This window comes from Diabrotica virgifera, chromosome 8, assembly GCF_917563875.1.
Source record: "Diabrotica virgifera virgifera chromosome 8, PGI_DIABVI_V3a".
Lineage (NCBI taxonomy): Eukaryota > Metazoa > Arthropoda > Insecta > Coleoptera > Chrysomelidae > Diabrotica > Diabrotica virgifera.
Window position 1 is genome coordinate 64,195,181 of NC_065450.1, and position 144,179 is coordinate 64,339,359.

The 144,179-nt window shown below is 33.2% G+C and overlaps 2 protein-coding genes and 1 long non-coding RNA gene across 3 annotated transcripts in view; 2 read left to right on the plus strand and 1 right to left on the minus strand.

Moving 5' to 3' along the window:
- The first annotated feature begins 5,197 nt into the window (after positions 1-5,197).
- LOC126890602 (probable aconitate hydratase, mitochondrial) lies at positions 5,198-86,021 on the plus strand. The gene is made up of 9 exons (XM_050659674.1): positions 5,198-5,425; positions 13,720-13,947; positions 31,832-32,102; positions 45,370-45,564; positions 53,479-53,766; positions 66,519-66,853; positions 70,422-70,641; positions 77,748-78,060; positions 85,359-86,021. Exons 1-9 carry the CDS (start codon positions 5,396-5,398, stop codon positions 85,846-85,848), a joined length of 2,370 nt encoding a protein of 789 aa, XP_050515631.1. The 5' UTR covers positions 5,198-5,395; the 3' UTR covers positions 85,849-86,021.
- LOC114332944 (uncharacterized) lies at positions 37,693-40,356 on the minus strand. Its single transcript, XR_007700384.1, has 3 exons — positions 39,609-40,356; positions 38,816-38,973; positions 37,693-37,873 (listed from the first exon to the last, which is right to left on the minus strand). It is a non-coding gene; the product is annotated as an uncharacterized LOC114332944 (long non-coding RNA).
- A 56,609-nt stretch (positions 86,022-142,630) lies between the features above and the next one.
- The window catches only part of LOC114331767 (probable G-protein coupled receptor CG31760), a 923,592-nt gene continuing 922,043 nt past the window's right edge, over positions 142,631-144,179 (plus strand). The window contains exon 1 of the mRNA XM_050659675.1: positions 142,631-142,791. The gene's annotated coding sequence lies outside the window, so the exon portion shown is untranslated. The remainder of the gene's footprint in view (positions 142,792-144,179) is intronic.

Below are 144,179 nucleotides of genomic sequence, written 5' to 3' on the forward strand. Positions count from 1 at the left end.
TCGCTACGACAGGAAAAGAAAAGAGATATAATATCAGCAATCACACCGGATCAATGGGACGAATATTTTGAAAAACTCCTAAATGAGGACAGAGCGGAATTTTTAAATAACAGTGATACCAGCAATGTAAATATCTTAGCCTCACCATTACGGGTAACAACAAAAGAAGTAGAAGAAGTATGTAAGTTTTTAAAAAATAACAAAGCACCAGGACCAGGGAACATACCAGCTGAACTAATAAAATATGGCACAACAAAATTATATGAGAACCTGGCTAAACTCTTTCAAAGATGCATCAACGGAGCGGAAATCCCAGAAGAATGGAAGACATCATGGATATCCACCATACATAAAAAAGGCAGACGGGATCAATGTGACAACTACAGAGGCATCGCTGTAACGAACTCGATCAGCCGAATATACGGAAAACTGATTAAAAATAAAATCGAAAACGAATATAAAGATATAGAAGCTGAAGAACAGGCAGGATTCAGGGCAGGGAGATCAACGGTTGACCATCTGTTTTGTATTACACAGATTATTGAGAAGAAACTGGCCGTTAACCAGGAGGTGCATCTGTTATATGTGGACTTAAGAAAAGCGTATGATAGCATCCCACAAAACAAACTATGGGAAGCATTAGAGAAAACCAATATAAGCGCAAATTTAATAACAGCGACGAAACAATTGTATACCAAAACTGCATCAAGGGTGAAAGTTGGAAGCAGGCTATCGAGAGGATTCCAAATTAGCAAAGGCCTAAAACAAGGGTGCTGCCTTTCACCGACATTATTTAAGATCTACCTCGAACAAACTCTAAAACTTTGGAAACGCAAATGCAAAAACATGGGATTACCGATCAGCAACAATACAATATACACTTTGTCATTTGCAGACGACCAACTTGTACTAGCGCAAGACTACGATGATATAGAATATATGACAAGGAAATTAATAGAGGAGTACACAAAAGGTGGTTTGGAAATAAACATAAAGAAGACCGAATATATGTGTATCGGTGGGACACAGCAGGACCTTACACTGGGGAATGGCGAAATTATTAAACATTGCGACGCATATAAATACCTTGGTATGACCATCACACAAGAAGGAAGCGTAGACCGGACGATAGAAGAAAGAAACAACCAGGGAAGAAAAGCAATTACCCTTCTCAATAGCATCCTCTGGGACCAGTCAATATCAAACAACAACAAACATAGAATATACAATACAATTGTTAAGAGTATAATCACTTACAGCAGTGAAGTATGGCAAATAAAAGAAAGATACAAGAGAAAACTTGAAGCAACAGAAATGGATTTCTGGAGGCGCTCAGCAGGAAAATCAAGATTAGAAAGGGTAACCAACAACAGAATTAGGGAAATAATGAATGTGAAACACACAATAGTAGATGACATTAGTACCAAACAGCTTAGATGGTATGGACACGTACAAAGAATGTCCGAAGAACGACTCCCGAAACAAATCCTAACGTGGACCCCTCATGGTAGACGAAAAAGAGGAAGACCCCGCCTGAGTTGGAGAGAAGGCATAAATCGAGAAATGAGAGAAAGAGAATTGGATGAAGACCTTTGGATGGACCGAAGTGAATGGCGACTAGGCATCGGAAGACGTAGGAGAACGTTTTAAAACCGATATATATATATATATATATATATATATATATATATATATATATATATATATATATATACATCAAAAAGAAAAAAGAACTCATTACCTAATCTTACTATTCTCAAAAATGCCCGAAGGTATTCCTAAGTGTTCCATCCTTATCGCGTGTTATAAAAGTTTAATTACCAGCCCCAAACGAAAACATATCGGATTACACGTAAAGAATTTGGAAAATCCGACGAATAACATATAACTTCGTTGAAGGCCCTAAACCATAGACGTTACAGCCACCTTGGATTTTCTCCTGATCTCTTCGTTTTTTATGTTGTGTCACAAAGTTATTCCTAAAATAGATAACTCCATTCTTCTCTGTGTGCCTCTCAGTTTGGTAGTCGAGGCTTATTTTGTTAAGGTAAGTGGTTCTGCTCCGTATGTTAACACTGGGAGGACGGATTAATAAAATACTTTTCTCTTCGGGTATGTGGGTAGCGCACTTTTAAGTTTCTCTCAGTTTTCCACATGCTGTTCACCCAAGACCGATTCATCTCTTCGTAGATGATGATTATCTATGTTCAAAAGTCTGATTATCCCTGCCACTGCCAATCATAATTTCATGTCATAATATGTAGGTATTTATATTTATCTACGAGCTCTATTCCTTGTCCACCAATACTGATGCTATTATTGTTGGATAAGAAATTTGTCATTTTCGTTTTCGAGATGCTTATATTTAAACCTACATTTTCTGTAGCCACGAGTTCCTGTACCTTATCTCTTACCATTCCTAGATCCTCAGCTATTTATGACTGGGTCATCGGCGAGACGTAAGTTGTTTAGATATTCTCCATCTATTTTTATTCCCTTTGAAATCTATAATCCAATTTCTTAAAAACCAGGTTCCAGCACGGTGTTAAAAGTTTTAGGTGACAATGGTGTATTAAAATCGGCTCAGCTTTACTTTCGATCGCCGATAATGAAACACCAAATTAAAGCACAAACTTTATTTCTCTAACACACTATACCCGGGAGCCCTCAAAGGACATCGCACACATCTTATGGAAAATATAATGTCACTCAAATTCAATACAATTTATACGAATAGATGCGTTTTAAATTAACGGTCAAATCTTATCATTGCGCCAACTCTATATTTTCAATAATAAGAGCAGACATTGATATAAATAAATCTGAAATCAAATGGGTACGTACATAAGTTAGAGAGAGAAAAAATATTTTAAAATACCCAAATTGTCGGTACTCCATAAATCAGCGGATTAGTTTCACTAATCCGCTTAGACCCAGCGGGGTTTAAGCGCTTGTGAATAGTACCCAGAGCAATAGTAATTGTAACTGACAGTTTTACTGACTCCAAAAATGTGATTTCGATAAACTTTAATTGGAATTTGCGCCGTAATTAATCATAATTAAGAGTTGGCGCAATGATAAGATTTAACCATTAATTTAAATCGAATCTATTGGTATAAATTTTATTGAAATTGAGTGACATTATATTTTCCATAAGATGTGTGCGATGTCCTTTCTACTGATCGACGAAGCCTTACTGCGCGACTAGTCTGACGGTTAAACATGATAATCATCGATGATGAGACTACATGATGTCTCTTTGAATTGATTCGAATAAATGTAGTACTTAAAGCCATATCTTGACTTTTTGAATTAACTCGAATGAATGAATCTAAATTGAATTAATATTTTCTCGGTGGCACTAGTATTGGGGTAAGGGCCCACGCGACTAGCGAACAAAGGTTTTCATTTATTTATCAAAATAATGTGCCATAGCCGAAATTATTGTTTATGATTTGTAACAATCAACTAAATTAGCAGGTCGCACCTGTAATTATACAACAACAAATTGCGTAAGTGTGACATACGGGGTGACAAAAAGATTGTTTAATATCAGATATGAAAATTGAATGTTTGAGATTAAACAATGGGTCTCCTTTGGGTCTCCTTAGGGCCGGTACTTTATGCAACTTTCCCGATTAAACCTCGGTTAGCGGAATTTTACATGACAAAATTCCTCTAACCAGGGTTTATTCGGGACAGAAAGTTACATAAAGTACCGGCCCTTATAGAGTGTCAAACTTAACAAGAAAAACATTTCTTTTCATCCACCCGGTGTAATTTCAAAAAAGAAGTTTAAGTAAACCATTGCCCAACGGTGTAAACACCAAAGAAAAATCTAAAATAATAAAAAAACATTAGCAGAATTTGTTAATAATCGGTTCACGAAAAAATCAACTATAAAATGAGCATACAGTGGAACCCCGATAAGTCGGCCCCCGATAACCCGGAAGTCCGGCTAACCCGGACAGATTTTCATCAGACAAAACAAAAAATTTTTCATTTTGACAGGGCTTTTTACCAAGCAATAAACAATACTGTATACAACTGTACGTAATTTAGATGTACTGTGCATATGTATTTTAAGTTTTTGCAATTATAATGTGTATTTGTTCATTATTTATATGTATTTTACTAATAGTAGGGGAGCAAAGTATGCTAAATGTACAGTCACTCGAGCGTTATGGGAACCTATTGGGTTGTGAAGAGTAGGTCCTAAAACCAAAAAAAGTTAAGGAAAGTTTTCCATTTTAGTGGGCGCTTGCCATTTTTTAATTTAATTTTTCATTTCCAACAATCGTTTTTTCCGATTATAACGCCATCTATCCATAATTCGAAAAATGTATCGAAAAAAAGTTACTTATTTTTACGTAAGGAGTCCAAATCTGCATTAAAAATGGGTGCTCCTATTTAAGATTTTAAAGTAACCCCCACCCCACTCCCGTGGGGGGCCGTGTTTGGTGCCATTCGATAGATTTTTAAAAATATTGAATAAGTGTATTTTACAGTTTTTCGATTTGATGTTCATTTCGCGAAATATCGCGGGATTCGTATTTAAAATATTAAATTTACCCCCACCCTCCTCCGTGGGAAGTCGTGTTTGGTATCATTCGATAGATTTTTAAAAAGTATTGAGCAAATATTTTTTAGTTTTTTGATATGTCATTCATTTCGCGAAATATTCGCTTTTTTCTTGTGAAACTTTGGAACTCACCCATTTCCTTACGCCCGGCCCAAATCGTCAGATTTTTGAAATATACACTCTCTTGCATGTACTTATCTTACCTTATCTTAATCTGACAATTTCGAGTTTTGTAAGGATATATTTTTTTTTCGGGCCCCCCTTAACAAACTCCCCTGTGTTTTAAGAGCCAATATATGGTAGAGGTACATCTGCAGGGTACCAGGTTTCTCACCATATGATAATCTGAAGCGCTCGAGTAACTGCAAAAACCCCCGCTTGGGCTCTCCTACCATAATTTTTACCATATTCTCCGGCTAACCCGGATTTTCGATAACCCGGATCGGCCGCGGTCCCGATTAATCCGACTTATCGAGATTCCACTGTAATTTTAGGCGACGCATAACTTTTGAATCTATGTGTATTACCAACTATTCGATTTGAATAAAAGCTGTCTTCAAAATCGACTGTGCTATGAATCGATTAAAATATTTTCGGACACCTTATGATTTCAGACGTTTGCGCATGCAGCGCCATCTATACAATCGCCACAGCGCAGTTTGCAAAATCGGGCAAATTCCAAAAAAAATTGGAGGTTATTTATTAAGTGATTATCAGCAATTCAAACCACTTGATCGCGGCTAGAGAGGCCCGAGCAGTGGAAAGTTCAAATTTTGTATTTTTATAAAAAAAGTTCGTCGTGAATATATAACCATGGCCTCCTGTATTCGAATTATAAGTCGAGTGAGTATTTTTGATTTATAAAAAAAATTACGTCTCGATTAATTATTACATACGAATTAGGTATCATATTCCTTATTTCTAGATCACCGTGTACATTTATTGTCTTTCCGTTTATTTATGCCGAACGACTTTTTGAAAAAGATTTTGATTATGTAACTTGTCCATCTATTTAAAATAGGATTCGCACTCAATAGTTCAAATATTAGATAACTTTTGCAGCTCTTAATTTTTTTTGAAGTCAATAAAATAGACAAGAATATTAATTTGCGGATTGTTATTTAACTTATTTCTATTGATAACTTTAGACTTTAAAATCAATGAATTTAACATCAAGAAGGCGAGATATTTCAAATAAAAGAGATACCTAAATGAAATCTGAGCCTACTTTATTTTAAACATTGGAAATAAATAATAAAAAAAGTAATTTGCAAATAACATTCTCTAGATGACAGGTCACAATATTCTCTGGACTACTTATATTATCTGTTTATCCCAAAAGGAAAAAATACTGGACCTAAAATTTAATAAAATGGAAACAAGAAGAATATATGAATTTTCCTAAATGGTATACCCGAGAGTTAAGAAACTGCATCATTGCTAAAAAGAAAGCTCATAAGAAATTTAAAGTGACCAGGTTACCTCAAGACTATAATGAATTTTCTAGATTAAGGTTGATATGCAAGTCCTTATCAGGTCAAGCATACAATCAATTTGTAGCAAACGTTGAACATACACTTCCCAGTAACATTAAAAGCTTCTGGAGGTTCGTAAATTCTAAAAGGAACAATAATAGCATTCTGAACACTTTAAACAATAATGGCCAAACCAGTTCCGATGGTCCTACCATAGCCAAGATGTTTGCTCAGTACTTTGCTGCAGTGTATAGTGAGGACGAATGTCCTATTCCAAATAGTGCAAGGGCTAACACTAGTTTCAAAATTACTGGTTGTGACTTATCTATTTCAGAGGTATATACCAAATTATCCCAGCTAAACATACATAAGGGTCCAGGGCCTGATGGAATCCCACCCAAGTTACTGAAATACTATAGTTTTAATCTTGCTAGTCCCTTATTTTTTATTTTTCAAAAATCATTACAAACGAGTGAATTCCCTCCCGTTTGGAAAGTTAGTTTTATATTACCGATATTCAAGAATGGTGATATCAGCAGGGTTCAGAGCTACAGACCTATTAGTATCCTTAATACTATACCTAAACTGTTCGAGAGTTTAATATGTGACAAAATTAAGCCTACTATACAAAATGTAATCATTGAATAGTATGGTTTTGTTATGGGGAGATCAACTGAAATGAACTTGTTAAATTATACCTATTTCTTAAATGAAGCATTGGAAAGCAAACAACAGGTAGATGCGATTTATACAGATTTTTCCAAGGCATTCGATAGGGTCAACCATATGTTATTGTTACATAAGATCGAACAGTTAGGTTTCTCTGATCCTCTGCTTAGTTGGATTCGAAATTATCTATTAGATAGAAGGCAGATAGTTCGTATTAAGAATTATTTCTCTAATGAAATTATAGTTAAATCAGGGGTACCTCAAGGCTCCCACTTTGGACCTATCCTTTTTAATTTATTTATAAACGACATAAATAAAAGTTTCAATTTTGCTCAATTTCTTTTATTTGCTGATGGTCTTAATCAATCAGATCTTAATGGTCTTGTGGAATGGTGCTCACTTAATGGTATGGACTTAAATGCAAACAAATGCCATGCCATAACTTTTACTCGACTAAGAAACTTTGAGAATAATTCTTACTATATACGGGACACTAGGTTACAATTAGTTGACTCAGTTATAGATCTGGGTGTTATCCTTGACACTAACTTGAATTTCAACCTACACATTAATAGCATGGTTTCTAAGTCATTAAAGATGCTTAGCTTTGTTAAAAGATGTAGCTAAGACTTTACGACTGGTCTTTCTTTAAAACTTCTTTATTGTTCTTTGGTTAGACCACATTTAGATTATGCATCATGTGTTTGGTCACCTCAATATAATTTAATGTTGTTCTGAAGCTATTTCCTTGTGGCATTTTTATATTTAACTATTTTAAATGGGAAATAAGTTAATAAATTCATTTTTTTGGTAAAATTGTGGCTTATTTCCCATTTAAAATAGTTCTCAATATAATTGTCATATTAATAAAATCGAACAAGTTCAGTGTAAATTCTTACGTTATTATGCTTATAAGATGCATCTCACTGGTCAAAGTTATGAGTCTTTACTGCAAATTATTCGACTTGACTCATTACAGAGTCGTCGTCAACATAAAGATCTTTGCTTCTCATATAACTTAATTCATGGTTATAAATTCTGTATCTCACTCTTAAATAAAATTGGTCTACGTGTACCTTCAAGAACCACCCGTTCTGTGACCACCTTCCATGAAGTCATTAACCGTACAAGCTATGGTTCAAGTTCCTATCTCTGTAAAACTATTAAATTAGCAAACACATTATCTCCACATATTGATTTCTTTATGAACGACTTTACTGCGTTTTCCACACAATTACATTTATATTTAACTTAATGTTCTAATTTCATGACTGATTTGTCAATTACTGGTATTGTCTTTGTTCTAAGATAAGTTGTAGGTATTTGTCAATTGCAAAATGTTTTAGATATTTAGATTTTTTACTTTATATTATAGGACTAGCTCTTAATTGTTAAATGAGAGCAAGTATTTTTATTTTTTTTTATTATTGTTTAGTATGTATTTACCAATTTTGTGCGTACTACTTAGATCTTATTTTGAATTGTTTTTCTAATTTGTGTGACATTTTAATTGTATCATGTACTAATGGACTTCGGTCCGTCAATAAATAATAAATGATATAGAATATTCTTCTACTTTTTTGTATAGACATGACCGTGTGTTTTTTCAATCTGCCTCCAGGAAATTGTTCCGTCGTTTTCATGGTCTTATTGATTGTCTTCCTATAGGGCTTTTTATCGATTGTCATTTGTTTTGAGCTTCTGTCATGTATCATCTAATATATCTACTTCATACATTATTGGTATATATGATTATGATACAAACCAAAGACGTATGACGTAGATATCTTAATATTATACAACACATGTCAGAAGCTCGAAACAAATGACAGTGAAAAGCCCTATTGGGGAACCATCTCTCACTCTTACTCTCTTGTGTTGTCATTTCATTCTACTCTTCTGTTTCTTACCCAGTTATTAATGTTATCCATCTTGCATCTCCGTCGAATATCTGTACTTCTAGCTCTGTCGCATAGAGTCTTACCATCGATTGTTCGAAGGATTTTCATCTATGCTGTTTTGAGCAATCTTTTTGTCCTCTCTGCGTAACTCAGTGTTTCTGCTGTGTATGATATTATTATCGGCCTGATAACTGTTTTGTAAATTCTACCTTTCATTTATTTCCTATATTTTTATTTCTCCATATTGTGCCGTTCAGGCAACCTGCTGCTCTGTTTTCTCTATTCACTTTATCTTCCATTTCTGTGTCAAGCTTTCCGTAGCTGAATAGTGTGATGCTTAGATATAAATAATTAAAGAATATACTAATTAAATACCAAAATAACAAAGTTATACCAAGTTCATAGATATCAGTATTTTGAGATTATATTACCTTTGTTACATTGATTTTGAAAAAGCATTTGGCAAAGTGAGACATGAACAATTAGTTCAAATTCTAAAGACAAAAAACATAGACAAAAGGGACTTATCAATAATATCAAAGCCAATAGATAATGAACCCAGTTCAGAAATTGAAATCAGGAGATACATTACTACTATTCAGTGTATATACAGGGTGAGTCATGAGGAACTGTACATACTCCTACCTCGTGTAGAGGCTCCTATGGGGAATAACAAATGACCATTAAAAAGTGTCTGCTCCCATTGTTTAATAATATATATGGCGAGTTTCGCATTTTGACAGAAATTTGTATTCGTCATAATTTTTGAACGGTCAGATCGATGTGTCTCTTATTTTGGTCAATCGCTATACTATTACCACCTAATCAACTGATTTATTCAAACTAGAAAAAAATCAGGTCCGGCTTCAAAAAAATTAGTTCGTTTGGGTCTTAGAAAAAATTTCACCCTGTATACGCTTTTTGAAAACTATAATAAGAATTTTACAAATTAGACAAATAAACAATTAAAATGACATATTTATTTTTTTTCCCACACTATTACTTACTTTTTTTAACAAAAATCAAATTTGAGTAAGAATTAAAAGTTTGCTAAAGTGAACCATAGATTTTAAAAAATTAACTTTTATTACAAAAATTCATTTTTTTAACAAATATTTAATTTACGTTACCACGCAATCAACTGATTTATTCAAACTAGAAAAGAATCAGGTCCGGATTTAAAAAATTAGTTCGTTTTGTTCTTAGAAAAATTTCACCCTGTATACTCTTTCTGAAAACTCTAATATGAATTTTACAAATTAGACAAATAGGCAATTAAAATGGCGTATTTATTTTTTTCTCCACACGATTACTTAATTTTTTATTAAAAAATCAAATTTGTCATCATCGGAATTTTAACCTAAAAATGAAAAAAAAAAGTGAAATCACGGTTTAACTCGCTACAACTCTGTTCCATTTTAATATTTTTTTTCTGAACTTTTACAGCACATATCTCTTACCATTGTGAAGACTATGAAAATTGTTGTAGACTTTCCGTCTTCTTCTCATAAAAGTTATGAATTTAAAAAAATAAAAGGTGCAGATTCGTGAATTTTGCAAAGTTAAATCGCAAAAATTAAGTGAAAAAATTTAAAATTTATCTATTTGATCACGTCTATGTTAAACTAGAGTCCAAAGAGAAGTGTTATGGGCTTTAGATCTAGACGTGGTATAGAAAAAAAAAAATGGTGAAGCTTTTAATTTTAAGAAAAACGTTGTTTAATTTTTTTTTATTTTTATGGTAAAATTCCGATTTTTGACAAAATTGATTTTTTAATAAAAAATTAAATGATCGTGTGGGGAAAAAAATAAATACGCCATCTTAATTGCCCATTTGTCTAATTTGTAAAATTTATACTAGAGTTTTCAAAAAGCGTATACAGGGTGATTTTTTTCCAAGACCAAAACGAACTAATTTTTTAAATCCGGGTCTGATTTTTTTCTAGTTTGAATAAATCAGTTGATTGGGTGGTAACATAAATTAAATATTTGTTAAAAAAAAAAAGTTAATTTTTGTAATAAATGTAAATTTTTTAAAATCTGGTTTCTAGTAAATATGGTTCACTTTACCAAACTTTTAATTATTCATAGTCAAATTTGATTTTTTTATAAAAAATTAAGTAATCGTGTGGGGAAAAAAATAAATATGCCATTTTAATTGCCTATTTGTCTAATGTGTAGGATTCATATTAGAGTTTTCAAAAAACGTATACAGGGTGAAATTTTTTCTAAGACCAAAACGAACTAATTTTTTAAATCCGGGCCTGATTTTTTTCTAGTTTGTATAAATCAGTTGATTGGGTGGTAACATAATTTAAATATTTGTTCAAAAAAAATTAATTTTTGTAATAAAAGTTATTTTTTTTTAATCTATGGTTCACTTTACCAAACTTTTAATTCATACTCAAATTTGATTTTTTTATAAAAAATTAAGTAATCGTGTGGGGAAAAAATAAATATGTCATTTTAATTGCCTATTTGTCTTAATTTGTAAAATTCATATTATAGTTTTTAAAAAGCTTATACAGGGTGAAATTTTTTCTAAGACCCAAACGAACTAATTTTTTTGAAGCCGGACCTGATTTTTTTCTAGTTTGAATAAATCAGTTGTAGTGATGTTGAAAAAGTAACTATTCGTTACAAAGTACTCGTTACTTACGAATACCGAAAGTAACGATTACTATACAGAGACGCAAATCGTTACTTTGATTACTCTGATTACTTCGTTACTTCGTACCAATCGTATCAGAGCGAGTAACGACTATTGTATCTACTTTGATTACTCTGATTACTTCGTTACCTCGTACCAATCGTATCAGAGCGAGTAACAACTATTGTATCTACTTTGATTACTTTGATTACGCTGATTACTTCGTACCAATCGTATCAGAGCGAGTAACGACTATTGTATCTAATTTGATTACTTTGATTACTCTGATTACTTCGTACTTCTTGAAGGTCGTTATTATATCGGAATCCCTATACAAAATACCTATCTACTGAGAAATACGATTCTCGATATGATTACCGGTACTCAAATAAAAAAGTAACAAAAGTAATCATAGTAATCAAATATGAAATCATTTTTATCTCTTAAACAGATCGGTGAAGGTCGTTGTTATATCCGAATACCTATACAAAATACCTACCTACTGAAAAATACGATTCTCGATATGATTACCGGTACTCAAATACAAAAGTAATCATAGTAATCAAAGTAACGACTACTGTAAATGATTACTTTATACAAAATACCTACCTGCTGAGAAATACGATTTTCGATATGATTACCGGTACTCAAATACAAAAGTAATCATAGTAATCAAAGTAACGAATACTGTAAATGATTACTTTATACAAAAGTAACGATTTGTAACGAATACTCGAAAGTAACTATTACCAACATCACTAATCAGTTGATTAGGTGGTAATAGTGTAATGATTGACCAAAATAAGAGACACATCGATCTGACCGTTCAAAAATTATGACGAATACAAATTTCTGTCAAAATGCGAAACTCGCCCTGCATATTATTAAACAATGGGAGCAGACACTTTTTAATGGTCATTTGTTATTCCCCATAGGGGCCTCTATACGAGGTAGGAGTATGTACAGTTCCTCATGACTCACCCTGTATAGTTAATCCATTTTTGAAGAAGCATTATGCCGGATTTATACTCAGCTATTGCCACTGCTGCTGTCGTTGACGGAAATATTGCCCGAAATACGATATCGATGCGAGTGAGGTGTTTACATCAGTTCCTCGCCGTTCCTCGTCAATGTCTTCACAACTCATTACCGAATGACTCACAAGAAAGGAAGGTGATGACAGCATCGTCTTGCTCCCTTACTCACTTGACGCTTTGCCGGCGGCAAGTGAGAGAGAGAGAGTAGTTGAATGTGAATACCCACTCGTCCTCGCGCTGCTTCCCTTTGACTTCCGCCACAGAAGACCGACTCTTGGGGTATGTAGGTGCAATAGCAATAGCATGACGAGCAGCAGCGCGAGTGAGCTATTTACACATTCACGCTGCCCACTTCCCTGTCCAATTCCCTGCCGAACAGGGCTGAGTATAAATCCGGTATTACTATCTGCAAGTGAAGGAATAATAATTAATGGAAGAACTATTAAAAAGATAAAATGCAGATGACACAGTGATTATGACAAGCATGTCTTTTCAGAAAGACCTAATCATGATTATTTCACCAGAAATTCTACCTTTGCTGTCTATTTACTGATCCCGTCCTCTGAGTTAGTATAGAAATCTATATTATATTTCGCAAAAAAAATATACAACCATCTCCCTCTACAACTTAAATCTGCATCATTTTTCCCCAAATTCCATAAACTGACAAAAGCCTATTTATATGAAAGACCATATTATTCACTAGAAAAATTTCTTAATCAATTACTAAGAAATTACAGTACCCCTATGTACAAGTAGTATTTTTCACCTATATTTGGGTGCCATATCCAGTAGCTTAACTTATTTTATTAAACTTATTACAGTGGACTCTCTCTATAACGAACACGGATATTAAGAGGTTTTGCTTATAACGAGGTACACTAGATGTCCCATGAAAGAGATGTCCCTCGACAAAATATTCAAAATTACATCCGCAATCTTGGACCGCGTTTGTTGCTACCTGTTGATCGCTACTTTAGCCTCTTAAGATTATAGAATAAGAACTGCTAATAATCTCCTAAGTAGTTTTTAGATATCATAAGAATTAAGCAGTAGGTATATACATATTCAGATATATGAGAGCAGTGGTGGATCCAGAATGGGGGTGGGTGTCGCGGGGTCATGACCCCTCCCCTAACGAAAATAAATATAAATTCAATAATCCTAAAAAAAGCTGCCAAACAAAAAAAAATTAGGCCCATCCAAAAAATAATTGAAAACCCACTTATCCTAGGGGTGGTAAGACTTGCATTAGAGAAATGTAATTAAATGGCCATAAAGATCCATGACCCCCACAAAAAAATTTTCTGGATCCGCCACTGTATGACAGATATAACTTCCTTCCTTTCTTACTTTCTTTAAATTATTTCTATTTCTGTAACAAAATGCATTATCTTTTTTACAGACGAGTAACTCCAAAAGTCTCATGTTCAGTGAGATCCAATCAAGATGTTTTCACGTTTCACCCCTGGCTGCTGCTGCAGCTAAGGTTGCGATGAGCAAATTGGATACTGATCCAATTCCATACGAGAAATTAAACAAAACTCTTGGGGTAGTCAAGAAGAGGTTAGGAAGACCATTAACTCTTTCTGAAAAAGTCTTATACTCCCACATTGATCAACCAGAGTCCCAGGTAAGTAAGAACAATAGTTTTTCTTTAAATCTAGTTAGAATTATACAGGGTGAGGCAGATAAAGGGCCAATTAGAAATATCTCGAGAACTAAAGGTAAATGAATCATAAAAATTGGAATGAAGGAGTTTTGAAGAGTCAACTATTTTCATCTATTTCCTATTTCTGGTTATACTGGAATTTGCTTATGACTTCGTTTTTTAAAATAGGACACCCTATATATTTTTACAATTTTGGATTCTCCTCGATGTCTTCTTTCTTAAAATATGAGGTTTTGTAATATTATATAGGGTAGTTTAAAAGATAATTACGTTTTTTTTTATTAATTTCGTAGCAACATTCACACCCTGTAGAATTGTACTGGTTTGACATCAAAAACTCTTATGTTCAAATGATTCTACAGGATGTGAATGTTGCTACGAAATTAATAAAAAAAAGAATGTGTGTGTACTTTGTACGCACGTAAGAAGTTATACTTCTATTATATGATTTAAACGAAATTAATATACTTTTTATTTATATTTTATTTAAATATTAAACTAATTTATACTTACTACTTCTCAAACATTTTTATTAAAACAGTGCCAAAAATTAAAATAATAAAAGAATAAAACACACACAAACACATTAAAAATGCCACAAATGATTTCTGAACATTAATTATCGGAATTTTTTTTAACTAAATACGTATTTTCTGAAAATAAAATTATATAATAAATTTACTTACAATCATAAAATGTATAAAAAAAAATAAAAAAATAAAAGTTTTTATTGGGATTCGAACCAGCTATCAGCGCGGTTGGTATATTGGGGTTCATTCGCCTTAAACGCTTCGCCACGGAGGCAATGTGTCATTATGTGCGAAGATCGACTAACTAAAGGGATTAAGCTTTTGACATTTTTGAATTAAATTAAATTATTTTGATTTTGAATTGAAATGATTTAGAATTGAAAAAATACAACAAAACATAGAGTAAGAAAACAATATATTAGGTGAACATTGATAGAAATTTTGATGTTAATCAAATTATGTAAATAAAAGTATTACATACTATGTATTTTGGTAGGTTCAAATAGGTAGGTACCTATGATACATTTACAATTATTACGTACCTGTTGCTTTTAAAAACTATTTAAATGTCACTACAATTATAAACTTTTTTGTTTCTGTCCTCACAACAATAAAACTAATATATTATACATTTGTTTACCTTCATATTGAACAATTATTTGTTATTGACAGATCATTTCAACACCCAATCAGAGCCCGTATAACGACTAATACCATACTGTCGGTGTGCGCATGCGCGCAGATCAATATAAATTCACCCTCAATCCCAATCGCACCTAAAGAAGTATAACTTCAAAAAACGTATTTTTTATACTACCCTGTATAATATCTTTTACAAAACCTCATATCAAGAAAGAAAACATCGAGGAGAATTCAAAAATGTAAAAATATACAGGGTGTCCTGTTAAAAAAAACGAAGTTATAAGCAACTTCCGGTATAATCGGAAGGAGCAAATAGATAAAAATATTTTTATTAAATAGTTCACTCTTCAAAACCCCTTCATTCCAATTTTCATGATTCAGTTACCTTTAGTTCTCGAGTTATTCCTAATTGGCCCTTTATCTGCCTCACACTGTATATAGGGCACTTATTTATATTTTTTTTTCACAAATTATTTTAAAATTTGTGTAATTTTACTTGACATAAATGTACATACTTGTACTTTTCATCATTTAAACAGCTTGTACTGTACATATTTTAAACAAGAAATTATACAGAGATTACAATTTAAATAAAAACACTAATATTATGTATGTTATCTGCTAACAATTTTTGAAACTTTATTGTGTTAAAACTAAAATAAATAAATATCTTGTGATAATGAACTATTTTAACTATCTTGTTTTTATTTCAAATATTTAAGAGTTTATTATTAAAGTTTTTAACAATTTATATTATTTTATAAACAAAAAAATTGGTTTTTAAATATTTAAAGGGACTTTGTTTTATATCTGTAGATAACAGTAATAATTATTCATACTTATATATTTAATGTTTATGTTTTTAAATTATTTTAAATAATTATTGTTCTGCTATTCCGAGTGTAGACAAATCCAGCAAATCAAAAATCATGAAAATCGGTTCAGCTGTGCCTACTAACGCTGTCGGGTTCTTTTAGTTTTAATGATTTTTGACTTTTTGATATCACTCAGTATTAGTCAAAATAACGAAGTTTTTTGCAAAAAGAGCGAAAATCAGCATATTTATCGTTGTTAAACAAAAAATAAGTACAAAACAAAAAATATCTCAACAGCGTTGCCTCACGAAATGTCTAAAAAAATATATGCAAAATTTCAGGGGGATCGGTCTAGTAGTTTTTCAGTTACAATGTCCTCCGCCTTTGAAAAAAAAACAGTTTTAAGACAAACACGTTTAAAGTATTGTCAACTTTTTTTCACTTTCTTTTTTTTTTCTGTCAAATCGTAAAGTGATTCACACCGGAATATGTTTTAATACTCTTAATCTATCTTTTTCAATTTTTTGTCTCACGTGATCAAAATCACCGCAAAATCAATTGTTTTTGAGGTGTGTTTAAAAATTTGCGTCTTATTTTTCAACAGCTTTCCTTGAATTTTTTTCCTGAATATTCTTTGAATTGTACTGAATATGCTTATGTAATACAATAAAATAATTCTACCATACTTTTAAAAAACGTCACAAAAATGTGCTTGAGATGTTGATTTCTAACCCTACGCCCCCTTTTAAGGATAGTTGTGAACATATTTTGAAATTTAATATTACAAAGTAAATAGATGGGTGAAGGTCGATCTAGATTCAGATCCCGTACTACATTACTACATAGGCATAACCAGGAGGTTATAACCCCCCATTTGGATGTACTTTGAGCTCTATAATACGCCTAACACCATTAATATTCCATACCCCCCAGAGACCATCAAGTAGTTGTAACCCCCCCTTAGGATCATCTTGGTTACACCGTTGCTGTACTATATTTCAAAGGTCTATTATAGGTCTATTTCTTAATCATGGTTTTATTGCGCGGTGATGAATTTGTAATACTGTTCGTCCGCTATAACTTTTCTCATGCGTCACGATTCATTTTCAAACAAATTAAGTCAAAACATAAAGTGAAACGAACGTCGATGTGTATATACATTTTGTATACTACTGTCTACTATATATGTATACTACACACATCGGCGTACGTTTCACTTTCTGTTTTGACTTAATTTGTTTGAAAATGAATCGTGACGCATGGGAAAAGTTATAGCTGACGAACAATATCTACGAGTGCATTTATGCTACATGTACCAGTTTCCTTTGATGTAAAGATGCTCAATCATATATTTTTTTAAGATTTTCAATTTTTTTTTCTTTAGCTCCCCCTGTTTCCACGTCAATAAGTGGTTATATTTTTGTTGCTTTTTCCGGTTGATGTAGGAGTGACGCCCAAGTATATTGTAGGGTTCCATTTTGATTATTCTTCATGTAATTTTCTTAACATAAATTTTTTTTAAGTAAGTTTTTAAACATTAGCCGTGGAATTTTTCCATCACTTCTCATGTTTAAAGAAAAACAAATGACATTGCTTTATAAATTTTGAATTCTCTATAATCTCTGACTTTTGTACCATTTACTTCAAATTATTTGCTGATATGGTCATTTTTTATACAGGGTGTTTCATTAAAATTGTCACTTGTTTCACTAATTGTTTCACTTGAATAGAATGTGGTTCCTTACTGAGTTACAGGGTTTTATGTAAAAATTTAAAAACTATTTTTGCTCAGAATTTTAAAACTATTTGACGTACCCTTTTCATACTTGGCAGAAAGTGCGACTACTATACACCCTACTAAATTATTATAAACAAACGTTTCTAGCTACTACCAGAGGCGTACGACAGGGGATAGTGAATGGTTGACCCTTCTCAAATTCTACGCCATTGGAGGAATTACTATTTTAGTGCCATTTTTAGATTCTCCAATACTTTCTACGTAAATAATATACTCCTCATTGGTAACGATAAAAAATTAGTTTTCGAGATATTTGAAGTTAAATATGAAACGGCACAGTTATTTTGATTAATTTATGATATGATTCATATGATTAAAATTTAAAAATTATTTGTACCCAGTACTTTAAAACTATTGGGCGTATCCTTATCATACTTGGCAGAAAGTGTAGGTACTGTACACTGTGTACACCCTACTAAATTAAGATAAATAAACGTTTCTAGCTACTACCAGAGGCGTACGACAGGGGATAGTGGCTGGTTGACCCTTCCCAAATTCTACGCCACTGACAAAATTGCTATTTTAGTGTAATTTTTTGATTTTTTAATACTTCTATGTAAATAATATACTCTTAATTCGTAACGATAAAATGATAAGTTTTCGAGATATTTGAAAATAAAAATGAAGCGACACAATACATTAATCAAAATAACGTCGTTTCATTTTTAACTTCAAATATCTCGAAGACTATATTATTTTCATAGAAAGTATTGGAGAATCCAAAAATTGAACTAAAACAGCAATTCCGCCAGTGGCGTAGAATTTGGAAAGGGTCAACCATTCACTTTCGACAGAAACGTTTGTTTAACATAATTAAGTAGTTTGTACAGTACCTACACTTCCTGCCAAGTATGAAAAGGATACGTGTAATAGTTTTAAAATGCTGAGCAAAAATAGTTTTTAAATTTTTAGATAAAACACCCTGTAACTCAGTAAGGAACCACATTTTATTTAAGTGTTTTAGGTTTTGTGCTAAGGTTTCTCCAGTTACTATATGGACAATTATTAATGAAACACCCTGTATACGTTTACCTAACTTAGTACACCCGTTGTTATTGAATAAGCAACCAACAGTCTAACAAAAACATTTTAAACTTGGAATTTAAACTTTTAACAATAAAAAAGGAATCACGTGTCAGCGTGTAGCTTATCAATTACTTAATGTATTACGTTATATTTTGTTTACCAATAACTAAGATTTTCTGTTATTTATATCATTGATATTAGGCTATAAATATCACAATATAAATTAAAATTATACATATAGAATTTTAATCGAACAGGAAAGAGACCCGTCAACAAATTTATGTAGACAAAATAGACCATGGATAATATTAATTTGGTAATCCTAACTGTCGTTTCACACGTTTCGTTTGAACGTGCGATCTTTGGAACGCACAATGACATTACAATATTATTTTTCTCATAGGCATCTTTCAGTGCGTCACAGTTTTTCGATTTCTTTCTAAAGCATTAAATTGTATGTGCACAGCCGCGTTTAGGTCAATTGACGCCCTAGGCAATTCTCTATTAGCCGCCATTTAAACCTGTACCATTCTTGCAAAAAAAATTTAGAACTTTTTATTTAAATAAGAATACACTAAAAATGGATTTAAACTACGATGTTTGTATACTTATAATAGAAAAAATTGTCATTCCAGTTCGATCACATCAGACATCTTTTCAAAAAAAAAAAAATTTTACTTGACAAAATCGACAAATTGTTAACACGTTCTTGCTTCATATTTGATGGGAAAATATTTTTTATTCTTGACATTTTCGAAAATGACCTTTCAGCGGACACGTTGGCAACTGGGATGCACAAATAAATGTGCAAAGCAAAGTCAAAATTAGGGAAAATATCTTTCAGTCCACTTTGTGCAGTCACTGAAGGTTTTCACCTCCGATTTCGTTGAACCTCCATCGATTTTCATGAAAATTGGTGAGTAGTTAGAGGATACCTCGGGGAGGTATCATGATGCCAACTTGCGCTTTTACGGAGGTGGTTGATGCCACCCCTTCTCAGGGGTGAAAATTATTATTTTTTAAATACCATAAATCGATAGAGAGACAAATTCTAAGCAAAAGTTATTAAAGATCAAAGATTTTATTTTTTGTAAAAAAATGCATGTTTTAAAGCTGTTTTTCACGTATAAATCAAAAACTGTAAGCTTTTACAAAAAAGTTATTATTACCAAAATTGAAGATAATAAAAAGCTGAATACAGTCCTCACTTAAAGAACTAAACTAATGGTAATTCAAAGTGAGTTATTGGTAATTGAATGTATATTTTTTTCGACGAGTACTCAAATCTAAGTATTCAAGCTTAAATAACGGAAAAACGATGCATTTTATAAAATATAGGTATCTGTTAAGCACTTTTGTCAAAGTATTTCGGAGTACCTATCAAATGAGCTCCAGTAGAAGTTAATAGCATCACAATCAAGCCAGTTATGATGAAAATACGAGGACCCTTTTTAGGAAAAAGTGAAAAATAAAACATACGCCATTTCCACAAAAATTAAAATTTATAGTAATTGTTAGAAGAATTTCTTTATATTAGCATAAGTAATGATTTAAACAATTTTGACCGGTTTATAATGCATATTTTTGAAAAAAGATATAATTTTAAAAAATCAGAATTTCTAAAATTATCGCAGTTTTCATTTTCTTTTGATAATAACTCCAAAAATATTCAATGTACGTAAAAAGTGATATTATATGCATAACCAAATTTTAGTTTTTTCTGTATCAAATATTTTACCTTTTTACTATTTCTGTAGGGTAAAAACTAACCGAAATAGAAACATTTAAATCTTAAATTTTGCTGCGAGAACTATGTAACCGGGGCCATTTAACCTTTTATTTAAAAAAAAGTAAGGGGCTTAAAAGATTAAATTCAACGTGGTGTAATAGCCATTAAAATTAACTTTTAAATGGTTTTTAGGCAAACTTGATATCGAAAAATTAACGGAGTTAATTATACCTATACTGTGTTAATTGGCTTCAATTTTGGTAATATTAACTTTTTTGTAAAATCTTAGAGTTTGTGAGTTATTTATGCAAAATCGGTTAAAAACATGCATTTTTCTCACAAAAATAAAATAAAATCTTTGATCTTTAATAACTCAAAAAGTTTTGATTTATTTTAATAACGTTATGTAACAAATGTTGCTTATAATTTGTCCCTCTATCGAATTCTGGAAATATTTTTAATAAAATAATTTTCACACCCGAGAAGGGGTGGCATCCACCCCTAGGGTAAAAGCGCAAGTTGACACCATGTCACCTTTGTTCCTTGAGATATCCTCTAACCACTCACCAATTTTCATGCAAATCGATGAAGGTTCAACGAAATCGGAGGTAATAGCTTATATCCACCTTCAGTGACTGCACTAACTCTTCTTTAAATATTAACATAAGTATGTCAATTGGTGATTAAATTGAGATATCCAAATGACCCTTTAAGTGAATGCATTCATGTATGAATGATGTATCTTGGTCGTCTTTATTTTGTATCGGATTTTCAGCTTCTTGAATAATTTCTTCATTGCTTAATTTTGGCAAGTTAATAACACGAAAACGTTGATAAATAAGTCGATAAGATTCCAGATGTCAACTCAGGTCTCTTATCAGAGTGTCGATTATAATATAGAATGTGTGGATTTTCATCTTATCACTAGCTGAAAAGTTTAGTTCATCATCGGCATCGACCCCCTCGTCAAATTAATTTTTTTCTAAAATCAATGGGAAAATCCCAATATTGATTTTTTTCTCTTTCTTATTTCTTTATATGTTTTATTTGGGCACAATTTTTTGGGTTCCTTGCGGTAAAATAATTTGAAAGAGCTTCATACTCTTCAATGACAGAACCCAGATCCATAGTATTTATATACAAATATTTTTTGTACAGTATTTTTGCCGCCCTCTCATAATGTGCCGCCCTAGGCAAGTGCCTATATTGCCTAATGGATAAAGAAGCCCTGTGTATGTGACAGAAAAAGGCACGTCTGTGATTACAGACATTTATAACATTTATTCTAGTTGTCGATAGATGGCGCTATAACCGAAAAAAAATATTTACGAATTATGTAATATATCTACGAATATAATCTGTACAATGTATAAGACTATACCAATCAAAGAAAGTACCATTTTATAAATGCAATAAACACAATTGATTTGTTTTTATGCCAAATTGCAAATAAAATGTGATAGCTGTCAAATATAACTAAAATGTCATGTTAGAATAAATGTTATAAATGTATATTGTTACGGACGTACCTTTTTTCCTATTATTTGTAACGCACTGAATAACGCCCATGAAAATGACCATAGCTCGAGCAATCCTATGGTACCTTTCTCATTAAACGGCGGTTGAATGTTCGGTATAATGTGAAATATACCATGGGATTGCTTGAGCCACCATTGGAATGTCATCGTGCGTTCTAGCGATCGCACGTTCAAATTATTAATGTGTGAAAGGAGCGTAAGGTTGACCGCGACTTTGACCCGGCTATCTATGTGACTATTTTTTGAGTTTTATTGACCTCGATAACCCAAACCTGTATGTTTCCTGAGTGGGTTCACTAGACTTTTTAATTTACTAACAATTTAACACCAAAAATGCACCAATGTTTTTAAGATAGTGCATTGTCGGCGTTAAATTATTAATAATTTAAAGAGTCGACCGAAATAAAGGTCCATAAAACTAAAAAACATTCTACTGGTACCGTATAAAAGTAACTTTTAACGTGCACCAAAGAAAGATTATAAATAAATAATTTTTATAACCAAAAATTGTTTTGCGAAGATACTGGTATTTTAAAATTATAAACAATTATTCATTTATGTAACCAGCACTTTTCATTTCAATTCGAGCTACCTCAGGTCTTCCTGACGAGAGTGAAACCTCGAAACACTTATAGGAGAATGGTGGTGCTCGAATTGAAAACAAATCCAGTCGTCTACTTTTATTTTAACGTCTTTTATCTACGTAAAGAATGCAAAAGAATATGTTTTGCAAGGGTAAACTGTACTGTCGAATTAAAAAATTATTTTACAGTCCCTGACCATATTATTATGACCACCTAGGAATTTTTATAAAAATCAACTATTCCACTTAGTACGTATTGTTTAAAAATTTGTTTATAAATTGAATTTTGTTATGTAATGTTAATGTTATACATTAACTGTAATATATTTAATAATAAACAGCAACAAAATATTTGAAAATATTACATATTTATATATTTTTAAATATTTTGTTAAATTCCTGACATTAATCACATAGACAATATTTGGGAGCTTTTAAAACAAGAAATTTCCAGTGAAAAGGTCAAACACAAAATTGTTTTGATTGAAGAACTAATATATCATTTCAACAACAATGACAAATTAAAGCAAAGTGAATTTAACTGCATTCAAAGTATGCCAAGACGGGTACTAGCGGTAATCAAAGTTAAAGGTGGCTCAACAAAATATTAAAAAATATGTAAATATGGGATATTTTGAAATATTTTATTGCTATATACTTATTATATATTTAATAATAAACAGCAATGTAACATTTGAAAATATCACATATTTACTTTGATTACTGCTATTAGTACCCGTCTTGGCATACTTTGAATGCAGTTAAATTCACTTTGCTTCAATTTGTCATTGTGGTTTCAATGATATATTAGTTCTTCAATCAAAACAAGTTTTTTGGTGACATTTTCACTGGAAATTTCTCGTTTTAGAAGCTCCCAAATATTTTCTATGGGATCAAGATCAGGAATTCAACAAAATATTAAAAAATTAATAAATATGTAATACTTTCAAATGTTTTATTGCTGTTTATTATTAAATATATTGTAGTTAATGTATAACATTAACATTACACAACCAAATTAAATTTAAAAATGATTTTTAAACATGTAGGTACTTAGTGGAATAGTTGATTTTTAGAACAATTCATAGGTGGTCATAATAATATGGCCAAAGAGTGTAATATTTAAAATATTTAGAAAAGTTTTTTATTTGTTCACTGAAAATTTGAACACGACAAAGCATTGTACAAATGAAAGTCGAAATTGTTCACATTGGACCAAAAATAGCAACGTGTTTTGCGATGTGTTTAACAGCAAGAAAGCCAATTATTTTGCGTCAATTCATAGCTATGAAATCACTTTACACGTGGGCGTGTATTGAAGAAAAAAAAAATGGAAAGAAGAGACAAATTTAAATAAGACAAAGTTGAAGTCTTTAAATAGGTACATAATCCGAAAACCAAACTCTCGAAAAGCATAATTAAATAGGTCCAAGACTTTCTGTAAGTTGGTGTCTGTATCAGGACAGTGTTATCTGCATAACTTTTACCTTTACAAAAGAAACAAAATTACCTTTCAAATGAGAAGGTTTTGAAAGTTAATCGCACGTATGAAAGCTGAGTCTCCATAGATAGAGGAGTGAGGCAAGGATGCATTCTGTCCCCGGTGTTGATTAATATATAATATAGTCTCCCATTTTATACCGCTAACGCGGCTTTGGGAGTATAACAGGGTATTCTGCTATATCTAGGGCCTACGGTATACAAGGAAGGTAACAGGCCAGTGATACGCTTCAACCGCCTAATATTACCTCTGGTTTTACCCAAGGTACTCATTTTATTCAGGCTGAGTCGACCTGGGGCCTATAGACTTGTTTAAAAATGTCTAGCTGTTCTCGCCGGCGCTGGGTTTTGAACCCCGGCCTACCTGCATGGAAGTCAGACATCCTACCGCCTGAGCTACTCCGGCCCGTTTAATACATCATCATCATCATCAATGGTGCTACAGCCCTATGAAAGAGCCTCGACCTTCCCAAGTCTATTACGCCAGTCAGCAGTCCTATCCATTGCCAACCGTTGCCAGTTTGCTGCGCCTATTTTTCTCCCATCCTCATCTACACCATCTTTCCATCTAAGTTTTGGCCTACCCCTATTTCTACTTCCCACAGGTTGTGACATAAGGATTCTTCTAGGAGGATTGTTATGATGTGATCTTGCTAGATGTCCTGCCCATCTTAGTCTTCCTATTCTTATAAGAGATACTACGTCTTTACCACCAAATATGTTTATATCTGTGGTATACCTCGTAGTTGTACTTCCTCCTCCAAATACCATTTTCACAAATGTTACCGAACATTCCTCTCAGGATCCTTCGTTCAAATATAAGCAGAAGCTTTTCATCTGCCTTGGAGATGGTTCATGTCTCCGATCCATATGTCAACACTGGTTGTATAAGGGTTGTGTATATGGTTATTTTTGTTTTTTGGCTTAATTGTCTGCTTCTCATATGTCTACTCAGTCCAAAATAGCATTTATTCGCTAGGATTATCCGTCGCTTGATTTCTTCCGTCATGACGTTCTCCTTGGTGATCAGGGAGCCTAAGTTCGTTTAATACATATTCTGAATATATTTTCGAGCAAGAGCTAGGAGAACTACAGGAAGGCGTATTAGTCAACGTAGTGCGTCTAAACAACATTAGATATGCCGATGACACAGTAGTTTTTGCAGATAGTCTAGATCAGCGGTTCTCAACCTTTTTGAGTGATGTACCACCTACACTTATTTTTATTATTTTTGGTACCACCTATATTTTTTAAATTGTATTATCAATACTTACTAAGTACAGTAGAGCGTCGATTATCCGAACTAATTGGGGGACATGGGTGTTCGGAAAACGGATTTGTTCGGATAATCGAACTATATTGATATAGTCATACATATTTATCCACAAGTGAATAAAAGCCATATTTATATACCTACATATTTATTTCTATCTTGATAATGACAAATAGCAATTAAACAAAAAAGTGCAGTCTTTGTAACAACATATTTTTGGATACAATATTGAAGAAAATTGAAGATATTTTAAGCGTTAATTACTAACGCTTGCTTGGTACTCGAGTGCGGGGCACGGGAGTCGGGAGTTCGGATAACCGGTCGTTCGGTTGATCGACGTTCGGATAATCGACGCTCTACTGTACTACTATTTTAATTTTTTGTGTGTTTTGTGTACCACCGCCAATAATGATGTGTACCACCAGTGGTACATGTATCACAGATTGAAAACTTCTGGTCTACATGGTTTGCAAAGAGTAACGTCGCACATATCAGAGATAAGTAGAGAGCAGACTTGATCTCAATACGAAAAAAACAAAGTACATAGTAGTCAGTAAGCGTGAAATATTAAATACACGGCTTTTGGTTAACCAACAAGCAATTGACGGGGTGAACAGCTACACATACCTTGGTACCAACATAAACAGCCAATGGAACCACTCAAGTGAAATAAAACAACTCATAGCAAAAGCGAGGTCAGCATAAACAAGTCTCTTTTCAGAAGTAACGATTTACCAATTGCTATCAAAATCTCTATCATCAGACGTTATGTATTTTTTACGTTATTATACGGAGTAGAGGACTGGACACTTCCCGAAGCTTCTTTCAGAAAACCCGAGGCATTCGAGGTGTGGTGTTACAGACGCATTTTAAGAATTTAGTGGGTGGATCGTGTGACTAATGTTGAGGTTCTACGTAGAATAGGCAAGGAATCCGAGAATATTAACACCATCAAAGAGCGCAAACTAGAATATCTTGGCCATGTTAAGAGGAATGTACAGAGATATGGCTTGTTGCAACTAATTCTTCAGGACAAGGTATTTGGAAAGAGAGGACCAGGGAGAAGTAGAATCTCTTGGCCTCAAAACCTGAGAATGTGGTTTAATACATCGACAACCGGAATATTCAGAATGGCAGAAAGCAAAGTTAGGATAGCCATGCTGATCCCAACATCCGGAACGGATAGGCATCTGTTATACTTGGAAATCCCTTGGTGGAATCACGGGCTCTTAATATTAAAAGAGGAGTGCGGCAGGGATGCCTCTTGTCACCCCTGCTTTTCAACCTTTACTCCGAAAGAATTTTCAGAAAAGCACTTTCTGAAAAACAAGAAGGAATACTTGTGAACGGTGAAGTCATCAATAATTTGCGATATGCGGACGATGCAGTACTCCTAGCTTCTAGTCAAGAAGATCTGCAAACACTACTTGATAGTGTCGTTGAGAGTTGTAGGGAGGCAGGTCTGGATCTGAACATACGGAAAACCAAAATACTCGTAATAAGTAAACAACAGCATATAAAACCGTCTACATATATGTAAATATTACCAAACTTGAGGAAGTTGATAAAATCGTTTACCTTGGACAGCAATTAAATTGTAACGCAGAAAGTCACGGCGGAATTAGATCTAGGATAGAGCAGGCTAGAGCCGCTTTTAGAAGGATGTCCAAGGTGTTATGTAACAGAGACTATTGTCATTGAGGATCCGCCTACTTCGCTGCTACGTGTTCTCCTTACTTTATGGTGTCGAGATCTGGACTGTGAATAAAATCGATCTAAATCGCCTTGAGGCTTTCGAAATATGGTGCTATAGAAGAATTTTAAAAGTTTCCTGGGTGGAGAAGATTCTAAACTCCACAATACTAGAACATCTCAGCAAGACTGCTGAGATCATAAAAAGCATTAAGCAGAGAAAGCTGGAGTATTTTGGACATGTAATGAGAGGTCCCAAATATATGTTGCTACAAAATATCATGCAAGGAAAAATAGCAGGCAAACGCAGTCCAGGACGAAGAAGAACCTCATGGTTGAAGAACTTGTGAGATTGGTATGGTGTTGATACAAGCATGCTATTTAGGGTGGCAGTGAATAAAATTAAGACAGCTATGATGGTAACCAACGTTCTGAAAGGACATGGTACATAAAGAAGAAGATACTTGGAAAAGCCTCATCAACCTATTTTGCAATTGTTTTTCACGAAATTTGTTATAACTCCGGTTCTAACAATTGGACCAAAGTGTACCAAACGCCATTTTGTTCATTTTTTCAAAAGGAACAATTTTCATTTTGGTAAAATGAAATATACCTATGTAATAATTTAGAAAATACAATCATTGAAACAATTAAATTGTTAATAACAAATTTTCTGAGTGGCTTTCAGCCTGGTACCCTCGAAAAACGAAAAAATAAAAAAGAACGCCAAGGTAAGAACGTAAGGTACCATCATGGGGACATAAAAGTGCATAAACCCCAACCTGCCCCCGCCCCCCACACCCCCTTACACCCCCAGCTCTTAGACTATAAGATCCCCATGAACTCGGTTTTCTTAAGCTCGTTTGACTATCGATTGTCCCTGATATTTCTTATCGATATCGACGTAGTAAGTATGACGCACCTTCACCTTCCACTAGCTTCAAGTTCTATTTGAAAAATATTTGACTATCTGCCAATAAAACAACATAACATTTTTATTCTAAGTAAATTTAGATTTTAACCTGAGTTTTTTGTCGAGTAAGATAAAATTGCGCATATCAAGTTAAACTGACAAAACAAAGGTTTTGCGAAGTTAATCAGATTTGAGCCATACAACACTCTCTCTAAGGGAAAAATTTCCTTATCTCAGATGGTCGATCCTTATATCTCTTCTCTGGAAGAAATGAAACAATATATCTAAAGTTATATAATGCATGGTGTGACCAACTCCAGTCGGTCAAATTCGGGACAAAACTGAAAAAAATACCTGAAATCCGGGACTTTTTAATTAAAATCGGGCCATTTTTTTTAAATACAGAAACGAAAACTAATTACAGTTTGAGTTTTCGTAGAACTATAATACCACGATATAAAATGCATGCGTTTTGGATGTGGTATTAGTATTAAACTCTAGAAATTGTCGACTTTTTCTCATCCCACCAATTCAGTTTGATGTGAATTCTTAGAAGAATACCGTATTCAAAATTTCAAAATAGAATTTTACCAAAACGTTGAAAATTCAGATCACCCGGAAACCTTGTCCGGGACGCCGGGACACGACTTCGCAATTCGGGATTTTTCGGACTAGTTGGTCACAAAGCAATACTTAAAATTTGTCCAATTCTTGGTTTTATTAGAACAACAAAGCGATGTTCATCAATTCATTATCGTCGTTAGTTGATCCAATGTATTACGTTTATTGAATGGATGAACATCAATTTATTAATATTACGAATACTGTTGATTGAGCCAAAGAACACTATTCATTGAAACAACAACGTCGTTAATTGACCGACGAAGACTATTCGTTGTGTCAATAACAGTGTTATTTCTCCTAACGTATTTCGTTTATTTCTACAATTATTTCCGTTTATTCTTACAATTAATTCCGTTCATTCCCACAATAAATACGGTTATTCTTACCAGCAATTGTATTCATCCTTACTATGAACGTATTTTATATTGATAATTACTGAATGCATTAGCTCAATGTATGATATTAATTGATTAAAAATAATTTTGTAAATCCCCCTTTTTTTGTCCTAAACCTAATGGACTTTACACTTTGTGATTTCTCATTTGATTTCACTTATACAGTGCGCTGGAAAAAGTGTTGTCCCCTTATTAACTTATTTATTTTTAGCACATAAGCAAAACGCTCGGACAGGTCGATTTTTAAAATAATCAAAGTATATTATAACATCAATGTTTCGAACTTTACGCGATCCCTCTTCAGGTGACAGCCACAAATTTGGTTTTTTTTAATGGGAAAGTACATTATGTGACAGCTTATTTAAAAGCGTTTGAAATAGTGATTCCAAAAATGTATAACACTTTAATCCTTTTGGAGAGCGCAGGCAGGCGTGGATCTAGAAATTCATAATAGGGGGGCCAGACTTACCTCAAATATTCAAATATTATATTTCCAAATTTAACCATACGACTAACACTTACTCTAAGGATAAAATACACTATAAAATTCCAGATACCTACGGTATCAAAAATATTGATAGACAATTCACGACTATTAATCTCACTGGTCGTTCTTTACCATAAAGATTAACCTTTCTACCATCAATGGGTAGGTACATACGCATGGATTATCTAGTAAAATACAAATTTTTATATCTTTATTGTATCGCAAATCTGAAACGTGACTTTTCATGAGATAAGGTTTATACCCAGTGTAATGTATTTGCATTTTAAAATATCATTTTTGTTATTCTTTGAATTGAGAAAAATATTTCCGTTGTTTATGGTTCCACCGGCACCCAAACAAATGCGCCTGCAGATTATTTTTCAGAGAAGGGTGTTTTATTAGATTTTATGCCTTCTTTCTATTCTTTGGAAGCGGTTGTCGTGTAATTTAGTGTTGTACTTATGGCTTAAAGTTTAGAGTTAACAGAAAAAATAATAAATAATAAAAAAATACTTATAGACTAAATACAATAGGGGGTCCATGGACCCGTTGACTCCCCCTGTATCCACGCCTGAGCGCAGGTGCAAAATTTCGTACGAATTCTTTTTAAACGCATTAATTTTTTTTGGAATTCTGAGAAAACTAATAAGTATTTTTGAAAAATTTAAACGCAGAATTAAAGATTACATTATTACCGAGGGCTGAAAGTCCCTTAGAATAAACAAAAAGTTTCTTTTGAATGGTATATTTGAAATTAAAAATCATACTAAATTTTCTCTTTTTCACTCCTGTGACTTATTAAAATAATCATTATAGACGTTCTCAGGGACTTAGACCCTCGATAATATTGTAATATTTTATTCTGCGTTTAAATTTTTCAAAAATACTAATTAGTTTTCTCAGGATTAGAAAAAAATGAATACGAGAATAGACACACGAAAACTTCCTTCCAGTACGGACTACACTTGGAAACGAAATGAAATTATTCGGCAGAGGTAACAGCATTGTTTAACAAAGAACGATACGGAAAAGCCCTTACATGTCAAATGGTCAAGCAAAACATTTATTGTTTCAACAACTTCGTTTATTGTCACCATGAACGCATTGATTGTGGTTATTAAATGCAGTAGTAGATTTATTAATGCATTCGTTGTCACAACAATCAGTTTACATCTATGGAATAATCAAATATTACTCTATATTAACAACATTTGTACATTGTTTTAATGAAATATCTACGTTGTCACGATAAACCAAGGTAATTACTTATCATCTACGAAATCAAGAAAGTGCTTTGCTGCCAGAATTACCATTATTTATTAAATATACGAAACTAACTTATTGTCTGAATAAATCGAGTGTTATTGATTAATGTACTCTAGTTATTTTCACAATTATTATTCATAATTGTGACAATAACCAAATATATTGATCAATGTCTAAAAGTTTGTTGAAACAAAAAATTAAATTGTTACAACGAAATACTATTCAATAATCACTGTTAATCAATATTACGAACTAATTTTTTTTTAAGTGAATAATTGGTAAATTAACTTAATTCTTAACATCTATGGTCAAAATCACCATCATCATTCAACCCGAATCGATCCACTGCTGGATATAGGTCTCCCTTAGTCTTTTCCATGTATTTCTGTTTTGTACTGTTTGCATCCAATTTTTGTTGATCCATTGTATGTCATCAGACCATCTTGTTGGCGGACGACCTCTACTTCGATATGCTTCTTATCTTGGTCTCTGTGTTATTCGCTGTGTCCATCTGTTTTCCGACCAGTGCCACTTAAGGGTAATAATTCTTTCTATGGCATCTCAATTTGGTAATTCTTTCTGTGGTCACTCCTGTTCTCCGTCTTATTTCCTTGTGCGTAATTCGATCCCTACGAGAAATGCCTAACATCAAGCGTTCCGTGGTTCTGTGGTTAACACAAATTTTATTTCTTACTTTCTTGGTTACTTAATATTGTTCTGAAGCTATTACTATTTTGTATTTTGATAACGATGCCCGAAGTGGAAGTCGAAACGTCGATAAAATCATTTTTCAAGTTAAATTGTGGCTTATTTACATTGTATACAATCATGTGTACAAACCACAGAAGTGACGAATATACAATTAGAAGGCCAAAACAAAGGTATCAAAAGAGTTTCAAGCTGTATTTATAATGTAGTATTAATAACAAAATCAGAGAATGAAGTTTGTAAATATGTAAGTCCTTATCATGTATTTTCTTTTCCAAAACTTACTTTTATCCACATAGTTCTAATAGAATATATTTTAATTTCAGGATATTCAACGAGGTACCTCTTACTTAAGGTTACGTCCTGACCGTGTTGCTATGCAAGATGCCACCGCCCAAATGGCTATGTTGCAATTCATCTCCAGTGGTCTGAAGAGAGTCGCCGTTCCTAGCACCATCCACTGTGACCATCTTATCGAAGCACAAATTGGTGGACCTCAGGATCTTGCTAGAGCTAAAGATATCAATAAAGAAGTATACAACTTTTTGGCCTCGGCTGGAAACAAGTATGGTGTTGGTTTCTGGAAGCCAGGATCAGGTAATTATGTTTTAATTATACGCATCATTCAATCTTCGTTTGTCCACTGCTAGACATAGAATTAGGTGTTTTCAGGAATTATTAGAAGCCCTGTAAATAAATTGATAGTGTTAAGGTCTTCTCTGTTCTTGTGTTCTTATTTTGTGTTCTTATTTTGTCAATAACAAAATAATTGTTTATTCGCCGAAAAGCTCGAAATGCGTTATCTACACAGCAAGTTTGTAGTCTTTTTCATAGTATTTTTATACGCTAAATCGATTGTCACTAGTCGTGATAGCTTAAACCACGTTCCGACTTTGTTATTAATAAATTATTGCAAAAATAACGGTTTGTAGTACGTTTACTCACAGTTTTTGCTCTAAATTTTAAAAAACCACTTCAAATGACATGGAATTTGGCATGCACGTAGCTAACATGTCAAACAAAACAAGTGATATTGTGCCGATGTGTGCTTTTACCCTGGGGGTGAGTTTCACCCCGTTTCGGGGGTGAAAAAAGAAACTTTTAAAATAAGTCCGGAATTGGATAAACTGATTAATTCTAAGCAACTTTTGTTCTATACAGTTTTTTCACTAAGTCAATACTTTTCGAGTTATTTGCGAGTGAATATGTTCATTTTTCAATAAAAAAACCAAATAACTCGAAAAGTATTGACTTAGTGAAAAAACTGTATAGAACAAAAGTTGCTTAGAATTAATCAGTTTATCTACTTCCGGACTTCTTTTAAAGGTTTCTTTTTTCACCCCCGAAAAGGAGTGAAAGTCACCCCCAGAGTAAAAGCAGACATCGGCACAATATCACTTGTTTTGTTTGACATTTTAGCTACGTGTATGACAAATTTCATGTAAATCCAAGTGGTTTTTTAAAATTTAGAGCAAAAACCGTCAGTGAACGTACTATAAACCGTTATTTTTACAATAATTTATTAATAACAAAGTCGGAACGTGGTTTAAGGTATCACGACTAGTGGCAATCGATTTAGCAAAAATACTAAAAACAAAAACAAATTATCAACACTAAATGTAAAGAAATGCTTATAGCAATATAAATAAAACCAAATAACACAAACAATATTTTCATGATAAAAGTAGAGGAATAAAAACTTTAACTGCCCATATCTCAAAAGGTAGGCTTTGTGACATACCTCCTTCTTCCACTTAAGTCTTCAATTACTTGATGATTGAAAATGAAAACTGAGAATAGAAATTAGAACAGAGTATAGAGATACTACGTATGCTCTATCCTTTTATATGGAGTTGAAGCCTAGACAACTGAAACGCAACTGAAAAAAGACTTGCTACCTTTGAGATGTGGTGTTATCGAAGAATGTGGAAAATATGGACACAACTCGTAACAAACACGGACACATTAAGAAAAATTAAAAAAGAAAAAGAAATACTTAACACTATGAAAGACAGAAAAATGAGCTACTTTGGCCACATACTAAGAAACGAAATTATGAGTTGTTGAGATTGGTTATACATACAAGGAAAAAGAGGACCAGGTAGACGACGCACATCCTGATTGAAAAATTTAAGCAGTGGAGTGGAAAAATAACAACAGAACTTTTCCTCTACAGGAAGAGCCAATGTCCTTGGATGAGGCACACGAAGAAGTAGAACTGAAAAAAAAAACAAAAAGACAAAAAAACCAAAAAAATTATTGTTCTGAAGCTATTTCCAAAAAAAAATTAAAATCAGTACTAGAGTCCTAGATTAACTAGATCAAGGATTTCTGATGATATTTTGTAAGTTAACCCAATATCTAACAAAAATACATATCACTTTTCTTTATTTGTCAAAGTAACCTTGACATTTTTGATATGATATTATTATATACATTCACGTTATGGTATTTTAATATCTTAAAACATAATTATAGAGTAAATAAATTTTTAGTCTTTTTATCAATTGAATGGGATTTTTTATTTATTTACGTTATTTTAATGCCTTATCTTGAACGTGCCTCCTCATAATTGATACCGTATTTTCATATTTTTACATATAAATATGTTTAATTAATTAAATGAGATATTTTATTTATCTATGCACTTTTTTTAACAAAAGTTAATTTTCCCTGTATTGTTCTGGAGTAACAATTTGCGTAGCGAATGACACAGCGAATGCATTTTGTTATACAACATTTATTAAATGTACACTTTACAAAAACAAATATAAGATTTTTAAGATTTTTACACACGATGGTAGAGAATTGCTTAGCTTGATTAAGGCATGAAAAATTGGATACCTGGGCCATACCCTGAAGCAGTCCGGCGCTAGGGTATAAGGCGCCCGCCTTCAAAGCTAGCACAGGCGCCCTTCGTTTTTTTTAATTTAATTAGATTTAGGTATTTCATTTTTTGGCAATGGTACAAGATTTAAATGAGATGTAAATAGGTAAAAAATATATTCTCCTTGTTTCGATGTTTACAAAATTATCAATAAGATTAATATCTAATTTATTACCAAACACTATTTACTACAGCGAATGAACGTAAAAATCAATAATTTGTTACCTCCGATTTCGGCGAACCTTCATAAAATTTCATGAAAATTGGTGAGTAGTTAGAGGATACCTAAAGAAACAAAAGTGACATGGTGCCACCTTGCGATTTTACGCTGGGGATGAATGCCACCTCTTCTCTGAGGTTAAAATTGTTTTATTAAAAATAACGCCAGAAATCGATATAGCGACAAATTCTAATCAAAATTTGGCTATATAGCTATTAAAATAAATCAATACTATTTAAGCGGTTTTTCATAAATAATTCAAAAACTTTAATCTTTACCAAAATTCGAGCTAAAAAAAGAAATTAATTTCTTACTTGAAAATCCTTTTACTATTGAAGCTATCAACTTCTTCTGAAGCTCATTTCATAGGTATTTCTGAGTACTGTGATAAGTGTTTAGTAAGTATATTTTATAAAATGTATCGTTTTCCGTTATTTAAACTTGAACACTTAAATTTTCAAGTAAGGAATGTTTTCGATTTTTTATTACCCTCAATTTGATGGGAACGGGTAATGATACTTACTTTGTAAAAACTTTTGAGTTAATTATGAAAATCCGCTTTAAAACATGCAACTTTTTCAGGAAAAATTAAAATATTAAATACTCAAAAAATATTGATTTATTTTAATAAATTTATATGACAAATTTTACTTAAAATTTATCCCTCTATCGATTTATGTGGCTATTTCTAATAAAATAATTTTTATCCCCGAGAAGGGGTGGGATCCACCCCCAGAGTAAAAGTGCAAGTTGGCACCAACTCACTTTTCTTGAGGTATCCTCTAACTACTCATCAATTTCAATGAAAATCGATCGAGGTTCAACGAAATCGGAGGTGAAAACCTTCAGTGACTCAACTAATTTTGTATTGAAATTAATGCTAAACTATCAAGTCTAAACCAGATTTTCTTTTCCATTTCTTCTTTTTCGGCTCTTCTTTTTCGATTTTGCACCCCGGATAACTTTTTTTGAATCCATTTTTATTTAACTACACACTACTTAAATTAGATAGGCCACAGGGGAGAGAAACAGCTTCAGAACCATGTTTATTTTACCACAAATCATTAATGTACTCCCTATAACTGCTGATACAAAGATTATAAACAACTTGAAAGAAATTTGAAGAAAATAAACAAAATATTCCCAATACCTAAGCGCAAAGATGTTTGGTTTTTAGAATCATAATATCTTGACCAATAAATTTTATTACGACACCGTAGGAATACAATTCTATGCGTTGTATACGTTTATATATAGGGTGTCCCAAAAGTAGTGGAACGGTCGAATATTTCGCAAACTAAACATCGGATCGAAAAACTGAAAAATACGTGTTCAATCATTTTTTAAAATCTATCCAATGACACCAAATACCAACCCCCACTACACCCCCTGGAGGTGGGGTTGAGGGTAGCTTCAAAATCTCAAATGGAAACCCCTAGTTTTTCTTGCAGATTTCGATTCGTTACGTAAAAGTAAGGAACTTTTATTCAAGACATTTTTTAGAACTGTGGATAGATGGCGCTATAATTGGGAAAAACGATTTGTCCTGATACCATAGGTAAATTATAGAAACGGTCTAATATCTCGAGAAATACACTTCCAAATAAGAAACCAAAAAACAGGTTTTTAATATTTTTCGAAAACCTATCGACAAACACCAAAAATGACCCTCCAACCCACCCCCTGAAGACGGGGTGGGGAGTAAATTTAAAATCTTAAATAGCAACCCCCACTTTTTATTGCAGATTCGAATTCGTCATGAAAACTTACGCAACATTTATTCGAAACATTTTTTAAAATTGCTGATAGATGGCGCTAATAAATCGTATTTTTCCAATTAAAGCGCCATCTATCGACAATTCTAAAAAATGTTTCGAATAAATGTTGCTTAATTTTTCATGACGAATCCGAATCTGTAATAAAAAGTAGGGGTTGCAATTTAAGATTTTAAAGTTACCCCACACCTCCAGAAAGGGGGTGGGTTGGAGGGTCATGTATAGTGTTATCCGATAGCTTTTCGAAAAGTATTAAAAACCTTTTTTTTGGTTTCTTATTTGGAAGTATATTTCTCGAGATATTAGACCGTTTCTATAATTTACCTATGGTATCAGGATAAATCGTTTTTCTCAATTATAGCGCCATCTATCCACAGTTAGAAAAAATGTCTTGAATAAAAGTTGCTTACTTTTACGTAACGAAACCAAATCTGTAAGAAAAACTAGGGGTTTCCATTTGAGATTTTAAAGTTACCCTCCACCCCACCTCCAGGGGGTGTAGTGGGGGTTGATGTTTGGTATCATTGGATAGATTTTTGAAAATGATTGAACACGTATTTTTCCGTTTTTCGATCCGATGTTTAGTTCGCGAAATATTCGACCGTTCCAGTACTTTTGGGACACCCTGTATGTACGTGTGTGAGGTGCAAAAATAACAAACAACCCTAATAACACAAAACATTCCATGAATGTTCCTAGAATGTACACACAGGACATTGAAAACATTCCTGGAATGTCCCCAAATGCACACGAATGTCCCTGGAAAGTACCAGGAAAGTGCTGTGTCAGCATTTTAAATATTCTTAGAATGTTCTGTTGGAACATTCCATGAATGTCTACGAATGTTCTTTGGACATTCACAGTCTATTTTTTAGACTGAATGTCTTGTTGGAACATTCCATGAATGTTCTTTGGACATTCACAGTATATTTTTAGACTGAATGTCTTGTTAGAACATTCCATGAATGTCTACGAACGTTCTTTGAACATTCACAGTATATTTTTTAGACATTCACTGAAATATATCGTCAGTAATGTGACAATACCTCCTATATGTTTTTTCATGAGGTTTGCAGGAGACGAAAAACATTTTTTAAGGTCACTTTCTGGTTTCGTACGTATTCTGACTTTTTTTGTAGTAAATAGATAGTTGAATTTACTGCAAAACAAGTCAAAAAATATATGAAAACAGGAGGTGGCCGAAACAAGTTTTTAGTCTATCTTACAAATCTCTTGAAAAAAACAGATAGGAGGTACTGTCACATCACTGACGATATATGGCCATACCAAATAATACATCCTTGATAAATATAAACATTTTTATTGCAAAAAATCTTTACATACATTTTTTAATGTAATTTGCTGACATTCCTAAATATTATAAAAAAATGTGTCACATTTGCTTTGTAAACCTTTCTTTTGCTTTTCGTAGCCACATATTCTGTTTCCTTTCTGGTTTTTTGTAGACCACTTCTCTCAGCTGATTCTAAAAGAAAATAAAATAAAAGGTAATTTTTCTATCCTTTACAATTAACAATCAGAAGAAATATTATTTACAGGTAATAATATGCATAAATAATAATAATAAAAAAATAAATATTAAATAATATTTAAATAAATAATAAATAATATTTAATAAATAAAATAATAATAATGAACATTTTGTATTTTGACAACGACATCCGATGTGGAAGTAGAAACCTTAATAAAATTATTTTTTCAAGTAAATTGTGGCTTATTTCCCCATTAGAATAATTAATTACAAAAAAGCCACAAAGAAATAGATTTTTCACAAACAAATAAGTATTTAGTATTCATTATATTTATTGTTTTTATTATTTACTTTAATGTCCTACTGGTACATTATTTGACAAATAATGACATTTCGAAGTCTGTTAAGTACGATATAATGCCCTTGGGCATTAAATTTAAATAACGACTTAGATACTGTCAAGTTGACAAATATCAACCCAAGTAAAACTATGGTTACCACAATTACGTTACTACTGTTACTGGTAAATGTACTTATTTAAAAACTAATCAATTCAAAATTCGTTCAAATTTTTCGCATATAAAGAATAATTTAGTCGGACATTAAACGTTGAAGGCACCACAGGTATTATAATAATAATGCTTTCGGTCAACGTATATCCCTATAATACCCTTGGTACCTTAATAACTGTAACATAAGATTATACCTTAATTCTTGTTTTCGATTTCTGATGTTTTTATTTATTTACATTGAATATTAATCTGTTTTGTTGTATAATCTACTTCGCAATAATTATGTGATATATTTGACTTAAAATGAATTCAAAAATTTTTTGTAGTTGGGCAACAATGTCAACTTAGATCTCCGATGTAGATAATGAATTACAACATTATCTATATTGTACGGACTGTATTATTAATTAGGTTATGCATATACCTGTGTGACATAAGCTATTGGAACAGCACAGTCTCTCAAACGAACAGATGAAAGTGAAGTTCTGTCAATATCTTTTTCTAAAAAGTGTTTTGAACATACTCCTCTATTAACAAATCTGATCTATACTTCATGTCTTCTTCGCAGGATCTTCTGGAAAGCTAAAAATACAAAATATATGCATTACTAAGCATTATTAACAAATTTTAGTTTTAAATAAAAAATATGATTAATGAACTCACAAAATTATTATAAAACAGCTTAGAAATTGTTTATTAGTATAGTCGGTTCCCCAAACTCAGACACAACTGGCTAGTGATTTTAGTAGGTAATTTTTTTTGTTTTTGGCCAATTTTGCCAAAATTACAGTAATTAGTACTGAGACTGAGTTTAGCAAATCGACTATAATATTCTGTGTATTCATTAGTTGGTACTGCATATTATAGTGTGTGGTCTACCATCCTATTTATAAACGCATACACTAGCAAAAACGCAAAAAGAATTATTTTAGTTTTACAAATCCTTTTGTTATTACCTATCTCTATTTACTATTTTAGTTAGGAATAAGCGAAGTTTGTGGCTTATTCACAATTATTATTAAAATAATAAATGGATATGACCAATTATTAACTTATAAAATAAAATAATAATTCTTCTGATTTATGCCTTTTATTCACTTTGTTATATCTACGTTACTTAAAAGATTTTTTATGAATAGTATTATTAGGGTATTAATAGTATTAATTTATTTTCTGAAATACAGGGCATGCTTTCGTTTACATATTTGCATACTAACCTTTTAATAGGGCTGTTCATTCATAGTCATTTGTTTTGAGCTTTTGTCATAATTGAAACGTTATTCCTGCAGATTTTTTTATCTACATTTGTTTCTGCTACTCCAACTGCGTTAAAAACAGGACACCATTTTATGCACAATGTTAATAATACTATTAAAGCTATTATAAAAGTATCCGAATTAAAAAAATATTCTTAAAAAGCACAAAATAATACAAACAATCCACGGCAAGGCAAGGCCGGGCAAGGTCGCCAGTCGCCAAGATGAAGATGCCAAGATGGCCGAAGCGAGGTCGTTGGTTGGTCGTTTTTAGTCACGTGATGCCCTCTCAAGCGCCATGCACAAAAATATATGCACGGCGAATTTGAAAATGAACGCAAAAGAAATAAATATAAATGCCTCTCTTGGGTTTTGCATAAGTTATAAGTATTTTTTTTATTAACAAAATCGCATTCCAAATTGAATATTCGCGAACAATAATTTTTATTACATTTGTATGTTTATAATATTGTATTAATTGAACTTGGGAAACTCTTTAAATTTGACATATTATTGCACTGTAGGCCTAAAATGTCACTTAGTTTGTCTGGTATGTTATAAGTAATGTTGTATCTCTTACACGTATGTATTATTTCGCAACTTAAAATATAGGAACATTGGTAGTATGTTCACAGAATGTCTTATGGTAACATTCCAGGAATAATTTAAACAGATGTTCACCGAATGTTCCCTAAATGTCCAGGACATTCAAATATTGATAGAACTTTGGTAGTACATTCCTGGAATGTTGTGTGTTGTTAGGGAAGGTTAGCGATATCTGGAACTTCAACCATATTTAAAAAATTAATTTTTCCATTTTAGTATATTATGATACCAGCAGAAAAAAGCTCATTTTGGCGCCCCCAAACAGTGGCGCCCGCCTGCAGTGCATCCCTTGCAGGCCCGCTATCGCCGGCCCTGCCCTGAGGGGCGAAAAATACGCAATCCCTCAATTAATCATCCAAGCAAAGAGAGAGAAGTAGGTCGCAAACAAATCTCCTGGCTGCGAAATATAAAGAACTGGACATGGACAGGCATAACTAACACTGGCGAACTTTTGCATGCCGCACAAGACAGACGTCTGACCTTTCCTGACAATATTCCTTGAATGAGTTTGATGATTCCATTGTATACTTTTATTCCAAACAGTTTTATCTTTAGCCACGAATATTGTATTGGTGCTATTTGAAGCAAATAACAATTTTGCAATGGTTCAGTAGCCATATCTTCACTCTTCTCAGATTCGTTCTCAATATCAGAATTAGTCCAGGGCCCATCTGTTTTGAGATGGACGTTGAGAGGTGACTCAAATTTTTTTGCAGAAATTGCTTGAAAATAACTCAAATAATAATATTTGAGTTATCCTCCCTCTCAAAAAGGTCCGGAACATTGTTTAAATAATTAAAATGTCAAAAAATTAAGGAAAAATTCGATTTTTTTCTTTGTTTTTTGATTATAACTTTAAAAGTGTTCATTTCCCAGAAAAGATGTACTAACATAAAAGTTGCGTAATTAAATTTCCTACAATATAGAATTAGTTAAAAGTTAAAAAAATAGTCACCATTGTTGCAAAATAGCAATAATTGCGAAAAAAACCATACAAAAACAAGTATTCGCATTTTACGTTTTTCAACCATTTATGCTAAACTTATGACCTTCATATTTCACCCAGAAAAACGCTATGATGCAGTAAAACAACACTGTAAATTTCATTAAGATCGGTTCAATAGATTTTGCAAAATAAATTTTGCAATCCAGCTTTCGCAAAAACAATTCATTTTTTCAAAATGTTACAGGACTGAAAATAAAGCAGATAGCAAGTTGACTTTTTTTTTGCGCATAGAAGTGTACCGTCCCTTTCATTTGCAATTTGCAAAATTAAAATCGATTAACTACCACGGCGTCAGGAATTTTTTTAAATAAACATTAATTATTGGTGCTACGCACAAGACAGCGGTGTTCGATTCACATGAAGTTGATTTCCACCAAAATTTCTTCCAATCTTCATCTAATATATTATTTTCTTACTCTATATTTTGTTGTATTTTAATATTTTAATTCCACAAAAATCAAACTAACTTTATTATTGTTTGTGAAATATTGTTTAAACAATTGTATGTGTTTAAAAATAATAAACTTTTTCGTACTTCCGGGCCTAAAGTGACAACTTCACTCCCTTGTGACAGGTACTAAAGTGTCACATTTAATCCCTCCGGGATTAAATATTGACGAAACTCCCGGAACGATTAAATCACAAACAAATCCAAATTTACCTTAAGCATTAAATATTTATCATCCGGAGCCTCCCGTAAGAACTGATCTACCTGCTCAGACGTGAGAATTCTTGACTTCTTTGGCTTAAATCCCTCATTTCTTCTCTTCAAAAAAGCTAATAATTTTGGAAATTTACTTATATCAATATCTTCTCTAATGTTAATAACCGATTTCAGCATTGAGTAATGTGCCCAGAGAGTTGAGGCACAAACCGCTTTTGATTTATCATCGAAGTAGACTAACAGCGCATTTTCAGTAGGTTGTCTCACATTTTTTAAGCGGCACCACTTTTTAAAAGCATCGTACTGCTGCTCGTATAGTTTTCTAGATTTCGGTGGTAACAATTCTTCACCTACTTCGGCTGCTCTTTTATCAATATCAGATACACCTTCTTCACTCATGATACCAATAATTATCAATAACAATGTTTCTTTACAATGACACTAGTAATGACAATGTTTCTAAATTATAACTGTCACAACGCAATGTTACTATGGTAACTTATTTTAAAGACAGTTTATTAAATGAGTTGAAGAGAGAAAAAACTGATTGAAATTATTGAAATAATTAATAAAATCATACCGGAAGTACGAAAAGTATCGTATATACCTTGCGACTGAAGTACATTTAATCCTTCAGGTAAATTATGGCCCTCCCTGCGGTCGGGCCATAAACTTTACCTTCAGGATTAAATGTACTACTTCAGTCCCGCGGTATATAATGTACTATTATTCTCAAGTTAAAATAATATGAACAAACAAAGTTTTTGCTAAAAAAAGTGTTATTTCAAAGGATAGAGTATGTGTTTTTATTTTGCAATAAACAAATTTATTTATTTATATCGAAATGTAATAAAAATTAAAATTTATCAATAATTATCAAAGGTCAGTGGAATGCCCAATCAGAGCAAACTATCCGGTGTCCTGCGCGCAACACCAATAATTAATGTTTATTTAAAAAAATTCCTGACACCGTGGTGGTTCATCGATTTTAGTTTTGCAAATTGCAAATGAAAGGTACAGTACATTTCTATAAGCAAAAAAAATTCAACTTGCTATCTGCTTTATTTTCAGTCCTGTAACAGTTTGAAAAAATGAATTTTTTTTGCGAAAGCTGGATTGCAAAATTTATTTTGCAAAATCTATTGAACCGATCTTAATGAAATTTACAATATTGTTTAACTGTATCATATAGTTTTTCTGGGTGAAATTTGAAGGTCCTAAGTTTAGCATAAATGGTTGAAAAACGTAAAATGTGAATACTTGTTTTTGTATAGTTTTTTCCCAATTATTGCTATTTTGCAACAAGGCTGACTATTTTTTTAATTTTCAACTAACTCTATATTGTAGGAAATTTAATTACACAACTTTTATGTCAATACAACTTTTCTCGGAAATGAATACTCTTAAAGTTATAATCAAAAAACGAAGAAAAAAATCGAATTTTTCCTTAATTTTTTGACATTTTGATTATTTAAACAATGTTCCGGACCTTTTTGAGAGGGAGGATAACTCAAATATTATTATTTGAATTATTTTCAAGCAATTTCTGCAAAAAAATTTGAGTCACCTCTCAACGTCCAAATGTACTAATATTTTTACAGATGCGCCCTGGTCTAAATGTGCTGGTTCTTGCGGCTGGCAGTCATTTTTACTATCTGTATACTCAGTCAACTCTTCCTCATGACTACAGTGGGTGATCAAATTATTAGAGCCACCTAGTAAAATTCAACGTTTTACAAAAAGGGTATATAATAATAGAGCTGTATAATATATGAATGCGTTTGTTTCCATTTGACTGTCTTGTTACACTTTATGAACGTGCAATAAATAGTCTGACAACAGTGACAACATGCATGTGTGGCAATGCGTGACTCAGATGCTATTGTGTGTCAGTGCTGCCCAGCCTAGCTTGCAACTCGTGTACCTATTATTTTGTAATTTGGGTGTTTAGAGTTATAATAAACTTTTAGAGTTTCCATTGCTCTCTAGTGATATTCTGACAGTCCTATACTATTTTTTGTGAATTTAGTAAACAATGCACATTCGTTATACTAGTGGTACCAGAACATCATGGGAAAAGCCGAAGACATCTCACCAGGAAAATAGAAATAAAAAAAAGTTTTAAAGCAGGAATAAAAAAAAGTCCAATAAGTTTTTCAACTAAAAATCTTTTAAAAGTATTTTATTTTACAAATATTTTTATTAAGTTGAAAGACTTTCATTTAGCAGATGCCGATACGCACCTACTACCTTCACGTGCGTCAGTTGCAATGGGGGACTAATAAATGTCGAAAATTTTACCTGGAGTAGAGATAGCAGCCTATTCATTCTGTGAAGAGCCTCTAACAAGAGGTGAAATCGTCGATAAGAGTGCTGGATACGCTCTCTAACCTAAGTAAAAATTCAGACAGTTTTGGCTTCGCATTGCAACTGAATAAAAATGGTATACATTTTTATCAGAAATAAAAACTTATTATTCAACACCAATCATTCCAACGGAAACATAGCATCCATTTATAAAGTTTCGAAGACAACTGTGGACCGTAAAAGAAAAAACTTACATACCATTATTAAACAAAAAGTAAAATTTTCTGAGGTTTCTCTAATAGTTTGATCACCCACTGTATTTTCTTCTTCACTATCCGACGCCGCGATAGCTTCATTAGCAGGCTAAAAGAGTAAAAAGTTAATGTAAAATTCTCTGTGTTTCACTATACACTGCACAACTGCTTTCTAGTTAACAAAATGGATGAATTAAAAACACTGCTTCACTTCCACTCCCATAAGCAAGCAAATGGAAGCGTGAAAGAAACCATAAAATATGTGTCTCAAGAATAAAATCATCAAAACTTTCACTCACATGTCTGGCATGCGAACAAAGACAAAACTTTTACTGGAACTTTAGATGGTACTGGGACAATCCCAGCACCTGGCTAAAAATGTCAGACCCCCGACCTATTCAAGATCTCAATCGGGAATCTATGGTACTAGCATCGCTAGTATGTATAACTTGAGTGGCCAAATGCCAGACCCAGACCTGCCAAAGGTCAGGCCAAGACTGAATTCCGTATCTCACGCATCAATCAGTTTTCCCCGGCAAAACAAAATTCCTTGCCCGAGATCTGATTTAATTTCACTCCTTAGCGATTATCAATGTAAACAAACTCGACTAACAGTAATCTTCAATTCAAATAAATGATTGGATTTTGTTTATTTTAATCGAAGAGACAATAAAGTGTTTCTCTTTGAATATTAAGATGAAATTTGAATGTTTATAACAAACTATCATTTGAATATTAATACCCTATACAGAATGGAATTTGAAATACACGAGTTAAAAACTTTGTACAGAATGGAACAAAACAATGCTAAATTTCCCTATATGGATAAGATATCCCCGATAATTTTTTTTTTAAATTTGCTTATATTTTGTTATATTGTTATAGGTATTATCCATCAAATCATCTTGGAAAACTATGCCTTCCCCGGACTTTTGATGATCGGTACTGACTCCCACACACCAAATGGAGGTGGTCTTGGTGGACTCTGCATTGGTGTTGGAGGAGCTGACGCTGTTGATGTCATGGCAAACATCCCTTGGGAATTGAAATGTCCAAAAGTTATTGGTGTCAAACTAACTGGTAAGGAATTTTTCATTTTCTTTGGTATTATTATTAGGGGCCGTACAAGTATTACGTAACGCAGGTTGGAGGGGTAAAGAATCTTTAAAAATTGCGTTACGCAATAGTTAAACGCCCATTAGAGTGCGTCACGAAATGGGGTGGGGGGAGGTCAAAAATCGCGTTACGTAATACTTGAACGCTCCCTTAAGCCGAAGATGAAATTAATGTTTACGAGTACAAAATATGTATTTGATTATTAGGGCAATTCTGTAAGTAAAAAAACCGAAAACAACCTGGCATCGATTAAATTAACGTATTAAAGATATAGAAGACTTACAATCACCGAACTTGAAATGGTATTGGACTTTGATTTTCCTACATATTATGACAGTGGTTCCGTGGTTAAACCTTGGTTTAAACCAACGTTGGTTTAAACCTGCCAACCCTGTATAACAGATGTCTCTGACTGGTAAGACTGGTCATTATCTTCAGTAAGAAATTGTGGACGATCTTCCGTCAATAGATTTTGATAATAATCTTTCCAATCTTTCCTTTTTTTTGCTCTGGCTATTAGTATAGTATAGTTGATCCAAAAGATGGCATAACCCAGACATCCAAAGTGAAAGTTATCCTTAAACACCAAATTGTTCTATATGGTCCACACAATGTCCAGAAAAAAGTCACACCATTTTGAGCGTCGGGTTTGGGAGGGAGAGGGGGGAGAAATCGGTAAATTCGTAGTTTTTTAATTTTTTCGCCAATATTTCTAAAACTATACGGTTTAGCGCGAACAACCTTCTATGCAAAATTGTTCTACATTAAATTTGAAATAAAAAAGGCCCTATGCATAATCTTTCTAAAATGAGTGGTTCCGAAGTTACGGAGGTAATATAGTATAACTGGTCCAAAAAAAGGCCTAACCAAAACATCCAAAGTACAAGTTTTCCTCCAACTCCACAATGTTCTATATGGTCCACATATTGTTCAGTGAAAAGTTACACCATTTTGAGCGTCCGGTTTGGGAGGGAGATGGGAGAGAAGGGGGTAAATTAGTAGTTTTTTAAGATTTTCGTCAATATTTCTAAAACTATGCTTTAGCGTAAACAATGTTATATACAAAAATGTTCTACATGAAATTTAAAACAAAAAATGTTCTATACATAATTGTTATAAAATCAACGGTTCCAGCGTTACGGAGTGTGAAAAGTCGAGGTTTTCGATAGTTTTTATATTTTTTAGGCAATATTTATGATATAACTATACCAAAAACCCAGACATCCAAAGTGAAAGTTATCCTCCAACACCAAATTCTTCTATATGGTCCACATAATGTTCAGAAAAAAGTCACACCATTTTGAGCGTCGGGTTTGAGGGGGAGAGGGGGGAGAAATCGGTGAATATAAAAAGTATCGAAAACCTCCACTTTCACCCTCCGTAACTCTGGAACCGTTGATTTTATAACAATTATGTATAGAACCTTTTTTGTTTTAAATTTTATGTAGAACATTTTTCTATAGAACATTCCTTACGCTAAAGCATAGTTTTAGAAATATGGACGAAAAACTTAAAAAAACTACTAATTTACCGACTTCTCCCCCATCTCCCCCCCCCCAAACCGGACGCTCAAAATGGTGTAACTTTTTACTGAACAATATGTGGACCATATAGAACAATTTGGTGTTGAAGGAAAACTTTTACTTTGGATGTCTGGGTTAGGCCTTTTTTTGGACCAATTATACTATACTACCTCCGTAACTTTGGAACCGTTCATTTTAGAAGGGTTATGCATAGGGCCTTTTTTATTTCAAATTTAATGTAGAAATATTTTGTATAGAGGGTTGTTCATGCTAAACCGCTTAGTTTTAGAAATATTGACGAGAAATGTAAAAAACTACGAATTTGCAGGTTTCTCCCCCCTCTCCCCCCCAAACCCGACGCTCAAAATGGTGGGACTTTTTTCTGAACATTATGTGGACCATATAGAACAATTTGGTGTTGGAGGATAACTTTCACTTTGGATGTCTGGGTTTGGGTCTAACTATACCATACTATATTTCAATCCGAGCTCTGATTGCTCAGGATTAAGATTTTCGTCAATTCAGCTGCCCAGGTACTTGAACTAAGGCTCCTGGCTTGGGGCAGGTATAGCGAAATCAAAATGCTGTAAATACACATAACCAAACTTATATGGAATGATCTGATATTTCTTATTATTTCGTGCGAATTTAAAAAAACGAACACACGGAGTCAAACAGTATTTATTTTAAAACAATTTAATAACCAATACATAACAAATAAATAAAACAATAAACAATTTAAAAAAAAGAATGTGTGTGTACTTTGTACGCACGTAAGAAGTTATACGTCTATTATATAATTTAAACGAAATTAATATACTTTTATTTATATTTTATTTAAATATTAAACTAATTTATACTTACTACTTCTCAAACATTTTAATTAAAACAGTGCCAAAAATTAAAATAATAAAAGAATAAAACACACACAAACACATTAAAAAATGCCACAAATGATTTCTGAACAATAATTGTCGGAAATTTTTTTAACTAAATACGTATTTTCTGAAAATAAAATTATATAATAAATATACTTACAATCATAAAATGTATAAAAAAAAATAAAAAAATAAAAGTTTCTATTGGGGTTCGAACCCGCTTATCAGCGCGGTTGGTATTGGGGTTCATTCACCTTAAACGGAGACAATGCGTCATTATGTGCGAAGATCGACTAACTAAACGGATTAAACTTTTGACAGTTTTGAATTAAATCAAATTATTTTGATTTTGAATTGAAATGATTTAGAATTGAAAAAATACAACAAACCATAGAGTAAGAAAACAATATATTAGGTGAATATTGATAGAAATTTTGATGGTAATCAAATGATGTAAATAAAAGTATTACATACTATGTATGTATTTTGGTAGGTTCAAATAGGTAGGTACCTATGAAATTTTTTATGAGGATACTGAAATATTTACAATTATTACGTACCTGTTGCTTTTAAAAACTATTTAAAAAGTCACTACAATTATAAACTTTTTTGTTTCTGTCCTCACAACAATAAAACTAATATATTATACAACATTTCTTTACCTCCATATTGCCAATCAGAGCCCGTATAAGGACTAATACCATACTGTCGGTGTGCGCATGCGCGCAGATTAATAATAAATAATCACCCTCAATCTCAATGGCGCCTAAAGAAGTATAACTTCAAAAACAAATTGAAACTAGTGGTTTTAAAATCAATGTAAAACGAAAAATGTTTAAATTGTTTTTATTAATTTTTTTGTTTTTTTTTTAGTCAGTGTTATCACCTCTAGTCCTTATGCAAGCTTCAGTTTACGTGGGCACGGTCCTAATCAAATTATCAACATTTTGTTGCGGTAGGATGCTCCATTCTTCAAGAGCAACTTGTACTAGCCGTGTGGTGTTTTGTTGATTATCCCGGCGAGCTCTAATTTTTCTTTTAAGCATATCCCACAAATACTCTATAGGGTTAAGCTCGGGTGAGCAAGCAGGCCACTCCAAATAAGGGATACCTTTTGTTTCAATGATGTCTCTAGTCACTCTAACGATATGTGGAGGTCCATTATCATGTATGAAAATTAAATTTTCTCCTGTTACACCTCTCCAGAGCCAAACTACAGGTTATCAACATACCTGCGAGCACTTAAAGTTGATTGGATGAAAATTAAAGGAGTTTTTTTACGGATCACAATTCCTCTCTAGAACATCACACTTTCCCTTTTATATTTCTGAACAGATCTGACAGTTTTCATTCTTGCTTGTCTTCCTCGACCTCTAAGTATACGATTTCGTGGGTCATCTGATTTTACACAAATCCTGACTTTTCTAAAAATAGCACATTTTGTCAATTCCCAATGTTCCAGTTTTGGTGGTGAAGACACCAATTTAGGCGATCAATCTTGCGCTGCCTGGATAACTCGAGAACCCATAACTGTTTCCTGCTGTATACTTGTTGACACGAACTCTTCTTCTTATCGTTTTAACTGAAACAGTTACAGCTGTAGCTTCCAATACCTGCCTTTGGAGCTACAGGTGAGAAATGGTTGGGTGTCTTCCAGCTGAATGGACAATTAAATGATCGTGGCGAGCCGTTCTAACTTTTTGGCGACTTTCCCTTGCTTTATTTTTGAGCTTTCCTAGTTCCTGTTACCTAGCATAGGTTTTGGACAATACGCCCTGTGTTACGCCTAGCTCTGTATCTATGTCCCTCTGAGAACATTACTTGGTCCACATATTTTCGTTTTTGGACGCAAAAATTAGTTTATTTATTTTCGTTCAATTTGCAACTCAAGCAAATAACCTCTACCGTACCGAGCTGAACTATCTGATTGTCTTATCGTTTTGTTTATTTTCAATACAAACCTTTATTATTCGCAACAATAACAAGTTTTTTCAAAAGAAATAAATATTGCTTTAAAATACATGGTGATTCCATAAAAGCTTGGTTGTGTGTATATGTTATAGTCAAAGCCCGAATTTCAGGCACTCCTAGGTTTGACTAGGCAATCCTCAGGTCTGACTGACGGTCTTAGCCAAAGCCCGAAATAAATTACAGTTTCGGCCTTTGACTAGTCAAACCTAGGAGAGACTAAGTTGGTCAGGCAAAGGTCGAAATTTAATTTTATTAAATCGGGGTTTGACTAGTCAAACCCCGATCTAGCTTAAAATGTCGTAATTTATTAGATTAGGTTTAATAAAACGTCATTTTTTAATTTTAGTGTTTATTATTTTTACATTGTCGTAATCAAAATAAAAAAATTAGTGTTTATTCTCACATGTTGAGACATTATGGCATTTAGAGTTGCACAATAAGTTAGATCTTTACACTTGCATAATTTTGAGGAGCATTTATTATTGCAGTAGCATTTTATAAAGCCTTGTAATCCAAATTTAGAATCTTTTGTACTAATTTCTCTTAGAGACAGCTTAACGTCTGAAACATCTTCGAAATTAAGAAAATTCTCTTATTTAATTTCTTGAAAAAAGTGTGTTTATTGTTCCGTATTTCGTACCAACTCTATATAAACCGTCAATTATTGCTTTATCTTGTATGATACCCAAAATATTTCGAGCATCTGCTTTGGCTATATCGAAGCTAGGGATCGGTATTGTTACAATTTTTCCGATCGAAATTAGAGGATTTTTTTTCACTTAATGGTTCCATAGCATTAGCCTGGGCATAAGGACCTTCAATCGCCTTTGCTTTATTTATTTTAATCTTTTCTGTGTGTGCACAAAGCATGCAAGTAACTTTTATTTCAAAACCTTCATAGTATGCACCAAGTGTGCTATCAGTGTATACAACATGTACCACCAGACTACAAATTATGCACGTATGTACATCAGAGCTCTCTTTTTGGCAAATACAACAAACCACATCTGAAGAAGTAATCTGAATTGTTTGACAATTTTCTTCCTCTCCTAGTGACGACGGTCCAGGGGCTTCGTTAGTATTATGGTGATACTTAGTTTTTTCTCCGATTGCAATATCTTCTTTCACAGTTGACGATAAAACAATTGACGGTTTATAAAGAGTTGGTACGAAATAATGAAAAATACCCACACTTTTTTCAAGAAATCAAATACGAGAATGCAAAGAGAATTTACTTAATTTCGAAGATATTCTAGACGTTAAGCTGTCTCTAAGAGAAATTAGTACAAAAGATTCTAAATTTGAAGGACAAGGCTTTATAAAATGCTACTGCAATAAGAAATGCTCTTCAAAATTATGTAAAAGGTCTAACGTATTGTGCAAATCTAAATGCCATAGTGCCTCAACATGTGAGAATAAACACTAATTTTTTTATAAAAATGTATACCATTTTTATTCAGTTGCAATGCGAAGCCAAAACTGTCTTAATTTTTACTTAGATTAGAGAATGATCAATTAAAAATATTTTATTTTATTAGGTTGAAAAACTTAGTCTGCTATTTTTTTTATTTTAATTACGACTATATAAAAATAATAAACATTAAATTTAAAAAATGACGTTTTATTAAACCTAATATAACAAATTACGACATTTTAATAGCTGATCGGGGTTTGACTAGTCAAACCCCGACTTCATAAAATTGAATTTCGACCTTTGGCTGATTAACTTAGTCTCTCCTAGGTTTGACTAGTCAAAGGCCGAAACTGTAATTTATTTCGGGGTTTGGCTAAGACCGTCAGTCAGACCTGAGGATTGCCTAGTCAAACCTAGGAGTGCCTGAAATTCGGGCTTTGACTAGTGTCTTAGTCAAAGCCCGAAATAAATTACAGTTTCGGCCTTTGACTAGTCAAACCTAGGAGAGACAAAGTTGGTCAGGCAAAGGTCGAAATTTAATTTTATGAAATTGGGGTTTGACTAGTCAAACCCCGATCAGCTATTAAAATGTCGTAATTTGTTAGATTAGGTTTAATAAAACGTCATTTTTTAATTTAAATGTTAATTATTTTTATATTGTCGTAATTAAAATAAAACAATTAGCGTTTATTCTCACACGTTGAGGCACTATCACTATGGCATTTAGAGTTGCACAATACGTTAGACCTTTTACATTTACCTACATATTTTTGAAAAACATTTCTTATTGCAGTATTGCAGCCTTGTCCTCCAAATGTAGAATCTTTTGTACTAATTTCTCTTAAAGATAGCTTAACGCCTGGAACATCTTCGAAATTAAAAAAAAAATCGCGTTGCATTCTCTCATTCGATTTCTTGAAAAAAGTGTGTTTATTGTTCCGTATTTCGTACCAACTCCATATAAACCGTCAATTGTTTTATCTTGTATGATACCCAAAATGTCGAGCATCTCCTTTAGCTGTATTAAAGCTGGGGATAGGTTTTTTAAGTTTTTCCGATCGAAATTGGAGGTTTTTTTTACTTACTTAATTGTTTTATAGCATTAGCCTGAGCATGAAGACCTTTAATCACCTTTCCTTTATTTCTTTTAATCGTTTCTGTCTGTGCACAACGCATGCATGTAACTTTTCTTTCAAAATGTTCATAGTATGCACCAAGTGTGATGTCAGCACACACAACATATACCAACTGATTACAAATTATGCACGTATGAGCTCTCTTTGTGGCAAGTACAACAAACCACAAACCTGCAATTTCGATCGGAAAAACTGTAACAATACCTATCCCCAGCTTTGATAGAGCCAAAGGAGATGCTCGAAATATTTTGGGTATTATACAAGATAAAACAATTGACGGTTTATATAGAGTTGGTATGAAATGCGGAACAATAAACGTACTTTTTTCAAGAAATCAATAAGAGAATGCAAAAAGAGAATTTTCTTAACTTCGAAGATGCTCCAGGCGTTAAGCTGTCTCTAAGAGAAATTAGTACAAAATATTCTAAATTTGGAATGCAAGGTTTTATAAAATGCTACTTCAATAAGAAACGTTCTTCAAAATTATGAAAGTGTAAAAGGTCTAACGTATTGGGCAACTCTAAATGCCATAATGCCTCATCGTGTGAGAATAAACACTAATTGTTTTATTTTAATTACGACAATATAAAAATAATAAACATTTAAATTAAAAAATGACGTTTTATTAAACCTAATCTAACAAATTATGACATTTTATTAGCTGATCGGGGTTTGACTAGTCAAACCCCGATTTCATAAAATTAAATTTCGACCTTTGCCTGACCATCTTAGTCTCTCCTAGGTTTGACTAGTCAAAGGCCGAAATTGTAATTTATTTCGGGCTTTGACTAAGGCCGTCAGTCAGACCTGAGGATTGCCTAATCAAACCTAGGAGTGCCTGAAATTCGGGCTTTGACTATAACATATACATAGAATTCATAATTACTTTAATTCATTATTAAACATTTTAATTACGTAAATATATTATTATTAACAAATTGTTGATTATATTTCAGGTAAACTTTCTGGTTGGACTTCCCCCAAGGACATCATTTTGAAGGTAGCTGATATTTTAACTGTCAAAGGTGGTACTGGAGCCATCATCGAATACCACGGTCCTGGATGTGAGTCGGTATCTTGTACTGGTATGGCAACTATCTGCAACATGGGTGCTGAAATCGGTGCTACTACATCTCTATTCCCCTTCAACAATAGAATGGCTGATTATCTGTCTGCTACTCGCAGAGGAGACATCGCCAATGAAGCTCAGAAATACAAGGAATCCTTACTATCACCTGACAAAGGTAAGTGGTCACTAAATAATAATAAATCCTGTATATCTCCTGTTTACTAGAATATGCTATATACAGACTGTTTAGTTTTTGATTAGATATAAGACAGGAAGCGCTAAAATCGGCAACATTACTGTATACTATAATTGTATTTTAATTTGTTAAAAATGTTCAAAAGCTATCTACTCGTTCCAATAATAGTAACAGTTTGTTATTAAAATCACTTTATCAATTTTTCTTTTTTCTCGATTATTAGTTTTTATTGCATATTATACATTATGTCCTTGTAAGTTGTATCCATATGGAAAACTTTTCAACGAAAACTTTTCGTTTATAAATTTGCAAAAGTCTGTGCGTTATTGCGTTGCCGCTCCTGCAATACTTAGAGCAGATGTATCGATGGATTCTTATGTAGTTTTGTCTTCTGAATCCAAATCTGAAAACGGAATTTCGATATCTCTAACCGTCTTCGAGATAATCGACCTCAAAATCTAAAATGTGACGTCACAATCCGGTTATTTCCTACCAAGCACTAAACGTCAGCTGAAATATTTGACTAGGAAGTAGGCTACTTTTTTTATCTGAATTTGTTAAGCAAAGCAAATGTTATTATTTACATTTGAGTTTGACACTTCGTGAATGTCAAACTAAATTTTAAATTATTTAGCTATTAATAAAATATAAATGACATTTTATAGTGAATTTAATTATTATATAAAATAATATGTGTAATAAATGTATAAAAATACAATTTGAGTATATTTTGAAAGCAATAATACACAGTGGCGGCCCGTGAGGTAGTGCCATAGAGCCATGGCACTACCTTGCTAACTATGCAGAAACATATTTTTTATCTTCAAAACTTTTTAATTCCTGTTAATTTTTTTGTGCGTATTTCTTTTGATCTTCATAAATTATATAAAATATGGCAACTATGGGCGTAATACAATCCCTGCCGACAGCGGAGAGTATTCGACAGGAGAATCTCCTTCGTGCCGAAGTCAGTACTGGCACGACTAAAGAGAGAAAGTTTTTACGAGCATTCTATGTGAGTGACAGAGAAAGAGCTATATTGGGCTGTTAGTATACCTTAAAATTAGAATCTCTGTGCCAGGCACGAGGGTATGATGTCAGGTCTATTTATTTTGAGTTTCTTTACGTGCTGGTTTGTCGCTTTTATTATGTATATTTTCTGTTTAAAAAGTTTTTGTATTTATAATTAAACTTTTAGTGCATCATGATCGTGGGTATTTTGATAATATTTTGATTATTTCTCAAGTTTAATTTATTAATTGACAATGAATATTAGTATCTTAAAAAAATTTTTGGTGGTTTTTCGCTAGAAAAAAAAACTACAAATGTTATAAGGTGTTGTGGAGCTTTCGAGTTAGCTTTAAGAGGTCACGACGAAAAATACTATTCAGAAAATAGAGGCATATTTAAGGAGTTGGTCAGGGGTGTAGCGATGGATCGCCTCCACGTGGTGCACCCTGGGTAACGCCAAATGATCCATCCTCCCAATCCTAAGGTGTAACACCATCGTGCCGACGGGATGCATGGTACAGGGAGTAAAGTGTATCTAAAGCGATGCCCTAGAGAGATGGCGAACTCTGGGGGATTATAGCCTTAGCACGGTAAGGGCGCACTGCCGTGCCTGACAGCAATTCGTCCCAACTCGTGGGAACAAATATGGAGAACGAGATTGAAAAAACAAACACAAAAACGGGAACGGACACAGAGGCGACTTCAGTCGTGGATTCTGTATCTGTCCCAAATACTGAGCCAGAAGTTGTTCCAAGCGGAACAGACTCTGCACAAAGTAGCAAAAAACGCCTTTCTGGAGCTCAAAAAAGAAAGATGACGAAAAAGGCAAAAATGGCTGCTGGAACATGGACCACAGCAAATCCCCATAAAAACAAAACGGGAGTACTGGTAAAACCCGAGGGTAAAAAGAGACCGCGGGAGAATACCATTACCCCCCCGCAACAAAGGGTTGCTAAGAGACCAAGGAGCTCTCATGAGCAGACTAGGTCATACAGCAATGTCACAAAAGTATTCAGGATAGCGGTGGCACACAGGCACCATCCGGATACTCAACTAGATCAGGCTCACGCAGACCTGATCATCAACAAACTAAAGCTAGCAGTGGATGAGGCTCCTGTTGGAAGTCAAAATCAACTGCTACAGTTCCATAAAACATCGTTTAGCGCAGGTACTCTGTGGGTAAACTGTGCTAACGAACATACCAAAAAATGGACTACTGAGGTGGTAAGGACTATGGAGGGCCTGTGGGAAGGAGTCGACTTAAATGTGGTCGATCCCAGCCACATGCCAAAACGCCCTATGGTCCTCGCCCGCATCCCCGAGAAAGAGGCTGAAGAATCAACAGTCAGAACCCGTTTAGAGAGGCAAAATAAAGACCTTAAGACGGAAGACTGCTTGTTGAAAAATCGGAAGGTCGGAGAGGACATGCAAATCCTCGTATACACGATCGACGAGGTCTCCTATAAAACATTGAAGGCTGCAAATTTCAAGGCGTATTACAGACTTGAAAAGATATCCTTCAAAACCATCAGAGGCATTGATGGCTCCAATCAGAATCCTGCAAGCGAATCTCCAGCATAGTAAGTCAGCTTCGGCAGAACTTACTGTCGCCATGAGAAGGTTTGATGTAGCCTTGATACAAGAACCCTGGGTTTACAAGGGCAAAATAAGAGGTCTATCGGGTATTGGTGGAGAGCTTATATATAGCCGGTCTGCCGATGTCCCGCGAACTTGCATAATAGTCAAACGAAACATCAAAACACTGCCGTTGATAAATCACTGTTCCAGGGATTTAACCACGGTAAAGATGAAGATCATAGATGGAGGAGGGGTGAAGCAGATAGTTTTAGGATCAGCATACCTCCCATATGATGATCCCGAACAACCACCATCAAGGGAATTGGAGCAGCTAGTGAGAGATTGCAGGAAAAATGGATTGCAATTGATCATTGGCTGTGATGCGAATGCGCACCATCTGACTTGGGGCAGTACAAACACCAATGCAAGAGGTGAGTCAGTACTACAGTTTATAATGCAACATAATTTAGACATATTAAACGTAGGAAACAAACCAACCTTCGTGACTTCACGACGGAAGGAGGTGATTGATATAACAGTTGCCACGACTAACGTGGCTAGAACTGTGAAAAACTGGCATGTGTCAGATGAGGTGTCCTTTTCAGACCATCGACACATTTGTTTTGAAATGACAGGCAATGAGCTTATCAAGGAAACTTATCGTAATCCTCGTAAAACAAACTGGGAAGCATATCAAGCAGACATAGAATATAGCTTAGGCAGGATTAACGGGAAGATAAGGCATACATTGGACCTAGACATGGCTGCCGAACAATTTCAAGAGATTGTCACGTCAGCGTTCGAAGACAACTGTCCGGAGATAGTCAGGAATTCCAACAGGAAAGTTCCCTGGTGGAATCATAATCTTGCAAATCAAAGGACAGAGGTTAGACGAAAATTTAATTTCGCCAAAAGGTCAGGCGAGTGGGGCGATTATCGCAAAGCTCTGACTGACTACAATAAGGAACTGAGAAGGGCAAAAAGAGAATCGTGGAGAAGGCATTGTGAAGAGATAGAAGGGACTTCAGAAATGGCAAGGCTCCATAAAGTTCTCTCAAAGGACCCTCAGATAAGTATTCCCTCGCTCCAAAAAGAGTCAGGTGAATACACTCAGAATGGTGAAGACACCCTGAAAGAGCTTTTCAGGGTGCACTTTCCTGAGTCTGAGACAAAACTGATACCACTAGACACATGGCAAACCGGACTGGATATCATGAATTATGGTTCTAGGGAAAACTGGCATGTGGCAAAAGAAGTTATAAACCAGGACAAAATCAAATGGGCAATAAACTCATTCGAGCCATATAAATCACCGGGTCCGGACGGGATTTATCCAATACTTCTACAGAAGGGAAACGACCTTCTTTTCAAAAAATTGTGTAAGATACTGCAGGCTAGTTTAGGGCTGGGGTACATACCAAAAGCATGGAGGCTGATAAGGGTGGCTTTTATACCCAAACCTGGCAAAATCGGACAGGAAAGGGCCAAGTCTCTGCGGCCATTAAGTCTGATGTCATTCGTACTGAAGACCTTAGAAAAACTGCTCGATAGGCATATCAGGGATGGTGTATTGGTTGAAAGTCCGATACATCGGGGACAATATGCATATCGAGCGGGAGTCTCCACAGAAACGGCACTGCACCATCTTGTACAGAGAGTGGAGTATGTTCTAGAAAACCAAGAGGTGATGTTGGGTGCATTTCTCGATATTGAGGGAGCATTTGACAACACCTCTTACGAAGCGATCACAAGGGCGATCCGTCTAAAAGGAATAGACGAAACAAGCTGTAGATGGATAGACTGCATGCTGAGAAGCCGTGTGATATATGCTACGTTGCTAGGGGATACAGTGTCAGCTCAGGTAGCCAGAGGCTGCCCACAGGGGGGAGTCTTATCTCCTCTATTGTGGAATCTGGTCATGGATGGCCTGATAGCTAGACTCGACAACGATAGGCATCACGTCCTGGGCTATGCGGATGACCTAGTCATCTTAGCCCACGGAAAATTTAATGGTACAGTCAGAGATCGAATGCAACAGGCTCTGACAGTAGTTACAGAATGGACTTCAAATGTAGGGCTTAACATCAGTCCTCTAAAGTCCAAAATCATGAAATTTACTAAAAGAAGGAATTCAGAGGAATTGGGTCCTCTAAGTCTAAATGGTATACATTTAAATCTGGTGAGTGAAGTAAAGTATCTCGGGATAATATTAGACTCAAGACTTACTTGGAATCAGCAGATAGAAAGAATAACGAAGAGAGCGGTATCTACGTTAATGGTAGCCAGACGTACTCATGGAAAAATGTGGGGTTTGAGACCAGACATGGTATATTGGACTTATAACATGGTAGTAAAACCCACAATTACATATGCATCAGTGGTATGGTGGCCAAAAGTGCAGCAAAAAAGTGCCATCATCAAATTAAGCAAGGTGCAAAGACTTGCTTGTCTCGGGATCACGGGGGCTATGAGGGGCACACCTACGGCAGCTATGGAGGCACTACTGGATCTCCCTCCTTTACATATAACAATAAGAGGTGAGGCGAGAATGGGCTATTATAGACTGCGAGAAAACCTGAGCAACGTACCAGTTAAATCAGGACATAGTAAAATAACGAATGAAATTAATGATGCCGAATGGATGATGATTTCTGACCATATGACATCAAGATATATGCCTGAAGTACCTTTTCAAGTGGACATTTGCCCACGAGACGAATGGGACAGAGGAAACTCTCGACCCAGACTGCAGGGTTGCACCTGGTATACGGACGGGTCTAAAACTGCAGACGGTTCGGGCGCAGGAATATTCTATAGTGGTGGAAATTTCAACATTTCTATTCCACTGGGAGAATGTACCTCCGTATTTCAGACAGAGATTTTTGCAATCTTGCAGTGTGCAAGAGAAAACAACCTGAGGGCATTCGAACTGCAGCGGGTTAACATATGCACAGATAGCCAAGCAGCCATTGGGGTTCTTATAAGCCCTAAGGTGAACTCTAGGCTGGTGTGGGAATGTCGACAAGAACTTGATAGACTGGCACAACATAACAGTGTTATACTGGTATGGGTTCCAGGTCATCGGGGCATATACGGCAATGAAAGAGCTGATGCACTTGCCAAGAGAGCATCAGCTACAAAATACCTGGGTCCAGAGCCGGCCGTGGGAGTGCCAAAAAGCACCGTCCGCGAACGAAAAAAAGCCTGGATCCGAAGCCAACACAACTCACACTGGGAGAGTGTACCCGGTCAAACACATGGCAAGATGTATATCGGACGGACATGTGCTAGTAGAGCTGAGTTACTGCTGAAAACAAGCAGGAATCAGCTCAGAGTCATAACAGGTTTCCTCACTGGACATGCGCCAGTTAAGGGTCACCTGCATACAATGGGGCTGTTTCATGGAGACTTGAGCTGCAGACTCTGTAACAGAGAACCTGAAACAGTCAACCATATTTTGCATGACTGTGAGGCATTGGATCGGAGGCGGCAAACACTTTTCGGAGACATCGAAATGACTCCAAAATTATATGGCACCCACCCACTAGACCTGTACAAGCTGGTACAGGGTTCCAGAATTCTGGAATGGGTTTCATAAACAATGGAAGATGTACAATAAGCCAAGTGGCTGCAGTACAACCGGTTCACAACAGACGGCTTCCAGGAAAAAAAAAAAAAAAAAAAAAAAAAAAAAAAAAAAAGGAGTTGGTCAATTTTAGTGCCGAATTAGACAACGACTTAAAGGTTCATATTATTCAAAGTACCAGATCTTTCAAAGGTCTACCTTCTCCGGACATCTAGTTGCTTTTAATTTATTTATGTCGGAGAAGTTTTCTGCGTATAAGCATCAGTTTTTCGAATCATTTTTTAATGAAACGTGGAGACAATTTTAATTTTTAATCAAAACTCGGTTTAAAACTGAATTAGAAGTAGGTACTGTATTAGCGAGACGAATTAAGTACTACCTCTGGGGCTGTTTCGCTATCGGTTTTATTGTAGAGGGAAGGTTTAAAAAGCACATTTGAAGAAACTATTAAACTTTTAAGTATTTTAGTTACCATTCCTATATCAACATCTGAAGCAGAACGCTGTTTTTCGATGTTAAAACAGTGCTTTAGGTATGCTATCTGCAGAAAAGCATTTTGTAAATTGTATTGATAATTTTAATTATAAAGTCATTGAAAACTTTGCAACCAAAAATAGAAGAATGAACTTCATATATCGTAAACTTTAAAAGTGACATTACAAAAATTTGTGCATGTGTGTGAATAATGAAGTATTATTTTTATAAATTGGTAAATAGAAACTAAATCCTAATAATAATTTTCTAGCACTATCACTATCAGCAGTAAATGCTGGTAGTAGGTTAAGAGGTTTTTATTATTAATTAATTTACGGAACGGTTTTGATCAATGTTGGACAATTGCTTGGCACCTCAGATCAATAAACTTAAGATACATAAGATAAAAATATCCGCGCATATTTTTTTTTAGTTTTTGTTGTCAGTATACCTTTTTTTGACAATATCGTGAATCCGTCACTAAAAATTTTGGCGGCTGCCCGAGTTCTGGCACTACCTTCTTAAAGAGGTACGAGCCGCCACTGATAATACATATTATACTACGAGTATATTAATAATGAATCAGTAGAAACGATTATATTTAAATTTGGTAAATTATAACTCCACTCGACCAGCGCACGACCACACAACTCGAAACACAAGTACGCAAATACGGTTGCGTGAAGCGTGGCGCAAAGCCGTGGAGTTTACGAGACTCGCTCGGTCTGCAGATCCAAGTAAAGTTCATCAGTAAAAAGTATCTTTATCTTTATCATGTATGTATTATTTATTTTACAATATTGGAAAATTATTATTTAAAATGTGGTTTGGAATAAAAAAGTATGTTCTGATATATGAAATTACATCCTTCTAATGGAAAAAAATATTTGACGAATTTTCTCAAATTATGGATACCAACAATCATTTTCATTTATAACTCTTGTATTTTTAATTTGACGAAGAAAAGTTATTCTTCATAAAAATCTCTTCTTGGTCTAAGATTTATGATGCAACCATCATGAATCAAATTTTATTAATTTTATACGAGGTATGTAAGAAAATATGAATTTCGAGTAAAGTATCTTTATAGTTCATAACATTTAAATTAGAATGATATACTTGCACATTAAAACATAATTTTTAATTCTAAACAGCTTTTCGTAATAGCAATTTTCTATATTATGAATTTAAATACGTATATAAACAAAGTTTTCGTTATGATAATGCTCGCATTTTCAGCTTGTTTATTATTAATTTTACGAAAAAAAGTTATTCTTTATAAAAAGTTCTGCATGGTAAAAACCCAAAGATTCAACCATCAGATATCAAATTTTATGAATGTTATACGAGGTATGTCAAAAATTTGAATTTCACTTAAGAGTAAAGTAGCTTTATTTTTCACAATATTGAAAATTGCTATTATGAAAAGTTGTTTGGAATTAAAAACTATATTCTAATATGCAATTGAAATATATAACTAACATTATTTTCAGTTATTTCAATTCTGATAACTCTATTATTAATTTTACGAAAAAAAGTAATTCCTAATAAAAAGTTCTGGATGGTCTAAAACCTAAAATACAACCGTCTTATATCAAATTCTGTCAATTTTATACGAGGTATGTCAAAAAAGATAAATTTAGGTCAAAAGTAAAGTACCTTTATAGTTCAGAATATTTCAACTAGAAGGATGTAATTACATATTGAATCATAGTTTTTAATTCTAAATAACTTTTTATAATAACAATTTTCGATATTGTGAAAAATAAACGTATTTTACTCTTGAGCGAAATTCATATTTTTTGACATACCTCGTATAAAATTGATAAAATTTGACATAAGATGGTTGTATTTTAGGTTTTAGACCATGCAGAACTTCTTATTAGGAATAAGTTTTTTTGGTAAAATTAATAATAATAAAAGTTAACTGAATTGATATAACTGAAAATAATGTTAGTTATCCATAATTTTACAAAAAAATTTCTAGAAGGATGTAATTGCGTACTAGAATATAGTTTTTAATTCCAAACAACTTTTCAGAATAGCAATTTTCAATATTGTGAAAAATAAAGCTACTTTACTCTTGAGTGAAATTCAAACATTTTGACATACCTCGTATAATATTAAAAAAATTTGATATTTGATGGTTCAATCTTAGGTTTTGGACCATGCAGAGCTTTTTATGAAGAATAACTTTTTTTCGTAAAATTAATAATAAAAAAGTTTTCCGTACGGATACAGCTTACAGGGACATACTGTATAAATTATGGTAATCACTGAATACGTAGTTAGTGAAAAAATAATCCTATTAATTAAATTAATGAATAATTTAAGCGATTATGCAAATAACGATTGTCCAAGAATATTCAAAAACTAAACGAAATAGCCATCTCTATTTTGCTGATGAAATTGATATTCCGCGGTCGACAACTAATACAACTGTAATACACTTGCTAATGTTTACGTCTAGCGTGCAGTGTTGCCATCTAAAGGGTGTAGTGTATATCTAATTTAAATCTAAACAGACTGTATCAAAATCTTACCGGCAAAATATTCAGTTTGATACTAGGCTGGAAAAATTAGCAAAAGAAGCCTTTTTCGCGACATCCTTTAATACAGGTATCTAACAACTACTTTTGACAAATCTGGTGATACAAATTTGCAATACTTAAACAAAATGTGCAAAAGATTTAAAGTAATTTTTTACTTATAAAAAATAAATAAACAATATAAGATCGCTATTTGATTTTAAATATCAAAGGTGAAGACCGTTAAATTATATGAAAAAGTGACAGAATTTTACTGAAAAAACATAGAAAATCCTATAAAAAGAGAGTGTGTCAGTGGCGAAACGTCCATGTAACCACTGTTACCATTGGTAACAGTTACAAATCTTGCAAATAAATATTTTATGACTACTACGAAATAATTGTATTTATATTTTTTACCAACAGAAATACTTGTTAATAGTACCTAATTGAGTAAGTTGCCAACTAGATGCACGAAAATATTGACGAGATATGTGAATCCATGGCACGTTATCATATGCTGTTACCAATACTGGCACTGGTAACGGTACGCAGGAGAAACCTCGCTATCGCTCGGGACTAGCTCTGAAATTTTGAAGGAGCGACGGGTCTAGAGACAGCGCGCGGGCACGCTGCGCATATCAGTATTGTAACCATTTTGAAGATTGGTAACGTTGGTTTAGTACCTATTACAGATTAAAGTGTGCGTGCATTTAAACATGGAATAGTGTTGCTACGTATTGCGTAATTGATCAACTACGTACTTGAAAAGTCATTCTACTTGTATATTTTTTTATATATTATTTTAAAGAAAAAAAAAATGATGTTATTGAAAATGGAAGAATTAAAATATAAACAATAGTTTTCAAAATCTGTTCTTTTTCCTACTTGTTCATTTTTTTATGTTAATTTTATGGTAGAATAATATGTTTAGTTTGTTTATTATTTATTGTTATACCTGTTACATATACATAATTACATACATATAATTTGGGAATAGTGATTTGTTTAATTTTATCCCACAGGATTGAAAACAAAAACTTATATTTGGGAGGTTCAAAATATTTTTTAAAAAGATTTTTTTACATCTGGTTTTGGTAACACTTTAGAAAAAGTCACGCGTCGCCATTGGAGTTTGTAAAGTTGTGTTTGTTAATTTGTTACTTGCAAAAAATACCTTCAAAAGTCGGTTTTTTGAAAATATTAATACCTTTTCTAAAAATGTACAAAAAAATTTAATTTCGTGTGAAAATGTAGAGAATATCACTAATATTCAGTTAAAAAATTTAGCTCGTTTATTAATTTTGGGTACCAATAGTTCATTTTTGAATTGTTTATTTAACCGAGTAATTTGTGTAAACAATTTAAAATAAAAATTTACTTTGCCAGATTCTACTTTTGTCTTATTATTAGTAGAAAAGGTTATGAAATTATAGGAAACTTAAATATTTATGTATTATAGTTACAAATAATATCTTTTAAGAAAAAAATTTCCAAAAAATTAATTTTTTATTTGAAAATCAAATCTTAACATGTTAATTTTTCTTGAATTATGATTATTATTTTTACAATTACTTATACTAATAAAAAGCATAATTCAAGAAAAATTAACCGGTATAATATATTTGATTTTCAAATAAAAAAATAATTTTTTTGTGAAATATATTGTTAAAAGATATTTATAACCATAATACATAAATATTTAGGTTACCCATCATTTCATAACCTTTCCAATACTAATAATAAGATAAAAGTAAAATTTTGAATATTCAATATCTATTTTAAATTGTTTAAACAGATTAGTCGCTTAAATAAATAATTCACAAACTAACTAATTGCTAATTAACTAAATTAAAAAACAATAATTTTCGTTGATTAGAACCAGATATCTTGCGACTTTTATAATTTATGTCATGAATTTTTTTGTCAAAATTTGAACTTTTAATCTTTTAACAAATGGTGGTTTTTAAATTTCTTAATGTTTATAAACAAAGCCCGGTGAATTTTTGGAAGTGTTGTAGGACCTTGTATTTTTTTAAATTCGTGTAAAAATGCCAATATTTCGATTAAGAAAAATAACTTACTACATTTGGATACGTTTGAGATATCTTAAATGTTTATAAGCTTAAAATCACACTACCTGTATCATCATATTTTACAATATTACATTTTACAATATTATATATTTATTTATATTGTATTATATTTTATAATATAACAGAAAGTTTTTTAATCATTAAATGATTTAATTTAATAATACAGTAGACTCCCTCTATAACGAGAACTGAAATGGCGGACTAATTACCTCGTTATAAGCGGATCTCGTTATATCAGACAACAATAATATTGTGCATACCACCACTACTGAAATGTTTTGATGCCTCTTACATAGTTTATTACGTGTCGATGGTCGACTTCAACAATGAAACTTGGCCATCGCAAATTGTAAATTTCCTACAATATTCAATATCGGTCGATAGATAAATAGGAAGGAAGAAGTTTATTACAGGCGCTGGAATTTATTACAGCACTGGCCTCGGTAAGCACACAGATGTTGGGCATTCCTGTATACAGGCAGTTCGGGTATTTATTTATAGCCAACACCACGCCAAAAATAGGTAAAGAAACATATTCTTCAATTTCATTTTTCCTCGTTTTAATCAAATATGCCTCGTTATAGAGATGTTATAGTTCAATAGGAATTTCATGGAACATATAGTGTACCTCGTTATAAGCGAAACCTCGTAATACCCGTGTTCGTTATAGAGAGAGTCTACTATATAAGCCTTTCTCTTCAATTTAGTGCTTTCAAAATGCATGTGGACCCAATAGTTTAGTCATAATAACGTTGTAGATAAAAGCTTTCTGCGATAAACAATTTTAATGTTGCTTGAAATTTTTATAGCTGAATACTTGTGATATTGTCACCATTATCACGCGAAATTATAGTTTTTTTAAAAAAGGTATTAATAATTTTCAAAAAATCGACATTTGAAGGTATTTTTGCAGTAATTTCGTTGCAAAACGAAAATACAGCCGCATCATAGTCTTTTGCTAGCAGTTGCCGCTAGGGCATCTATGCCATTTCGTTCGTTGCAATCCGTGACTTCACGCCGGGGTTTGTTTTGGTTGGATCAGAGAGAGCAGCATATGTGCCTCCTGATGATAGACTAATAAGTTTCGAAACCGGTAGACGTGCTTGCTGTACTCTCTGATTAGACTAGAATATGATGCGACTGTATTTTCGTTTTGCAACGAGATTGAAAATGGTTATTCATTTTTGATTTACATGTTTACTCTGATTGGAGTACGAAGGGAACCATTCTCGTTGGAACTTTAATGGGACGTGAATTATAAATTGTAAAATTCCCTCATCTTCCTTAGTCTCAGCATCCGTTATGGCTTGCAAATTGTAGAAGCCTCGGAGGAGTAAACAGAGTTACTCCACTTTTCACTTTTCAAATAGTGTAGTTCAAATATGAATCTGGGTTTGGACAAATGAATAGTTTTGAAGGAATGTTGTGTAAAATCGTATACATACTTGCGAATTTTAGGTGCCGAATACGACGAACTCATCGAAATCAACCTCGACACCTTGGAACCCCACGTCAACGGTCCCTTCACTCCTGATCTAGCCAGTCCAATCAGCAAACTCGGAGCCAACGCCAACAAGAACGGTTGGCCAGTAGACATCAGAGTTGGCTTGATCGGTTCCTGTACCAACAGCTCATACGAAGACATGGGAAGATGTGCCAGCATCGCCAAAGAAGCTATGAAACACGGCATCAAATCCAAAATTCCATTCAATGTCACTCCTGGATCAGAACAGATTCGCGCTACTATCGAAAGAGACGGAATTTCTAAGACTCTTACCGAATTTGGAGGCACTGTAAGTAGCACTAGATTGTAGCACTCTTTCAATAAGACTTTTAGATTTTATTCTATCTTCTATTTTAAATATATTTATAGATCGGGTCATATGAAGTTAGAAAAGGTAAATTTGAAATTGTTGCATAAACTAGTTTCTGAAAAAAAAGTCCCGTGCAATGAAAAATCGGAGAATATTCTCGAGAATATTCTCGATATGGAGAATTTTCTGAGAATGAACCCCATGACGCGCTTAAGAATATTGTTGAAGATGGAAAAATAGGGTATTAAAAATCATGATCTTATATACAAAATTATGAGACGAAACAACAGTGTTATTTGTATATAAAAAAAATACAAAAACAACAGAAAACACAAATTTCTTTGATAAAAAATTAAATTTTCTTCTTAACAGCAAATAATCAATGTGGTATGATAAAAGATGAGGCCTCAGATTCAGAATCTATTTCTATCATTAGCTCATCCTAGTCACCTACATTCTGAATTTCAATGTAGTAATGAGAAGTTGTGGGATTTTGTCTTTCACGAGTAGCCAGCTCAGCTTGGTCTACGTCTAACAATTTTAAATGGTGAGCAATAAAAGTTACCTTATGAGCCCGTTCAGCATTGAGCCGGTTTCTTTTAGAGGAGTGGATAAAAAACCATAAGTACTGAAACTTCTTTCAGTCGCTGCACTGGATGAAGGCAGGCTTAATACATCAACCGCTATTTTAGTGAATTTTGTTCAGAAAACATGTACCTTTTCACCATATGATTGGGTCTAGATTTTCAATTGATTTTACAACGTATGGTTTTCCAAAAAATAACTCCTTAGACCGATAAAGTGCCAAATCTGCCATTATTTCAGCCGACTCATCATCATATTTTAAAGTTGCTAAATTATCTACAAACTCAGTTTCCTCAACTTGTTCTTCTCTGCTTAAATGAACACCATTCTAAATATTTGCACGTTAATATTGCACCAAAACAATAAATATTGACACTGTAAACACCCTTTCTAGAGGTTCATAGGATTGGCAAAAACAATATATCTACATATTTTTTAATATATAATCTGACCCGTATCTAGTTTTTATTTTTGTTTGGGTTTTTGAAAATATAGAAAATTTTTGCCGAGTATATTCTCGAGAGAATTTTCTGGCCGAGAATATTCTCTTGAGAATATTCTCTTCTAACATCACTAATAATGGGGCAAATATATGTCCCAACAGTAATACAGAAACAGTATCGTATGAAAGAAAAAAATATTTTTATGAACTGGAAAATATTCTATGTACAATGTTATACGGAGTAAAATTGTAAAATATTCAATAGAAAGTGATAGAAAGGTCCTCCCACCTTTTTCACATCTATTCCTCCCACCTTTTTCAACTGGAATATGACCACCAATGTTAGTGTAATATTTTACTGTCTTTGAAATGCGGCCTTGTTTCTTTGTTCTTTTGTGCGATGATTCTGATCTGCCTCCACTAATTAGCGATTCTGACAAGTCGATAACAAAATCAATGAATGACATTTTTCTATTTGAAGATACAGTATAAATGATAAAGCTGTTGAAGACTGCCGTCATTAGCAGTCGAAAATAGTTATTTATCTACTCTGTCATATTATGTATAAGTTTTTAGATTGTGAAAACTGTCATTATAGATAGCAGTGCGTAAAGGATTTAAAGTGTGCGTGAAGTAACAATGTATTTTAAATGGGTTTTACTTTTTCGCACTGTTTTTAACTTTCGCGTTGTCATGGTGACAATCCTTAACTTTCGCGTTGTCATGGTGATGACAATATGAGCAATTAATTACAACAAAAGTTTTGACAGTTTTGTGGTTTGAAAGTAGTTAGAATTTTTAAATGTCAAAGTTCTAAAAATTGTAGAATAGAAATGAATTCCAGTGACGAAGAGTTACAGCTTTTTTTACTTGTTTATCGTAGATAAAATATTGTATGAAACTGTGCGTGAACTACTTTTTGCGAACGCACGCGATTTTTAGAGCACGAGCGACAACGGAGCGAGTGCTATACATCGCGTAAGTCAGCGTGATCTACGCCGCCCATATATTGGTTATAAAAAATTGTTGCGTCGGGACAACTAATTTCTTTTAGACTGCTATCTTATACTACTGCTCGTGACTAATACATCATTTTTGTCTTTCCATCTACTAGCTAATATACCCTCTTTGCATACAAGCATTTCGCATTCACTTCTTTCTAAGCAGCCTACAAATTTGGGTGTATTTCTTCTTTTTGACATGAATATTCTAACACAAGGATATTTTATTGTATTTAGCAGCAAATAGATGTAAAGAAGCGGTCAAAACATTACACTACATTAGTGCTTGTTTTTGTTTCAGCTAATTTTAGTACAACTCGCTGACCAAGTGTGCCTTCTGTTAAATTCTGTTTCTTTTCCGCTGTAGATGTTTGTATCATACACGTAGCCTGTATTTGAGTCGCACCTGGCCCATAACTTTATTCTCCTTTTTAATAGTTTCAGGGGGAGGTATTGTTTTAGAGAAGATCTTCCCTTGCATTTAGTCCTAGATTCATGGACTGAAAGGTACTGTCATTTCGTCTACTGGGTACAACAATTTTCCTCAAATAGAAAAGAATTTCTTCTAGCTAATATAATTTTGGTGCATCATTTGCTGTATTGGGTTCATTGAAATATAACTTAGACATTAGTAGTAAAACATTATCTAGAAGCAGTCAATTACAGGAGAATCTTTGTTTATTTTATATATAAGCGTTGATTTTTTATGTCTTTTTCTGGTCCAATCGAAACTTGGATCTAGAATTTGTGGCTTATTATTTATAGAATTTGTGGAAATTATTTGGCTTACATTGGATGCCAACGGATTACTACTAGGAACATGATGCTCTACTCCATTAATTAAGAGATTTTTTATGAATAGGTCTACATTGAACTACGTTTGGTCTGTCAATGATTTTACAAATTTCACCATGTAGTTAGAACATACATCATGACCAGTGTTTGGCATTGTGGCTATTTAGCAAGGACAGAGAGTTCACTGATGATGGACTGATAAGTCCGAAAAGGTTATGAACGTAATCCGTTTGGATTTTAAAAAAAAATTTAAATTTTTATTAAATATACCAACTACACTAGGGAGTTTTATTTCATGTTAATTTTATTTAACTAGATGGTATACAGCCAACCTTTGGGTATTATCCCGTTTTATTTAAAAAAAAATTGACGTACCTTTTTTCGTATATGTAGTAATCTTTTAAGCAAAAATGATCCAAAGAGTGAACAACAGAAAGTAATAACAATCTCGTACACATACCGAGAGCACGTGCGTAAACTACAATCAGCCAGTGTTTGTTGTAGACGGAGACCGAAAATAACGACTTTTTATAGGTTATGCCCAAGCCAAGATTGTACACTACCGAGTTATTCTATCCCAAAACATTTTAGAGCCGCGTTTAGCGATGCAGTATTTTTTAAATTATTCCTGGGATCTATACATAACATAATCCCGCAGTATTGAAAGGGTTACATATTTATTTAATTTGCATACTAGATTTTCTAATTCGGATTTTATTTTTAGGTACTAGCTAACGCTTGTGGACCTTGTATTGGTCAATGGGACAGAAAAGATGTTAAGAAAGGAGAGAAAAATACCATCGTAACATCATACAATCGTAACTTTACGGGACGTAACGATGCTAACCCCGCAACTCACTGCTTTGTTACATCTCCAGAACTTGTAACTGCCTTAAGTATCGCTGGAAGACTTGACTTCAACCCCTTAACCGACTCACTAAAAGGTATTCATTATTATTGATAAGAAGTAAAGAACTGATACTGTTACGTGGCGAACTTTTTCACTTTTTTGTATTTCCCTGTCCAAGCACTAAAATCGCTCACCATATTTCTTTGCTGCTATTTATATTTTGATGAAGTTCTGATATGGTATCACACAACATTTTGTTTAACCGTTCTTGATGCACTTTCTGATGGCGCATAATAAATTCCATGATCTCGAGGTCATGCTGTTTCCACATAATAGATACTCTCATCGATTTTGTTGCAGCTTTTCAGGTTTGCTTTAAGTCTTTTTTATTAATATTGATACTTCTGCTTACGCTCTCTTGTCTTTCTCTACTCCACTATAAATATGTGTTAATCCTTTTATGTCTTCACTTCCTTGACCTGTTTTTATTTGTTTTGGCAAGAACGGTGATATCTGATTTTATTTGTTTTACTTTTGCTACGATTTCGTCCGATTTGGTTCTCCTCCCTTGGATATTCATCATCATCATCATCAGCCTCTCTCAATCCACTGCTGGACATAGGCCTCCCCTGTTTGTCTCCAAAGTGTTCTACCTTGTGCTTTTTGTATCCAGTTTTTTGTTGTCTTTCGTAAGTCGTCTTGCCATCGTGTTGGTGGTCTTCCTCTGCTACGTTTATCGGCTCTTGGTCTCCATTCAACTAGTTTGCGAGTCCATCTTTCGTCCTTCATTCTGGCAACGTGTCCAGCCCATTTCCATTTTAAGTTGCAGCTTCTTTCAATGACGTCTATGACTTTGGTCTTAGCTCGTAGATCTTCGTTTCTAATCCTGTCTCGCAGAGTGGCCCCTATCATTGATCGCTCCATTCTTCTCTGCGCTACTCTTAGTTTTTGTGCGTTTTTCTTTGTGAGGGATAATGTTTCTGCACCATAGGTCATCACCGGTAGCACGCATTGGTCGAAAACTTTTTTCTTCATGTTAGTTGGAATGTCACTCTTAAAAATGTCCCTAAGAGCTCCGTATGCTGCCCATCCTTGTATTATTCTTCTGGATACTTCTGTTGTTTGATTGTCCTTACCTATCTTAATTTCGTGACCCAGATATATATATTTGTCTACCAGTTCTATTTGTTCATTTTGTATTTCAAGGTGTTTACTTGGTACTAAGTTCGTCATATATTTTGTTTTTGTTATATTCATTCTTAAGCCTATTTTATGACATGCCGTACCAAGTTCTTCCAACATTTTCTTTATTTGTCCCAAATCGTCTGCAATCAGGACTGTATCGTCTGCGTATCTTAGGTTGTGTAGCATCTCTCCGTCTACATTTATTCCTTTATCACCCCATTCGAGGGTTTTGATCGCTTTTTCTAGAGCCAATATGAAAAGTTTAGGTGACAACGTATCCCCTTGACGGATACCTCTTTGGATTTTTATTTGTTTGCTGTTAGCGTGTAGCTGTATCGAGCTTGTCGCATTTTTATATATATTATATATTAGCCTCGAATATCGGCTATCAATGCGGCTCTCGTTTAGTGCTTCTATAACACTGTCGAGTTCTACTGAGTCGAATGCTTTGTGGAAATCTACGAATGCTAAAACTAAGGGCTTGTTATATTCTATGGATTTTTCGATGAGTTGTTTTATTGCTTGGAGGTGATCGTTGGTTCCAAAGTTTGCTCTGAATCCAGCTTGTTCTCTACTTTGATACAGGTCTAATTTCTTGTCTAATCTTGTGGTGATTACTCTCGTGAAAAGTTTATAAATATGGTTTAACAGACTGATTGGTCGGTAATTTTCCAGATCAGTTTTTTCTCCTTTTTTGTGCAGAAGAATTGTTTTGGCTCTATTCCATTCAGATGGTATGGATTTCTTTGTCAAACATAGATTAAACAGATCTTTTATTTTTCTCATTAGAGGTTCACCGCCATTCTTAACAGCCTCGATCACTATTCCATCGTCTCCTGGTGATTTATTGGATTTCATTTTATTCATCGCTTGTCTAATTTCACTGAGAGTTATTTCTGGCATGAGTTCAGAGCCTTGATTTAATATTGTTTTGCTTATTGCATCTTTTAGCTGTGTTTGGTTCATCCGTCTGCTTTTATAAAGTTCTCCATAGAAGTCTTCTACTATTGTTAAAAGCTCATCTCTATTTGTTGTTATTTCGCCCTTTTTGTTTTTTAATTTAATGATCTGACTTTTTCCATTATTTAGTTTTCTTCGCAGACTTTTTAGGCCTTTATTATTTTCTATGGCTTGTTCGATTTTAAGTGTATTATACTTTCTTAAGTCTTTTCTTATTACTTTCTTGACTTCTCTGTTTATCTCTCTCTTTTGCTCTCCATTTGGATCATTTCTTTCTGTAATAAGATTTCTTTGTTTCATTAAATTCCTGGTGTCAGTACTAAGTTTTTCTTCGTTCTTACTTCTTGGACAGTGTTTTCTCATGCTTTCTCAAATGGCTTGCGTAATATGTTGGTTTAGTGCATCTATGTTTTCATTGAGAGTTATGTCTGTGTTGTTTCTCAGTTTGGTTTCAGTGTCGTTTTGATATTCTTTAATGTCTCTAGGTTGAGTCCATATTGGTATTGGTTTCGTATTTACTAATTTGCGTCTCTCTTGTTTTGTGCTTATTTTAACTGCTGCTCTTACTATTCTATGGTCACTACCAGTGTTGAATGCATTTAGGACCGTTACGTCTTGGATGATTTCTTTTTTGTTTGTAATTATGAAGTTAATTTCGTTTTTTGTTTTATTATCTGGACTTGCCCAGGTCCATCTTCTATGTGGTTTCTTATAGAAAAAGCTATTCATTTGGACTAGATTATTCTGAAGGAGAAAACTAATTAAGGTCTCTCCTCTTTCATTCCTTCCATTTAGTCCAAATTTTCCAAGTGATGTTTCTTCTGGACATGCTTTGATTCCTATTTTCGCATTGAAATCACCACATATTATCACGTATTGTGTGGGTACGTCGTTTAGGGCTATTGAGATATCGTCGTAGAATTCTTCGACTTCTTCATCTGAATGGGTGGTTGTTGGTGCATAGACTTGAATTATTTTAATACTGTATCTTTTATTGAGTTGTAATGTTAAGTAGGCAACTCTGTTCGATATTCCTTTAATAGATGTAATTTTATCGCTATGCTTTCTATGTATAAAAAACCCAATGCCTCCCTCTGATGTTTCTTCATTACCCATACTGTAGAAAAGATGCTATGTACTTCGGGTCTTCAGACTTTCTCCTTTCCTTCTCACTTCGCTGACTCCTATTATGTCCCATTTGATATTTGACATTTCACTTTCCATCTCTGTAAGTCTTTCTTCTGACAACAGACTTCTCGCATTGTAGGTAGCAATATGCATCAATATGTGTTTTTTGGATTTTGTCGTTTGCGAATTTTTGCCTCCTCCAGAATCCTTGAGGCAGACCTTATGAGGTGTGGGACTTACCATTACTGATCTACCCACCTGGGGTTCACTATTCACGATTTGTTTGAAATTCGCCATGACGGGGGTATTGGCCTTGGATATTCCATGTGTTTATATTGATAGTCCTTGTTCGTTTGCTACGTCTTCGTGCTAAATTTCGTTCGTAATATGATCGGTCCGTGGTATTTCTAAAATTTTCCTGAAAAGCCACATCTCAAATGCTTCCAGCTTTCTCATTAACTCAACATTAATCAAGCTTCGGCACCATAAATAAGAATAGAGTGGATATAACATTTTACCATCCGATATCGGATTTGCTGATTGGGTCTTTGGTTACTCAGAAATTTCCTCATCTTTAAAAAGGCTGCTCTTGATTGTTCTATTCTTGATCGAATTTCTGGTTTCGGATTTAGATCTTCCGCAATCCAGATTCCCAAGTATTTCTTTTTGTCCACTTGTTCAGTATCATCATTTTTTATCTGGATCCTTGTTATGACTTTATCCCTCTTACTGATAACCATGGTTTTTGTTTTCTTTTTGTTTATTGTTAAACCGAACTGTTCCCCAGTATCACAAATTGTGTTTAGTAGCGTCTGCGGGTCTTTTCTCACTTTCCGCGATAATGACTGTATCGTCAGCATCAGAGCTGGGCAATACCCAGGTACAAGTACCCGAATTTTGTACTCTAAGTACTCAGTACCCGGTACCGAGTACATTTTCAATAAAGTACTCGGTACTCGTACTCGTAGCGTAACTGATGAAACTTTGAAAAATTAGTTATCTTAAAAGCCATTAAAATAATCAGTGAGTGTGAGTGGTGTTATACTGATTACAGTAAAATCTATGTTACAGGCCACCTGTACTTACGGTCGGTTTCAAAATTCCCCAAACCAATTATATGTATATTCCCTTATTTATGACCTGCTATTTACGGCCACCTTTATAATACGGACTCAGCCAAATAATCACATATTTTTAAAGCCCATTTTATAGAAACTGAATGTGAATGTCGGCCAAAATAATTTTGTTAATTTTTGTCTATTTGTTGATGGAAATTCCCAGTACTATTTATTAGGACCTACTGTATCTACCTCAACAAGAGATTAAACAACCTTCATCGGGTCGGTGGTCACAAGGTTCTTAAAATCCTATAATAAAATGTCGTAAAAGCGTTGTAAAAGAGAAAGTATGATTTTAATTCACAAAAGTTGGCCGAAAAATATGGTGTTGTAAAAACTCAAATTATCAAAGGATATAAAAAAATAAAAGTGAGTTGAAAAATTCTTTAAAAAAACTTAACATCAATCTGTTATTCTCCGTAGTATAGTATGTACCTACCTAGTTTTGTTTTATATTAGGATATTAAAGTAGTTTTAGTAGTTTCCGTTTATCATCATCAACTAGCCTATATTTGTCCACTGCTGAACGTAGGCCTCCCGTAAAAATTTCCACCTATTTCTATCTTGAGCTTCTTGCATCCAATTTGTGGTGATGCGCTTGATATCATCCGTCCATCTAGTCGGTGGTCGTCCTCTGCTTCGATATGCCTCCTGCCTTGGTCGCCATTCCAGAATCTTTTTGGTCCATCTGCCATCCGTCAGTCTGGCAACATGTCCTGCCCAAGCCCATTTAGCCATGGCTATTCTTTCAACTGCCTCCGTGACTCCTGTTCTTCTTCTTATTTCTAGGTTTGGTACTTTATCTCTGATGGTAATACCTAACATTGATCTTTCCATAGCGCGTTGTGTAACTCTTATTTTATTTATTGTTCTTTTTGTCAGAGTTAGTGTTTCTGCACCATATGTAAGAACCGGCAAAACACACTGGTCAAAAACCTTTCTTTTTAAACAAACTGGAATATTAGACTTGAAAATGTTATTTAATCTACCGAAGGCAGCCCATGTGAGACCTATCCTTCTTTGTATTTCAGTTGTCTGGTTATCTCGGCCTAAGCGAATCTCATGCCCTAGATATTTGTAAGCTATTACTTGGTCGATGCTATGACTCTCAATCTGAATTTTATCGCTGACTACAAGGTTGGTCATAAATTTTGTCTTTGAGGTGTTAATTTTAAGACCAATTGTTTTTGACACTTTATAGAGCGTGTGCAGCATTTTTGTAGCTTTATCAACTCTATCCGATATTAAAACGATGTCATCGGCAAATCTTAGGTGGTTCAGAGTAGTTTCCGTTTACGTATAGAATTATATTTGCTTTTATTAACAAAATAAACAAAGTTCCAATTATCTTTTATGTATTTGTGAACTACAAAAACACTGACAGGTTTTACTGTATTAATCAATGATCAATTTTTAAAATTCTTATTTTTTATTCAAGTTGGAATTGTACGTTATTTTATGTTTTCATGACTCATAAATAAATATGTTTAGAGATGCAGAGATAATTATTGCCTTCTTACCGTCTTTCGGGTTCTATATTCAAATGTACTCTAAATAAGCACTCGAAAAATTCGGGTAATTGTACTTTGAGTATTGTACCTACTCTGAGTACTTTTTTTGAGCAATGTACTCGGTACTCTGTACTCGTTCCTCAAATATGAAAAGTACCCGGTTCTCTGTACCCGAGTACAATTTATCAGTACCCGGCCCAGCTCTGGTCAGCATAACGAATGTTATTTGTATTTTCATCATTTATCTTGATCCCTTCTGTACAGTTTTCAAGTGCTTTTGTAAATAACTCTTTTGAGTATATATTAAAGAGTAATAGTGAAAGTACACAGCCCTGTCTCACTCCTCTATTTATCTGTGGCGCATCCGTGCTATTTCCGTCTAATGTTACCACCGCCTGTTGGTTTCAATAGAGATTTCTCACTATCATCACGACATCATATAAGAATGGTATGTTTAACTTTGTCGAAAGCTTTCTCATAGTCTATAAATGCGACTAAAAAGATCTTTGTGTTGGTCTCGACATTTTTGGACAAAAGTTGTGAAACTATACAGAGCTTCTACTCTTCCGAAGCCATTACGAAAGCCAAAGAAATCTGATACGGAAAGACATCTTTAGATTTAATTCGATTCGGGGGACACCACCATCAGTTGACATACGTTTCTTCTTTTTAGAGTCATCAGAACTGCCTATGGGTACACCACACAATCGTATTAAATCTAAAGCTGTCACATAATATTGATATTGTCCTTTTCATGATCATTTTTCAGTGCGTAACAAATGATAGGAAAAGGGGTAAGTCCGTGATAATACACATTTATGACATTTATTCTAACATGACATTTTAGTTAAATCTGACAGTTGTCACATTTTATTTTCAATTTGGAATAAAAACAAATCAAATGTGTTTCTTGCATTTATAAAATGGTATTTTCTTTGATTTGTACAGTCTTATAAATTATACAGATTATATTTGTAATATTATTATCTAATTAAAAAAATATATTTTTTTATTATGGCGCCATCTATCGACAATTAGAATAACTAGAAGAAATGTTATAAAAATGTCACCGACGAAATGTAGTCACCGACGTGCCTTTTTTTCTGTCACATACAATTTAATGCGTTAGAAAGAAATCGAAAAACTGTGACGCACTGAAAGATGATCATGAGAAATACTGTAATATCAGCTCTTTTGTAGCTGGAATATTGTATGCGCCACTCATTTTTACGGCGTTTAGCGGTTTTTTATTCTTGTTTTGTTATAGTCTTTTATTAAACCAAATCACGTTTTTGAAGGTTCTGATGGCAAGAGCTTCAAACTGACTGCACCATTCGGGGACGAACTCCCCAGCAAAGGATTCGACCCCGGCCAGGACACCTACGCAGCCCCAGTTGCCGACGGTTCCAACGTAAAGGTCGACGTTGATGTCAAATCTCAGAGGCTACAATTGTTGGAACCCTTCGATAAATGGGACGGAAAAGATTTGGATGACATGACCATTCTGATTAAAGTCAAAGGAAAGTGCACAACCGATCACATCTCAGCAGCTGGACCTTGGTTGAAATACCGTGGTCATCTTGATAACATCTCAAACAATATGTTCATTACGTAAGTATCTAGAATTGTAAAATATAATAACTCGTAAAATTGATAATAAAAATGTTTCCCTTTTACTTACAAGAGCTAAAGTTTTTTACAAGAGCTAAAGAGTTTTCTAATTTGTAACGTCAGATTCGTATTCAGCATAATCAAACACAAAATAGAAACATTTTTGGTCAAGGTAAAATGATGATATTTTTAAAATTGTTCATACAAAACAGATTTTATTGTTTAAACAATTAATAAACAATAGGGAACTTGTATCAAATTTTAAATTCGAAAAAAATGGTATAAATCACAACAGAACATAATTTAGAACCTGTATCAAAGATAAAAAAGTTTTGTTTGTCTTTCGTTTGGCCCCTAAAGACGACTAAAAATTCAACTTGTACCAGCCACCCCAAAACGCGTCGTGACGTCACGGGGTTATATGTTTACATTCTACACCAATTGTATATATAATTTTAAATTAGACATTATAAACGTCAGTAAAAAATACATTTTTCTACAACCGTGTTAAAAATGCAATTTTTAGCACTCCATACGAGCGTTAAAAATGCTACTTTAAGGCACTAGTGCTTTAAAATATTTTTAAGGCACTGCAGTTCGTATTGACCGTATAGACAATTTTGATGTAATGTCAAAAAAATATAAAAATGGAATGTCAGTCAAGTTCAAGTAAAAGTTTTTGTAGATATTGTCCTGTAATTACGTATGTAGAAAAAATATTGTATGATATGCGTGTTAAAAAGTACATTTTTAAGGCACTCATGTGAATTGCAGAACTCGCTATCGCTCATTCTGCAAACTTTCACATGCGTGCCTTAAACGTGTACTTTTAACACTTATATCATAAATAACTATTATGTGACGTTAAAAGTGTTTTTGATCGTTTGAACTATTCATAGAAAATTTGAACTTTTACCAAATGGTTTTATTTTCAATAGTAAACCTTCTTTCCTTTCCTTCAAAAACTGTATTAAACTCTAATCTCAACAAACTGGTATATATTATTACAACGACATACGATAAATGTCATTAGAATATAAATATTCTTAATTTGAATTTAAATATTCTTAATTGAATTTAGAATATAAATATTCTTAATTGAATTGAATATTCTTAAAACTCTGTTTGAAATTATACAATTAGTAGTAAATGTAACAATTGCTTGGATTAAGGGTCATTCGCGAATAAAAGGCAATGAAATAGTTGACAATTTCGCTAAATCAGCTTATGTGATCGGAGAAAAAATAAACAAAAATTTAATTCCAGCTTCAGATATTGATACTTTTAGCAGACAAAAATTTAAAAATAATTGGCAATTGCATTACAGAGAATGTAATACTGGCTCAAAGTTTGCTCATTTGTTTTACACAGAATATAACAGACATTTTATAAAGACCATTAATCGGTTGAGAGCCAATCATGCTCTTACGCCATCTTACATGCATATAATCGGCTTGGCAGATACTCCCAATTGTACTTGTGGCAAAATCGGAGATCTAACACATGTCATATTAGAATGTCATTTAAACATAAATAACATAAACGACCTTTATAAGGAATTAAAAGATTTAAAAATTTTTTTCCCAATAAACCTAAATACTTTAATATTTACAAATGATATGGAAATTCTTCATCTCATTTATAAACATGTTAAATTATGTAAATACAAGTTGTAAACGTAATATGTAATAAATAGGCATAATTTGTTAATGTGGTTTGAAAAAATAAAAAAAAAATAAAAAAAAATAATAATATTAAAAAAACACAAAATAAAATAATAACAAAAAAAATAAACAAAAAAAAAGAAAAAAAAAGGAACAAAAATAAAAAAGAATAGAAAAAAAAAAGAAGTAAAAAAGTGTTTCGCACAAATTAAAATATATATTAAAAAAACAGTAAAATAATTAAAAAAAAACAAAATAAGAAAAAAGCTACACAATGTACCAATGTATCTATAAAAATAAAATTGTAGAATGTACTTATGTTATAAGAAATTTATGACTATGAATCTGCAATCAATCAGAAACAAGTCTGGCTAATTGGCTCTGCCAGAGCTATTTTTCAAAAAAAATATATAAATATTTTTCCTTTATTCCCGACGACGAGCTGGCCAAATACCCAAGTAGGTGGAGGCCAATAAACTAGAGAAGAAGAAGAATATACGTAAATATAACCATAAACGGAACCACATTGTTAAACTCTGTGACGTCACGGGTCGTTTGAACTATTTTAAGATAAAGAAGACTTTAAATTTGTACTTCTAAGTTATTATGAGTTTTTGAAGCGTGAAATTTTGTAAATCTCATTTTTATACAAAACTGAACATTATTATGTAATAAAACAAAATGTGCAAGTTCCCTATTAGCGGCCACATCTGTGAGCAGAACTTTTTACTTTAACATATTTATAAACCAACAAAAAAGGTTTTAGAAAAATACAAGCTTGTTTAATTTTTCCGAAACAATGCAAGTTTTCGATCTACATTGACTCCCCTATTAAACATCTCTCCAAAATGTGGGATTAAAAATTTTGAAACGCCGTTTAGATATTCGTCTTCCTGATAATGTTTCACACATTCGAAAAAGAATGTGTGTGTACTTTGTACGCACGTAAGAAGTTATACTTCTACTACATATTATGTGATTCTTAAGACAATACCAAAAATTTTAAAAAATAAAAGAATAAAACGCACACAAACACATTGAGAAATGCCACAAAGAAAAAATGATTTCTGAACGATAATAATAGTTGGCAAAAATTTTAAATACGCATTTTCTGAAAAAAAAAATTATATAACAAATATACTTACAATCATAAAATGCATAAAAAAATAAAAACGAACCCGTGAATTTCGGGGCGCTTTGATTCGTAATCGATGCCTAGACTCACTCGTCCAATTCCACATTATTTGTCATGTGGAAAAATAGGGTAACTGAACGTTTTACTGTTTGACAGTTGTTTTGAATATAATTAAATTATGTAGTTTAAATTTTGTGGAAGAAAATATTAAAATATAACAAAACAGTAAAAAAACAATATATTAGATGAAGATTGGTAGAACTTTTGTTGGTAATCAAATTAAGTATGTAAATCAAAGCATTACATACCTATTAGATAAATAAATCTACGCCAAAAAATCATAATTTAAAAATAAAAATCGGACCTAATTTGGGATTTCTCTCTAAAATCCCCATTCTTGAGAAAATAAATGTACAGTAGAGCGTCGATTATCCGAACGTCGATCAACCGAACGACCGCTTATTCGAACTATCGACTCCCGCGTCCCGCACTCGAATACCGAGCAAGCAATTTTCTTCAATATTGTATCCAAAAATAATTATGTTGTTGCAAAGACTGCACTTTTTTGTTTAGTTGCTAGTTGTCATTATCAAGATATAAATAAATATGTAGGTATATAAATATGGCTTTTATTCACTTGTGGATAAATATGTATGGCTATAAATATGTATCAATATATTGTAGTTCGATTATTCGAACAAATCGGTTTTCCGAACACCTATGTCCCCCAATTAGTTCGGATAATCGACGCTCTTCTGTATTTCAACCTAATCCAAATGTATAATTACAATATGATTATAATAAAAACTACTTACCAAATTAGAATGAGTTTTCCTTGTCCAAAATAGTCCAAAAGTCCAAAAATATAGGTATATGAAAACTATTTAATAAGGCAGTATAACTATTAACTAACTTTTGTTTGTTGTTTCTTTTCACACAAATTTTAAAACGCAACAACCATAAATAATCTAACTACAGCTGTGCTACAGCCGCCATATTAAATAATTTTTGACATGTCATATATATTATCATAAATATATTTACTAAAAACACTAATATACTTTTTCCACACCTTTTTTAGACTTATACATACATAACTTAAAATATTTAGCAACGAATAACATACTGTCTATGTGCGCATGCGCGCAGAATAATAAAAATTCACTCTATCGCGCCTAAAGTAGTATAACTTCAAAAACTTAAAAAAAAATGTTTATAACCAAATAATGAATATTTATTGCAAAAGGGTCATGCAGATGTTATTATTTTTATATGCTACCCCAAATAAACAAAAAGAATGTGTGTGTACTTTGTACGCACGTAAAGGCTGTATGACACTATGCATTTTCTTGCATCATTTCTAATATCTTTTCTGATATGTCAAAAAAATGCGTAGTGTCATACACAGATACAAGAAACGATATCAGAAACGATACAAGAATTTGTGTCAGGCACAGATTCTTGTACAAGAACTGCTCCAATTTCTGCGCAAAGAGCAAAAACGTAAAACCTGCTGGTAAAACATCCAAATGTCATAATGGCGGCTGAAAATGAGACCATATGATTTATGTCTTGATGAATTTATCTGGTTTTTGTAGGTATTATTTATAAATCTTTTATTGATACTTAATATACCGTTTGGTATGGACTACTGTTCTACTAATAACCATATATTTAGCTCCTAGTAAAGTTCAAACTATGTATAACTTTGGGTTTCATGTTGCATCATTTTTTAATAGAGGAACATACAATAGTTCCTAATGTGGATCAAACTGAAGATAATTCTAATGCAAATATTTTAGCACAAATATCAAAACAAAATAAAAAACTCAAATAATCAACTTCTTCTTCTTAAGGTGCCGAGACCGCTTGTCGATCGTTGGCTCTCATGTTGCGCAGCATATTAACAATCATTGTCTTATTTACAGCCGCACGAAATAGTTCAGTGCTAGTTTTCCCAAACCATTGGCGTAGGTTTTTAAGCCAAGAAGTTGTACGGCGGCCCACACTTCTTTTTCCCATTATTTTACCTTGCATGACAAGGTGAAGTATGTCATATTTTTCTGGGTGACGCATTATATGACCAAAGTATTCCAATTTGCGCCTTTTAACCGTGTTCACTACTTCGCAACTTTTATTCAAACGTTGCAAAACCCTTTCGTTTGTGACTCTTTCTACCCAACTGATCATCAGAATACGGCGGTAGACCCACATTTCAAATGCTTCTAGGTTTTTTAAAAGCGATTCTGTCAGTGTCCATGCTTCAACCCCGTAAAGTAGTACTGGGAATATATAACATCGGACCATTCTTATGCGAAGTTCCAAATTTAGATCATGACTGCACAGGATTTTCTTGTATATACACCGTTCTTAGGCGTCAACGCCCTTCGGTAGGGATCTATGAGGGAGTATCACCGAGCCGCAAGCCCTTATCCCTTGCCGTACTGCTCCCTCATAGGTCGATCAGATGCCCGCATATTCAGGTCTAAGCGCCAGATTCATATTTAGAATTTTATACTGACGCGTTAGCCTTTTTGTTTTCCGATGGCCTGGGCTGGGCTTGAACTCTCGTACCTCACGGCGAAGTGAAGTGCGGGTCAGCCGCTAGTCGCACTGAGCTATCCGATTTTCTTAAATTTCATAAAACTTGTTCTTGCTTTGGCAATTCTACTTTTTATTTCTCTACTAGGGTTCCAGCTTTCATTAATATGAGTACCCAGATATACAAGATTACTTACTCGTTCAATTGAGTCATTACCGATTGTTACGTTATAGTTATTATTATTTACGGCTGCCTGTTTACTAATAACCATAAATTTTGTTTTTCTTGCGTTGAGTTTGAGTCCATATATCGCGCAGAATGCCACCATTCGATTCAATAACACTTGAAGATGTTCAATTGATCCAGTCAGCAACAATAATCAACAGTCAACGTAAACATTCTGGTTAACATTAAAATGTTAAATTTATGTTTTTAAAAGGTTATAAATTTTATAAAATCCTTAAAATCAGAAATCAGCTGTAGACGCAGTATTACCATACCAATGTAACGTGACACAGGGTGACAAACAAAATTTCGACCAATCACGTGCCGAATTTCATACAATTTTCGATACAAGAACTTGCATAGTGTCATACAGGGCACAAATTTATGTACAAAAAACGATACAAGAAAATGTATATCAGAAACGATATTGGAAATGATACAAGAAAATGCATAGTGTCATACAGCCTTAAGAAGTTATACTTCTATTATTATGATTTCAACGAAATTAATATACTTAACAGGTTATTTGTATTTTATTTAAATATTAAACTAACTTTCTTTACCTACCACTTTTAAAAATTTTTTATTAAAACGATACCAAAAGTATAAAAAAAAAAGAATATGAATCGTCGGGGATTTGAACCAGGGACCTCTTGATCTCCGGTCACACGCTCTACCACTGAGCTATATCCCTTTTGTTTTGACAGGTTACAAGATTTCTCATACATACTGACCAAGTGAAGTATACAAAAATACATGCTGTCTATATTTATAAATAAATACTGTCTGTGTGCGCATGCGCACACAGACAGTATGTATTTCGTTGCTAATCTTTGAAGATATGTATTTATGAGCGCTGTCAGCGCAAATAAGTCATATTATATCATATAAAAGGATATATTAGTGTTCTTAGTAAATGTATTATTTATTATATTTTTTGTGTCTTTGGATTTGTCTTCCTCGGGAATAAGATATTTTATAATAATAGTAAGTATATTTAAAGTATACAGAAATACTTTAAATATACTTACTATTATTATAAAATATCTTATTCCCGAGGAAGACAAATCCAAAGACACAAAAAATATAATAAATAATACATTTACTAAGAACACTAATATATCCTTTTATATGATATAATATGACTTATTTGCGCTGACAGCGCTCATAAATACATATCTTCAAAGATTAGCAACGAAATACATACTGTCTGTGTGCGCATGCGCCCGGCATGTGATAAAATTTCACTCTCGATCGTAAACAAGTATAACTTCAAAAACATTGAAATAGGTCCATTATTAACGAAGTTATTGCAAATTTTTCTGACGACGGGGATTTGAAGTCTTACGTTCAACTTTTGAACTCTTAGGTCTAGTTCCCAGAAGTCAAATTTAATTTAGTAAATCTTAAATTAAAGCTTTTTCTCTTTAACTTCTCAGAAAAAATCACAAATCAGCAATTAAAAAAGTAAATTGTATGCAAAATTACCCATTTTCATTCACAATGATCTCGTTGTATAAATCATATACTTTCTTGAAAATATCTTTTGTTTTCACCTAAATTTTCATGTAAAATTTGTTCCAAGCTGTACAGAATTACGTTTTGATTTTATTTTATTTGATCAAGCTATGTAATATTGTTTGCTCTTTTGAATAAAAGTGATTAAAAAGAAATCTAACACTATAAATACATTTTACGTATTTTTCATTTATTTTATTCCTTTTTTTTTCAGAGCAACAAATGCCGAGAACGGTGAACTAAACAAAATCAAGAACCAAACGACCGGTCAATGGGGCGCTGTACCAGACGTAGCCCGTGATTATAAAGCCAAAGGTATTAGATGGGTAACCATTGGAGACGAAAACTACGGAGAAGGTAGCTCCAGAGAGCACGCCGCTTTGGAGCCAAGGCATCTGGGTGGCCGCGCCATCATCGTCAAATCCTTCGCCCGTATCCACGAAACCAACCTTAAGAAACAGGGTATGTTACCTCTCACCTTCGCCAACGCCAGTGACTACGATAAGATCCAGCCCACAGATAAAATCAGCTTGAAAGATCTTAAGAATCTTAGCCCTGGAAAACCTGTAGACTGCGAGGTTAAACATGCCGATGGTTCAGTTGATAAAATTAAGCTAAATCACTCAATGAACGATCTTCAGATTAGTTGGTTTAGAGCAGGTAGTGCATTGAATCGTATGAAGGAGATTGCTGCAGGAAAGTGAAGAGAATCGCCATAATTTTTAATTGTATTTAATATTATTTATACATGTAGGTAGAAGAAACATCGTCATGGAACGGTTACAAGTAAGCTGAAAACTGTGTTTGTTATTATGTAAAAAGTATTTTTATGTAGATGCTAAATATTCCTTCTAATAAATATAGACAATAATTCTTATCTATCCTAGCTTTTATTTATTACCCATTTCTACAGAAACGACAGAGGAGATCGATTGATTCAATTTTGCCAGAGCGAAGACTTCGTAATAACAAACACCCTTTTCAAATTACCTCCTCGGCGATTATATACATGGACATCTCCACAACATACCAAAGAAAAAATAGTGAGAAATCAAATAGACTACATTCTGATAGCAAGGAGGTATCGTAATGCTGTTAAATGTACTAAGTCGGCGCACACAGTGGAGGCGGTTTCCGCTAGCGGGCAACGCTAGCGGGACCCGCTTTTAAACGTTTTCAAAAAGAATGCACGTCTTTAAATGTACACGAACATAGTCAAAGCAGGTCCGCGCGGTCCAACCGCCTCAACCCGCCTGACCGCTTTTGCTAGAATGAGAATTTAGTTTTTTCCGCGCGGTTTTAATGTTTACTGCAATGATAATTTAGTTTATTCGCTCTTTTATAATAAGAAAGGTTTGCCCGCTAGCGGAAACCGCTTTCACTATGTGTGCCGCCTAAGACGTACCCAGGAGCTGATATAGGCTCAGACATAGCCACCTTTACTTAACAAGCCATGAAGAGAAAAAGGCAACGTCGCAATTGATGACGTTGGTAGTCTGACTTTCGAAACTACGATTTTAAAGTACAAATTCTGGTAAAATTTATAGTATTTTTTGAGTGGAACAAGAAAATATTGTTAATTAGAAGTTTGTACAAAATAATATTAAAAGTAATTCCTTGTAAGTAACGTTTATTATACAAAAAAAAACCAATAACAAGAATATAAACGGGATTTATTTTTTTCGAATCCTAAGAAAACTTATAAGTATTTTTCAAAAATTTGAACGCAGAGTGAAAGATTACGTTAGGACCGAGGGCCCAAAGTCCCTGAAAACTTCTATGTTTATTTGAATAAGTTACAGGGGTGAAAAACTAAGAAAATTTAGTGTGATTTTTAGTTTCAAATATGTCATTAAAAAAAACTTTTTATTCATTCTAAGGCACTTTCGGCCCTCGGTAATAAAGTAATCTTTTATTCTGCGTTTAAATTTTTCAAAAATACTTATTAGTTTTCTCAGAATTCGAAAAAAATGATTACATTTAAAATAGAGGCGTCCAAATTTTTCATTTTGTTCCTTTCCCCTTAAAGTTTGTCGCACTTATTTCGAAACACCCTGAATTGATAAAGAATAAATCTAGTTGTTAAACATAAGCGAATTAATCAAAAAACAGAATGTTAAGAAAAACGGAGTCTATAGTTAAGTTTTAATTTCAGTATTTTATAAATGCCCTGTACACCATAAAAATTTGACTGGTTAGCAACAATATTATTACAGCGGTATTTTTAAAGAATTAGGCTATAACATATTAAAAAAATCACTTAAATCTGCCAACAGGTTTAGAAAATATAAGACATTAAAAATGACAAAATTTTTAAGTGGACGGATTTCTATATGCACGCAAGTTTATATAAAAATATATTATATTTAACTAAAATCATCTTAATAACATACCTTTTAATGTTCTTTATAATTTGGAGCACGAAATATTGTAAAATATTTCAGTTTTTCTGTAAATACAGTGAAAATTATTTAAAAACAAATGAGAACTGTCAGAATTAATCGGTCTACCAATAGATGTTGCCAAGTTTCAACTTCATGGCTTGTTAAGTAAAGGTGGCTATGGCTCAGATCATAACCCGGTAGTTACTGTGATAGAGGCGAGACCAAAAAAGATTAGGAGACCACACAGAAAGACGCTAGATTTAGATAAACATAGAAACAAAAATATACGACAAGAAACAGGAGAAGAAATAAATGAAAACCTCAGTTCAGTGCAACAACAAATTAACGATACAGATAACGTTAACCAAAAATTAAAGTACATAAATACAGCTAGACAAACAGCAGGAGAGAAACATCTGACAAAAACGACAACAAAGAACAAGGGGTGGATGACACAGGACATACTAGACTTGATGGAACAAAGAAGAAAGATGAAGAATTACCTAGACAAATACAAAGAAATAAACACATAAAAAAGAGAATAAAAGAAGCCAAAGAGGCGTGGATTAAAGAACAGTGTGAAGAAATGGAGACCAGTGAGAAAAAGTACGATGCGTTCAATATGCACAAAAAAGTAAAAGAGATAACAGGAAGCATAAAGAAATGCCAAATAGATAAATTTAAAGATAAAGATGGAAATCTTATTATAGATCTAGAGAATAAAATAAAAAGATGGACAGAATACCTGAATGAATTATTTGAAGACGATAGAAACAACTTAACTCAAATAATCAATGCAACTGGGCCAGACATATTGAAAGAAGAAGTAGAATACGCAATAAGAAACGCTAAAAATGGAAAAGCAAACGGACCTGATGAAATCCCTACAGAACTGCTGAAGCTTTTGAATGATAAATCCGTAACCATAATATTGCATATATTCAATACAATATACAGTACTGATATAATACCGCAAGAATGGTTGCTATCTACGTTTGTCACCATACCGAAGAAAACAAAGGCAATGCAATGTTCAGATCATCGAACAATCTCCTTGATGAGTCACCTGCTTAAAATATTTCTTAGAGTCATCCACAACCGAATCTATCAAAAACTAGACATCGATATTAACGATACACAGATGGGATTCAGAAAAGGATTAGGTACAAGGGATGCTCTCTTTGCCTTAAACGTTCTAACACAGAGATGCCTAGATGTTAACCAAGAGGTACACGCCTGCTTTATAGACTTTGAAAAGGCCTTTGACAAAGTACGCCACAGTAAACTCAAAGAAATCCTGGAGAGTAAGAACATTGACACCAGAGACATACAAATAATATTAAATCTGTACTGGAATCAGCGAGCTAATATAAAAATAGAAGACCAAACATCGGACGAAATAGAAATACGTAGAGGGGTACGACAGGGTTGTATATTGTCACCACTCTTGTTTAATATCTACAGCGAACAAATATGCCAAGAAGCTCTCTCATATGCAAACGAAGGGATAATAGTCAATGGAGAAGTTATCAATAACATTCGATATGCTGACGATACTGTGATAATGGCAAGAACAGCGGAAGATCTACAACATCTAGTTGAAAGTATGAATAAGATATGTAATAACTACGGCATAAGGATGAACGTCAAAAAAACCAAATATATGACCTTCAGTAAGAATCCAATAAATAACACTAGTATCACAATAAACGGTACCCAACTTGAAATAGTAAACGAATACAAATACTTAGGAACCCTTATCAATGAAACAGGTGACCAAAATCATGAGATAAAAAGACGTATTGAAATTGCCAGGTCTACTTTTATAAAAATGAAAAAATTATTTTGTAATCGTGATATTAGTATTCATCTACGAACTAGAATGTTAAAATGCTATAGGAATGCAGAGGAATATTAAAAATCTTGAAAGCTTTGAGATGTGGTACTACCGCCGTATACTAAGAATAAGTTGTGTGAATAAAATTACAAATGAAGAAGTAATACGCAGAATAAATAACGAGCCAGAAGTTCTACTGAATATAAAAAGAAGAAAACTTGAATACTTAGGCCACCTGATGAGAGGACAAAAGTACACATTCCTACAAAATATAATGCAAGGAAAAATCCAAGGACGAAGAAATCCAGGCCGTAGAAGAATGTCCTGGATGAGAAATTTGAGAGAGTGGTTTGGCTGTACCACTAAGGAATTGTTCAAAACAGAACTAATAAAATTAAAATCGCCCTAATGATATCCAATCTCCGATAGGAGAGGCACTCAAAGAAGAAGAAGAGCATTCTTCGCGGAAACAAATTATTTCAAAAATCATAAACGTATTAAAACGTTATGTCAATATAGCTCCTCACATTATCGAGATACTGGGAAATTATTGAAAAATGTCGAAAACGACAGGGTTACAGATCTTCTTTATTAAGGCTATGGGTACATAATTCACAAATATTTTACATGTATCCCTACTTTTTCTGTCTTTACACGGCAAATTACGTGTAGTAAAATTCACACTGGTACGGATATGTAAACATTACTAGAATGTCATTCTACTTGAAAATGTCATCATTAATTTAAAGAGATGGCTTTTGAATGTTCTTGGATAACTGTTATTTTTATAATTTCAAATTATTAATTCAGTTAATAATAAATGTGATAATTTTTTCACTAACTATGTATTCAGTGATTGTAATAATTTATTTGTACAAAAACTAATACTCAATCGAGAAAAGAGGAAAAGTCACTGTTAAAGTGATTTTTCAATAATATATTGTTATGGAAGGCTTACAATTTTGAACATCTTTAACAACAAAATACTTGGATCACAGAATATATTATCCTGATGTATTCTCGGCTTGGATCTTCCACAAATAATACACAATAAATAACTTTTTATTAAGTTCATATTAAATCAATTATTTATCAAATACACTATATATCAATAATATTTAATCAATAACTTAAAATATTCCCGATGCAATGTCAAATATTTAAAATTGTCACTGATTGTCAGTGTCTGACTGACAATATATGCTGACAATATAATATTCGGCTGAGTGCGTTGTAAGACAAAGATAGATTTGGAAAATATTACCACGGCATTGTGTTCATTTTTTCAAATCCTGAAAAAACCAATAAATATTTTTGAAAAATTTAAACGCAGAATGAAAGATTAAATTATTACCGAGGGCCGAAAGTCCCTTAGAATAAATAAAAAGTTTATTTTGAATGAGATATTTGAAATTAAAAATCACACTAAATTTTCGCTTAGTTTTTCACCCCTGTAACTTATTAAAATAAACATTATAGAAGTTCTTAGGGACTTTCGGCCCTCGCTAATAACGTAATCTTTCATTCTGCGTTTAAATTTTTCAAAAATACTTATTAGTTTTCTCAGGATTCGAAAAAAATGAATCCCCATTTGAATAGCATTGCAGCCGAAAATACGTACCGATCCTCTTAAGAAAAATTTTAAAAAACTTTATAGGAACTTTTGATAGATATATTATGGACGGATTCAGTGGCGTACAAAAAACTTTTTTAGGGGGTCTCGCTAAGGAAATATAAACCATACTTATGTTTTTTTTAAATGGGACACCCTGTATATTTTGACATTTTTCGTTTACCTTTTTAATTCTCTTTCATCTGATATCACATATCATATATTATGTATTTTCAGTTGTTGGAGCTACCGTGCAAATAAATGTTTATAGTTGACGTCAGGTTAAAGGCACTTAAAAATAAAACACTCGGTAACGTATTTTAACATTTTAATACTCGGGTACCAATCCATGACATTTTTATTTAGCAAAAATAAAATCAATCAATTTAAAAAATAGGAATAACGAATTTACCAACAACAAAAACTACTTAACTACAAGAATTAATTTTACAAAAATAATAACATTAACATAAAGCAACAAACAAAAATAATAAACAACGTAACAACTATAATTAATTTTACAAAAATATGAAAATTATAATAAATGTTCAAAATACTCCCCTGTAATAATAATTGACACCCTTTTCTTACAGATCTTACACAATTGAGTATATGAACTGGTTTTATTTTTCTAAATGCTTGATGAATGCTTTGTAATAATTCTTCCTTGGTGTTAAATTCAGTTTTATAAATATTGTTTTTTAAAAATCTCCAAATAAAAAAATCAAGAGGATTTAGTTCTGGTGAACGAGGGGGCCACCTAACAGGACCATAAGTTCCAATCCACCGATTATGAAATTTTTCATTTAAATAATTTCCAACGAATTCTGCATTATGGTCAGGTGCTCCATCTTGTTGGAACCAAAATGGTATTCCGATCAGCCAAATACTCCTCATCAAAAATGTCATTTAAATTCGTTTCTAAGATATTTACATATCCGGCAGCAGTTAGTTTATTGTCAAATACGTGATAAACTAATTTATTATGCTTGACAAAACAACTAACGTTAAAACCGAATTTGCCTTGCCTCCTGATCCCTTGAGCTAAGTGGGAATTTGAGTCATATAGTGTCATTGTGTCGGTTAAATATTCCTGCACTGGATATGCGAGCTTCATCGCTAAATATTACCTTTGAATTAAAATTTGGATTTTCATTACATTCTTCTATATACCATTCTGCAAATTGTATCCTTCTCAAATAATCGTTAGGATATAATTTTTTGTCGGACAGATGTACGATTAGGCCTAAATTTATGTTTCTTTAAAATTCTCCCAGCACACTTGTCTTTGGAATAACTATTTCCTTCTCAATTTGACGTAAAGAAGTTTTATGGTATGCGTGTATATAACCCTACGTATTTAAAACCCTCGCTTCATTATTTTTTTCATACTGACGCCGCCGTGGTTTTACGAAACATCCATACTGTAATAAATTTGAATCAAGCTTTTTAAAAATTCTCTTGTCTGGTTGCCTTCTTTCGGGATATCATTGAAAATATAATTCAGATGCAGCAATAACATTCTTTTGACATTCAATATATGAAAAATGCATATCGTATTTTTCATAATTTTCAAAATTCATGTTTTTGTTGACAATACTATAGCTGGCAATATTAATTCTGACAGATAGCAGAGATGACACATGTTTTGTTTTATTTTCCATGCCAACATTACCAAAGCTTACTCGATGAAATGAACCTTCTTACAAGATGTAACAATATGTCATTGTAGATAGAAAGTATAAAAGACAATAATAATATATTGGGTAAAAAAATTATAAATGGAAACGAAAAAGGTAATAAAATACAGTGTATTCTTTATAAAACATGGAATCAACAATTTAAAAATAAAAATTCACTTTGAACCAATAAGCAGTTAAGTATTTACTTTATTTTCAAGTTAGGTAGGTACTGATTTTATTTTAATAAATAAATTTAATAAAACTGTCAAGGATTGGTACCCTAATATTAAAATGTTAAAATACGTTACCGAGTGTTTTATTTTTAAGTGCCTTTAACCTAACTTCAACTATAAACAATTTATTTGCACAATAGCTCCAACAACTTAAAATAGATATAAATATGATATGTCATATCAGATGAAAGAGAATTAAAAAGGTAAACGAAAAATGTCAAAATATACAGGGTGTCCCATTTAAAAAAACAGAAGTATGGTTTATATTTCCTTAGCGAGACCCCTAAAAAAGTTTTTTGTACGCCACTGAATCCGTCCATAAAATATCTATCAAAACTTTTTTAAAATTTTTCTTCAGGCTATGGGTACATAAGTCGCAAATATTTTACGTGTATCCCTACTTTTTATGTCTTTACACGGCAAATTACGCGTAGTAAAATTCACACTGGTATGGATATGTAAACGAATGTCATTCTACTTGAAAATGTCATCATTAATTTCAAGAGATGGGTTTTGAATGTTCTTGGATAACTGTTATTTTTATAATTGGAAATTATTAATTCAGTTAATAAATGTGACTATTTCACTCATCTTAAAATTTTCACATAATCTGACCAATCACAAACCAAAGACAGCTTGTGTTATCGCGAAAACACCGGAAAACACGGGAAAACACCAACTGTCTTTCAATTCTGATTGGTCTATCAGCTTCGTGTTTTCAACGACGTAACCATGGATACCGATCGCAAAGCAAAGTTTGACGTTTGCCAAAAAAATTATTGTAGCTGTATACGTCATCATATACAGAACATATTATAACATCATCAGAACATAGTGAATTAGTCTGGGCTGATTATCGGAGAATAGGTCATTTTTGGGAAAAGTTATTTACCAGCAATTTTATTGCTGGAATCGAATCTTATGATTGTATATATTAATAATATAGGTATGCAAAGTCCGCAGATAGTGTGCTACTTTTTTTATAAACAAAATGGCGCCCGAAAATCGTGTTTTTTCAATTTTTGCTCTATAACTCCAAAGATTTTAACCTACACCAAAAACACAAAAAATAAAAATTCACCGCAATTAAATTCTGCATAGAGACGTGTTTTTTCCGATTTACTTTGGCGAAAACTTTCCCCGGAAAAAGCGGGTTTTTCCAACAAAATCTTTAATTTTCAATTAAACTTTTAGATAAGTAATTGTTAATCAATAATTAAATAACTTGGTAATGTAAAAGCCCTTTTTATATAGATTATAATTCCAGAAGCCGATGGAAATTACATGAACAGTTTAGCAACAATTAAATTGTTAATTAAAAATTTACGGTCGCTATAATAACGACAATAATTATGATGCATAAGAACAACTATGATTTTTTCATAAAAAGACACTATACCTATCTAATGTACTTTACAGAATTGAAATTGGACTATTTAAGCGGCCTCAGGAATATTTTAAAATTTTAAAGATTTTTTTGGCTTATAAACAAATAGAATATCTCGGGAAATATTAAACTGAATTAAATTGTAAAAACGGTTTTCGAAAAACAGCTGCAGGACTGCTTCTTTAAAAAAAAAACGTTTAATTATGATGAGTAGTTCCTGAGATACAACCGGCCAAAGTTGACCGGAATTTACGGCAAAGTTATAAACAATAGGATCATAATTTTCAAACCATCACCTTTTTGTCCTCTTTCTCCACACCAATTTTCATATCATTAAAATACTCATAACATATATTATTATAATAAAAACTATCGATAATACGTGTGAAAATTGCCAAAAATAGCAAAATTCCAATCAAAAATTAGGTTGGAGAAAATGTAACCCTCAAAGTTCAAAATCGGTATACGTTAAAAAATGCATTTTCTCGGCTTCTCATGGAGTAATTTCCTTCATTCTTTTTTTGTTCCCAAGTAACTCGAGTAGAGCCATCAAACTAACGCATTATTAAATGTCAGACTTACTTTTGTTTTATTATAATAAAATAATTTATTTATTATAACACAAAATTTTAATTTGTTTAAATAAAAATTGTTTAAATAATTATACAGCTTTCAAATGAGAATATTTATGTTTTTAACTTTAAAAGGTACACTTGTAGTAAGTTTATCTAAAAAAAACCTACAACTGGAAAAAATATGTAGTTTTCTGTTCTTATAAATAAATTAATCTATTATAACAAAACAAAAGCAAGTTTGACATTTAATAATGCGTTAGTTCGATGGCTCTACTCGAGTTATTAGGGAACAAAAAAAAGAATGAAGGAAATTGCTCCATGGGAAGCCGAGAAAATGCATTTTTTTAACGTATACCGATTTTGAACTTTGAGGGTTACACTTTCTCCAACCTAATTTTTGATGGAATTTTGCTATTTTTGGCAATTTTCACACGTATTATCGATAGTTTTTATTATAATAATATATGTTATGAGTATTTTAAAGATATGAGAATTGGAGTGGAGAAAGAGGACAAAAATTAAAAGGTGATGGTTTGAAAATTATGATCCTATTGTTTATATCTTTGCCGTAAATTCCGGTCAACTTTCACCGGTTGTATCTCAGGAACCACTCGTCGTAATTAAACGTTTTTTCTTTTAAAAGAAGCGTCCTGCCGCTTTTTTTCGAATACCGTTTTCACAATTTAATTTAGTTTAATATTTCCCGAGATATTCTATTTGTTTATAAGCCAAAAAATTGTTTATAATTTTAAAATATTCCTGAGGCCGCTTAAATAGTCTAAATTCAATTCTGTAAAGTACATTAGATAGGTATAGTGTCTTTTTATGAAAAAATCATAGTTATTTTTATGCTTCATAATTATTGTCGTTATTATAGATACCGTAAATTTTTAATTAACAATTCAATTGTTGCTAAACTGTTCATTCAATTTCCATCGGCTTCCGGAATTATAATCTATACGAAAAGGGCTTTTACATTACCAAGTTATTTAATTATTGATTAACATGTACTTATCTAAAATTTTAGTTGAAAATGAAAGATTTTGTTGGAAAAACCCGCTTTTTCCAGGGAAAGTTTTCGTCGAAGTGAATCGGGAAAAACACGTCTCTATGCATAATTTAATTGCGGTGAATTTTTATTTGGGTGTTTTTGGTGTAAACTTAAAATCTTTTGAGTTATAGAGCAAAAATTGAAAAAAACACGATTTTCGGGCGCCATTTTGTTTATAAAAAAAGTAGCACACTATCTGCGGACTTTGCATACCTATATTATTAATACATACAATAATTAGATTCGATTCCAGCAATAAAATTGCTGGTAAATAATTTTTCCTTGTATTTTGCTAATTAGCCCAGAGTAAATACTTTTAGGAATACTCCAAGTACATCAAGTAATAATAGCAACAATACACTGTATCCACCTAATAACGGTCATACTATTCAAAATTTTTACAATTGCACCGTTTATAATAATTATAGTCGAGAATAATGTATTTTTTTCGTGTACAAATTATTTATTGTTATAGGTAAAAAATAATTATAACAAATTATTTATAGTTATAATAAATATTTCATGATTATGACTAATTGTGAATTATTCAAAAAATGGGTAGATTTGGGTTACCTAGATCAAATGTATTATTATTAAATTCCTTCCTCTCATTCTACTGAATTTTTGACCTATCACTTTGTTCGTGAAATAGTCTAATAAAATACCACTCGTGATTTAATTTATCTTATAAGTCTGTCATTTATTTCTAAACTCAACTGAGTTGCTTAAAGAAAACACCACTCGTCCTACGGACTCGTGGTGTTTTCAAGCAACTCAGTTTCGTTTAGAAGTAAATCGACAGACTTATCGCGAAAATTGAATCACTAGTGGTATTACTATTGATAATTTTTTCACTAACTATGTATTCAGTGATTGTAATAATTCATTTGTACAACAAAGACTAATACTCAATCGAGAAAAGAGGAAAAGTGTTAAAGTGATTTTTTAATAATATATTGTTATGGAACGCTTACAATTTTGAACATCTTTAACAACAAAATACTTGGATCACAGAATATATTATCCTGATGTATTCTCTGCTTGGATCTTCCACAAATAATACACAATAAATAACTTTTTATTAAGTTCACGACTTAAATCAATTATTTATCAAATACACTTTATTTCAATAATATTTAATCAATAACTCAACATATTCCCGATGCAATGTCAAATATTTAAAATTGTTACTGATTGTTAGTGTCTGACTGACAATATATGCTGACAATATTATATTCGGCTGAGTGCGTTGTAAGACAAAGATAGATTTGGAAAATATTACCACGGCATTGTGTTTATTTTTTTCGAATCCTGAAAAAACCAATAAATATTTTTGAAAAATTTAAACGCAGAATGAAGGACTAAATTATTACCGAGGGCCGAAAGTCCCTTAGAATAAATAAAAAGTTTATTTTGAATGATATATTTGAAACTAAAAATCACACTAAATTTTCTCTTAGTTTTTCACCCCTGTAACTTATTAAAATAAACATTATAGAAGTTCTCAGGGACTTTCGGCCCTCGCTAATAACGTGATCTTTCATTCTGCGTTTAAATATTTCAAAAATACTTATTAGTTTTCTCAGGATTCGAAAAAAATGAATCCCCATTTGAATTGCATTGCAGCCGAAAATACGTACCGATCCTCTTAATAAAGAAGATCTGTAACCCTGTCGTTTTCGACATTTTTCAATAATCGCCCAGTATCTCGATAATGTGAGGAGCTATTGATGATTTGATTAATCAATCGTTACTTTAACGAAAAAGAAGTCATGACATCTTAACTATTTTTTTTCTATCTCCTCTAGTTTTCGGTATACACTGCAAAACATACCAATTTGGGACACCCTGTACATACAAATTACAAAAAGAAACGTTGAGATCCATAAACAACTACCAGAGGTACAGTTAACAGCTTCTTCCCCCTCCATCACTCCCGCGAGTTTCAAGGCAGGCCCATTTTGAGGACTTTTGTTGTTTTGTTGTTTGCTTTCTTGAATTTTGTGGTATTCCTTGTTTATAAATGGGGATGGGCAGTCATTTTTAGTCAGAAACAGATTTTTTCTTCCAGAAATGTAATTTCACTAGAGCAGATGCTTCCGGCTCTATCATCTGGAGATTTGATCATTCCCTTTTTAATGTTTACGCTGTTGTTGCAATGGTAATGTAAATATCTGTTGGTGTGGGCTGGTTTTCTGTAGACTTTGGTTGGCTATCCGGTGTCTTCTTTCGTGATTAGCACATTCAGAAAAGGAAGTGAATTATAGTCTACTCAACGAATAAAAGTTTGTAGCAAACCCAGCAGCAGAAAGTAGCAGGCTTTGGTTGGCAATACTAAAAGAACAAGCCAATAAGAAGAATATATAAACGATAACGGAGTAATAGTAAGTCAGAAAAATAGCACCAGCACCTACAATATACACTTCTTACTTTACTTTTTCGTGCCTGGATCCGACTACAGTTTTTGTGCCCAATATCGGGCTACGTCTACATCCTTTGTATTTGCGAGCCATAAATCATCGAGGGTGCACTGTGATGGGCAAAGTCTGCATACTCTCAGATGCTCCACGCTCTGTATTTCCCCACATTCACAAAGTGCGTCGTTATCTGTCTTGATGCCCCATTTAATAAGGTTCTGTTTTACAGGGGCAACACCTGTGCGTATTTGGTTGAGTGTCCGCCAGGTTCTCCAGTCCAGGTTCATTCCATTAAGTCGTTCTGGATGTAGGGGGAACAGTTCGGGTGGTTCGACGCTGACATTTCTCATAAACCTTTTCCTTGATTTAAGTCGGCTGCTAACTTCTCCACATATTGTGAGGCGCATCTACGGTCGTCTGGTGATGCGAATCCAGCTGCCCGGTACAGTAATGGTAGAGGGGCAGGCTTCATACAACCGGTAATTATTCTACATGTTTCATTTAACGCCGTGGTGACTTGTTGGGCGTGTCTAGATATACAACTGACGGTACCAGCATATTCCCCTGTTGAGAAACATAAGGCCTCAGCTGTTGACTTTAAGACCTGGGGGTTTGCACCCCACTTGCTCCCTACAAGTTTCCGGAGAAGGTTGTTTCTCGTAGAAACCTTTTGTCTTGTGCTCTGACAGTGGAATTTATACGTTAGTGACGGGTCTAGTATCACTCCCAAGATATTTGGACCTAGCAGTATGTTCCAAGCGTTGTGCCTCCCAAGAAACATTCAGTTTTACATGCGCCAGATGGTTGTTGAGGTGGAATGCACATACTTGGGTTTTAGTAGGGTTTAGCTCTAATGAGTTTTGTTTGTAGTAAGTTGACATCATGTTTAAAACCTCTTCCATTGTACTTGTGTGAGTGTTTTCCCCTTTACGGCGATACCAAGGTCGTCAGCGTAAACAAAACTCTCAGTCCGAGGGTGCATTGGTTGGTCATTGGTGTATATGTTAAATAGGGACGGCGCCAGAACGCTTCCTTAAGGTAGGCCATTTTTTGGGGTTCTCCATCTGCTCTTCTTTCCATTTAGCACAACGTAGAAGCGTCTATTACACAACAGTGATCTAATGATCTTAACCAGGTCATAGTCAAACACAGTGTAATAGATCTTAGTTAGCAAGGTTCTGTGGTTTATCGTATCATAGGCCGCTGTGAGGTCTATCAAGGCCACTCCCACTATCTCCCTCTGCTCAAATCCCTCCTCTATGTGCTCTGTTAGGTTCAGCACTTGGCCTGGGCATGATTTACCTGATCTGAAGCCTGCTTGTTGTGGGATTAGTTTTGCATCTAATGTTTCCTGGATGCGGTTCAAAATGAGGCGTTCATACAATTTATATAAGTGACATAGAAGAGATATCAGACGGTAGCTACTCGGTAGTCCAGGGTCTTTCCCAGGTTTCAGAAGGGCTACTACTTTTGACTTACGCCACATTTGTTGAATCTGGTAGGTAGAGCGACAGATGTTAAATATATCGAGCACCCATTGTGTCGCTTTTTGTCCGATCTGCTTTGTTAGGATTTCGTCCACCCCAGGGGATTTTCCATTTTTCATACAGTCAATACCATTTTTAAGCTCTTCGATGGTAAATGGGTTTCGCAAGAGAGTTGTTTCCTGGTCTTAGTTCTTATAATCTTTGGCGTTTTGCAACGATTGTTTGTTTTGCCATTCAGAAGCAGTTGGTGGGCTATCTGATTTGGCGTTATTACACATGGCTCTTTTACCTCTGTGGGATCACCATTAAGTTTTTTGATCATATTAAAAGCCTGCTTACTACTGTGCGTCATATCCATTTTACTTAAAGTCTCGCTCCACCGTTCTTGTCTGTAGGCGCTTAGTATTTGCTGCAATATACAGTATATTGCAGCACACATATATACACAATATACAGCATATTGTGTATAACGCATATACACAATATACAGTAAACGCCACAGTACTAGATACATAGGAACATTGAGCCTGAACTCTTCACTTGTTGCAATGTTTATTTTTATGTCTCGTGGCGTTTAGAACGTCAGAAAATGTATAAAAACTGAATATTAACATAGAAAGTTGACAAATAATAGATCAGCTGTATTAAATACAGCCGTATAGTTGCTTGACAGTAACATGACAGGGATGAAAGTCACATCTGAGAAGGGACCGGATTAGCCCTTAAGCATAGCAATTAGTTACCTATAATGTATCTAGTACGGTGGCGCTTACTGTATATAAGCAACAAGAATAAAAAACCGCTAAACGCCGTAAAAATTAGTGGCGCATACAATATTCCAGTTACAAAAGAGCTGATATGAATATTACGTGTCGCGAAAATATGTTTTCATTTTGATGGAAAATAAAATTCTAGTTTTATTTTGAAACATTTTTTCCATGATTAATTATTTATATGGGAAATAAGCCACAATTAAAATGAAAAAATTATTTTATTAACGTTTCGACGCCCAAATCGGGTGCCGTTGTCAAAATACAAAATATTACTAAAATAAACAAAAATGTTGTTGCTAAGTAAAAAAAATTCTTCTAATAATTTATTTAATCTGACTCATTTGTATTGGCAATTCAGACGTATATTATACATTTTAAAGTAGAAGACTTTAAAATGATACCGCCAATATTTATGAGTTGCATTCCTGGGACGACTTTACTAAAAGATAGTTCATTCGATTACATGAAATGAATCCCAACTCAAGAATATCCGTCACAAAAAAATCATAGCATGTGATCTGTCTTTAAAAAGACAACCAAATGTAACGATGACAGTAAAATTCTCGCGTTAGAGATTCCATAGTAAATCACAAGGGAAAACCAGGAAAAAACCTCGTCATACTATCCAATCTAATGTTATTTTTAAATTACAAAAAAGAGCAATAAGATATCTGTTTGGCCTCAGAAGAACAACACATTGCAGAAGCTACTTCAAAGATCACAGGATTCTAACACTACCTTCTGTATATATTTTAGAAACTGTTTACTTAATTCGTAAACATCTACATGTCTTTCCAGCAAGACCTAGACATGACTATTCCACCAGAAAGCTGAAGGCTTACTCTATATATACCTCTATGGTTGGTTTACGTTTCACGCAAGTAGCTTTTCTTCTTCTTCTTCTTTAGGTGCCGTGTCCGTATTCAGACGTTGGCTGTCATCATGTTTACAAGTTCCTGAAAACTCTCTCTATCGGCTGCTGCGCGAAATAATTCTTCTACCGTGGAACCACACCATTGTCTAATATTACGCAACCATAAAAGTTTCTTTCGACCATTCCATCTCTTTCCCTCCACTTTTCCTTGAATTATAAGGCGAAGTAGACGGTATTTAGGTCCTCTAATTATATGGCCGAAGTATTCTGTTTTTCTCCTCTTTATGATGTTTATGAGCAGACGTTCTGAATTCGTCATTTGGAGAACGTTTTCATTGGAAGTGTGCGAAACCCACGATATCTTTAGGATTCGTCGATAGCACCACAATTCAAATGCTTCTAATCTATTTAGAATTGTGGTTTTTAACGTCCATGTCTCACAACCATACAATAGTATAGACCACACGTAACATTTTAGGACCTTCTTGCGAATCTCCATCGACAGGCATCGGTTACATAAAACTGGTTTCCAGGTCATAAAAGCCTTACGTGATAAGTATTTCAATCCTGGTTATTATCTCTTCATCATCACAATCGCAATTTACATTTAACCAACTGCCAAGGTATTTAAAATGGTTTACTCGTTCTATCTCCTCTCCATCAAGAGAAAGCACGCCTTGATCTACATTTATCTTTCCAACTGCCATCCACTTTGTCTTTGAAATATTGATTTTTAGGCCTCTCCGATAACTTGCTTCACTGACTAGATTTAGTAATGTCTGGAGATCTTCTAAATTTTCTGCAAGAATGGCTGTGTCGTCAGCACATCTGATGTTGTTGATTACTTCACCGCCCAGTCTTACTCCCTCTTGTCTGTCGTCCAAAGCCTCCCTACAGATTTCTTCAGAGTACAGATTAAAGAGACTGGGTGACAAAACACAACCCTGTCGCACACCACGTTTGATGGATAGTTTTTCAGTACGACTATCTCCAACTTGGATAGATGCTACTTGATTGTAATATAAGTATTTTAGCAGTCTCTTATATCGTAGTGGTCAAGTCCTGCTACCTGTAGGCCATTGAAAAGTATATCGTGTTGTACTCCGTCGAATGCCTTCTCGAAGTCGATGAAACAAACATAAACGTTCTTTCGGAATTCACAGTTCAGTGCCTCTCTAGTTCCTAGACCATCTCTAAATCCAAATTACTTATTACCCATTCTACTTTCACACAGAAGGAATACTCGATTTTGTATAATTCGTAAAAATATCTTAAGTGCGTTACTCATCAAACTGATTAGTCTAAAATCGCTACATTTGGTGGGTCTGTTTTTCTTTGGTAATGTTATAAACAATGACTCCAACCAATCATCTGGTATTTTTCCTTCGTTGTAAATTTTGTTAAAGAAAGTGGTTAAGTAGGTAATGTTTTCCTCATCCAAAAGTTTAAGTAGCTCAGCAGGGATGTGAGCTGGTCCGTGTGCTTTACTATTGTTCTTGGCTTGCTGTATTGCTTTTCTGACTTCAGAGTTCAGTATACTGGGACCTCTGTCTAACTGGTTGCCACATGTAGTATGTGGATCATTTTCTCGAGAAACATCGTCAAAAAGGTCAGTAATGTATCTTTCCCATTCTTTGCACTGTTGTTCGCGATCACAAATTTTTCCGTCTGCGTTTTTAAGTACGTGAGCATTTTTCTGTTTTCTATATCCGGAGGTGTATTTAAGTTTCTTGTGGAGGTTGAAACTGTCATGTTTTTTTTTGGAAGTCTTCTATTTCTTTACAGGAATCCTCAAGCCAAGATTCTTTGGCTTGTTTAATTTTTCTTCTTATGAGTTTGTTGATTTCACGGTATTTTATATTATTTCTATTTTTGTATCTCCGTCGAACTTCCATCAGGTTTAGAATTTCTTGGTTCATCCAGTCATGTTTTGCCAACATTGTAGGTGTTTTTAAAGATTCTCTTACGTCCTCTAAAATCGAGTTTTGAATATCGTACCAACATTCGTTAATAGTTCTGTTTTTATTTGGTATATTTGATATTCTGTGCATTTTACTATTTATCTGCTGCGATATGTGTTCGCGAGTTTGGGGGTTTTTAAGGGGGTCGAGATATATCTTGCTAGGCTTAGTTGGCTTTGTTAGTTTCTTTAATTTAATTTGTATTTTGGAGCAGAGTAAATTATAATTCGAGTTTATATCAGCGCCGGGGTAAGTTTTTACATCTTTAATATTGTTTCGAAATCGGTGGTTTATTAGGATGTAGTCTATTTATTGATTCCGTACTATTCTACCTTGTCCATCTTGAGGGTATGTCCACGTGTAGAGACGCCTTTCTGGAAGTTGAAACCAGGTATTTGTAAAGACGAAGTCATTTTCTTGGCAGAATTCTATTAGACGCTCACTTCTTTGATTTCTCTCTCCCAAGCCAAACTTTCCGGTGATGTTTTGCGTTATGTTCTGTCCAACTTTAGCTTAAAGTCTCCCATAATTATTATTGTTTCGTGTTTTTTTGTTGCTTTCAGCACTTCTTAGAAAGTAATTCAGCGAACTAGTACGGCTTAATATAAATAATAAATTGAATAAAATACTTTGTTCTTGGAAAAATAATCATTTTTATTAAAATTATAATTATTCGTAACAAACAAACAATAATATTGACTTATATTCGCGGTCGGACGGACAGAGAGCCTAGGTCAAATTGCTCACCGTTAGTACCATTCTTGGATTATAAGCTTTCATTTGACACCTTCTTTGTCATTCTACCTGGTATAATGACGGAGGAGTTGAGTTCACGGACATACAGACATACATACAGACGGACGGACGGACGGACAGACGGACGTGGATAATTCAACGTTTTCACATTTTCTCAAAATTGGTGAAAACAATATTAATTCGAACTCGATTTTATTCGTAAGTGTATCTTTTATGTTATGCACACCGATGCATTTCCCATTCTGCCTCGAGCCTCGTTTTGCCCCGGTCTCCCCTACGCCTAGAAATTCGGTATTATTTTGTAACCTTAAAGCTGAAATCCAACATCACGTGGCGTGGTATTGAGAAATTGAAAATACATAATAGAAAAAGATAAAAACTAAATACGGCAATCAACGCCACGTGAAATAGCGTTATCTCTCTCAGAAATTGTGATGTACGATCCTTGGACAAAAGGCGAAATATGTATGTACTCTATTTGTGGCTATTTATTGCCAGAGCCGAGTGGCGTGGACTGTCCGCTCGTTTTTAGGAAATGAGTACAGTTCAAAGAAAATCAGAAGCTGAAGCAAGACCCTCCCAACTCGGCTACAACTGGTACGGTCATTGCCGTGGTAATTTTGTGGTCTAACGACGTTGTGTTATTTTTTTTATTATTATATGAATTAAGCAACCTACTAATAAACACTGTTGGTATGTGCCCTCTATTCTCAAGCGGACAAGGTGGTTCGACCGATTAAATGTTTATTAATTTTACATTAGCGTGGGGTGCCAACCGTGTTCTTTTTTCTTTTCACTTATATTATATTTCTATTTCTCTTTGCAGAAGTTTAAATTGGTAAACTTATGAAGCGTGCCCCTCCACACTCCGTTGGATGCTGTCTTAACACTGCGCGACTTTTTGAGTGTCTCTTTGCATACAGCTAAGTTAAGCTTATATATTATATCCACTTTTCGTTCCTAAAAATTGTAGAATAATTTACAACTATTGTTTTCATTACATCCGGTATGAAAAACCGGAAGCGGAAACCAATATTATGCCTAACAAATTTTTCGATAATTACTTTTTTAGAAAATATTGTGGAGTGGTAATAATTAGCGATTTCTGGAATCCCTGGCGCTCAAAGCTGTGATTATGACAATTATATTTATAGAATAGACAAATCGATTGAAAGCGGACAGAACAGGGTAGAGTTGGGTACGATATAATATAACTACATAACAAGTAGTTGATAACACAATGTAATCATTACTTTAAATGTAATATTAATAAAAAGTTCCAATGTTCAACGACGGATCTAAACTTTTGCTTTGGGTGGGGGCATTTCAAATTAATAACTTATATGCATTAAGTTCCCTTAATTTTCTTAACTATACTAAATTTACAATCAAGATGCAGTAGAAATAAACAAACAAAGACACGTTAAATGCTACTATGTAGGAGCACTTCCAAATCTTAATTTACAATGTATTATTGTAGAATTGGTTTTTGGAAAAATTCAGAAAATAAATTTATATCAGAGACCACGAGATCATAGATTTTATTCACCCTGTATATGTATATGACCAAAAATTGTATAGAGTTTAATTTAGTTAGTAAACAGTGGTTCGGGGAAGGTGAAATCGTTAATGTGGTTTTCGTTAATGGGGTTTTTGAAAGGATTTACAGACAATGGTTCGGAAATATTAGAAAGTACATGTTATTTCATTTTGTGAACTTCAATAGGATTTTTGTAAATAGTTCGTAAAAGGTAAATAAATTTTATTGAGTTTAGAATGTAAGGCTTTTTATTTAGTTTTTTGAAAACAATGGTAGGGGAGCAAAGTATGCTAAATGTGCAGTCACTCGAGCGCTTTGGTGACCTAGTGGGTTGTGAAGAGTAGGTCCTAAAACCAAAAAAAGTTAAGTAAAATTTTCCATTTTAGTGGGCGCTTGACATTTTTAAATTTAATTTTCCATTTCCAACAATCGTTTTTTCCGATTATAACGCCATCTATGCATAATTCGAAAAAATGTTTCCAATAAAAGTTACTTATTTTTTCGTGAGGAATCCAAATCTGCAATAAAAAATAGGGGCTCCTATTTAAGATTTTAAAGTAACCCCCCACCCCACCTCCGCAGGGGGTCGTGTTTGGTGCCATTCGATAGATTTTTTAAAAATAATAAATAAGTGTATTTTACAGTTTTTCGATCTGATGTTCATTTCGCGAAATATCGCGGGATTCGTATTTAAAATATTAAATTTTCCCCCCACTCCTCTCCGTGGGAAGTCGTGTTTGGTATCATTCGATAGATTTTAAAAAAATATTGAGCGCATATTTTTTAGTTTTTCGATCTGTCATTCATTTCGCGAAATATTCGCTTTTTTCTTGTGAAATTTTGGGACTCACCCATTTCCTTACGCCCGGCTCATATCGTCAGATTTTTGAAATATGCACTCTTTTGCATGTACTTAACTTACCTTATCTTAATCTGACAATTTCGAGCTTTTTTAAGGATAGGTTTTTTTTTTCGGGCCCCCCTTAACGAACTCCCCTGTGTTAAGAGCCAATATATGGTAGAGGTACAGATGCAGGATACCAGGTTTCTCTCCATATGATAATCTGACGCGCTCGAGTAACTGCAAAAATCCCCGCTTGGGCTCCCCTACCACAACGATAGTAATTTGATGTCTCCGAGAATTTTAACAAAATGGAAAGTTGGTACAGAAATTAAGTTGGTTTTCTTAGGAAAGGAAAGTATGGATGTTTTGGGTAGAGAGGTTGTTTTTGATTGGTAGAAAAAGATCGATGGAAGGGATGAGAATGTGGAGTCTGAATTTGAGAGAGAAAAGATAGGCACTGTGTGATGAAAATCGGGAGAGAGCAGTCCGGTTTTTAAAAAGTGAGAAGTCAGTGTAAAGTGGTGAAATCGGCCTTTGCGAGCAGAATCAAGTTGAAACGAGGTCGTTGACCGGCTTGAGAAGTTAATTTTAATGTGTGCGAGCAATATTCCTGTTTCTGTCTAGAACGAGTAGCCGATTGGTATCTATTTGCACAAGATATCGAGCAGAGAGAAAACTGAGGAGAATTTGAGCGAGTCCTGGTTTTGTTTGTTTTTGAAGCAGTTTGGACGAGAGGGACCTTTTCGCAACGTTCAAAGAGTACGTGTGGGAGAATTGAGGACGACGCAATCTGGGAAAAGAAGGAGTTAAGAAACAAAAAGGTTAGTCAAATCATTTGTCGAAACGGAGAGAGCTTGTTTATATCCACACCATATTTGCTCATTTTTTTGTATTGAACAGTTCTATAACTCAGTTAGTCATTCCAACTTTAAGTAATCAATTCAAAAGGAGAAAAGTAACTTTTATTAAATTTAGTATGAATAGATCATAATTTATTTAAATATTTGTTTTGTTAAAACAAGGAGATATCAGAATTAAAGCTTGATTTATTAAGTGAAAAATTGTTGCAACAAATTTAAATTTTAGTATTTTTTTTAAATCTTATGTATACGGCATATTGGATAAATAAATAATAGATTACATTTATATGATATTGAATGTGTTTGTTTAATTTCCCTGTTTTATCCTGGAAGGAGTAAGCAACTAGAGATACTAGAAGTCACAAATCAAAGGTATTGCATTAAATACAAAATTAGCCCTGAGAATAAAGTTTATTAGAAAATTTAATTTGAATTTGGTTTTGTTTTACATGGGCAGTAATTAAAATAATTGAGTAATTAATTAAATTAAGAATTTGCTAATCAATCTAATAAAAGAGATAAAGTAGAGCATAACAGTATATACATTGTAAATCCCAAATCATGATTTCCAAAGTTTATACATTGTAAATTATTATTCGGGAGTACTCCTAGTATCATTTAACTTATTTTGGTTTGTTTATTGCTACTGCATCATTTATTGGGTTGAATTTATCTATCCGTGGTTTAAGATTCAAGTAAGCTATAATATATTTTTATGTTTCAACAATCTTTTTCTTTATTTTGGACCTTATATAATAATAATTCCGTATAAAATAATAAAAAGACCTTATGAAATAATAGAAAGAGAGCTACTAGAAAGCGAACAACAGACATTACCTACATGTAGTATTATTATATCGAATGAGATTATAATTTCCAAATAAGTCAATTCAATATATTTTCTTGGTATAAGAATTATTAAAAACATAGTATTTCTATCTACTATTTTGTAAACCGTATAAACAATGTGTTACCTTGCAATAACAGTAACCTTGTCGATTCAGCAAAGTATTCAAAGTGGTAACGACCTGACATTGAAATATGTTTAAGCATGCCGGAGAAAATAGGGATAATAATTTTGTTGTATTTATTCTCACATACAGGCTGACGTAGTCCGTTTGGATTCCCCTACGATGTACGTTATCTCCTGTATAGTAGTGCTCAGGGCCGCGGAGAGGGATGAGCGGGCCCCGGTAAAAAGGAAGGGCGGGCCCCCGGCAAAAAGTGAAGAGCGAAAAAATTGTTTAATTTTTATAGAAATAAAATTATAAATAATAAGAAACATTTCAAATACATATACATTTTATTAAATTTTAATTATACAAAATTTTATTCAATTTATAAGAGTGAAAATATTTATAATACAGGTGCTTTTCGAGTTTTCTGATTTGCCAAAAATCGCATGATTTTACCAAATCATTTTCAATTCAGAAAGTTGAAAGGAAGCTAACCGATCCTGTTTCATTCATTACCTCATAGCATTTTTTATACGAAAAAGAAAACTAAAGGATCTTTCTGCTTCTGCGACTGTTACCATAATGTGCAAAATGTTCTTAACACAATAACGATTAAAATTTGAGATGTTTAATTTCATTAAGCAAATCTATTGGAGAAAGTTGAGATTCATCAATATTATCCTTGTATATCGCTCTCAAATGAAAAATTTCATCTCTCATTTCTTCACTGATGTCTTCTTTATAAAACTATCGCAATACAAAGGTATATCAATTTTCTTCTTAATATTGTGGTCATCTTTATCTCGGAATATCCATAAAATGTTAAATAGTGAATGAATTTTATTTTCCGCATTAAATATTCTGGTTAAATTGCTTATTATATAAAAATATTAAATATTTCCCAGCGAAATATTGCGTCGGGCTCAAAATTATCAGTCGCATCACGACTAGGCCCAGGCAAATCATCAAAAAATCTCACAGGCTTTTTGCGCCGTTTTTCTTTATTTGATGTAAATTCTGGATTTATTCCATAATTGCTGGTAACTAATTTAGATTCTTCAGCATAGATTCTTCTGATTTTTAGACCCAATTAGACCAAGACATTAGACCCAATTAATAGATCCAGTTAGAAGACTTAAATTAATATAAGGAGACACGATGTGGTATTTTATATAGGTACGATATACGCTAGAGGGAAAAAAGAAAGAAAAAGAGAAGGAAGCGGCCCATGCGTGTTAGAACGGTCTAAACAAGACAATAGCGCGCGTGTAGCTGCTGGTGGTCTTGTTGGTAGGTGGTCTTAGACGCCCCCGACGGCAGACTTCCAAGGGGGGAAATGCACTCTGGTGTATACTCTCTTACTACTCTTAATTCAACCCACGTCTTTAGAAGATTTTGCACTCTCAACAAAACATTGTAATGCTTTACTTCCTTTTTTTATCTTAACAGGCGAATATAGGAAGAGACATAGCTCAATAACTCTTCAGGGTGCACTCTCCTGGAACACAAATAGTTGAATCACAAATTAATTGACTGGGAATCAGCAGACAACGAGGTACTGTAGAAAGCCCCAAGAACTAATGAGCAGACAGTCAAAAAGTTTGTAAACTATAATATAGTAATAATATCGTATGGCATTTTTTCCAGAAAGATCCTTTCGAGTAGGTTCCGGCGCCACTGCATATTCAACCCTGTTTGAAGTAGCTAGTGTCGATGCTCATACTAGCCCAGGGGGACCGACGGCTTAACGTACCCTCCGAAGAACGGTGAATGGCTCGTATCATTTTTAGAAACGAAAAAAAATGTCGTTATTTGTGCCGAGTAAACTATGAAAAAGCAGCATGGGCAATATGCGCATGCGAATCGTATAAATCACCAGAGATCGTATTTATGCAGTGTTTTTACAAACGGCATCACACTTTTGGACTGTAAAATAGGCAACATACACAGAAGTAGTGTACCTTTCTTATACATAACTACTAAAAGATGGAGAGAAATTAGAGTAACTTTCATTCGTAAACTGGAGATAAAAGGACAGGAAAATCAAAGCCTCTAAGACCAACAACTCCAATATCTTTTCTACAGTAGACATTAGAGAAACTGTTTGACAGTTATATTGAGGATGAAATATTGCTACACTATTGGTACAATTAGCCCGATCACAAAATTTTACGAAAACCTCCAAAAAAATAAAGAAAGGATGAAAATTTGGAAATAGGTAGATGAAATCGTCTATTATTATATAAGAAAAAGTTTACAATTCTACATCCCCTCCATTTTACAAAAATTGGGAAATACGGGGTGAAAAATATTTTCTCGGGGGTGAAAAAATATACTTTCAAAATAAGTCCGAAATAGTAAAAAATGACTAATTTCTAAGTAACTTTTGTTCGATAAAGTTTTTTCACTAAGTTAATACTTTTCGAGTTATTTGCGAGTGAATATATCCTTTTTCAACAAAAAAAAAAAATGTTTTTGGGCGGTTTTTCGCAGATAACTCAAAAAGTAAGTATTTTAGCGAAAAAAATATTCTTAGCAAAAATATAGCTTATAACAAACTGAAAAAAAAAAAATGGTGTATGCATGAGATCTGTAGACCCAGTATAAGCAGATTTGTGGCCAATGAAAATTAGGTTCTTCTTCGTCAAATTCCAAATTGAATATTTCAATTTGAAATAACCCAAAAACGGAGCTCTTTTCGGGGAAAATTCATTACAACTTTTTTAAAGTGTTTATGTTTATTTTTGTTTAAAAAAAAAACTTTTAACATTAAAAGTAAGTGAGTTACGCTCAAAATATTGCTGATCTTTTTTATTTTTTGCTACAAAAATCGGGAAAATCGCCCCTAATTAGCTTCTTAAATAAAATCAATCGTTACCGCTTCACAAGTTCCTTATCTTATGTATTTTTTATATTATCTATAAGTTTCATTGGTTCAAAGTGGTTCTTTTTGAAAAAAAAACTGGGTTTAAAATAAAACTTTTTTTTTTAATTTTGAAAAAAATGGAAATTTTTATGGAATTAACTTAAAAATTATTAGTAATACCAAAAATTTCAAAGAGTAATAAAATGCTCATTTTGCTTTTCTGAATATTTTTGATTTTTTGTTTTCTTGTTCGACAAAAATTGTCGAAAATACAGATCATATAAATAATACATAAGCAAAGCAACTTGTCAAGTGGTAATGGTAAAATTTATTTTTGATGCTAATTAGGGGGTGATTTTCGCGATTTTTTCTACCAAAAAATAAAAGGGACCAACAATATTTTGACCGTAACTGACTTACTTTTAATGTTAGACGTTTTTTTTTAAATAACAAAAATAAACCTTTTTTAAACACTTTAAAAAAGTTAAAATGAATTTTCCCCGAAAATAACTCCGTTTTTGAGTTATTTCACATTGAAATATTCGATTTGGAATTTGACGAAGAAGACCCTACTTTTCATTAGCTACAACTCCGCTTCTACTGGTTCTACAGACCTCAGGCATACACCATTTTTTTCTCAATTTTTTATAAGCTATATTTTTGCTAAAAATATTTTTTTCGATAAAATACTTACTTTTTGAGTTATCTCCGAAAAACCGTCCAAAAACATGCTTTTTTTTATTAAAAATGACCATATTCACTCGCAAATAACTCGAAAAGTACAAGTTGTATTGACTTAGCGAAAAAACTCTATAGAACAAAAGTTGCTTAGAATTAGTCATTTTGTCCAATTCCGAGCCTATTTTGAACGTATATTTTTTCACTCCCGAGAAAATACTTTTCTCCCCCGAGGGGATGTAGAATTGTAAACTTTTTCTTATATAATAATAGACAATTTCAACTACCTATTCCTTTTTTTGGGGTCAGATTGTTCTTTGATCGGGCTAAATACATCAAGAACAATACAGCAGCAAATTCAACCATGACAGCACTCAATAGACTGGGAGAAAAAGTGGAAAACACAACTGAATATAGTATAGAGACGTGATGCTGTAATCCTTTTTGGATATAGAGGAGACTTTCGACAAAATCTATATTGAATCCACTGCCGTAAAGGAATCGAGAATGTTTTTTGGAACTGGACAGAATCTAATCTTAGGAATATGTAGCAAATATAGTTTATAAATACTACCATAATTGAAGAGGCCGCTTTGCCTCTGGTTGTCGAGGATGCTCACAGGGGAGCTGTTAAATTAAATCTGTTGGATCTATGTCTAGTGCTTTCTTGTCGACGTACGTGATATGTTTTTTGTGTGATTTATACCACCAAACCAAACTTTAGGTGTTGCTTCACTTCGAATATCGTTCTATAATTTTTTGAGTTCTGTCTCTCCACGTTTATTTTTTCCAATGTGATTATCATGGTACTGAGCAAGGTACCCCAGACCAACTCTATCGGATTGTATGTACTTCTTCTTAAAGTTTCCTCGCCTATCGGAGGTTGAATATCATAATGGCTATGGTCACTTTGTTGAATAGTTGTAATGAACCACAGTTATAGGTACTGGTAGTGATATACACTGAGCACGTAAAGGTTGGAATAAATTCATTTTCTCGAAAATGGATGATTTTGGAAAAAAAATCCCGAAACAGGTCAATTTTTATTTTTAAATTACGACTTTTTGGCATATATATATATATATATATATATATATATATATATATATATATATATATATATATATATATATATATATATATATAATACTAGTGACGTCACCCATTTGGGAGTAATGGCGTCATCGAAGATTTTTTTAAATAAGAATAGGGGTCGTGTGATAGCTCATTTGAAAGGTAATTTAATTCTCTATTCAGTAATATAAACATTAACAAAACTATTTATACAGGGTGTCGAAAAAAAATTTTTGAATTAAATTTATTGACATAAAAAGAAGAATATGTGTAATTTATTTAATTCAAAATACATTTGACTGATCTCAGAAAACAGAAAAAAATGTTTTACTGAAAAAAAATCATTGCTTTTCGCTTAAATTAAATGCTCAAATTGTCAAGAGGCAGGTGGGTGGCTGCTTTAATATTGAATTTACAAAAAACAATATTTATTTGTCAAACAAACATTTTTTCCTGTTTTAGGATAGCAGTAAAATGTATTTCGAATTAAATAAATTACACAGGTTCTTCTTTTTATGTCAATAAATTTAATTCAAAAAAATTTTTTTGGACACCCTGTATAAATAATTATGTTAATATTTATATTACTGAATATAGAATTGAATTACCTTTCAAATGAGCTATGACACGACCCCTAACCTCATAAAAAAATCATCGATGACGCCATTACTCCCAAATGGGTGACGTCACTAGTATTATATATATGCCAAAAAGTCGTAATTTAAAAATAAAAATCGACCTGTTTCGGGATTTTTTTTTAAAATTGTCCATTCTCGAGAAAATGAATTTATTCCAACCTTTACGTGCTCACTGTATAGAAAAGTAGTAAAACCTAGTACCCATGTTCTTGCAGTAGTTCGTCAATGCCAATAACGTACTTGGGGTTTTTTGGTTTCTTCTATAAACTACTTTATATTTTCTTTTTGGTATATATCCTTTGACCAAGATTTTCTCAAAGAAATTTGAGGAAATGAGGAGTATGATTTCACTCATCCAGCTAAATTCGTGGAATAAACAAACTATAAGTAGTAACTATCTCTTACAGATCTACCTATAAAATACTACCTATATAGCATCTCTCACCTCTACGATTTACAAACTGACACTGTGTATCCCGTATCCCAGGTTGTAGATGTTATTCATAGCGGGAGCAAAGGCAGTGCCACCTGTAGATTTGGCCAATTGGGGATATGCGGTTGGGGGTTTCGTGCTGACACTAAACTAGTTATGTGTGTTCGAAATGTTACGGACAATGTGTTTGTGTTTACTACCGGGTGTAATACATAAACTCTATTTACAAGTTTGCTTTTGTATCGAAATCAGCACGGATTTATTACAAAATATGAATTTAGTAAATATCAGACGTATATAGGGTGAGGCAGATAACTGGCCTATTAGAAATATATCGAGAACTAAAGGCAACAGAATCATGAAAATTGGAATAAAGGGGTTTTGAAGGATGATCTATTAAATGAAAATATTTTCATCTCTTTGCAACTTCCGGTTATACCGGAAGTTGCTTATAACTTCGTTTTTTTAAATGGGACACCCTGTACATTTTTACATTTTTGGATTCTCTTCGATGTCTTCTTTCTTAAAATATAAGGTTTTGTAATATTATACAGGCTATTTTAAAAGATAATTACGTTTTTTTTATTAATTTCGGAGCAACATTCACACCCTGTAGAATTGTAGTAGTTTTACATCTAAAACTCTACTTACGTTTAAATGATTTTTAATATACTCTACTATTGTTAAGAATCATTAGTATAGTTAAATTTTTAATTTTAGTATACAGGGTTGGTCGAAACTCGGAATGAGTATTTTCTGAGTTTTCTTAAATGGAATACCCTGCATTTTTGTATTGTAGTGAATTGATATTGTATGGTACTTTTTTATTTCTTAAGCATTCCCTATACCTAACTGCTTTAATTTGTGAGTTATTGGTGATTCAATCTAAACATTAATTGCAACAAAAAATACGTAAAATTTTATTAGTTTGGCCGTAAAAATATTCAATCCCAAATAATTTTTCTGAAATAAATACATATTAATCCAGACTGGTCCTTAAAATTACCAATAATGGTTTAGCTATCAAAATACCTACGTAGTTAAAATTGTTGGTGCGATTAACAATTAAGCACAAATTAAAGCAGTTAGATATAGGGAATGCTTAAGAAATAAAAAAGTACCATAAAATATCATTTCATTACAATACTAAAATACAGGGTGTTCCATTTAAGAAAACTCAGAAAATACTCATTCCGAGTTTCGACCAACCCTGTATACTAAAATTAAAAATTTAGCTATACCTACTAACGATTCTTAACAATAGTAGAGTATATTAAAAATCATTTGAACGTAAGTAGAGTTTTAGATGTCACACTATTACAATTCTACAGGGTGTGAATGTTGCTACGAAATTAATAAAAAAACGTAATTATCTTTTAAAATACCATGTATAATATTACAAAACCTCATATTTTAAGAAAGAAGACATCGAAGAGAATCCAAAAATGTAAAAATATAAAGGTGTCCCATTTAAAAAAACGAAGTTATATGCAACTTCCGGTATAACCGGAAGTTGCAAAGAGATGAAAATATTTTCATTTAATAGATCATCTTTCAAAACCCCTTTATTCCAATTTTCATGATTCTGTTGCCTTTAGTTCTCGAGATATTTCCAATAGGCCCTTTATTTGCCTCACTCTGTATACAGGGTGTAACAAAAAGACAGGTCATAAATTAAATCATATATTCTGGGACCAAAAATGGTCAATTGAATCTATCTATACATTGTGTTCAAACACTGTGTACCGTAAAGTGAGGCTTTTTAGGTTTTGTGAAGATATACTCGTAGTACATACACTTACGGTTTATTATAATTTTAAAAATATCAGCTGAAAGCTCAATCTTTCCTCTATGTTCATTGAAAACTATAATGCGCTATATGCTATAGAAATCAAGAAAATGCCAAAAAAAGTTGTCACAAAGTCGCCCCATGGGTGGGGGTTTCTTTGTGAGCCTTAAGGCCTCGTCCCACCATCAAATAATTTGATCAAACTGGTTTGAGCAAACTGAAAATGACAGTTAGTGACGTCACATCCTGAGTGTTCATTGTGGATAATAATGAAAAATTTTAATTTTAAATAAAGTACAAGTAAGTTGACAACTCAATACAAAAAATTTAATCAAACTAGACTGATAGTGAGAGCACAGATTTTTAGAATTTCAAAAAACTGCAATTGTGACGTCACTTTGACGTACTTCCGGAGTTTGCTCAAACTGTTTGATCAAATTATTTGATGGTGAGACGCGGCCTTTAAGTTTTTCTGCGATATTTATACGGAATTCTAACTGTGGCTCAAAGAAACACCCGTACATTTTGTACAGCCATTTTAATGTTAAATGGAAGCAACATATTGTGTTAAAATATAAATTTACTTTGGTAGAAATATCTTCTAAAAATTCTTCTTCAAAAGTCAAAGTTTGTGCGCCAAACTAAAATCACCTGTTTTGACGATGACCAAATCAGCTGTGGCATGACGAACGAAGTTGCATTAAGAACTTTGGTTATTGTTCCCTAGATAGCGCACATAGTCTACTATTGAAATAAAACATTTTAACTATTCCAGCATTTCTAATGGCTCCGCCAAGTTAATAAGTTCAACTTTAGAGGCCACTGTCACAAAGTAGCCACAGTGTCACAAAGTAGCCTCACTTAACGATACCACAATAATAATTTAATTGGAACGCACACAAATATTTGCGGAGAACAAAACCCCCATACAATTTTTATGGGGTGCACAAATTTCATTGTTATCTTTTTAATGTTCCTGCCATAAAAAAGCCATATGTTCATTTTCAATAAAAAATCTTTAATAGTTTTCGATATATTGGAAAAAATCGATTTTCATTTTGTGACTTCAAAGGACTGTAACTTTTTTTCCCAGAATATGTGATTTAATTTATGACCTTCCTTTTTATTACACCCTGTGTATCAAATTACTTAAAAAAAATAATGTGTGTGTACTTGTACGCACGAAAGAAGTTATATATCTATTATACGATTTCAGCGAAATTATTATACTTTAAACAGTGCATTTATATATTATTTAGATATTAAACTCATAAAATGTATAAAAAAATAAAAAAAGAAAAATTTGCATCGGGTATCGAACCCGCTTCTACACTAGGGTGCAAAATTAACCGGATACCTTAAAAATGGGTCATTTTTGATGTCTCGAATTTTCTAAACCTGTTGTCCGATTTAAGTGATTTTTTAATATGTTATAACTTTATTCTTTAACAATATCGCTGTAATAATATTGTTGCTAAACAGGTAAATTTTCATTGTATACCGGGTGTACCAATGAAACTGTGTTTTTCTCAAACTTCGCATCACCCTGTGGAATATTCTAGCATTTATAAAGTACTCAAATTAAAACCCAACTATAGCCTCATGTTTTCTCAACATTCTGTTTTTTGATTCATTTGCTTATGTTGGACCGTAAAAAAAGTTAGGTACTTGAATAATTAGTTATGTTTTTTCATCAATACAGGGTGTTGTTAAATAAGAATGGCAAACTTCAAGGGGTAATTCTACATGAAAAAATAATGACAATTTGCTTTATAAACTTATGTCCGCAAATGCTTCGTTTCTGTGATAGTGGGTGTTAAAATTTTTCTTACCAACTGACGATTTAATTATTGCTTTAAACGGTTGAGAGATGCTAATGAAATTTGGTGGGTTTTAAGATGTAGTTATTTTACATTTTTTCACGTACAAGTAAAAATTTAATATTCACCATTGGCGCGCATATGGGTAATATGAGCCGTCATATTACCCGTATGCGCGCTAATGGTGAATATTATATTCTTACTTGTACGTGAAAAAATGTACAATAACTACGTCTTAAAACCCAGCAAATTGCATTTGCATATCTCAACCGGTTTTAAAGCAATAAATAAATCCTCAGTTTGTAAGAAATATTTCAACACCCCCTATCTCGTAAACGAAGCATTTGCGGGCATACCGTTTATAAACAAACTGTCATTATGTTTTCATGCAGAATTACCCCTTAAAGTTTGCCATACTTATTTAAAATCACCCTGTACTGATGAAAAACATGGCTAGTTGTTACAGTACCTAACTTTTTTATTATCCAACATAACCGAATGAATAAAAAAACAAAATGTTGAGTAAACATGAGGCTATAGTTGGATTTTAATTTCAGTATTTTATAAATGCTAGAATATTCCACAGGGTGATGCGAACGTTGAGAAAAAAACACAGTTTGATTGGTACATCCGGTAAACAATGAAAATTTAACTGTTTAGCAACAATACTATAAAAGTGATATTGCTAAAGAATAAGGCTATAATATATTAAAAAATCTCTTAAATCGGACAGCATGTTCAGGAAATTTGAGACATCACAAATTACCCAGTTTTAAGGTGTCCAGGTAATTTTGCACCCCAGTGTATTAGAATGATTTGGTTTGAAATCAAAGCGCCTTAGCATTTAGCTGCGCCCGTCATGTGGGAAGATAGACCAACTGCACGTTTTAAACATTTTGACAGTTCTGAATTTAATCAAATTAGTTTAATTTTTGTGGAATTAAAATATTAAAATACAACAAAACATACATAGAGTAAGAAAACAATATATTAGATGAAGATTGGTTGAAATTTTGTTAATCAAATTATGTAAATCAAAGCATTACCTACAGGGTAGGTACTTACATTTTACATTTTCCAAATAGGTACTTACTTATGTAATTTTTTATTACAATGCTGAAACATTTACAATTACGTACCTGTTGGTTTTAAAAACTATTTAAAAAGTCACTACAATTTTAAACTTGCTTTTGTTTCTGTCCTCACAGCAATAAAAACTAATATACACAACATTTGTTTACCCATAACTAGTGATGTGAGTCGAGAATATTTCCAAGCGAATATTCGCGAACATTGGAAAGTTTCCGAGAATATTCGCCTATAAAAAATGGAAATATTCTACTGACCGCGAATATTCCCGGAAACTTTCAATGGAAAATTCTCGAGAATATTTCCGAGAATTTTCAAGAATGTTTCCGAGAACTTTCCACAATATTTCCGAGAACTTTTGAGAATATTTCCAAGAGCCTTTAGGAAATAAGAGTCAGTGACGTAATTTGAATTTACATGGAAGTAGCGCTATTTAATTCACAAGCCGGCGAACCTATACCACTGCTAAGTGGAACATTGTTTTGATCATTAGGTACCTTCATTATGTGTATACTAAAAATGATTAAACTATACTAAAATCACAATAAAGATGCACTAGAAATAAACAAACTAAGACACGGTGAATGTTAAGAGGAGTACTGCCGAATCATGATTTACAATGTATAAACTTTGCAAATCATGATTTGGGATTTACAATGTACATAAATATTGTAAATCATGATTTTCCAAATCATCAAAGTCCTTCTCGAACATTCATTGTGTCTTTGTTTGTTTATTTCTAGTGAATTTTTATTGTGATTGTAGTATAGGTATAATGCATGGGAATATTTCAAAAGAAAAATAATAAATAATAACAAAAAATTCAAAACTGCAATAAACTTCTTGTTTTGATTAAAGTCATTAAAACTTCTTGTAAAAACTAGATGAGGTTCAATCCTTAATTGTATAAATAAAGTTTTATTAATATAGCATTATTGCGTCTAAGTGCTTTACCGATACTTATGGTCATAGAGGAAGAAAATTTAAAATTTTCACGAAATTTTAAACAGAGCTGTCTGGATGACGAAATATTTTGGATAAAGTTGCAAAAAGTAGCAGTTGTTCTAACACCAATTGTGAAATGGATTAGGTACTTTATATTTAAGGAAGGCAACATGTTTAAAATATCCCAGGTTGTCGAGCCATTTAAGGATACAGAAAATATTTTTACCTATAGAATCTTCCATTACTTCCAATCAGTAAGTCTGACGAAAAGGAATGCTTATCTAAATTAGAAAAAAATGGCAGTGAAGCCTGTGCACTATGCTGCAAACTTACTTGATTCTTCTTTAACAGGGCAAAGCCTCACTGGTGAAGAGCATATTAGCTATGCAGTGTATAGCTGCATTTTAATATATTTTTTAAATAAAATCACTTTTTATTTTTAAATTATAATGACTAATAACAAATATTCAGAGTATTTTTTAAATTCAGTTAAATAAATTTTTAGTATTTTTGGACATTTAATTTTTAACAGATTTTTTCTGTAGTCGTAAGACCACAACAATAAGTAAAGCTAACTACTGATTTGTATAATTTATTATAATAATTTTAATAAAAATGCAATATTTCCATAAGTTTCCGAAAATTTCCAATATTCCCGGAAAGTTTCCGGAAACTTTCCGGGGTTTGAATCTTCCCGGAAATTTTACATCACTACCCATAACCGACATATTGAACAATTATTGACAGGTCATTTTAATTACCCAATTAGAGCACGTTTAACGTTTCAGCTGCGCCCAGGACCAAGACTTGTGATGAATTCGCGCACATATAAATTTACTACCAACGCGCCTAAAGAAGTATAACTTGAAAAAAAAAAATACTTTACAATATTTCGATGACATTCTCTAGCACTGTTACACAGTTACATATAACTAACTTTACATAGAATCGATAGACCATTTCCCATTCCATTGTTACAATTACAGTACGACTAACTAATAAGAGATTTGCAAATAATCACGATCAAACATGATTTTCCGGAAATTTAACAGGAGTGCAATATGTGACATTTCGATTATGTAAAGGCAGGATCGATTGAAATTCTGACCCAACGAACTGTCCCCGAGTGGGTGCATGTAATGTAGGTTGAAGGTATCTCTTGTGGAAACTTTCCCTGGATTTATTATTAGAATAAATAGATAAAATTAAGTATTGAAAAAATCCGCAATACGAATGAGAAAGAATTTTACATTTTAAATTTTAGTATATTAGAAAAAATAGCCAAAAAGAAATAAAATGCAGGTTATTGCGAAGAGGTTAATGAGCCCCGTAAAGATGTGCCTAATAGTACGGGATTCGAATCTAGCTCGATCTTCACCCATCTGTTTACCGGATGAAACATTTTTTTATTAACTTTCATACATAGACAAATGCGACTTGCATGGGTTGCCTATCCACATACAGGGTTGCGAAAAAGTCTGACAACACGGTAATTTCTCGGAAACAGCTCGAACGATTTTTATAGATTTTGGTGGGTCTTCTAATGCGGCCAATAGTATAGTTGCGTTTTAAAATTTGTGGGAGAAGAAACAAAAAAGGTTAATTATTAATAGTTATACTGCCTTTTTAAATAGTTTTCATATTATGTTTTTGAAGTTATACTTCAAAATGTTTTAATTTATGTATGTATCAGTCCAGAAAAGGTGTGGAAAGAATATATTAGTGTTTTTAAATATATTTTTCTACAAACGTGTTAAAAATGCAATTTTTAGGACTCCATAGGAGCGTTAAAAATGCTACTTTAAGGCACTAGTGCTTTAAAATTTTTAAGGCACTGCAGTTAAAAGTGAATTGTCAAATTGTGAAACGTCAAAATATTTATATTTCATTTATTAACATTAATATTAATAATACAACTTGCGCAATTTGAAAAAGGTGGTTTAAAAGGTTTTTTATTATAATTTTGTGTCTTTGGATTTGTCTTCCTTGGGCGTAAAATAATAAAACATCTATTTTTATATTTCACTTGTCACCGTGATGTATAATTATGTATATCTGAAAGGTAAGTTGCATGCGGCTTGATGGCCTTGTTGGTAGAGCATTGGACCAGAGATAAAAAAATCGCGAGATTGCGGGTTCAAATCCCGGACGATTCATACTTTTTTCTTTTTTTCTTTTAATATTTGGCATTGTTAAGTTTTGGTTCATTTTTGGTAATTATTGTTAATTTTTTTGTATTGTAACTGTTAAGTAGGTATATTTATTTCGTTGAAATTATATTATAATAGAAGTATAACTTCTTACGTGCGTACAATTCACACACATTCTTTTTTCAGCTTGGGTAGAAATTATTTTAGGTTCTTTGGATCATTTGAAAAAAAAAAGATCTTGTGTAATTTCCCTCTAAAGTTAATCGTTTCCGAGTTATAAACAATTTAAAACTGAAAAAAATCAAAAAATGACGTTTCAAAAAATTCAAGTTCAATCCATATTCCCAATGATCCAAAGAACCTAAAATAATGTCTACCCGAGCCGAAAAATATTGAGTTTTTATAATTTAAAGGCAAATGGCATTTAGGTATAGGAAATATAAGCAGTATGTCTTAAGGACTTCAATCCGCAAAAAATATACAGGGTGTTCTATTTGAAATAAGAAAGTTCTTTAGATCTCCAGAAAAAACGGAAGACTTGACAACAATTTAATCACCACTATACTATCGGCCGCATTAGAAGACCCTTACCCACCAAAATATATAAAAATTGTTCTAGCGGTTTCCGAGAAATTACCATGTTGCCTGACTTTGTGTTAAAGCTATCCTTAAGGGGGGGGCGTAGGGTTTAAAATCAACATTTTGATTGTATAGAGAAAGTATTAAATTTTATAAGACACTTTAAAAATAAGCTGATATATTGTAGTAATTACATTGTAGCAGATGGATTTCTGCTACAATGTTTTGTAAATAGTATCCATTAATTTTATATCCTATCCCAAGAAAAATATTTATTTTTCTAATTCATTTTGCGAGTTTATATATCATTAAAATTTCCTAAGCCGTTCCTGTTGGAAATATTTCAGTATTTCACAACATTGTAAAACTTAGGAAAATTCCTATTTATTTGTGTACGCATTTATTAACTGCGTAGATAATTCCTTGAAAAGTTCTGGTATATTTCCTTAAAAAGCTTTAAGCGCGAAGCATCTTTTAGTATTATTGGTGTGAATTTTGAAAGATCGTTGAGTTCTCTCCGCCGATTGGTCAATTGTCTTCAGCCGAAATAATGATCGGCTTGACGCGTGAGCGTCTCTCACTGAGAAAGGTGATGAGGAAAGTTTAGTTCTAAAAGTATGTTTGAAGGTTGAACATATTTTTCTGGTAGAACCATGGTAGAACTCAACAGACTCGCAGAGAATCGCACTTGCAGACTTGGAAATGGCTTTTTTCGTTATGGTAAACGAAGAAAAGGACTTGCAATTTGTCCTATAAATATTAAGGAATATTGGTGCAAAGTTTCACAGCATTACGTTGGATATATTCATGTGAAACAGTATTATTGTGATGCAGTTTGGTTTGCCGGTAGAAAAGTGCGTGGTTCCTGTCTTTTCCTGTTTTTGTGATGATGTTATGGATTTGTTCCTGTTCCTGTAAGAATTCCTGTATTGAAGTACCCCGATGATATGTTATTTGGTATCAACTGTTTCCTGTTTGGTTAAAATTGAATGTCTTCCCTCCCCGCCCTTCTTGAATGGAAAATTTTGGTTATGTGCGAAGTGACGATTAGATTTTGTTTTAAAAATAAAGGTATGAAATAATGTTTATTTTAATGAAATTCCAAGTGGATATAAATTTGGTAAAGGTTTTAAATATTTAAATGGTTTGTTTTCTACATGGTAACTAATGGAAAGTTTTATGTAAAGTAAATAAAATGGCAGTGACTTTTGACAGCCATAAATCAAATTTTTGTTTAGAGATACACTGCTAAAAATAAGGTTAAGGATTGTAAAATCATATATTTGTTTTTATTATTCATTTCTTGTTTGAGAATATGTTTATTCTCAAAGTAAAAATAATAAGGTCTAAAGGTTTGAATAAACATTATAAAATGTACCTATCTTTATTTCTGTAACCTTTATTGGAGAGTTATTAACCAGATGTCTAATACAAACGAAATAAGTTTTAGAGTAGAGAAAAAGAAATGGCATAGAAGCCATAGGATGGTCAATAATAGCCCAGTTTGACCCAACGAGGAATCTAAGATGAATGTCCCTAAATTGGTTCCCATGAGTACGGAATATGTCCAGTAAGTACTCGATATGTGAATTTGAGGATTTTTCAAACGGCGTCCAAATTTATTTAAGTAGTAGGAAAGTCCTCAGGTCTGTGTAAGTATCCTTTGCTTATTTGGATAAGGTAGTTAGTCTTCTTTAAACCCTCTTACCCCCCCTAACGATTCCACGACCTGCCACCGCACAAAAAAAATGAGCTGCCGTATGCATGAAGCTTTATGTGTCTGTTCCTTCTACTAGCCCCATTTCGACCCAAAGTATCTATATAGTTAATCTTATCCTTCATCCCATTAAAGCAGACATGTAAAACGCTACAATATGTAATGTACCTAGCGGAAAATTCCAGTCATTAAATAGATATTCCCAGTACCTGTAATGATGTTTTGATTATTATCATTTGTAACTTATATTTCTTGTTTACACAATGAAAAATCATTAGGTATAACAGGGAATGTGGATTGATACACAGGTATTAACAAAAAATATAATGGAATACCAAACTGTTTTGGTGACATTCTCCTTTTTTTGTAATAGACATTTTAGAAAACTAAAAAACACTTTAAATCAATATTGTTTTTATAATAATTATTGTATTAGATACTTCTCTATAATTTATTGTTTTCAACAAAATTGTGAAAAAAATGTGAAAACGTTGAATTATCCACGTCCGTCTGTCCGTCCGTCCGTAAACACAACTCCTCCATCATTATAGGTAGCAGGTAGAATGACAAATGAGGTGTCGAATAAAAGCTTATAACGCAATAAATGCGAGAAATTTGACCTAGGGCTTCCAGTTTTAAAATTGTAATCGGAAGTACTGTTTTAAAGTAGCTGAAATAATACAAGCGATATAATATTTGACGCAACTTAGCAAGACGAGACCAAATATATACTTCTGGTTACATGACTGTCTGTATGTCTGTCCGTCTCTTCGCGAATATAACTCCTTCGTTATTAATACAGATATAATGACAAATTAAGGTGTCGAATGAAAGCTTATAACTCAAGGATGGTACCTATTAAAGATGACCCTAAAGATAAATTTGACCTCGAACTTTTAGTTTTAGAATTGCAACCGGAAGTACCGTTTTAAAATCATCGAAATAGTATCAGCGATATATTTGTCGAAGTGCAGCAACATGAGAACAAACGTATATTTTTGGATTTTATACCATTAGTCGAGGAAATGAAGCATTTTGGCTCGCAATTTTTTCGTCCAGCATTTACTTGAAATTTTCACAGAAGGTAGTCCAAGGATCATTTCCATATCAAGCCGCTGTACGCTAAAACCTTGGGGGTGGTCGCCACCCCATCTCGGGGGCGGGAATTTTTTATTACATTTTAACCATGTAAATCGATGTAAAAAGTAATTCTAAGAAAAAAATGTTTTTTACGTTTTCTTCGTAAAACTAATATTTTTCGAGTTATTCGCGCTTAAAAGTAACAGTTTTTCGATTAAAAAATTGACTTTTTTAGAGCGTTTTTTGAGAATACCTCAAAAAATATGCATTTAATCAAAAAAACTGTGGATATGAAAATTGTATCTTTTAGTAACACAAACCAAATTCTTTTTCTGTAGTATCTTTACGACTAATACAAACCGAGATACGGCATGTTAAAAGTTGCTTTTTTCGTCAAATGCATAATTTGAAATATTCAACGTAAAATAACGGATAAACTTTGCATTTTTCGAGGAAAACTCTAATAATCTTTTTTCAAGTATACAGTTAGGCCTTTGAAAGAATAATAATAAAAAGTTTCTAGCCTGAAAATTAAGCGACTTATGATCAATAAAAGGTCCGTACCTGCTTTTCTCTATGAAAAAATCAGTGAAATCAAACCCCCTAACTACCCTCCTAATTAAAAATTGGCCTTCAACTTTCTGTAATTCCTTTTATATTTGTATTATCAATACACCCAAGAAGTTTGACCTATTTAAAAGGCCTACTTTTAGAAAAACTGGAGTTCAAAGAAAAATTAATTTTTTGTAATTTTCCATTTTTCACCTTTTACTTCAAAATATCTCCGAAAATACTGGAGATATGAAAAAATGATAAACTACTAAATTGTTCTTTTTCAATAACTAAAATTCCGTTGTGCATAGATTTTCATTACAGTGAACAGTTAGCGAGAAATAGCTGTTTAAAACCTCTATTTACGAGCAAACACCTCCTTATTCGAGCCCTTTAAACCCACCCTAATTAAAAACTACGGAATCTTACTGAATTTAGTTTACAGAGTCTTATAACTCTTCAAAAATCCTACAAACTCATTTTTAAAAACACTTTTTATCGCCAAAAATGAAGGAGCTATGTTTATAAAACGAATTTTTTTTTTCGAAAAATTCGAATGGTCCGCTTATGAATAATTTTCAATGTATGTATAATACCACAGAACCGGTTCGTATACTGGAAGATGACTAAAAAACTATTTGTATTTGTATTTGTACATATTTGTAAATTCGTATTTTTGTGTAAATAAATGTTTTTGTAATTCTTTAATTCTACTTTTTTTCTGTATAGATCTATTATAATATCAACTTATAAAAACTGTCATGTTATTAAGGGTGGTTTGTAAGGGTTAAAATATTTTGATATTATATGCTAAAATATAAAACAATCATTATTTAACCAATCAAAACCAAATTTTACCCATATTAAAGTTTACAATGTTTTTATATAATTTATAACAATAAGATGTAGTTTACACCCCTAAATATAATCAACGCCCTTAAGCATGTTAGAATATGAAGTACAGGGTGAGATGATCCTAATCCCAAATTTTTATGTAAATCGATGCAAGCCAAAATTATTCTTTTAGGATAAGTAAATTTTTTATATATAGCTCCAACAAGGTTGGTTTTTAGGGTTGAAATATTATGATAGTATATCTTAAAGCATAAAACAATCATTATGTAACTAATAAGAACCAAATGTTGACAATATTAAAGTTTAAAATGTTATTTTATAATTTTTTAGAATTAGGGGTAGTTTTCACCCTTAAAAACCAAAAGCGTACAACTGCTCAATATAGAAAATGAACTAGAGGGTGTAATGAGCCTAATCCCAAATTTTGGACAAATCGTTGCTGGACGAAAAAATTGCGAGGTTTTGCCATTTTTCAGCTTCATTTCCTCTACTACATTTCCGGTCAAAAGGCCGTTCATTTCGAATGACCGTAAAGTGAAGTTGTTCAAGATACGTGAAACTCTTAAAATATTAAAGGGACCTGGTGGATATATTTTGCATGAATATTTAGTTATGCGAAAGCTTTGTGAAAAGTCAGTGCCGCCAGATCTCACAAGCGTCCATTAACAACAACGAATTGATGATCCGTAGAAATGTTTGAAGCTGTTCAGTCGTAATAAAACCGAATTTTTACATCGATATGTTACAATGGATGAAACATGGCTTCACAATTTCACACCGGAGTCCAATCGACAGTCAGCCGAGTGGACTGCACGTGATGAACCAACTCCAAAGCATGGAAAGACGCAATAGTCCGCTAGCAAGGTTATGGCATTAGTATCTTGAAATTCGTATAATATTTATCGACTATCTTGAAGAGAGAAAAACTATTAACAGCGATCAGAAGAACATCAAAGAATTCACATGTGCTTTAGCTTTTTTCTTTGTATACAAATACAATACACATCGCTGGCATGTCCTTTCCAAAAGTATCTGCCGATCCTTCTGGAGGGTGGCGCATAGCAGGTCATAAATCAATTTGTCGAAGCCTTTATACGTTGGAGTTGGAGTCATTTCAAGAGACCGACACAGATAACAAGAAATGGATCAAACGTCTTGTCATCATGCTTTTGAGGCTTTGGAATATGTAGACGACTGCAAAATCGGGTAAGGAGGTATAACGGAGCGTTCCCAAAGAATGCAATGGAAACAATAACTATACGTACAATAACCAAATCCAATACAATAACTATACGTACAATAACTATACGCCACTTTTCGGTTAAATATCGCGCGTTTGCCGAAAATATAAATACACGTGATATCCCAGGCAACCAAGTGACGTCAATACCGTCGAGGAAACGTCAGCTTTTGGTTGAATATATACTCGTGTTTGAACATTACGTCGTAGAAACGTCTTTTGTATGTGATTTTAAATACGTAAGATTAATGACGTTAAAGTTATGACTCCAAACAATTTCCGTAAGAACTTTTTCATTTATTGTTTACATGCTTTGTGTGGTAAAATAAGACTTTCTATTTAGTTATTTAGTTGAAGAAACGTGTTAATTAAGAGATTTTTGTTAATTTTTCTCAAGTGAGTTAGTTCAATTGAATGCAATAGTTCTTCTTGAAAACTGTTTGAGGTTATGTTGTTTGTTTTGTTTTGGTGTTTATTTTCTGTTAATGAACTAGTAATTACTATATGTTATACAGTTTAATTAAATTAATTTGTTAATAAATTATTTATTAGTTTATATATGTTGTTTCAGTTTTGACAGAGTAAGTGTAAATAAAAAGTGAAAATTCTACACGGGACACCCTGTATATTTGTTGCATTGAGGGTATTGTAATTCTATACATTTTAGACAGATAGTCTTCCATTTAGTTTTACTTTCAGCCTATGGGCTAAATTTAAAACAGTTAAATGAACAACTGCAATACCAACAATGCCCATACGAATAATTTTTGTGTATTTTTAAAACCTTAAAATGAACAAACTGAAAATGCGAGCATTATCATAAAGAAAACTTTGTTTATTTACGTATTTTAATTCATAACATGGAAAATTGCTATTATGAAAAGTTGTTTAGAATTAAAAATTATGTTTTAATGTGCAATTATATCATTCTAAAAAATGTTGTGAACTATAAAGGTATTTTATGAACTAAAAATCTTGATCGAAATTCATATTTTTTATATACCTCGTATAAAATTAATAAAATTTGATATATGATGGTTGCATCAGAAATCTTACACCATGAAGAGCTTTTTATGAAGAATAACTTTGCTTCGTCAAATTAAAAATAAAAGGGTTATAAATGAAAATGTTGTTGGTATCCATAATTTGAGAAAAATCTTCAAATATTTTTTTTCCATTAGAAGGATGTAATTGCACATATCAGACCATAATTTTTTTATTCCAAACAATATTTAATATAGTCGGTTCGCTAAATTCAGACACAACTGGCTAGTGATTTTAGTCAGTAATTTGACCAATTTGGCAAAAAAATAATTACTAAATAGTTAATAATTACTAAATAATTAGTAATCTTGCCAATTTTGGCAAAATTGGGGAAAACAAAAAAATTACCTACTAAAATTATTAATCAGTTGTGTCTGAGTTTAGCGAACCGACTATAATAACAATTTTCATTTCATAACAAATGGAACAGTCCATTTATCATTAGGTATTCCCATTAAAGGGGAGGCCGTATACTTGTATAAACCTTTTTAAAATTGTTAATAAATTATTGCTTTCAAAATATACTCAAATTGTATTTTCGAACATCGTATTTATTTTATATAATAATTAAATTCACTATCAAATATCATTGATACTTTATTAATACTTTATTTAAAATTTAGTTTGACATTCACGAAGTGTCAAACTCAAATAATGTAAATAACCTATGCTTTGCTTACAAATTCAGATTAAAAAACTAGCCTACTTACTATCAACGATTTCAGCTGACGTTTAGTGTGTCGGCAGAAAATAAACGGATTGTGACGTCACATTTTAGACTTTGAGGTCGATTATCTCGAAGACGGTTAGAGGTATCGAAATGCCGTTTTAAGATTTGGATTCAGAAGACAAAACTACATAAGAATCCATCGATAAATTTGCTCTAAATACTGCAGGAGCGGCAACGCAATAACACACCGACTTTGCGATTTTATAAACGAAAAAAGTTTTCGTTGAAAATAATCTAAAAAACGACATAAAAACTACGTGATTGATGTCATGTAGGTTAAAACGTGATAAAAATGACGTCAATTGTAGTGGGACAAATTCACGTGACTTTCGACGCCGAAAAAAACGTGATAAACTGACGTGGTTTGGTAATAATTATGACGTGTTTTCAACGTTTTGTAAACGTTATTTGGTTGCCTGGGATATTACTACATCCCCTCTCCTTTGTGATATTTCGTGATTTTTTATGGACCCCCCTCCACCCTTTAGAGCTTCACGTGATTAATCGACAGCCCCTTGTATAAATGCGCTTGAAACCATCTATCCTAAAACGTTTTTAAATCTCTTTTAACGTTTTGGAAAACTATGTTCGGGTTTTTTTTATTATTTTTGCGAATTTGTTTAAAAAAAATTGTTTAAACAATTTTTCGACCACGGCACCGCCCGACACCCTGTGGATATGTTATAAGGATCTCTTTTTGAGTAATATTGTGCAAAAAAATCGAATCGGAATAATTTCGCTAGCGGGGGCGACGATACTGCCCGGTCTACGTATAAAATTAATAAAATTTGATATGTGATGAAAAATCAGAAATCTTACACCATGAAGAGCTTTTTATTAAGAATAACTTTTTTTCGTCAAATTAAAAATAAAAGAGTTATAAATGAAAATGTTGTTGGTATCCATAATTTGAGAAAAATCTTCAAATATTTTTTTCCATTAGAAGGATGTAATTGCACATATCAGACCATAATTTTTTTATTCCACACAATATTTCATATAGTAGGTTCGCTAAACTCAGACACAACTGGCTAGTGATTTTAGTCAGTAATTTGACCAATTTGGCAAAAAAAAATAATTACTAAATAGTTAATAATTACTAAATAATTAGTAATCTTGCCAATTTTGACAAAATTGGGAAAAAACAAAAAAATTACCTACTATAATTATTAACCAGTTGTGTCTGAGTTTAGCGAACCGACTATAATAACAATTTTCATTTCATAACAAATGGAACAGTCCATTTATCATTAGGTATTCCCATTAAAGGGGAGGCCGTATACTCGTATAAACCTTTTTAAAATTGTTAATAAATTATTGCTTTCAAAATATACTCAAATTGTATTTTTGAACATCGTATTTATTTTATATAATAATTAAATTCACTATCAAATATCATTGATACTTTATTAATACTTTATTTAAAATTTAGTTTGACATTCACGAAGTATCAAACTCAAATAATGTAAATAACCTATGCTTTGCTTACAAATTCAGATTAAAAAACTAGCCTACTTACTATCAACGATTTCAGCTGACGTTTAGTGTGTCGGCAGAAAATAAACGGATTGTGACGTAACATTTTAGAATTTGAGGTCGATTGTCTCGAAGACGGTTAGAGGTATCGAAATGCCGTTTTCAGATTTGGATTCAGAAGACAAAACTACATAAGAATCCATCGATAAATTTGCTCTAGATATTGCAGGAGCGGCAACGCAATAACACACCGACTTTGCGAATTTATAAACGAAAAAAGTTTTCGTTGAAAATAATCTAAAAAACGACATAAAAACTACGTGATTGATGTCACGTAGGTTAAAACGTGATAAAAATTACGTCAATTGTAGTGAGACAAATTCACGTGACTTTCGACGCCGAAAAAAACGTGATAAACTGACGTGGTTTGGTAATAATTATGATGTGTTTTCAACGTTTTGTAAACGTTATTTGGTTGCCTGGGATATTACTACATCCCCTCCGCTTTGTGATATTTCGTGATTTTTTATGGACCACTCCCACCCTTTAGAGCTTCACGTGATTAATCGACAGCCCCTTGTATAAATGCGCTTGAAACCATCTATCCTAAAACGTTTTTAAATCTCTTTTAACGTTTTGGAAAACTATGTTCGGGTTTGATAAATATTTTACGAATAAATGACACGTTGAGATTACTGAACTGGGAGGTTCGGAATCAGGAACGTTTGAGTTTTTTATCCTCTAGGTGATCCAATTCTAGTTACGAACAACAATTAACCGGCAAAAGGGCAACGGCAACCATTTCCTGGCATTGTAGAATTAACAGGTGACTGACCATTATTGCCAGCAACAAGGGTTGATTAAAAATTGGTTTTCTCCCTACCCACTCAGCGATGTATTTTTGCGGTTTTAAAAATATATTTTTAATCTGTGCACGACAGAATGTATAAAAACTACAAGAACAAAAACCCGCTAAATGCGGTAAAAATGAGAGGCGCATACAATATTCCAACTACAAAAGAGCTAATATGAATATTACGAGGCGCAAAATTGTATTTTCATTTTGATGGAAAATACTACTTACTTTCCGTGTTTGAAACACCAACAACTTTAAATTCTGTATTTCCAATGGTTGGCCATATAGATGGCCCTATCATTTGCTAAAATTAAGTCTTCTTCTGTGCAGGTCTCTCTCAATCTCTGTGCATGAGCATGATAGTAGATGCCAGTAGATAGCAGTCGCAGGTATCGTCCTCCTGGTATTCCCATTTTTTCAGGTTACTAGCACAACGTGAAACGCCGGTTCTTAATCTGTTTAGCGCTTTCCAAGTCGGATACGGTAAATTGTGTCCAGCAGCCATTTCCTCTGAGGGAGGAAAATGTGTCGCGGTAGCTGACGCTTGCCATAGGTGTATTCGGCGCGTTTCTGGCGTTTCGGGGATGGATCTTAATGTTTTCAGGAAGCTTTTCCGAGATCTTAGTCTGCTTGGCTGAGATTGGTGATCATATAAGGGGTGTCTTCGGTCCGTCTCCTGCTTTTTTCGGTCTACCTCTGACGTGACCTTCCTCCTGATAGGTGGTGAAGCAATCCCAGCTATGGGGTATATCTCTTCGATAGGTGTCGGTTTCAGGCAACCCGATATTATACAAACTGTTTCATTTAGAGCCACGTCGACATTCTTTGCGTGAGCAAAGTTTGCCCATACTGGTGCTCCAAACTCCGCGGCCGAAAAACATAATGCTAAGGCGGCAGAAGTGCGAAGAGTGTATGGTTGTGCTCCCTATTTTGTATTAGTTAGCTTGCGGATGATATTATTTCTGGCACTTACTTTCTTCTTGACATCTTGACAGTGGTATCGTTAAGACAGAGTTCTATCCAGACATACGCCAAGGTATTTTGGCATCTCGTTGTGTTCCAGCATCTGACTACGCCATTCCACCTCCAGCGGCCTTCGGGCATGCTTGTTTCTAAGGTGGAAAGCACATACCTGGGTTTTCGTAGGATTGGGTTTCAGATGGTTTTCATCGTAGTATAGAGCTGTCTCTCAGGGCATCTGTCAGTTTCACTTTGACTTCATTGAAGGTTCTTCCCTGAGCTGCCACAGCTGTATCATCAGCGTAAATAAATTGCCTTGTTTGTTGGTGTATGGGTTGGTCGTTGGTGTATATGTTGTAGAGAATCGGCGCGAGGACACTTCCCTGTGGTAGCCCATATTTTGGTCCCTCCACCGACTGTTCTTGGACTGGAGCGTTACGTAGAAGCTTCTATTCTGGAGGAGACATTTCACTAACCTTGTTAGTCGGAAATCCTTTGTGGTTTCATAGAGTTTTGCGAGTAGCCGTTGATGGTTAACTGTGTCATAGGCGGCAGTTAGGTCTATGAACGCTACTCCTGTTATTTCTTTCCGTTCAAAACCATCTTCAATATGTTGGGTGAGATTAAGAATTTGACTGCAGCAGCACTTTCCCGGTCTGAATCCTGCTTGTTCTGGAATAATTTTAGTCTCCACATATTCAGCGATACGGTTCAGTATCACTCTTTCAAATGCCTTGAAAAGGTGGCACAAAAGAGAGGCAGGTCTAAAACTCTTTGTATCCGCCGGATCCTTCCCTGGTTTTAAGAGGGCTACCACTCTAGCTTTCCTCCAGATTTTAGGGATTTGTAATGTACGGATGCAGCAATTCATCACTTTTACGAGCCACTCTACGGTTTTTAGCCCAAAGTTCTTTATTTGTTCCGTTCGGATATCGTCCAGGCCAGCCACTTTATTATCTTTCATTTTGTGGATCGCGCCTCTCATCTCCTCTAGACAAAAAAAGCACCTAGAACATCTCTTTCTTCGTCGATATTCCGTTGAGCTCTCACCTTGTTCTTTCTTGATGTCGTCTTACTGTTCATTACAAGACGATGGGCTATCTGATCGGGTGTGACTGCTGTCATGTTGACTGCCGGAGCAGCGAGATCGTTGCCAAGATTCCAAATCAGCTTCCAGGCACGTCTGCTGTTTTGTTTCATGTCCAGACTCGTGACCAGCTTGCACCACCTCTCCGTTCTATTGACGGATATCGCATGTAACATTTCCTCCCCAGCCTGTATTGTTTCTTCCGAGAAAGGGTCTTCTTCATATAGCTGTTCATATCTTTTAAGTAGGGGTTTAGATTCTTCATTGAGCCCCGCTATGTACTCAGTTCGACAACCTCTAGGGATATATTTCCGTGATACTTGCTTTACGATTTCTACAAATTTATTGTATGAATCAGGGCAAGGTTGTAGCTGGGAAACTTCTTGATCACATGCTTCAGAGAATTTTTCCCATTTTGCTTTAGTAAAGTTGAACCTTCTCTTGAAAGGAACAATTTCGTACCTGATTGCCGCGTTGGGAAGACAAATTATTGGTCTGTGCTGTGTCTTTGGGAGGGCACTTCCCACGATTTTTGTCACCTGGTCTCCAATTCTGTCGCTGACAAATATATTGTCTGGGTTGTAACCTTTGCGCCATCTTCCGCTGATGAACGACGTAGGCTGGTTTGGATCGTGAATAAGTTTTAGGTTCATGCTTTCAGCCCATTTTTCTAGTTCTTCGCCATTGTAATCTGTTTCGTTATAACCCCACGCGACACTGTGACAGTTGAAGTCACCCAGTACGAATTTGATTTGCTCTGATTGAAAGTTACTCGGTTCCTCAAAAGCAAAGCCAGCGTTTGGTGGTTTGTAGATTGACGTTACTGTACAGGAGTTTATCTCCACTCTAATGATCTCGATGTCATTTTGATCTGTTAGAGATGTGGAAGCTACGTCGGTATCTGGTCTGACGAAGACTGCGCTACCATATTGGTCGTGTGGTCTCTCCAGTATAAGCTTCATTCCCCGAATCCTTGGTCTGCGGCTTGCAGTACCTCTATGGGTTTCTTGAACCAGTAGAACATCGACACTATGTTCTCTGCACATATTAGATAATAGGTCCTCTTTATCTGCTGATAGTCCTTCAATATTAATTGAGGTTGTCATCAAAAATGGCCTTGATAAAGACCGTTTTGATTCTGATTGCATCTGTGTTGTTGATGCACCGGTGTTGAAAGGATTAGCTGACATTACTCGTTTCCAGGCGACGCCCGATTGTATTCACAAGTGATCACAATCTACGTAGAGGCTCCTTTCATGTCCCCCATGGAAAATAAAATTATATGTAGTTTTATTTTGAAAGTTTTTTCATAGTATTTACTATATTTGAAGTAAAACGCGGCACAAAAGCGCCTCAAACTGCAAACTTTATCAAAGGTACCTACTCTTTTGTGGCGCGTTTTACTTCAAATATAGTAAATACTATGGAAAAAATTAAACTATAATTTTATTTTCCATCTTCTTCCATTTGGCGATTTGTCTCTTGCTATTCGTACTATTCTATTTTTTTTAATAGCTATTTCCTCACTTCCTACTCTGTCTTTTAGAGTTTGGTTTGTTATTTTTAGTAAGATTTTCATTTTTGCTGTTTCCGGCAGTATTTTTATTTTCGCAGTATCTGCTCTTGTTTCCGCTGTGTACGTCATTATCCTGGTACGTCATTATCCTTTATATATAGCGGTTTTCGTTTCCGTTGTGAGGTATTTGTTTCTCTAACTTGTGTTGTTGAGACATCCTGCTGCTCGCTATGTTCACATGTTTTTGTACTTCTTCTTTCACTTTTCCGTAGCTTGACAGTTTTACTCCCAAGTATTCCGTTTCCATCACTTGAAGAGTACTGGGGAAAAACAAAGAATGTCACATTTTATACATATTGAGATAAACAGCAATTAAGGTTTAATTCTTATGATATCTAAAAACTATTTAGGAGATTCTTAGAAAAATTCTAGCAATTCTTATTCTATAATCTTAATATAATAGGAATCTATATTAACTTGTTAATTTAATAATGCACCAAAAAATTGCTGACATTCCTTATTTTTGTTCAGTGGCGTGCGAACAATCCTGGTCCTTCGCCTGGATACAAATTTATAAAGACTGATCTTTCTGTTTATTGTTCTAAATGGATAGCCTAGTCGATAGTACTCAGTTTTTGCTACCACATGACGAGAAAATCCAAATTTAATGAAAAAGTGACATTCCTGGTTTTTCCCCTGTACTCTTCACTTGTTCTATTATTTTGTTATTTACGTCCAGTTTACATCGTCTCGGTTCCGCTGATATCACCATTGATTTAGTTTTCTCTGTTTAGATCACCATGTTGTATATGAGCTTCGTCTTCGTATACGTCTTCGGATTCTTTAATTAATCTGTGTAGGTCATGTTCATTTTCAGCTAGATAATATTATGGCGTCGCGTCGTTGGCGTAGAATATTATCTTTATTTCGTTTTCTCTCATTCTATATCCTCTTCTTTTTTAACTTTTTTTATGATTTCATATTATGCATATAAACTACTATTGGATAATAATAATAATTTATTTAAATTTCGTTATGAGATTCATAAAAATCAATCTTTTGCTTTTCGAAATATATGCCCTGTCAGACCACGTTCACCTATTCATTAATGAGTATAAAAGTGTTTTTACTCATATAAAATTAAAATAGACAGTGACTCCCACTTGTGTGCATACATCCCTCGACCTATCCTGCAAATACCTGATTCAGCAATTTCATTGCACTTAACATTAAGCGCATCCCTCTAAATCTCCATACATTAATTCATTTCATCTTGTCATCAGTAAGAAATTCTGCGAATATTCCTGCTAATTTAAATGGGCCATCGCTTAAATTAAAGGCGAAAAATTGAATGAATGAACCAACATGTGTTATCCTTGTAAGTAGATATAACAGAAACAAAAACAAGAGAGAGCGAGGGCCCACGATATTGGAAAACCGAAACTTACTAATATACAGTGAAGTAGAATAGAAAAATAGAGTGCAGGCGTATCATGCATGGTAAAGAAAAATATCGTTAATAAAGTAAGGAATTGGATCTATTTCAATGAGCGTATACTTAGAATAGATGGGTACAATGGAAACAATTACAAACCTAATTATATGTTATGGACCTGATGAAGATGCAACATTAAAAAAAATATGAGTTTTGAAACAAAGTACAAGAAGAAATAAATTATTGTACAGCGATAAGTAATAGTAATCACAGGTGATCGCAAGATAGCTCAGAGAAGTAAGGAAAAAAATATCCTGTTGGTGACACAACCCCCTTCAGGCCGAAATCAAATTTTTTGAGTAGTATGGACATCTATAATAATAACCTATATGTTTCCTGAAGCCGATTTTGATGATATACATAGTTATAAACAAATGAAGATCAAAAACAGTAAATATTCGCTTTTTTCGTCTATTACCAAAAAGTTAAGCATTTTAAACAAATTTGACAGTAAGAAACTCATAAATCGTATAAATAACTTCAATATGGCGTTCGCTGAATATGTCCATCTTTATTGGTTGCTTAGAAAATTGCAAAATAAATCATAAATTTTGAGTTTTTATAAATATTCTTAACTTGTGTAAAAATTAACTTAGAACCTTCTTATTAAACCAAATGCTGAGACTTCTGGTGCTTAAATCATACCATAAATTTCAAAGCAATTGGTCAAATAGTTTAAAAGTTATTTACTTTGTTTATCCCAAATTAATTTTTTGCAACACTATAAGTCAGAAAATGATGAAGTTACAGTACTACTGTGGGTAGTTTATGAAAGAAGAAGATTTACACTATTAATTTAACTACAAAAAAAATGACAAAAATTAATTGTAAATATTGCAAAATTATTTTGCAAGAAAATGTGAATTGAAAAAACGGGGGGGCTAACTTCGTCCCTAATTGTCCTAGGACAATTGTTTTCTTTCTAAATGTGTATAAAAATTCAGTCTTTCTAAATATGAAATAATATTTTTTCTACGAGTAACGGTTAAAAAGTTATTCTAATTGTTTATTAGTAAGCAATGTTTTTGCAAAATAATTTTAAAATTACTTTTTGTCATTTTTTAAAATTAAGTTATTAGTAGGAACGTTCTTCTTTCATAAACTGTCCAAAGTATTGCTGTAACCTCATAATTTTCTGACTTACACTGTTGCAAAAAAATGAATTTGACCAATATTTGACCAATTGCTTTAAAATTTAAAATATAATTTAAGCACAAGAAGTCTCAGCATTCCGTGTAATAATAAGGTTCTAACTTAATTTTTACATAAGTTATGAACATTTATAAAATCTCAAAATTTATGATTTATTTTGCAATTTTCCAAGCAAGAAATAAGAAGAGACATATTCAACGAACGCCATATTGAAGTTTTTTTATATGATGAAGTATTTTTTTTTTTTTTTTATTAGTGTAGGAAACAGAGGTTGAACCTTGCAAAATGGACACAAGTCCGGTTTTATTTTTTTTCTGGCATATCAAGGGGTGCTTATTATAAGACTAACTTTTTCTGAAAAAAATTCGCCCCGGAACCCCCCTTTTCACCCCTTTAAAGGGGGTAATTTATGGTTTTTGCAGAACGTAGCCCTTCCTGTATCTTTTACAAAAAATTTCTTTTATAGAAATATGAAGAGGACTATATTTTCTACGATTTATTTCCGACAGCATCTCTCTATTATCCACCGTTTAGCAAGGGTGGCGCCCCAAAGTTGACAAGTTTTTAAAAAAGATGTTTTTAAAAAATATATATTTTTCGCTAACTGTAACGGAAATTAAAAAGAAATGCTGCGGAGATTATTCATAAATAGATGATTGATTTTTTGGTATAGGTTTCACTTAAGGGTAATTGCCCTTTTTTTAATTACAGGGTGTTACATTTTAAAAAACCCCTTTTTATACCATCTGAACCGTTTATGCTAGAGTAAAAAGACTTTCAGCGATTACCCATGTACTGGTGTTATTTACAAATTTGTATAATGCACCCCCATTTTTTCCCCGCAACCATCCAAAAAAAAAGAAGAATTAATAAATAAAGTGATTTTCTTGGAATCCTTCACACACAATGCCCTTCATTAATATGCTTCATATATCATTTTGTACAAGTTATTATTACCCATGCATGGACACTAAAAGCGATTTCCTAGTGCAACCCCTGTAGCCAAAAACAATAAATAAAATGGGTGGTTGAAAATTTTTTTTTGTTTTTTGCTTTTTGATCCATATGGGCATATGCTTCATCAATAGTGCTTATCAAAAATATATATGGTTATTGCAACATCCCTGCGCAAACCACCCCTATCCTTGAAAATATAGTGCAGAAACTACCCCTATACCTTATCCAGCATGTTTTTACGATTTTCTCATTACCTATTCATTTTTTTTAAACAAAACTTATACAAGGTTAAAGACCACTATTTACTCTAAATATTAGGTCCTATTCATTTTTTTCGTTTAAGCAACCGTTACGGCACAGTGGCGCCGTAAACCTCATATATGCTTTGACGGGCTCCAGTTTTTGTTTATTTTTTCGTCATCTGTTTGTTTTATTGATAAAGTACTTATGTAAAATAAAACAAAACAGTGTAACCTACAAATCATGACCTATGCACATTTTACATTCTTTGCTCCCCAAAGCTACAGTGGTGGTCCAAAATAAATTTTTTCATATTTTCGCCACCTACACGCATTTTATTGCGTTAATGCTACCTTAATAGCACAATATTCACCTCTAAGTGGTCGTTAAGCAGTGGCGGATCCAGGGAGGGGCGATGGGGGCGATCACCCCCACCCCTCTCAAACCAAGTGATATTATATTTGAAGATTATAAAAATATTCATTTATTTTTATAGAAATACTTATATTATATTAATATTATTTTTATAAGAATTACTTTTTATGCTTTAGCGACAGTGGCGGATCCAGCATCGTTAAGAGGGGGGTGCCAATTGGTTAAATTTCTATAAAAATAAATGAATATTTTTATAATCTTTGAATATAATATCACTTGGTTTGAGAGGGGGGGAGGTGATCACCCCCATTACCCCTCCCTGGATCCGCCACTGCGTAGCGACCACCTAAGGGTAAATATTGTGCTGTTAAGGTAGCATTAATGCAATAAAATGCATGTAGGTGGCGAAAATATGCAAAAATTTATTTTGGGCCACCACTGTGGCTTTGGGGAGCAAAGAATGTAAAATGTGCATAAGTCATAATTTGTAGGTTACACTGTGTTGTTTTATTTTGCATAAGTACTTTATCAATAAAACGAACAGATGACGAAAAAAAAAACAAAAACTGGAGCCCGCCAAAGCATATATGAGGTTTACGGCGCCACTGTGCCGTAACGGTTGCTTATACGAAAAAATGAATAGGACATAATTTTTAGAGTAAATAGTGGTCTTTAACCTTGTATAAGTTTTGTTTGAAAAGAATACATAGGTAATGAGAAAATCGTAAAAACATGCTCGCCAAGGGATAGGGGTAGTTTCTGCAGTATATTTTCAAGGATAGGGGTGGTTTTCGCAGAGATGTTGCAATAACCATATATATTTTTGAAAAGCACTATTGATGAAGCATATGCTTATATGGATCAAAAAGCAAAAAACAAAAAAAAATTTTCAACCCCCCATTTTATTTATTTTTTTTTGCTACAGGGGTTGCACTAGGAAATTGCTTTTGGTGTCCATGTATGGGTAATAATAACGTCCACAAAATGATATATGAAGCATATTAATAAAGGGCATTGTGTGTGAAGGATTCCAAGAAAATCAATGTATTTATTAATTCTTCTTTTTTTGGGGTGGTTCCGGGGAAAAAATGGGGGTGCATTATACAAATTTGTAAATAGAACTAGTACGTGGGTAATCTCTGAAAGTCTTTTTACTCTAGCATAAACGGTTCAGATGGTATAAAAAGAGGTTTTTTAAAATGTAACACCCTGTAATTAAAAAAAGGGCAATTACCCTTAAGTGAAACCTATACCAAAAAATCAGTCAATTATTTGTGAATAATTGCCTCATGATTTCTTCTTAATTTCCGTTACAGTTAGGGAAAAATATATTTTTTTTAAAAACATCTTTTTTGTCAACTTGTCAACTTTAGGGCGCCACCCCCGCTAAACGGTGGATGATAGAGAGATGGTGTTGGAAATAAATCGTAGAAAATATAGTCCTCTTCATATTTCCATAAAAGAAATTTTTTGTAAAAGTTACAGGAAGGGCTACGTTCCGCAAAAACCACAAATTACCCCCTTTAAAGGGGTGAAAAGGGAGGTTCCGGGGCGACATTTTTTCAGAAAAAGTTAGTCTTATAATAAGCACCCCTTGATATACCAGAAAAAAAATAAAACCGGACTTGTGTCCATTTTGCAAGGTTCAACCTTTGTTTCCTACACTATATATGATTTATGAGTTTATTATTCTCAAATTTGTTTAGAATGCTTCACTTTTTAGTAAAAGACGAGAAAAGCGAAAATTTGCCGTTTTTTGGTCTTCATTCGTTTATAACTATGTATATCATCAAAATCGGCTGCAGGAAACATATAGGTTATGGTTTCTTCAACAGTAATTGGTTTGAGTTCAATTGGTGCGGTCGTAAATATTATTAAATTTATCTGACCTGGCCCATTGTTAAGACCCACCCGGAGCGATAAGCCACCGAGGTAGACAGAGTTGGTCTTTTGCAATTAACACTTACTAGACGGTACTCCCATAATAAAGCCTAAAATAAATTTTACCTGAAACCGGGCCTTTTTTACTATTATCGGTTAACCCGGGCTGTTTATAGTGGTAACTAATTGAACTTAACCATTTACTGTTTAACATACCATATTAATATAGATGTCCATACTACTCAAAAGATTTGGTTTCGCCCTGGAGGGAGATGTGTCACGAGAAAAATCCTATTTCTCTGGACTAAGACAAGTCATATTAAGACCTACAAGGCAAATCTCAACCAAAACGTGAAAGATAATGACAAAAAGAAAAGCTGGGACAAATTCGGAGAAAAAAATGAAGAAAATAGTAAAGAAAATGTAAAATTGTCTTATAGAACACTGAAAAACCTACGAAGCAATAAAGAAATAAAACTATAACAAATAATGACCAAAAATGGAACAATTTTAACTGACGACAAGGATATAATGGAAAGATGGAAAAACATTTTGAATAAGTGTTGAACGGAGAGCAAGTCAAAGCAAAATAAATGCATATAAAAAGCGTTTTTACTCATATAAAATTAAAATAGATAGCAACCCCCACTTATGTACATACATCACTCGACCTCTCCTGCAAATACCTGATTCAGCCATTTCATTGCACTTAACATGAAGCGCATCCCTCTTTTAATCTCCATGCATTAATTAACATTAATTCATTCCAGCCTGTCATCAGTACGAAATTCTGTGCGAATTTCTGTGCTCCTTTAAATGGGCCATCGCTTAAATTAAAGCCGAAAAATTGAATGAATGAACCAACATGTGTTATCCTTGTCTGGGGCTACAGCCGCCCTCTCGGACGCACGCGTGTTTTCAGGAAATTCTGCGAGCAACCCCGTTCAACCCGGTTTCTGTTTTAACAGTTGGCGTGTGGAATCGGCAGGACTGCCGGGGAGTTTTCCGAAAACCCGCGAGTTTACCAAAACAGGAATAGCAGTGATTTTTTACTTATTCTTTGGCAGAGTTTACGCGCGACAGTGACTGATTGACTGAGTGGTTGTTTTTGGTAATTGTTGGTATGAAATTTTGGTTTAGTCAGGTGAGTTATATAATAATTCAACTTTAGCGAAACTAAACATGTGTTGATTGCCTTTAAAAATATTTTTTAAACAATAATAGATCAGGCGCTGCCTGTTTTGAATTGAAAAAATCGTATACAATCGTATTTTTTTGTGTCAATGGCTTCGAAATATTATTAAAAATAATAATTTCACTGTGCAAGAACTTCAAAAAATGGGCTAAATTTTTTATTAACCAATTTGTGAAAAAATTGGAAAAATTCAATTTTTTTTTCATTTTTTTACTTTCATTACAAAATTAGCAAAAACCATTAAAAAAGGGTCAAAAATCAATGTAATTTTAATAACATTTTTCAGGTATTTCAAAAACCACGTAAAACTTTCAAAATTTACTCACAAAATCGTTTTAATATAAAAAAAAAACACCACACAAAATTTCAGTATAATCGGTAAAGTAGTTTTCGCTATAAAAAAGTTATATAATAAAAATTTGAATTTTGCAAAACAGAACATCTGTTGATTTGCTTTAGAAATATTTTTATTAAACAATAATAGACCAGACAGTATCTGTTTTACTTTAACTGCTTCGAAATATTATTAGAAATGATAATTTCACTATGCGGACACTTCAAAAGCTGGGCTGTTTTTTTGCAATTTTTGGAAAAAATTTAAAAAAATTACATTTTAAAAAAATTTGTGAAAAATATGCAAATTGCAAAAAAAAAATTTGCAATCAAATTTCCTATAAGATAGAATAAATTCCAATAATAATATAAATTATTATATTACTTATTATTGCAAAATTTGAAAAAACCATTAAAAAAAGGGTCAAAATTCAATAATAGTCTTTTCAATAATACTTTTCAGAAAGTTATTTATTTTTTAAAAAATATTTTTAATATAAAAACCCCACAAAATTTCAGAACAATCGTTTTTGCAAAATAATTTTTCAACTTAAATTGAAAAAAAAAGTAATTTCTCTGGATTATCATAGAATAGCTGGTATACATTTGTAGATATTTTTGCATTTTTTATTTGACACTGTTAAATTAAAAATATTTTATTACAATTTTCTGCAACAAGAAAAACACATCACCTTTTTATTTCAACAATATACAGCATGTTCGATAGGAAGAGGACCGATACAGCAATTGAATGGTCACCGCACGGTCCAGAGCTTAATCCAATTGATTCTTGTTTTTACCGATTTCCGAAAGATTATGGTTATTCCGTAGAAATCACTAGTGCAAAACAATATTTTGGAGCCGAATTTTAAACGCTGGTAATGGTAATATGTACATTTCTACAGAGATTTTTGATTCTTCAAAATTTTCAGTATTCACTGTTGAAATCTATGATGTAGATATTATTTTTTTAAATTATCTTTTAATATTATGTAGTATCTTCT

Excerpts from the sequence above, each read along its gene's own strand:
- LOC126890602 (XM_050659674.1), top strand. The coding sequence starts at position 5,396 with ATGGCCTCCTGTATTCGAATTATAAGTCGA. Across the intron at positions 45,565-53,478 it reads TATTGGTGTCAAACTAACTG|GTAAACTTTCTGGTTGGACT; the intron begins GTAAGGAATTTT and ends ATTATATTTCAG. Across the intron at positions 53,767-66,518 it reads CTTACTATCACCTGACAAAG|GTGCCGAATACGACGAACTC; the intron begins GTAAGTGGTCAC and ends TGCGAATTTTAG.